General features: G+C 38.7%; 2 protein-coding genes and 1 pseudogene across 4 annotated transcripts; 2 read left to right on the plus strand and 1 right to left on the minus strand.

Moving 5' to 3' along the window:
• Nucleotides 1–19473: 19473 nt before the first annotated feature.
• Nucleotides 19474–36825, minus strand: NTAQ1 (N-terminal glutamine amidase 1). 2 transcript variants are annotated; one of them, XM_030304442.1, is made up of 7 exons: nucleotides 36675–36825; nucleotides 31428–31527; nucleotides 30291–30341; nucleotides 24157–24305; nucleotides 23386–23510; nucleotides 22801–22892; nucleotides 19668–19756 (listed from the first exon to the last, which is right to left on the minus strand). In XM_030304442.1, the coding sequence occupies exons 1-6, from the start codon at nucleotides 36761–36763 to the stop codon at nucleotides 22807–22809; spliced, it is 600 nt and encodes a 199-aa protein (XP_030160302.1). In that variant the 5' UTR covers nucleotides 36764–36825; the 3' UTR covers nucleotides 19668–19756; nucleotides 22801–22806. The 2 variants fall into 2 exon arrangements, with proteins under 2 accessions (XP_030160300.1, XP_030160302.1); XM_030304440.1 differs by lacking the exon at nucleotides 22801–22892 and having other exon boundaries at nucleotides 19474–19756.
• A 10647-nt stretch (nucleotides 36826–47472) lies between these two features.
• ATAD2 (ATPase family AAA domain containing 2) lies at nucleotides 47473–115965 on the plus strand. 2 transcript variants are annotated; one of them, XM_030304008.1, is made up of 29 exons: nucleotides 47473–47736; nucleotides 58026–58174; nucleotides 62629–62678; nucleotides 64262–64427; nucleotides 64760–64862; nucleotides 65195–65282; nucleotides 66704–66874; nucleotides 67492–67609; nucleotides 73912–74019; nucleotides 77162–77270; nucleotides 77494–77609; nucleotides 86349–86523; nucleotides 87358–87446; nucleotides 93392–93551; nucleotides 94294–94384; nucleotides 95043–95357; nucleotides 95745–95877; nucleotides 96220–96406; nucleotides 97134–97319; nucleotides 103877–104012; nucleotides 105028–105224; nucleotides 105772–105931; nucleotides 108609–108731; nucleotides 108857–109000; nucleotides 111270–111665; nucleotides 113241–113374; nucleotides 114215–114343; nucleotides 115083–115134; nucleotides 115577–115749. In XM_030304008.1, exons 1-28 carry the CDS (start codon nucleotides 47569–47571, stop codon nucleotides 115125–115127), a joined length of 4146 nt encoding a protein of 1381 aa, XP_030159868.1. In that variant the 5' UTR covers nucleotides 47473–47568; the 3' UTR covers nucleotides 115128–115134; nucleotides 115577–115749. The 2 variants fall into 2 exon arrangements, with proteins under 2 accessions (XP_030159868.1, XP_030159867.1); XM_030304007.2 differs by having other exon boundaries at nucleotides 115083–115965.
• On the plus strand, nucleotides 80781–81183 carry LOC115506138 (annotated as a pseudogene).
• Nucleotides 115966–125719: the final 9754 nt, after the last annotated feature.

Genomic DNA, 125719 nt, shown 5'->3' on the forward strand with positions numbered 1-125719 from the left:
AAACGAGAAAACTGAGATTTTTTTCTCTTTGCGTGAGCTCATGGGCCCCCTGAGCCTTTCTGTACCGAAAGTGCAGCTCAAAGCCACATACGGCCCAGAAACACATGCCTTACCAGCATGCAAACGGCTCCTTAACTGCTTAGCGACCTCACCTGCACTTGAGGCGGCAAAATCAAAGGTTAGAGCTGTAGACCAGGAGGCTAAGAGCTGTATAACGGAAGAACCACTCGGGGCTTGTTTCCTCATTCCTCAGGCTCTCCTCGTGCAAACACTACCTTCGAGCCCTGTAAGTATGCACCACACATCCTGATTTTTCCAGCTATTGGTTAAAGCAACTTTCACTACAGAGAGTACCTGAAGCTGCTACCTGTTAAAAGTTGTTTGTTCAACAAGACAAAACAAAAGTTACGTGGGTAAACGTGTGAGGGGAAAGTTGTGTGGGATTTTTAATGTTTATTTTTGAGAGACAGAGAGAAACAGAGCATGAGCGGGAGGAGGGGCAGAGAGAGAGGGAGACACAGAATCCGAAGCAGGCTGCAGGCTCTGAGCTGTCAGCACAGAGCCCGACGCGGGGCTTGAACTCACGAACCACGAGATCATGACCAGAGCCAAAGTCGACGCTTAACCAACTGAGCCACCCAGGCACCACCTTTTTTTTTTTTTTTTTAATTTTAAATCTATTTCTAACAAGCAATATATTCAGAGAGATAACAACTCTTAAAAACAGAAAAGGGTACACGATGAAGTTTCCCTCACTGCCTGACCCAGCCACCTGGTTGTCCTCTCCACAGGCAACCAATATTATCAGTTTCTTTTGGACACTGGATATTCTTGTAGATAATCTGTACAAATACTAGCAAATACATATGTATTTTTCTCTCTTAATACACATCGTTTCCTTTGCTTTTTAAACTTGACTTTACTAAATAAGTACTGCAAAGAATATAAGTTCATATAAAATAATATGGGGCACCCGAGTGGCTTAGTTGGTTGAGCGTGCAACTTCGGCACAGGGGCATGATCTCACAGTTCGTGGGTTCAAGCCCCATATCGGGTTCAAGCCCCAGAGCCTACCTGGGATTCTCGCTCTCTCCCTCTCTCTCTGTTCCTCCCCCACTTGTGCTCTCTCTCTCAAAATAAATAAACAAAAAATAAATAAAAACATCACCACTCAGCTTAAAGAACAAGTTCCTCATTGATTCTCCCAGCTTCATAATATTTTCCCCTGCAGCGGCATTATAATTCATTCCATCAGTCCCCAGCAAATGAACAAGCCTACAGGTGGTTTCCAATCTTGCATTGTTATCCACATGCCACAATGAATAACTTTGTTTATCCGTCTCTTACATAAGTGCAGTATACCTGGAAGATAAATTCCCACCTGAGAATTTCCTAAGTCAAAGAGTACATTCATGGGTCATTTTTAAAGATAAATATCCGGGGGCACCTGGGTGGCTCAGTTGGTTGAGCATCCTGCGCTTGATATCGGCTCAGGTCATGGTCTCACATTTTGTGAGATCGAGTCCCGCATCAGGCTCTGCGCTGACAGTATGGAGCCTGCTTGGGATTCTCGGTCTCCCTCTCTCTGTGCCCCTCCCTCCCCCACACACTCTTTCTCCCTCGAACTAAATAAACATTAAAATATATATATATCCAAAGATGGCAGAACAGCATGGAAGGTTTTTTTGCAACTCGCATCCATGAAATACAGCCAGATCAACACTAAACCATCCTGCACACCTAGAAAACTGATTTTAGGATTAACACAACTATCTGCACCACCTGAACCACAGAACTCAGCAGGTACTCAGCGCAGAGAGGTGAACTGGGGAGAGAGAAGCCGCGGAGGGCAGGGAGCTGTTTTTGCCTGCGGAGAGAGGATGAAGATGGCAGGGGGAGGATATGGGAAAAGCACCCCCCCCAAAAGCAGCTGGAGAGAAAGTGGAAAAGTGGAAACAACCACAGGGACTGAACTAAAAAGGGAGAAAAGAGAAAGGAGAAAGGAGAGGGTGTAAATTCCATTAAGACTCTATAAACAGGGAGAAGGCAGAATTTGAAACTCTGCAGCTCGATACCTGGTGGTGGTCTGGTGGGAAGGGTGAATCCCCAGGAGCAGAGTGGGGTCTGGGAAGTCCTTGGGCCACATGGGGACAAGCAGTTCCACTGCTGGAAAGACATTTAGTAGAGGCTGTGCAGCCACCCGGTACCAGCAGACCCGAGAACCACATTCGCTGGTGCTGGAACAAAGTCATTAAGGGTGAAGCCCGGTGCCGGATGCGTGTTGTGATTTTCCATAATCCCTGAAACGCTGCCGCTACACGATCACATGAACTTTTTCTGGGGCGGGCTGGCACCCGGCCGAGGTCTCTGGGCATCGGCAGCAGCACAGTCCCTCGAACCTTCCTGGGTGTGGCCAGCATCCGGCCAGTGCTGGTGAGACCCTCCCCCAGAGGATCTGAGCGGGTCAAAGCCGCGGTCCCTCAGAAGTGAGGGGTCGGGAAACACAGCCGCGTCTGAAATAAAACTCAGGAGGGAGGTGCTGCCTGGCAACCTGACGGCTTGGTCACAGACGGTGTAAAAGCGGGGAATGGATGGAAGCCAGAGAAGAAGGATGGGTGTGCGATTGCTGGTCAGGGAGAGTTCCAATACTAGAGACTGACGCCATTTTCACCCCTCCCACGCATGTGCATACACACCTACAAGCGCCAGAACAATCTACCCCAGTAAGCTAAGCAGAGCCATCTAGTGGAGAACAGAGCCGTTACGCTAAGCCCTGCCCAACTGGGCCAATCTCGCTTTTCAGGAACACCACAAATCTCCCCTGCTTAGTTTATGGACTATAACGCGCTTCATAGACTTCCAGGGGAAAATGATGTAATTTCTATCATATTTCAGTCTGTTCGCTGGTCCATCTATTCAATATTCCTTCATTTTTCCTTTTTCATTTCTTTTTCTTGAATACAGAAATAGAAAAAATTTATTTTTATTTTCAATTTTTATTAAAAATATTTTTATTTTTTTCTACTATATTTTTAATTTTTTTGGAAATTTTTCAAATTTTATTTCACTTCCATCATTTCATTCTATTTCATTGTATTCATTTTCAAAGTATTCATTCAAATTTTCAAACATTTTCCTTTTTTTCTTTTTCTAGTTTTTCTTTATTTTTCCTCCCCCCCCTTTTTTCTCTCATCTATCAAGCTCCTTTCAATAACCAGACCAAAACACACATATGATCTAGGATCGTGTAACTGATTTCTGTGTGTGTGTGTTGTTTTTAATTTTCTAATTTTAATTTTTTATCTGTATTTTTATCTTATTAATTCCTTTTCTTCCTTCTAATTGATTAAATGAAGGAATTCACCCCAAAAGAAAGAGCAGGAAGAAACAACAGCCAGGGACTTAATCAACACAGATACAAGCAAGGTGTCTGAACTAGAATTTAGAACCACGATAATAAGAACACTAGCTTGGGTCAAAAATAGATTAGAATCCTTTATGTGGAGATAAAAGAAGTAAAACCTAGTGGGGATGAAATAAAAAATGCTATAACTGAGCTGCAATCTTGAATGGATGCCATGGTGGCAAGGATGGATAAGGCAGAACAGTAAATCAGCAATATAGAGGAGAAATTTAAGGAGACTAATGAAGCACAAAAAAATGAGGCAGACTAAGGCAAAAGAGCACAATCTAAGAATTAGAGAAATGAGTGACTCGTTAAAAAGGAACATCAGGGGCGCCTGGGTGGCGCAGTCGGTTAAGCGTCCGACTTCGGCCAGGTCACGATCTCGCGGTCCGTGAGTTCGAGCCCCGCGTCAGGCTCTGGGCTGATGGCTCGGACCCTGGAGCCTGTTTCCGATTCTGTGTCTCCCTCTCTCTCTGCCCCTCCCCCGTTCATGCTCTGTCTCTCTCTGTCCCAAAAATAAATAAAAACGTTGAAAAAAAAATTAAAAAAAAAAAAAAAAGGAATATCAGAATCATAGCGGTCCTAGAAGATGAAGAGAGAGAAAAAGGGGTAGAAGGGTTATATGAGCAAATCATAGCTGAAAACTTTCCTAACCTGGGGAAAGACACAGATATCAAAATCCAGGAAGCACAGAGGACTCCAGTAAGATTCAACAAAAACCGACCATCAACAAGGCATTATCATAGTCAAATTCACAAAATACTCAAGCAAGGAAAGAATCATGAAAGCAGCAAGGGAAAAAAAGTCCTTAACCTACAAGGGAAGACAGATCAGGTTTGCAGCAGACCTATCCCCAGACACTTGGCAAGCCAGAAAGGAGTGGCAGGACATATTCAATGTGCCGAATGAGGAAAATATGCAGCCAAGAATTCTTTATCCAGCAAGGTTATCATTCAAAATAGAAGGAGAGACCAAAAGTTTCCCAGACAAACAAATTAAAGGAGTTCGTGACCACAAAACCAGTGCTGCAAGAAATTTTAAGGGGGACTCTCTGATGAGAGAAAAGACAAAAAAACAAAAACAAACAAAAACCCAAAAGCAACAAAGACTAGAAAGGACCAGAGAACACCACCAGAAACTCCAACTCTACAAGAAACATAATGGCAATAAACTCATATCTTTCAGTACTCATGCTACACATCAATGGACTAAATGCTCCAATCAAAAGACATAGGGTAACAGAATGGATTAAAAAAAAACAAGATCCATCTAAATGTTGTTTACAAGAGACCCGCGTTAGACCTAAAGACACCTTCAGATTGAAAGTAAGGGGATGGAGAACCATCTATCATGCTAATGGTCAACAAAGAAAGCCAGAGTAGCCATACTTATACCAGACAATCTAGACTTTAAAATAAAGACTGTAACAAGAGATGAAGAAGGGAATTATATCATAATTAAGGGGTCTATCCACCAAGACCTAACAATTGTAAACATTTATGCTCCAAATGTGTGAGCACCCAAATATATAAATCAATTAAGCACAAACATAAAGAAATTCATTAATAATAATACCATAATAGTAGGGGACTTCAACACCCCACTTACAACAATGGACAGATCATCGAAACAGAAAACCAACAAGGAAACAATGGCTTTGAATGACACACTGGACCAGGTGGACTTAACAGATATACTCAGAACATTTCATCCTAAAGGAGCGGAATACACATTCTTCTCCAGTACACATGGAACATTCTCCAGAATAGATCACATACTGGGACACAAATCAGCCCTCAACAAGTACAAAAAGATTGAGATCATACCATTCATGTTTTCAGACCACAACGCTATGAAACTTGAAATCAACCACAAGAAAAAATTTGGAAAGATAACAAATACTTGGAGACTAAAGAACATCCTACTAAAGAATGAATGGGCCAACCAAGAAGTTAAAGAGGAAATTAAAAAGTACATGGAAGCCAATGAAAATGATAACAGCACAGCCCAAAACCTCTGGGACGCAGCAAAGGTGGTCATAAGAGGGAAGTATATAGCAATCCAGGCCTTCCTAAAGAAGGAATAAAGGTCTCAGGTACAAAACCTAACCTTACACCTTAAAAGGCTGGAAAAAGAACAACAAATAAAACCCAAAACCATCAGAAGACAGGAAATAATAAAGAATAGAGCAGAAATCAATGCTATCAAAACCAGAAAAACAAAAACAAAAACAAAAAACAATAGAGCAGATCAATAAAACCAGAATCTGGTTCTTTGAAAGAATTAACAAATTCATAAACCACTAGTCAGTTTGATCAAAAAGAAAAAGGAAAGGACCCAAATAAATAAAATCAAGAATGAAAGAGGAGAGATCACAACCAACAGAGCAGAAATAAAAACAATAATAGAATATTATGAGCAATTATACACCAATAAAATGGGCAATCTGGAAGAAATGAACAAATTCCTAGAAACATATAAACTACCAAAACTGAAACAGGAAGAAATAGAAAATTTGAACAGACCCATAACTGGTCAAGAAATCAAATTAGTAATCAAAAATCTCCCAAAACACAAGAGTCCAGGGACAGAATTCCAGGGGAATTCTACCAAACATTTAAGGAAGAGTTAATACGTATTCTCTTGAAGCTGTCCCAAAAATAGAAATGGAAGGAAAACTTCCAAACTCTTTCTATGAAGACAGCATTACCTTGATTCCAAAACCAGACAAAGACCCCACTAAAAAGGAGAACTATAGACCAATTTCCCTGATGAACATGGAGGCAAAAATCCTCAACAAAATATTAGCCAACCAGATCCAACAATATGTTAAAAAAAATTATTCACCACAACCAAGTGGGATTTATACCTGGGATGCAAGGCTGGTTCAATATCCACAAAATAATCATTCTGATACATCAAATCAGTAAAAGAAACAATAAGAACCACAAGATCTTCTCAATAGATGCAGAGAAAGCATTTGACAAAATACAGCATCCTTTCTTGATAAAAACCCTTAAGAAAGTAGGGATAGAAGGATCATACCTCAAGATCATAAAATCCATATATGAAAGATCCAACGCTAATATCATCCTCAATGGGGAAAAACTCACAGCTTTCCTCCTTAGGTCAGGAACAAGACAGGGATGTCCACTCTCGCCACTGTTATTCAACACAGTATTGGAAGTCTTAGCCTCTGCACTCAGACAACCCAGAGAAATAAAAGGCATCCAAATCGGCCAGGAGGAGGTCATACTTTCACCCTTCGCAGATGACATGATACTCTATATGGAAAACCCAAAAGATTCCACAAAAAAACTGCTAGAATTGATTCATGAATTCAGCAAAGGTGCAGGATATAAAATCAATGCACAGAAATCGATTGCATTCCTATACACCAATAATGAAGCGACAGAAAGGGAAATCAAGGAATCGATCCCATTTACAATTGCACCAAAACCCATAAAATACCTAGAAATAAATCTAACCAAAGAGGTGAAAAATCTATACACTGAAAAATATAGAAAGCTTATGAAGGAACTGAAGAAGACAAAAAAAAGGAAAAATATTCCATGCTCCTGGATAGGAAGAACAAATATCATTAAAATGTCCATACTACCCAAAACAATCCACATATTCAATGCAATCCCTATCAAAATAACACCAGCATTCTCCACAGAGCAGGAACAAACAATCCCAAAATTTGTATGGACTCAGAAAAGACCCCGAATAGCCAAAGCAATCTTGAAAACGAAAACCAAACAGGAGGCATCACAATCCCAGACTTCAAGCTGTATTACAAAGCTGTAATCATCAAGACAGTATGGTACTGGCACAAGAACAGACACTCAGATAAAAGGAACAAAACAGAGAACCCAGTAAGGGACCCACAAACATATGGACAACTAACCTTTAACAAAGCAGGAAAGAATATTCAATGGAATAAAGACAGTCTCTTCAGCAAGTGGTGCTGAGAAACTGGACAGCAACATGCAGAAAAATGAACCTGAACCATTTTCTTACACCATACACAAAAATACATTCAAAACAGATGAAAGACCTAAATGTACAGGAAGCCATCAAAATCCTCGCGGAGAAAGCAGGCAAAAACCTCTCTGACCTTGGCCACAGCAACTTCTTACTCAACACATCTCTGGAGGCAAGGGAAACAATAGCAAAAATGAACTATTGGGACCTCATCAAAATAAAAAGCTTCTGCACAGCGAAGGAAACAATCAGCAAAACGAAAAGGCAACCAACGGAATGGGAGAAGATATTTGCAACGACATATCAGATAAAGGGTTAGTATCCAAAATCTATAGAGAACTTTTCAAACTCAACACCCAAAAAACAAAGATTCCAGTGAAGAAATGGGCAAAAGACATGAACAGACACTTCTCCAAAGACATCCAGATGACCAACGGACACATGAAAAAATTCTCAACATCTCTCATCATCAGGGAAATACAAATCAAAACCACAATGAGATACCACCTCACACCTGTCAGGATGGCCAAAATGAACAACTCGGGCAACAACAGATGATGGAGAGGATGCACTTTTGCACGGCTGGTGGGTGTGCAAACGTGTGCAGCCACTCTGGGAAACAGTGTGGAGGTTCCTCAAAAAATTAAAAATAGAACTACCCTACGACCCAGCAATTGCACTACTAGGTATTTATCCAAGGGATACAGGTATGCTGTTTCAAAGGGACACATGCACCCCAATGTTTATAGCAGCACTATCAACAATAGCCAAAGTATGGAAAGAGCCCAAACGCCCATCGATGGATAAATGGATAAAGAAGATGTGGTACATATATATACAATGGAGTATTGCTTGGCAATCAAAAAGAATGAAATCTTGCCATTTGCAACTACATGGATGGAACTAGAGGGTGTTATGCTAAGTGAAATTAGTCAGAAAAAGACAAATATGACTTCACTCATATGAGGACTTTAAGATACAAAACAGATGAACATAAGGGAAGGGAAACAAACATAATATAAAAACAGGGAGGGGGACAAAACATGAGACTCTTAAATATGGAGAACAAACAAAGGGTTACTGGAGGGGTTGTGGGAGGGGGGATGGGCTAAATGGGTAAGGGGCATTAAAAAATCTACTCCTGAAATCATTGTTGTACTACATGCTAACTTGGATGTAAATTTAAAAAATAAATTAAATAAATAAATATATATCCATCCAGATTACCCTCCATAGAGGTTGAACCAAATTGATTTAAGCTTCCATGACGCACAGAAGTCCAACAGATGGCAAAGTCATTTAAGTGACAGAGCTAAGAGAATGGGAAAGTAAAAGAATCACTTTAAAATGACATTAAGAAAAAATATGTACTGCACATACTAGCCATGCAACGTGGTAGTTAACAATTTAAAACACTTTACCTTTCAGAGTATGAAACATACTTTGTATCTGTCTCTGTCACACACACACATAATCTCAGAAAGTAACCTTCTGAAGCGTAGCATCCAAGTCCCAGAGATGTTAAGTGGCTTCCCCAAGGCAACACAGCAAGTGAGGAACAAAAAGCACAGCTGTACTGGGGACTACGAACTGAAACCTGATTTTTCTTATACTCTGAGTGCAAGAACTACACATCCTCTACACCTGGCCTTAAAGAGACCACACACAGCTGTGCTCCCTGTGGGCCTTGAGTGAGAAGTGACTTCTCTATCGCCCATGGTTCTAGAAACAGTGTGTGCCAGAACAGTGTGAGTGTGCTAACATTTTGTCCCTCAATTTTTTTCCAATGTTCTTCCCAGAAATTGCTCTAAAACACCAGGTCCCCATGGAAACCTCAGGAAAGACTGCCTGTTGACTCTAAGTGAAATGCAGCTACAACTGCTCCCTTGATAACAAATGGATGTTATTAAAAGCCTGGTCCCAACAGACGCCTGCCATAGCTCACAGCCAAAGTCCCATTCTTCTTGGCTGAGAGGGTGAATGAGATGGTCCATTCTGGTGTCAGGCTGTGCGTTCAGCTCGGAAGAAAGGGGAACAACATCACCTGAACCCCACTGTCACGGTCAGACACAAGACAAGGTGTTTTCCACGTACATTTGTAATAGGAGGCTGGAGTGACAAGCCCACCGAGAATGTGGCTGACGCTAATAAATCACCTCACGACGGTCCTGGCCACCTGCAGAACTCATTGGTGATGCGCCGTCCAGACCAAGAAGTGAAAGAGGAAGGCCAGGGCTGAGAGTCTGGGAAATAAAGCCACGTGGAAAAGGACAGCATCATCTAAAAAGGGAACAGAACGTAGTCAGAGCGAGGAATCCAAACAGCCAGAATTTAGCAGCATTTTTCTGGCATTATCTAGAGACCCGGTGGTTGGGGGGCTTGACGTTCCTGACTCCATTGATAACAGGAATTGCTCCTTCTTGAAACAGTTGAAGAATACTTGCTGAGTACCTACAGGGTCAGACGTGGGAGCGTGAATAAGGCAGAACTAGAGCTCACAGTCTGGTGGAAGGAGATAGGAAACTGGCTTTTAAATAAATATATACACATGGTCATTTGCATTAGTGACAACCGCTATGAAGGAAAGAAGTAATGAAGCAACGTGACCTTGATGAGTCGAGCAACTTGAATTAGCAGACTTGGAGCTAGGACCTAGATGACAGGGAGCAGTCAGCCCAGAGAAGGTACTGGAAAGAAGGGGCAAGTCTGGGCAAACAGAACGTAAGGACCTTCTGGAAGGAATGAGCTCAGCACGCTCTGCAACAGAAACCTCTTGGGGCAGCAGGATGGGGAATGGACCAGGGGGTCATGGAGCTGAAATCACAGAGGCAGCCACAGTCCAGACCACACATGGCCTTGAGGGCCTCAGAAAGGGCAGTGGATTTTATCTTAAGTTCATGTTGAAGCCATTGGAGAGTAGTGGTGGTGGTTGCTTGTTGTTTTAAAGCCTGGGAGTGAGATGCTGTGGTTTATATTCTTCTTTTTTTTTTTTTAATATTTATTTATTTCTTCAGAGACAGAGCGTGAGTCGAAGAGGGGCAGAGAGAGAGCGAGTCACAGATTCCAAAGAAGGTTCCAGGCTCAGAGCCCGATGTGGGGCTTGAATGCACAAACTGTGAGATCATGACCTGAGCCGAAGTTGGATGCTTAACTGACTGAGCCACCCAGGCGCCCCCTCTGGTTTACATTCTTAAAACACCACTCTGGCTGCTTTGTGGAGAATGTATTACAAGGTGGGAGGGAGACAAGATAAAAAAGCAGGGGGTCTTATTAGGGCTAGTGCCCAAGGCTTCTCCCTGACCTGGATGAAATACCCCCACAGGCCCTCCAGCATTCTTTCCTCCATGTCAATGCTCAAGAAAGATTGTATGAGCCAAGGGACAGATCTAGTCAAAGGGAATAACCCCCAGATCGAAAGCTGAGTTGTGTTAGCCCTGCGGGAGAGGAAGCAGACCTGAAGCACAGGTCTCTGACGTCAGCAGAGCTCTCTTTGGAGGGGTAGAAATGTTTCCTCTGTTCATAAAAGAAAAATTGCACAAGGGCCAGGGACACAGCAGTCTCTCCCTTGACCCCCATCCCAGCTCAGCACTGCCCCATTTCTCTGCTCCCTTTCCCACAGTACTCTGCCTCCTTCCTCCTGTTCTCTCCTGATTCCATTCAATTCCTTCCATCCCCATCATACCACTGAAATTGCTCTGAAGACCTCCATGTTGCCAAAGTCAACGGTCCCCTCAGTCCTCAGCTTACTCGACTGATTGGTAACATCCAACGTCACTGATTCTTCTCTTCCTTTGGAATCACATCTCCTCTGGATTTTCCTTGCTTTCTCTTCCTCCCCCAAGCCATCCTTTCTGTCCCCTTTCTGGTGCCTCCTTGTCTCCTGATATCTAAATGTAAAAGCCTCCAGGGCTAAGTCCCCAGACCTCTTCCCCATCTATACTCAGTGACTCCATGATCTCATAGAGCCCTGTGCCTTTAAATGCCATCTGATGTCTCCCAATTGTATATTCTCAGCCTGAACCTCTCCCCTGAACCCCAGACTCCTTTATCCAACTCCTATTTGACCTCTCCTTAGACATCCAACTGGCATCTCAAATTTAACATGTCCACAATGAAACCCCTGATCTCCCTCCCCCAAACTGCTCCCAAACTCAATAAATAGCATCCATCCTTCCACACATAGTATATGTTCTCTGTCTGTCTTCTCCACCAGAATGTCAGCTCTATGAGCACAGGAGCTTTGTGTTCTTCACTGCTGAATCACAGGGGCAGGAACAGTGCCTGGCACAGAGTAGGAGCTATCTGTTGAACGGATGAAGCATTTCCTCCAGGAAGGCTCCCCACCCCCTTTTAACAGGCTATTTCTCCCATTATATGTCCACACGGAACTAATACCTCTCCTTGACATCACGTTGCACGTTGTAACTGGTCATTTACATAATTCTTTGATTGCCGTCAGTCTCCACCATCAGCCAGTAGCCTACAGGAAGGTAGGTGCCATTCTGGTTTTGGTTACCAGCATCTAACCTGGAGCCTGGCAGAGAGTGACCTCTCAGTAAGTAAAAATACTAATGAATATTTTTAAATGAATAAACAGGCAATAGAAGCTATTGGTCCTCTCTCCAGAAAAATGTGCTCATATAACCACACACAACGTGTGCTGGGACTCCAGGTTAGGAATTCTTGGTCTTAATCATTTCAGGCTTAATCATTTCAGGAACAAAATACTACAGACTGAGCAGCTTAAAAATAACAAGGACTTACTGCTCACAGTTCTAGATACTAGAAGTCCAATCAGGGTGCCTAGATGGCCAGGTAGAGGTCATAGGCTGCACACTTACTGTGTCCTCATATGAGAAGGGGCCAGGGACACTTATGGGATCTCTTTCATAGAAGTGCTAATAACCGAGATCATGAGAGCTCCACCCTCATGAACCAATCATCTCCCAAAGGCCCCCACCTCCTAATACCATCACCTTTGTGGGTTAGGATTTTAACATATAGGCAGAAGACATGAACAGACACTTTTCCACAGAAGACATCCAGATGGCTAACAGACACATGAAAAGATACTCAATATCACTCACCATCAGTGGTGACCAAATCAAATCCACAATACAAATCAAATCAAAACCACAATGAGATACCACCTTTACACATGTCAGAATAGCTAAAATTAACAACTCAGGAAACAGCAGATGTTGGTGAGGATTCGGAGAAAGGAGAACCCTTTGCCCTGATGCTGGGAATCCAAACTGGTGCAGCCAGTTTCAATACTCTGGAAAATAGTATGGAGGTTCCTCAAAAATTAAAAATAGAACTACCCTAGGACCCAGCAATTGCACAAGTAGGTATTTACCAAAGGATAGAAAAATGCTGATTCAAAGGGGCACATGCACCCCAAATGTTTATAGCAGCACTATCAACAATAAGTAGCCAAAGTATGGAAAGAGCCCAAATGTCCATCGACTGATGAATGGATGAAGATGTGGTGTGTGTGTGTGTGTGTGTGTATATATATATATATGTATTTTTACATATATTTTTATGTATATTTATACACACACACACACAATGGAGTATTGGAGAGCAAAAAGAATGAAATCTTGCCATTTGTAACAACATGGATGGAACTACAGTGTGTTATGCTAAGTGAAATAAGTCAGTCAGAGAAAGACAAATGTATGATTTCACTCCTATGTGGAATTTAAGAAACAAAACAGATGAACATAGGGGAATAGAAGGAAAAATAAAATGAAAACAGAGAGGGAGACAAACCGTACAAGACCCTTAAATACAGAAAACTGAGGGTTGCTGGGTGCAGGGGTGGGATGGGCTAAATGGACGATGGGCATTAAGGAGGACACTTGTTGGGATGAGCACTAGGTGTTACATGTTAAGTGATAAATCACTAAATTCTATTACTGAAGTAAAAAAATAAATATAAATAAATGAAATTCATGAACATGGGGGGGGGGGGGATATGGATTTGGGGGGAGGGAGACAGACATTCTCCAGGACACAGACATTCAGACTACAGCACCCTTGCTATATTACAACAGGCTAAATTTACCCTGTGGTTTCAACCAGTATGAAATACAGGAATATCATCCCTTCTCTCCAAGTTCTTCGGCAGTGGCACACAGGGAAAGAGATCTCTTGACAGAATATTCTAATTAGTTGGGAATACTTCTGAATGCTCTCAGATATGGCATAGACAATGTGTAAACAAGACTGGTGGGGGAGCACAGAGGGACAAAGGGCAAAAGAATACCCACGGAGCATTCTTGTCATTTTTTCATCAAGAGAAAATGACTCAGGTGATAAAGTTGTGTGTCCCACACCAAATTCAATCTAATCAACTGGCTACAATGTTTTGGGTACACAACTACATACCATTTCATTGACTTTATAATGAACACTGCTAACAGAAACACATGTAGAGAGCCTCAGAAACATACATTTGTTCCTTCAGGAAATGTTTATTCAGCATCCACCACGTGCCTCACATGGCAAGAGAATTTCATACAGGGGACTACTTAGCCCGCCTTGTCCCCTGTGAGCATGGGACACTGGACTGTAATAGCTCCAGTACTCAACCAGGATACTCACTGCAGTTACAACTGGAGAGCTTCTTAAAAAAATTTTTTTTTCAACGTTTATTTATTTTTGGGACAGAGAGAGACAGAACATGAACGGGGGAGGGGCAGAGAGAGAGGGAGACACAGAATCGGAAACAGGCTCCAGGCTCTGAGCCATCAGCCCAGAGCCCGACGCGGGGCTCGAACTCGCGGACCGCGAGATCGTGACCTGGCTGAAGTCGGACGCTTAACCGACTGCGCCACCCAGGTGCCCCCTGAGAGCTTCTTTATCTCAAGTGTTCTATGGTCTTGCTTGAAAAGACCGTCGTTAACTTCCAGAATGAGTACTATGTACTCAACATGTACACCTACATCCAACCACACGGAAGAAGCAGCAGGTGCTAATATGAGTCTTCAGCAAGTCCTTGCTAGAGAACTGATGAGAACCCCTAACCAGGGGTTACTAAGTGAATAATTGTGGTCCAGGCTCAACGTTTCTTTCTGATCCTAGGGTCTTTATATATTTCCAAATTTTCTGGTTCTATACCATCTGTACTACAATAGACACTTCCTTCCTTAAGGCCCTTTTAAGTAATTACAGGACAGTTCTTCAGTTTGGCTTACATATTTGTTCAAGTGCAATCTTCTAAGTGCCAAGTCTTTACCAAAAGATTTCTGTGGAACAGGCTCCACAAAGGCTGGCTCTCCGCTTACTTGCTAATGAGAGGGGTGTGGCAGCCCTCTGTCCCTTAACATGAGCACTCTGCATCTGTCTTCTTTTAGACAGTTCTGTCTCGTTTGTCACAGCCCAAGTTTGCAAGTGGTAGGCATGCAATAGACCTGGAGTAAATGGATGGACGGATGGACGGATGGATGGATGGATGGATAGATGGATGGAGGGAAAATGGAGAGAAGGAGGCAGGGACAGAGGAAGGGAAACTACCTCCTTGTAACTTCTAACTCTGTTCTCCAAAACTTATTGAAGGCAAATGAGTATGACTTCTTCCCTTAATGGGATATGTCTGATACGTCCCAGGCTTCCAACCACAAGTACAAACCCATTACATTTATAGTAATCCCAAACCTTGACGAATTCAACACATCTTCACTATGTCCAGCTTTTTAGAAAACATTCTCCACTAGGAATTTCTGCGACCCATCAGGGGTGCTCACCATTACAAGTGGCGTGTACTCAAGCCCCCGCTAGCTTGCGAGTCCCATGTAAGGTCATTTTCTACTTCAAAGTCATGGTGAAACAGGGGTTCAGAGAAGCAGAGCCACAGCCTCAGGCTACATCACACTGCTGCTCCGATGCTCTGAGCCAACCATTCAACCACCAAAACTCCAACCTTTGTCAGACTGCTGATCTCCTTCTGCCCAAGGCCAGCTCCCTCCATGGTTCCCATGGAGCCATGCTGGGCCCCGATGGACAGTTCCCTCTTTTCATTCCCCAAAGACAGGGCTTTCAAGAGGATGGCGGAGGGAGGGCCAGAGTGCACGGTGAAGGGGGAGCAATGGGGAGGCATGCCTCACATGTTCAACTGCCACCTGAGATCCCTCCAACCTCCAGTCCTCATCATCCAGTCGGAGCCACTTGGCCACGTCTCCCCCCACTCAGGTATTATTCTCAGGAACCTGTTTGTCTCTCATCTAGCAAGGATTGTTTTCAGAGCTCCTAGGCTATCAGACGGTCCCGAACATGTCTGAACCATATATGAGAACAGGGCTCATTTGGCTTCTTTCCCACAAGGCTCCGAACCACACGCAAAACAAGAGGTACTAATAGACATCTGTTTTCAGTGTTCCTGAACATTCTGTGAAGGGCAATAATTCCACACACATTATAGGACACTTAGAGGGTGGCTTGCACAAGCACACAGAAGATCTGACTCCACACAGAATATCACAATTTCTGACCCAGTCAAAAAATACCCTGTCACAAATGCCTAAATGGGCACTGTATTATTTAGGGAGAGCTAAACTGCTAAGTCAAGACTCGCCAATAATTCTGTGACTTAAAGAAACACCCAAGTTTGTCTCTGTGGATCAGTTCCACAATATACTTTTCAAGTAGGCATGAGGCTCAGCTTCATAGGGCATTCAGGAATCCAGTCTGATGGTGCTCTGCTATCCTCAATGGACAGCTTCTGAGATCATTCTAGTCCTCAACCATTCATCAGTAGGGGGGAAAGGTGTGACGGACTGGGTAGGCAGTGTTTCACAAGTCAGCCCCTTACGATCCAATGGTGAGAATCTGATCACGTGGCCACAGCTAGCTGCAAAGGAGACTGGGAAGTGCAGTCCCTGGCAAAGCAGCCACACACCAGCTACAACGCTTACTCTAGAACAAGGGACAGCAAATTATAGCCCAACGGTCAAATCCTTGAGTCCCCTGGCTTTATAAACAGAGTTTTACTGAAGCACAGCCAAACATATCCACTCATTTACATACTGTCTATGGCTGCTTTCCAGTTACAAAGGCAGAGTTGAGCAGTTATGGCAAAGACCTTATGGCATGCAAAGTCTAAAGTATTTACTATTTGGCCCTTTATAGATAGTGTTTGCTATTCCCTTCTTTAGGAAAAAAAAAAGGAGCATGCATACTATGGGACAACTAGCAGTCTACACTTTCAAAATTTATCTCGACAACTGTTAGAAAGACACATAGACAAAAAAATATTCTGTCAAGCAGTTTTGTCATACCAAAAGACTAAAAACAACTTTAAAAGGACTGGGAAATTATGGGCCGTGCATACCACGCAATACAATGCAACCTTTAAAAAGAATGAGGAAGTTCAACATGTACTGATTAGAAAATATCCAAGTGTATTAACTTTAAAAAGTAAAATGCAGAAAAATGTTTAGACTGGTGCCACTTGTGGGGAGGAAAAAAACCAGAACTTAATATATAATACCTACATGCATACATGGGCATAAAAATTCCTGAAAGAATACAAAAGAAACTGAAAATGAGCTGTTTCTGGATAGAGAAATCAGACGATTGAAGCACAGAGGACTTTTTACTATACACTTTTATATATTTTGAATTTGTACAATGTGCATGTACCACCTATTTTTTTAAATAAAAATTAAACTGAGAAAACCACATACACAAAACAGGTTTTTACTTCCATTGCAAACCAACCCCTCTTCTGAAAGATATAGTCTTGCTTAAAAGTCTATCTCCAATCAGACAGTCAGTTCTACTGACCTAGGAGCCATTTTCTATGGTGCTTCCCTGCTCCATCCCATGTCAGATTCTCAGAGATGCCTTATTTCTCTTATTTTCATAGTCAACTTACAAATTCTACAAATTCTTACAAATTCCCCTGTTCTTGAAAGTTCCTCTTTCCAAACAGACAGGATTTATCAGTATTTTATTTAGTTCTCTCTCACATGTTGAGTGTAAAGAAAAGCTAATCTGACCTCAGAGAAACATTAAGCGTAGAAAGACAAAAATACAGTTCCTGACAGTTTTCAAGAAAAGTCTTGAAAGGGAACTCACCTTTCAATTAAAACTAATGGCCATCCAACTCACACAAGCTGAAGAGAAAAAGAAATCCACTAGTTTATGTAACTGGGAAGTTCAAAAGTTGTGGCCGACTTGAAACACGGAAAATCCAGGCGCTCCGAAATGCCCTCAGGGCTCCTGCTCTGCTCTCAGCTCTGCTGGGCCTCATTCTGCAGTTGGGCCCTTCGGCTGCAGTCAGGATGCCCTAAGCTCCCAGGCCCCTAGTTTAGCACTCCTCAGGGAGAGATTTTTTTCTCTCTGGACATCAATACAGCAAATCCAGAGAACACTGTGACAGGTCATTAGACTTGTCCAGAGCGGGCTCCAAGCCTGGCCCAGCTTAAGCTATATATCTGCATTTACAGGCCACAAGGACTACATGAAATGTACAAAGATGAATTTCCCAAAGGGAGCTGTAGAAGTGAGGAGTGGTAAGTAGAAAAGACAACAAATGTTCTCTATTCCTTCTAACAACTCAAAATTATGACCACTGGACATTTTAACAGGCTTAAAACTATAAGCCTTGCTCCCCACACTGGCTAGAAAGGGTTTTCAATTTCAAGACAAAGGTGGCTGGGAAGTTTAAACTTACACACACACATTGTCTGATTGGTCTGTACTAGACACAACTATGAATACCAGATTGGAAACCTGCTCATAAATTGGCAAACAAAACAAAACAAAACAAAACCCTCCAAAAATGCAATTTGTAAATCTGATCACAATCTTTGGTCCCTCTGAAATTCTCTGCTCAAGACAAAGTAGTTCCATCATTTTAGCCACATGCTTTTTAAGTGACTATCGAAAAGTCAAACAAAGATATGTAAGTGCGAGGTCTATAATTGATTCTAAATTATAAAATAACTTAAGAGGTTGTGTTTGCATTCCTCTTACCAAAGGTTCATTCACTTTCTCCCAGAATCCTCCTGGTCAGCTGTACCAAACGGATACATGACATTTCCTCTGACTGATTCGTGACAACTGAGCTGTCCCTCCACAGCACAAGGCAGAAGATCTACATTAAATGAAAGTTTCTCAATAAGCAGCAAACTCGTCTAAGACCAAAAACCTAGACATCCTTGCTTTAAGAAATCGCTCATTGTTATAGTAGAACCATAAAGACACGCATGCAAGTTGGTGCTTATATGCCATGCCAGTTTAATGCCAAACATCTTTTATGTGGAATTATACGATGAAAGCCAAATTTCCAAAACATCTTCAAGAAGGGAGATTGATGCATGTATTTTAAAGCAATGGTCCCCATCTACAAGTGAGACACTCTTGGTTATCTCAGATCATCAACACAAAATCTTCAAAACAAAATTACTTTTAAATCAATTTTATTTAAAAACATGTATAAATAGGCCAAGTAACACTCAAGCCTGAGAGGGCTGCAGTCTTTTCTGAAGACCATCGTAGTCCAAAAAGACTAATACTTATTGCTGATTCAGCTCATAGTATCAGCCCTCTTCAAGCAGCAGCACAATCACCAGCAAACATTTTATGGGCACCTGCTAGGGGCATTAGAGGTTCATAGAGCAATGAGCCACCGCCCTGCCCTCAAGGAGCTGACAGGGCAATGGGAGAGAAACGAAACATCCAAAACAGACACGAAATACACGCATCTATATCATAACAGAAGGAATGACTGGCATGAGTCGTCACATGTTTTAACAAATGAGCATTGGAATTTCTTAGCAAATAGACACTGCATCAAGTTTCAATCTGACATATCAAAAAAAAATTATTATTTCTAAAAGTTTTTTTAATGTTTATTTATTTTTGAGAGAGAGAAAGAAAAGAGAGAGAAAAAGCATGAGTGGGGGAGGGAAGGCAGAGAGAGAGAGAGGGAGACACAGAATCCAAAGCAGGCTCCAGGGTCTGAGCTGTCAGCACAGAGCCCGACGCGGGGCTCAAACTCATGAACCATGAGATCACGACCTAAGCCAAAGTCGGAAGCTTAACCAACTGAGCCACCCAGGCGCCCCTCAAAAAAATTATTTTTATTAATTTTTTTGTTCATTCATGTTTCAACTCAACTGAATTAAAAGAAGAAAATATAATTCCAAGCCAAATGTACCATAGTGTTTGCTGTCCCAAATGAAGAGATGGACTGTTCATGTCCTAGAATTTCTCCATAGTTTACATCCAGATGTCCCTTTCAGTAGTTCTGACTGCCAAACCGATGTACAAATTCAGACAGGGAGTAGACAGCTCCCCATCCTACCTCAGGATCCATGCTGATAAAATCATTCAGGTTCATTTTGGAATCTAAAAAATACATGAAAGAAATGTTCACTGAAAACACAGTTGGTTTATTGGCTTAACAGCAATACAACAACCCAGAAGACCAAAAGAAGGGAAAATTATCCAGATGGAGAAAGGTTCAACATCACTTCTGTGGTGTTCTTGTCTCAAATGCATAACCTCAATCTAATTATGACAAAACATCACAGAAACCCAAAGTGAGGGACACTCTACAAATAACTGACTCTTCAAAAGTGTAAAAGTTGTAAAAGGAAAGAAAACAAAACAAAGAAATTGCCAGGGATTGAAGGGGACTGAGGAGACGGGACAACTAAATGTAATATCCTGGGTTATGTTCGAAAGGCTGGAGAAAAACAGGAGCATAATGAAGAGAGAGAGAAATGAAAGGTATTAAATCAGTCCAAAATGGAATGTCTAGACATAAAAAAAATAAAATATGTAAAATGAAAAGAATGTGCTGGATGAAGTTAACAACAAAGTAGTTAATGCAGAAGATAAGAGCAGGATGCCTGGATGGCTCAGTCGGTTAAACATCTGACTCTCGGTTTTGGCTTGGGTCACGATCTCATGGTTTCGTGAGTTCAAGCCCTGTATCAGGCTCTGTGTTGATGGTGCAGAGCCTGTTTGGGATTCTCTCTCCCTCTCCCTCTGCCCCTCTCCCACCCATGCTGTCTCTCTCTAAATAAAGAAACTTAAAAATTTTAAAAAAAAAGAACAATGAATTTGCAACAAAAGAATTATTCAAAATGAAGCACATACATAAAATGTATGAAAAAAACAACCGGACCAACTGACCTCTGAGAATAATATCAAGCCATCTAACCAATGTGTAGCTGAAGGACATGAACTTAAAAGGGGGTCAGAAAAAATGTGAGGAAATAATGGCCAAATGTTCTCAAATTTGATGAAAACTATAAATCCATCAATCTAAAGATCTTAAAAAAAAAACAAAAAAAACTCAAGTGGAATAAGCCTAAAGGAGACTACACTAGTCCATCATAATCAAATTGCTAAAAACCAGTGATAAAGAGAAAAACCTTAGAAAATATTCAGAGAAAAAAAGACACACTACATTCAGAGTAATGAATAAGAGATCAGAGCCTGTGCATGCAGAAAACAAGAGAGACGTCTTTAAAGAACTGAAAGAAGAAAAACATGTAAATCTAGTATACGTTACCCAACACTATATCTTTAAAAATGAAAGCAAGCGCTTAGGATATAGAAAACTAGAAACAGATTCGCTAACACCCTTATAATAAAAAAGCTAAATAAACAACTTTTGTTGAAGTCCTCAGACAGCTAGGAATGCAACTGGAAATAAAGGTAAGACAGGCATCTGTCAGGTGAGATGGGGCAGAAGTTCTTGCTGACCTGGGTAGGTGTCAAACTCCATTAGAGCCCAGTAAGTCTGCGAACTTTTTTAACAAACTACTTTTAAAAAAATCTGTATTTGTTTTCTAAGAGTTTTTCTCCTCCCTCCCTTTTTTTGTTTTGTTTTCTAAGACTTTTTAATGTCATCAGAGAAAAAATGACTACTATCTGCAACCATTCATTATGTACAAGATCAATGTATAAAAACAAAATTAAAAAAAAATTTTTTTTAATTTCTCTGCCCCCTCCCCTGCTCACGCTTTCTCTCTCTCTCTCTCAAAAATAAACAAACATTAAAAAAAAATTTTTTTTAAAGAAAATAGCGATCTTGCAGACACATAGCCACCGAAATTATTAAACATATTATCCCAATATTCTACATATCAAATGTACTAAACTAAGTCATAAGAGTTAATTCCACAACTAAACTCAGGGTTCTGAGTGAAGCTGATATATATTAAAGTACCTAAAACATGCATTAAAATTTGGCACTTTCTTTAAAAAAAAAATTTTTTTTTAACGTTAATTTTTTTCTGAGAGAGAGAGAGAAAGAGAAAGTGTATGCACACACATGAGAGAGGGAGACACAGAATCTGAAGTGGGCTCCAGGCTCCGAGCTGTCACCAGAGCCCGATGTGGGGCTCGAACCCACAAACCGAGAGATCATGACCTGAGCCGCAGTCAGATGCTTAACTGAGCCACATAAACACTCCAAAGTTGGATATTTTCTTGAACCATTTTTTATCCTGATTTTTTATAAAACACTACCAATTAGCTACACGTAAATCTCACTTATCCTAACTTCAAATACATTCCTTTGATAAACACAGGATTTGAAGTAATTAATTTACCACCTGACAGAACATCACGGTGTGGTTAAATTATGACATGAAGAACCCGTGAGTTTACCCCACACTTCAGAGCAGATTCTTTTGTTTCCACCCCAAGTTCAGGAGGTCCCTGATGAACTAACTATACACAAGGCAGAAAGAGACACCACCATCCCCCTCCTCATCCTCCCCAGCTGTGCATCAGAGGCAAAGGGCTCACTTAACCTTAATGCACTTAAATGCATGCATCTATCAAGTGAGGAAATTAAAGTTGGCCTGCGTTGTGGTAAAAACTAAGCTAATACGTAAAGCGGCCAGCACAAAATAGCATCTACTGGGCAGCAGTCATCGAAACCGAAAGGAATGACCGGAAGAGGCTCGGGCTGGCGGGCTGGTGTTTACTGAGTGCCTGCCTTGGGCTGGCTCTGCATCGGTGCTCACGTCTAGAAGAGAAACGGGGGTGGCTGAAGGCACACTGTCCCAGACCACAGCCTATATGACAGGCTGTCCGAGACTAGAAGGAAGACCTGTGATGCCCTCTCCCAACCCAGGAGCGATCCCATTTCTGACGCCCAGACTAGGAAGCAGGCTGGCGGACCGAAAAGCAGCTCTGAGATAAATTTTTAAAATCCTAACAGCCTTTCACAGAGGGCCTCAAACATCAGTCGAATCCTCTTTTGGTGTTCAGATACACCAACTATATTTACTTTCTTCCTTGCTGAGCTCCGAATGCTACTGCCCTATTTTTCTGGCACGCTGCACAGCTGACAGAGCATTTCACACAGAAGGCTCATCCACGGGATGGGATGGCCTCCGCAAGAAATGGCGACAGTGCGAATTACTTACAATGTTTCAAGCTCGTGCCAACGCCAAACAGGAACAGGGTGAAGAACTCTTTATCTCCTTAAATCTCAGAAAATTATTAACTGGACTGATGCCTAAAAGCACATAAAGGAGATGAGTGGTACAAGAAAATCTGCTGGCTCTCCCTTCCTTCTACTGCAGGTCTTATCAGAGAGCCAGGGAAATGACATCTCACATACCGCAAGGATGCCCTAGGGGCTGCTGTCACCTTAACAGAAAACCCCACCAAGGCAAGGTGCTACTAGCTCCAGTGTTGAAGGACAAGCCCACAGACCTCCTGAAGCCCAGCGTCCTGGCAGCAGACCAACCAGCACCCTGGCGGTGTGCAAGTATCATGGTTCTGCTCTGCACACCTCCCCTCTGCCGTGAGGTCTTGTGCCTTCCAGTCCCGTTCTCTGGGCTTCGATTCCTGAATCTAACAGATACGCACATCTATGCTCCCTCTTATCTTCTTACGACTCAGGGGTTTCATACAAATACCAACACACAATTTTTGTCCTTGGTTAAGGGGTGATGCTGATGTGCATGGTGACCGGAAACCTCTCTGAGGAGGCACCTTTGGCTCACCTCCAGTTTCGATGCAGGGATAAGATGGAGGAGGTTCTCTCCAGTTCCCACTGGAATCTTTCATGTGAGATCGGTCAGAAGCAAAGTTCTTCAAATACGAATCTGCACGGATCACTCGAAATTTCCTGCAAATAAAGCAACATTCATTTACATTAGCAAGGTTTCCCAGTGAAATTCTAACTCAATTTTTATACAGACTCATTTTCAATGACATACACGAAAGTACCCAGGCATTTTTGTACTACCAGTAATACACAAATATAGATGCAGCTTTACAACCTGTTAAAGAAGTCACAAGAAAGGATCAGCTGAAATAAAAAAAAACTACATAGGCACAGAAATACATCCAGTTGTCTTTATTTACTCGATTGTATGCCAGGGACAAAGGGCATAACCTTTAGGCACCACCATCACAGACCTCTCAATTGTGTCATCATTAAGGCCACACCCCACACACCCACACATACCCACAAACACACACACACGAGAGAAATCCCCAAACTGGCTTTCAGAAGACACCTGGGATCTCATCACACACATTTTCAAAAGATGTCAACCTTTATATGTTGGACAACCTTTAAAACTTCAAAACACTTTGAATCTTCTGTGTAGCACATCATTTTCAAGTATCAACTCAATAGTGATGCCAAAACAAGTGATCTTTGCAAAACAAATGCCAAAAAAAACCCCACAAAATCTCACACACACACTCCATACAACTGTCAAGGTTTAACTTCAGAAAGTAGGTAAGTCCATCCTAAATCTCCTCACCTTCTAAACTGTGGATGGATGTCCTCATCAGACTTAAATGCATCTTCCACATAAGTGTCAAAAGGACAGGGAAATGGCAGGACAGTGTCAAGATCATAAATGAAGCTCTGTCCACCACTTGAGACATGAAGCAGGACAACATGGTAATCCTAGAAATAAAAGTTGCTGAAGTTAACCAAGTTACTTCACCATCGTGAATACAGTGTTATAGGTTACAGTAATGATGGATTTTATGTTTTATATGTAATATATTTACATATATTTTATATATACCATTTAATGGTTTCATATATATACATATATTTTTATATATATACATATATATAAAACCATTAAAATGGTACATATAAAATATATATATATTATATACAAATACATATAAAACATAAAATGCATTATATATATATGTATATATATATATATATATATAAAACCATTAAAAATGAATACAAAACTAACACAGTTCTTCTTATAATAGCAAAATAAAGCAAATGCTAATCCCTAAAAAAAAGACTAAACATCTGGTGATAGGGAACACTTAAATAAGTACTGAAAATGTTCATATATATTAAATGTATACCCTTTGACCTGGCAAGTTTACCTCTAGGAATCCATCCAACAGATAAAATGGCCATATGCATGTAAAGGTATATATGCAAAGAAAATCTCTGCAGCACTGTTTATAACAGTGAAAATTCAGAAACAGTCAAAAGTCCACTAGAGAGAAATAAACCGCAACGCAGCTACTAAAAAGATTTAGGTAAATTTATGTAGAAAATAGAAAAAAAGTGGGGGCGCCTGGGTGGCTCAGTCAGTTGAGTGTCCGACTTCAGCTTGGGTCATGATCTCACAGTTTGTGAGTTCAAGCCCCATGTCAGGCTCTGTGCTGACAGCTCAGAGCCTGGAGCCTGCTTTGGATTCTGTGTCTCCTTCTCTCTTTGCCCCTCCCCGACTCATGCTCTCTTGTCTCTCAAAAATAAAATAAAAATAATTTTGAAAAAGGCGGGGGGCGCCTGGGTGGCTCAGTCGGTTAAGCGTCCGACTTCAGCCAGGTCACGATCTCGCGGTCCATGAGTTCGAGCCCCACGTCAGGCTCTGTGCTGACAGCTCAGAGCCTGGAGCCTGTTTCAGATTCTGTGTATCCCTCTCTCTCTGACCCTCCCCCATTCATGCTCTGTCTCTCTCTATCTCAAAAATAAATAAACGTTAAAAAAAATTAAAAAAAAAAAAGAAAATGGAAAAAAGGGTATGTTACATAGTTGGATAGGAAAAATAAACTGCAAATATGTACTACATGTTATTTTTTAAAAGCTATGTGTATACAAAAAAAAAATTCAAAATGGATGAAAGACCTAAATACAAGACAGGAAACCATCAAAATCCTAGAGGAGAAAAAAACAGGCAACAACTTCTTTGACCTCAGATGAGCAAGGTTCTTCTTCTTACTAGACATGTCTCTGGGGGCAAGGCAGACAAAAGCAAAAATGAACTATTGGGACCTCATCAAAATAAAAAGCTTCTGCACAGTGAAGGAAACAATCAATAAAACTAAAAGGCAACCAGTGGAATGGGAGAAGATATTTGTAAATGACATATCGGATGAAGCGTTAGTATCCAAAATCTATAAAGAGCTTATCCAGCTCAACACCCAAAAAACAAATAATCCACTGAAGAAATGGGCAAAAGACATGAATAGACACTTTTCCAAAGAACACATCCAGATGGCTAACAGATACATGAAAGAATGCAGATGCTCAACATCACTCACCATCAGGGAAACAGAAATCAAAACCATAATGAGATACCGTAACTTCACACCTGTCAGAATGGCTAAAACTAACAACTCAGGAAACAGCAGATGTTGGCAAGGATGCAGAGAAAGGGGAACCCTTTTGCACTGCTGGTGGCAATCCAAACTGGTGCAGCCACTCTGGAAAACAGTATGGATGTTCCTCAAAATATTAAAAATAGGGTTACTCTATGACCCAGCAATTGTACTACTAGGAATTTACCCAAAGGATATAGAAAACGCTGATTTGAAGAGGCACGTGTACTCCCATGTTTACAGCAGCACTATCAACAACAGCCAAAGTATGGAAAGAACCCAAATGTCCATCGACTGAGGAATGCATAAAGAAGATATGGTATACATATACAATGGAGTATTACTTGGTGATCAAAAAGAACGAAATCTTGCCATCTGCAACAACGTAGACAGAAATAGAGGGTATTATGCTAAGGGAAATAAGTTAGAGAAAGATAAATACATGATCTCATTCTTATGTAGAACTTAAGAAACAAAACAGATGAACATAGGGGAAGGGAAAGAAAAATAAGATAAAAACAGAGAGGGAGGCAAACCATAAGAGACTCTTAAGTACAGAGAACAGGGTTTCTGGAAGGGAGGTTGGTGGGGGGATGGGCATTAAGGAGGACACTTGGGATGAGCAGCGGGTGTTACACGTAAGAGATGAATCACTAAATTCTACTCCTGAAATCATTATTATACTATATGTTAACTTGGATTTTAATAAAATAAAAAGTTCTGTGTATATATACACATGTACATTCTGAAGTACACATGCAGGTATACGCATTGAGGAAAAAGTATGCCAGGATATCCTCCAAACTTAACAAAGGGGATGGCTTGGGCTAGCCTAGAATGGGAAAGAAGGACTATACGATGTTGTTAAATCAGCCAAGCCCTAATCTGTAGCCATTTAGGGGAAAGATGAAGACAGCTTCTCCTTTGTGGCTCAGCCATGGTGTATCCCTCACTCCCAGATGGTGGGCACTGTCCAACACCAGTTAATGGCTAGAAGGGATGTCAGGGAAGTTATCGAGGGGCAGGAGGACAGTCTGATGCTCTGAGTCCCTTGAAAGAAAAGCGCTCTCACAGAGAACAGCACTGGGAGATAAAAAGCTCAATCACATTAGTACCACATAAGTAACACCACCTTATATTTCTAGTACTTCGGAGCTTAAAGAGCACTTTCTCAAACGTTGTTTTATCGACCCTATGGAGGGGAGGGGGGGATTAATTAAGACTGGAGATGCTGTGCCATCAAAGCCTAAGAGCTTCCTTTGGCTCCAATGCTATCTTCATAAAGCAGAAATAGCATCAGAAATGGACGCTTCTGCCCTGCACTCCCCTTAATGCATCCTGCCCTCCAGAGAAATAAAGTAGGAGCAACCCACCTTCCAGCCCACACCTGGCTGTGTATGTGTTATTCCCATCCTTCTGCAGCAACCTTTTCACCTCTCTCCCCATACCCATCCCTCGAGTGCCCGCTCACATGCTCACTTCCCATGAGTCTCCTACTTCCTGCCAGAAGCAGTCTCTGGCCTTGTCCCAAATCTGTTTCTCTCTTGACATCTTCTACCTCGTATTACAGGGGTTTTGAAGTGCATACTCCCTTTTACTTGTAGTTAACAGTGCTACTAAAATATCAAAGATGCAAAGATGAGAAAGGTAAGTCCTGACCCTGAGGAGTCCCCGCAGCAGAGTGTGAAACAGCCAAGTGCTACCGGAGGGACAGTGTGATGATGGCAGACAGCAGGGAGCCTTGCAGGCGAAGACATTCTGGTCAAACTTTGGCCCCTCTCCTTCCTCTTTTATAAAATGGAGCTAAGTGCAATGTCCACCTCAGTGTTGCTGAGACAATTAAGGAGATTATGTAAGTAAAAACTTTTTAAAAGCTAACCAAGAGGGGGGCATCTGGGTGGCTCAGTCGGTTGAGCGTCTGACTCTTGGTTTTGGCTCAGGTCATGATCCCACGGTCATGGGACTGAGCCCCATGTCAGGCTCTATGCTGAGCATGGAGCCTGCTTAAGATATTCTCTCTCTCTCTCTCTCTCTCTCTCTCTCGCCCTCTGCCCCCCTCCTCAGCTCTCTCTCTCAAAAAAAAAAAAAAAAAAAAAAAAACTTATAAAAGCCAACCAAGAAACAGAGGGGAGGGGGGCCCAACAGCCAAGGAAGAGTTTCACTGAGGAAAGGCTGCCACTGTTGAGTCCTGCCTGAGGGGACAGTGTTCCAGCAACAAAGTACAGCTTGTGGAAACGTATAAGCAATGAATACCCACAATCTCTCACTTAGTTTGGGTCCATATTCCTACATCCCAGATGGCTGATGAACTTGAGAAGGAAAGTAGGCCTCAACTCCAAGTCGCCTTTATAAGCACAGACGTGGAGTCAAGGAATACAGATCAAGCGGGAGCAGCCTCACTCTCTGAGTTGGGTTCAGCGCTTGTCCAGATGCCCGGAAAAGACCAAGCTGGGCTCAGGGAGGGAAACCCACATAGAAGGTGATCCGCTTCTTGGGACTGGGTGTCTCCACCCACTCAGGGCCGCCTACCCACTTCCTACAACAAGACAGCCTTGCAGCAAAGATGCATCTGCCAGAGGATGTTGGGGGGGGGGGGGGACTTCTTGCAAGAGGAGTCCCCACCCTGGGCTGCCGTGAGATGCTGGGTTAGGGGGACATGACCACAGGCCCTTTCTCTTCAAGTTTGTCTAAAAGGAGAAGACCGTGACTCAAAATCAGCTGAGGGGTTCAGCAATGGAGACGACCTCTAGGGCCGATGGACAGTGCACAACAGGGGTCCTGTAGCCATCGTTGCTAACGAGGGAAGCTAACACTTCTCGAGCACCAGAACCAGACACCATACCCCGTGCCAGCATAATGCTTCACATGCATTCTCACTTAAAAGACTCACTACCCCACTAACCAGAGGAGGACGCTGCACAAGGAAGGCAAGTAACATGTCCAGCTCACACAGCCACCAGTGGCAGTACTGGGGTTCAACCCCAGTTGGGCCTTAACTGGATTAACTGGGCCAAAACTGGATTTTGGCTTTAATGTTAGAGCAGCAAATCACCTGCTGGTGAAGGAGGCAAGAATGTGAGCTCTGTGAGGCCAGGGATTTTGGCCTATCTTGTGCCTGGCATATAACAGGCACTCAGTAAATACAAGTTAAATAAAGGAAAATGATGCCAATTCAAACGATATCTTATTTTAAATAAGTATCAGAAACAAGCTTTTCTTTTATCTTCATGTTACTAGCCCCCTCAATTCTTCAGGGGATGGGTTAATGTAACACATAGATGTGTACTATAAAGGGCCTGGGCCTAAGACCTAGTCCTGCCACTGATCAGCTAGATAACCTTGAGCTTCTCACTTTGGCCTCTGGGCTCATTTCTTCACCTGAAAAATGAAACGGTTGGAGTAGATCTGGGTTTTTCAAATGTTAGTCATGCATGGTCACTCAGGAGTCTGCTAAGAACACTAACTCCTGAACCCTTCTCTATCTAGATCAACTAAATCAGAAACGTACATTTTTTTAAATTTTGTTTATTTATATTTGAGAGAGACAGAGAGACAGAGCACGAGCAGGGGAGGGGCAGAGAGAGACAGAGACAGAATCTGAAGCAGGCTCCAGGATGAGCTGTCAGCACAGAGCCCGATGTGGGGCTCGAACCCATGAGCCAAGAGATAATGACCTGAGCTGAAGTCGGACACTTAACCGACTGAGCCACCCAGGCGCCCCCAGAAACCTATGGTTTTAACACAATATGCAGATAATTCTAAAGTGCAGCTGAACCAGATACTGCTAAAGTTCCTTCCAGTATAATGAATAAAAGTCTAGGAGACCACAAATATATCTGCCTATAGGGGCACCTGGGTGGCTCAGTTGATTAAGCATCTGGCTCTGGATTTCAGCTGAGGTCATGATCACATGGTTCATAAGTTCAAGCGATACACAGAGCTCCTGCTGAAAGTATGGAGCCTGCCCGAGATTCTCTCTTTCCCCCTCTCTTTGCCCCTTCCTACCTCCCTTCCTCTCCCTCTCTCTGCCCCTTCCTACCTCCCTTCCTCTCCCTCTCTCTCTCTCTCTCTCTCAAAATAAATAAATAAACTTAAAAAAATACATAAATAAAATCTTTCCTATAATAATAAAATTAAATGAAAACATGTCTATAAGTACTACCTTAGACAAAATAACATCTATTCCCAAAAGGTCAATTATTAATAATTATCAGAGCCAGTCTCTACCGCCCTGTCACTTCTGCTTTACCAAACCACTCAGGGATTACAAGTACTAATGCACCAGAGGCTTCTGTAGTGACCATCTTACCCAGATCACAGGTCCATCTCCAGGTCTTGCTTGTTGTTTCCAGATAGGTATCTATAAAATACAATCAATTTCATAAGCCACAGCTGCAGTTAAACCACTACTGAATTCTTTAAAGCAATACATAAATTAAAAATATTTCCAAGCAACAAACAATCAAGGTAAAAGAATGAATGAAGAAGAAATCTAAATCCTTCCAAGTGTCTTTAACAATGAAAACGCAAAAAATTAATTATCTGATGTTCTTTGGAAAGCAGAAAGAGGCCTCAACTGGGAATCAGAAGGCCAGCAGATTCAAGTCTTGCTTTCCCCTCATTATTCATGGGACCTCCATGAGTCTCTATTTCCTCATCTATAAAATGGAGCCAACTATCTGAACCCTGCCTACTTCACCATGTTTCCATTAGCATCAAATGAAATGATGCTTACAGAAGTGCTTTATGGAGCTCCTGGCTGGCTCAAATGGTAGTACGTGTGACTCTTGATCTCGGGGTTGTGAGTTCGAGCCCCACACTGGGTACAGGGATTACTTAAAAAATCAGATCTTAAAAAAAAAAAAAAAAGTACTTCACAAAATATTAAGGGCTTCCTTTATTTTTTTAAAGGCTTGCTTTTTTTAATACCTCATGTAAGTTTACCATTAGTTTATTTAAACTCCAGAGACAAACCTGACAGTATGTGGCTCTAGTCTCAGCAATTTTAAAAGCTCTAACCTAATACCTAAAGGGATTTAATCTATGTAAATATACCATCATCTATTTCTTGACTTACAAATAAGTGATTAAACTTTTCTAATTCAACTGTGCTCTGAAAGGAAAAAATATCTCATTCAAAAATAAATGTTAGGGGCAGATGGGTGGCTGAGCTGGTTAAGGTTCCAACTCTTTATTTCAGCTCAGTCATGATCTCATGCTCATGAGATCAAAGCCTATGCTCAGCACAGAACCTGCTTAAGATTCTGTCTCCCTCTCCTGCTCCTCTCCCCAGCTAGCACTGTCTCTTTCTCTCTAAAAACAAACTTTAAAATGTTGCTGTATTTTATAGAGCAGATTTTAGGATGGTGCTAACCCCATACTATATTGACTTTCTACTGTCATTCTAAATCTCTTGTTCTCTTTCTGCAATCACTCACCAACTTACCATCTTCCTCTCATTAGATATGAAAACAGCGTAGCACTCTTCTAAAGGATACTGGTCATGGTTTTTGATGTATTCACAAAGCTTCCAAATATTTTCTTCACTGAAACAAAATAATAGTTTGATCAATATAATTAAACAATAACACTCCGTGTCATTCAAATTTGAACAGAAGACTAACGAGGACATAAAAGAGTTGGAAGAGATCTTAAACACGATTTCATCCAGCAAAGGGCTGATGTTTGAGCCTCCTCTGAAACACCCTCAACAAGGTGTTACCTAACTGTGTGCTGACCTCTCTGCTAACACAGTGCTCATTACCTGCCCCAGCACTGCTCTGGACATGGAGGCATTTTACAACTGATAAAATGCTGCATCGATACTCCACAAGTTTTGGGTCCAGGGACTTGAGATACAAGTGGATTCCACTTATGGAATTTTCTGCCACTTACGAGGTAAGAAACTTTAGACATCTTCACCTGAGTATCTGCTTTTCTCATCTGTAAAATGGGGATAATCACATCACATTATAAACACTTGACAAATCTTAGTTAACACTGGTTCACTGCTCCCCTTAGGAATGGGGCAGAATGAGTGTTCTGGGTAGGTGGGCTTCCGGCTAGAAAAGACCAGGGGCAGCTATGTGATATGCTTAGGAATTCTTTTGGAGGGAGACTCTGTGAGTGGTATTCCCTGCGGCCCTCTGGTACAAGTCAGGCCCTGACTTTTACAAAGTTCTTTCTCATACTGTGCTGAACCCCATCTTCTTATACTTCTGCCCCAGGTGAATCTCTTTTCTACGTGACAGGTCTTCAGATATTTAAAGCAGTAGTCAGAACCACCTAAGTAAATCAATGCCCAGTGCATGAAACCAAGCCATCCTGATGGCCACAGGCACACGCCCACACAGACAAAAACAGTCATTGTTGTCGGTATTCATAGCTCAGCCTCAGGATTGCTATATTTTCCTAATGAGCCACACAGCACCTTTGTTCAAAATGAGCTACATCAGTACTCAGCTCATACTTGTGACTCAATCTGTCAAAGCCTAATTTCCAAACACCTACACCATGCTACCTGAAAATGAAGGCAGGCATGAATGGCACTGATGAATGCCACCATTTTATGGCAATACAAACTTTCAATTCACAGTTTTGACTTTGTCTACCTGTCTCAACGCTCCATACAACTACATGTAAACCACTAAAGCTGAGTGTGTTTTTTTTCCTATGATTTTGTTTTTCTCTAAAATACCTAAGAAATCTCACAGAAAAAGTAGTGATAGAGGTAAAAACAGGAGATTGCCACTCACTACTTCCATAGGATATGTAGTATGGAATAACAAAAATGTACTGTTTCGATATGACATAAACCGTGTATTAACTAAATCTTCTTAAACCTGGATGTTCTAAGACCAAGTTTTCAGAAGACATTTGTTTGTCCAGCCTGCAGAAATTCTGGAGTTGCTCACAAACATCTTCAAGAGTCTGTGATGTAAAAAGCACTGTGCTAAGTGCTTGGAGGATATAATGATAAATTAGAGCTCACAGACAGTGAGAGGAGACATACAGATCCATAAATAAGCAAGCATCATAGATGGCCATAAAAGATGCATAGAAGAGGGAGTCATTAATTTTGAGGCACACAGGAAGATTGGGGAGGTATAGGTCAGTGGTTTCTCCTTGTTTGTTCCCCCACTCCCAGTCCCAAGGATGGGCAAAGAATTAACACAAAGACTTCGAGAATCCATATACACCCCAAGAACTGTTGGCAGGCTGAATACGTATACGGCTGGACATACTTTGTCTTTTATTTTTCAAATATGTGTAAATGTTACACGGATGAAAAAAAATTAAATGTTAAGAGTTATTGAACCTATAGTCCTTTTTTATCAATTTTTTTTTCAAAAGTACAATTAATATCATGTAGGAGGATCTCAAGAAACATCTGACGTTTAAAAAAGGAGGGCCTTGGGGTGCCTGGGTGGGTCGGTCGGTTGAGTATCTGACTTCAGCTCAGGTCATGATTTCTCAGTTCATGGGTTCAAGCTCCGCATCAGGCTCTGTGCTGACAGCTCAGAGCCTGGAGCCTGCTTCGGATTCTGTGTCTCCCTCTCTCTCTCTCTCTCTCTCTCTCTCTCTCTCTCTGCTCCTCCCCTGCTTGCACTCTCTCTTTCAAAAATAAACAAACGGTAAAAAAAATTTTTTTTAATTAAATAAATGAAAATAAAAAAGGAGGGCCTTATACTTGGAAATGCTGGGAGTTGCTGTTGGAACAGGAAGAGCGCAGACTGGGTGTGAGCCCTAGCATCCATTTAACTGGTTTTAAAAACGGGCAGAGGGGGGATGGTGATAATAATGTTCCAACCTACTGGATGATTATTTTGGTAGCAGAAAGTCTAACAGAGCAGCATTAAAATAAGATTCTGCTAGGGTTACCGGTGATGGGCTGAGATCAGAGAAGCAGGCAGAAGGAAAGGACCCCTGGGGCACAGCAGGCACTCAGCCAACATCTGAAGAATACAAAACAATCACAACAGAATCAGATGTGCTCTGTAAAGAACCTAGTGCCATACAAATATTGGTCACCACTATCAGCATTAAGCTGAGTCTTAACAGATAAGTAACAATTGACAGAAGCTAACTGAAGCAGAGAAGAGGCATATATTTCAAGGTTTCACGGCAGATCCTACCTGAAAGGTTCTGACAGGGTAGAACACCGCTTCTCAACCAGCAGCAGTTTTGCTCCCCAGGGAACATCTGGCACTATCTGGAGACATTTTTGGTTGTCACAAATTGTGGGAGGGTGCTACAGGCATCTAGTGGGCGGAGGCCAGGGATGCTGCTATACACTCTCCAATACACAGGACAGCCCCCTCACAACATTAGCATGCTCAAAATGTCGACAGAGCCTTGGCTGAGAAACCCTGGGGTAGAGCCCAGTAGGCAGGTTCAAAATGGGTTTGGAGAAACACATGGTGACCAGATCTTAAAGGACTTGCAATGCTCAGGAGACAAAATCGTCTATGCCTGTATTCCTCGAAATGGGATCAATGAACCAGCGTTAAGACTCCTCCACTGTAGAGTTCACACATCCAGACTCTCTAGAGTGGAGCCCTATGATGTGCATGCTTTACAAGCTCCTAGGCAATCTAGGGCTCATCTGAATTTAGAAAGGCTTTCAGCAGTGTGAAGCCTGCTAAGGTTCAGGACCTGAGGGGATACGAGAGATCTGGGCAGAGGCCTGTAAGGAAGGACCTGAACAGGCCCGATAGCCAAGGAGGGCCCGGGGCCAATGGCTAAAGGAACTTAAAGGAGAAATCTACTGAAGAGAAGCCCACCCCCTACCATTCTTCCACCAGATGGCTCCACTCCAATTGTGCCAGACATCTTGTTCCTAGAATACTCCTGCACACTTTCTTCCAAGAGCCTTTGCACCAACTGCTCCCCCGCCTGCCATGATTTTCTTCCAAATGCACAAAGCCCCCACCCTTTTTTCCTTCAGATCTCTGCTCAAATACCTCCTTATCAACAATGCTTTCCTTAAATATCCATTATGAAACAGTGAATCACTGTCTCTTACCTAGCTTTATTTTTCTAGTAACACTTAACACCACCCAAATATGGTTTACTTGGCTTTGCTTGCTTTCCCTGAACCAAAACAGAAGAACCATGAGATCTTACCAGGGAATTTGTCTACTCTGTTCATTGCTGTATTCCAAGGGCCTAAAATGGTGCATCACATGATCCAATTGCCTAAAAAAACATTTACTGACTGAATACATAAAACAATGAGTGGGCATTAGGGACAAGAACAGGATTTAGGTGAGAGGTAAGACAGAAACAAAGTGCAGTAACTAAGAAGCATGGACTCCTGGGGGTTCCTGAGTGGCTCAGTTGGATAAGTGTCTGACTTTAGCTCAGGTCATGAGATCACTGTTCGTGGGTTCAGGCCCTGCATTGGGTTCTGTGCTGACAACTTCAAGCCTGCTTCAGATTCTCTGTCTCCCTCTCTCTCTGCCCCTACCCCGCTTGCATGTGCATTTTCTCAAAAATAAACATATATATATATATATATATATATATATGGAAGAAGCATGGACTCCTCTATTACAGAAGTTCCAGTTTCAGCACTGTCTCTTGCTAGATGTATGATCTTGGACACAGCCTCTCTGTGGCTCAGTCTTTTCATTAGTAAAATGAGGTAAATGATAAAACCTATCTCCTAGCCATGGAGGGAAACATTTAGCATTGGCCCTGACATGCAGTCAGAGCTGAACGAACGCTAAACTCTTGGTGATGGCAGTTTGATGACCAGCTAAAGGAGGGAAAGGTAATTTTAGATGGCCCTAAGGTTTCTTTTGCAGAGACTGGAAGTTGGGGAAGAAGTCATTACTCAGGGAAGGTAAGGATAGGTGTGGGAGTGGAAAAGACAAAGGTAGGAGTGGTGATTCAGCCACACAGGTGGCCTAGAATAGGGGTATAGTGTGTGGACTCCAGAGCCAAACCCTGCAGGTAAACCCCCATTCCTTCACTCACAAGATATGTGGCCTTAGGCAAATTAGTTGCGCCCCTCTGTGCCTGGGTGTTCTCATCTTTAAAATGGGGTAACAACAGTAGCTACCTCCTAGGATAATTGTGGGACTCAAATGAATTAGTTTACATAAACAAAACAATGTTTTGGCATGTAGCAAATGCTATGTAAATGTAACGGGTGTGATAACGACAACGTGGTGGTTAAGCTCATGGTTTCTGGTTACAAGAAGGCCTGAACTGGATTCCTGGATGCTATTAGCTAATGACCTTGGGAAAGTTATTGCAAAATCTCCGTTCTTCCACTCTCTTCCAAAATTAAAATGACTTTCCCATCAGTGTGAAACCACAAAGGCTTGAGCGCAGTAATTTGCAAAGATTCTCTACGCTCCACCCTCCGCCTCCACCTCCCCTTCCAGGCCCCCAAACCCTGAGATCTGCTGAGAAACGGCCAAGCGAAAAGCGCCGGCATTAGTAATGCACCACCGACCCTACCATTCCTGGGAATTCCGCCCACCCCACCCCCACCATCCAAAGTCTACACTCCATTCAAGAGACGAGGGCTGCCATTCCCTCTCCCTTCATCCCCCAAGCCAGAAAACCCGCCAGTCGAGGCCCAGAGCCCCCGGGGAGGAGCCGGGAGGAGGCGGGGCCTGGCTGCGACGCCAAGACCCAGAGAGCCAGGGAGACGCCGGGGGCTGCACCCGCGCCCCCTCACCAGTAGCAGCTGTTGTAGACACAGGCGTCCCGTGGGGGGCTGGCCGGCTGGTAGCAGGCGGCTGCAGCGGCGGGGACATCCCCCTCCATGGCAGGCTGGCTTCGGCCAGGGGACAGGCCAGAGGCGGACCCACTGGACCAGCCCCGCGTGCAGGATTCGGGGGAGGAGCCGGCGCACGCCAGGCCGCGAGGGTTTTCGGGGCGGAGCCCGGGGCAGCTGGTGCAGTTCCCGGGTGGTGGGGCCAAGGTTGGGTAGGCGGAGTCTGGGCGGAGCGAGCGACGCAGGTTCCGGGCGCGCAGTGCTGAGGAGGGAGGTGCAAGTTCCGGGTGGATGGAGCCCGCGGCTACGCGGGTTTTGCAGATACCGGTAGGCGGAGCCCGGGCGGGAAACGCCGAGCTCTTCCGGGGGGGTGGAGCTAGAGCGAAGTGGGAGGATCCCGGGGGCGGGGGGCTGGTGAAAGGCGTGGATATCCAGTGGGCGGATCCCGGGACCCGGAGGATTGTGTAATTCCGGGTAGGCGGGGCCAGAGCAGGTGGGTGGAGCAAGGGCGAGCGGCCTTCGGGGAGCTCGGGTCCATAGGGGCGGAGCCGGGCGAGCTCTGGGGGCCGGTAACCCTGAGGATCCGGTCAGCTGGGGAGGACAGAGGTCGCCTGCGGGTGTCTTGCTAGAGTCTGGGGAGGGCGTGGAGTTTGCAAATCGCCCTATCCTGAACTCGGCTTCAACAGTGCCCCGGAGGCGTGTGAAACTCTCTTCCAACCCAGGGTTGAGGTTGCTGGCTGTGGAGGAACCAGAGGAGATGCGGAAAAGCAAGTGAAATAAGAGAACCGTGTATGTGAAAAACGAACCTTTAGCAGTTTTATCCTAGAAGCCGCGAAAGCCCGGGGAAGGAGGGGGAGTTAATTCCAAATATGTCCGCATCGGGCGGTTTTAGAGAGGAATAGCACCCCCAAATCTCACCGTGTTGTAACATTTGATTTTAATAGAACTATGTGTATTGACTCAGAAGATATGTTGATCCCTTGATAGAGTTAAGTTTTAAAAAATTTAAAAAGAGTTCCTATGGCATTCATTTTGTGTTAATCATGTTTGCTGGCAATCTGGAAGGAAAGGCACCACATTATTAAAACAGCGTTTATGATGAGTTTATCACTTTATACTTAATAGCCTTCTGCATGGTCTTACATTTGTAATGAACATATGTAACTGATCAGGGTACTTCCCATTATGAAAACTGAAATTCTTAGTTGGTTTATAGGCCATGTGCAGTCAGGTTTTTCCAGTCTCATGAGTTCAAAAGCCCATACATAAATCCTAAAGACTTTGAGCATAAGTCCTTGGTAAGTCATCAATTTATTGCCTCTCTGCTCTGAATACACCCTTCAATATAGGCTCTATGATAAATAACAGAATTCCTTTAAGCATTTCTCCTTTAAAGTGGGCACCAAGGTAAGCCTTCTCAGTAAAGTGTGCTGGAGGAAGAAGCTTTCTGCAGTTTCTGGGAGGGTAGAAGAGTTTGTGGAGTGTGGTCCTGAGAACATCCAGTGGAGTCTGCCCCAGCCTTGGGCTCAGGCCTCTGTGACCTTACAGCTTTAGTTTGGCAATAACCTTCCTGCAGCCCTCTTGACACAGAAACCAGACCCCTCCCCTGTGAGGCCTGCAGGCAGCCACTTGCCCATACTTCTTAGAGAAGCCCTTCATGGCCTATGCACAGTTACCTGTGGCTAGTACGGTGGGTCACATGCTGAGCAGTCCTTCACCAAGCCTCCCTTTTTATGAAACTCAAGACAACAACCCTTCCATTCACCCTACACACTCTGAGAGCCTTCTACCCCAGCTGGCTCCCAGAGTCCTAAGGTATCCCTACACCACTGGTTGGTGATTGCTCCCTCTACCCTCTTCTCTACTTAAGGGAAGTTGAATTTCAAGAATTAACTATGATAAAAGTGAAACCAAAAGACATAAGGAAACTAGGGTACCTAGGGCTGAGGACAAGTACTCAAGAAAGATAAACTTGAAAGGGGTATGCACCCGGTTGGAGAAGGCTTGGGTTGCCTACCAGATAGCAGAGAAGTCTGAGTTGCTGGGCAAACAATAGAGAAGGGGGTAAAGAAGAGCCAGGAGTCTCTGCTACAATGTGCTTTCTTTATGCTTCTATATGCTTCAAACTTTCTCTTATAAGTAAGAACTTTTTGATTAAAAATATAGATCATTTTTAAAATTCATGTGATTTCATAGTAGAGACTATAAAAAAGCAATATGGTTTCAGAGGAATAAGGTTCTAATGCTTAGAACTAGATTCTGACCTGTAAACTCCAATGATCTAGATGAGGAAGAAATAAGAGTGCACTCAAAGAACCCAAAACCCAATGAAATAAGGATACCAAAGGGCTGCGTTTTACAGAAAAGGACACAGAACAAAGGAAAGTATAAGAGGGCCACAGATGTGAAAGGGGAGATCAAGAAGCAGGCAGCACATGATACATTGAGGTTTAACCACAAAAGGAGTTTTTTAAATTGGGGGAGGAGGTATTTTTAATCCTCAATATTAAGAGCTAGAAGAAAAGAAAAAGAAAGATAATACTATCACCTGGGACCTTGTGATAAGGGACCATGTAAGTGAAAGAAAACCAACAGTCTATTTTGATTGTGTTTTCTCTCTTCTTTATCAAAGAAAATGACCCTCAGGCTGTAAAAAATAAGGGAAACAGTGGTGAGAGGAAATTAAAGATAGGTGCAGTGGCAGAAAGCACCAATTTGCCTTGCAAGGGTTACAACTCTTCAGGGTTACAAATCTTTGGACCCAGATGAGATACATCCCAGCATACTGAAAGCACTCTAGATTATGACCCCAAAGCCTTTATTATGGATCTTGGAGAAAATATGTTGGAGGAGATGACATAAGACTAAATATGAATACTTGCTGTCTTGAGTTTCATAAAAAGGAAAAATATGTATTCCAGATGCTACACTCTGTGAACTTGATGCCTATTCCCAGGATGAATTGTGACCATGAAGAAGAGGTGATAATTTAGGGCCCTTTAGTGGTTTACCAAGCCCATTTCATGCCAAATGGACCTCATCTCATGCTGTTGAAAGAATTAATTGATCATTAGACTAGAATTATAGCATAAACCATATAATTTGATTCTAACAAAGCAGCTGGCCCAGTATCAGTCATGACTCATTCAGATAGGAGTCAAGGCAGAAAGGCTGTTTATTAGCTTGTTTAATGGGAAGGACACTGAAGTGGCTCTCAGAGTCAAAAGATGAGCTGCAGAAACCAGGGTCTCAAGGGACCGGAAGCAGAATCCACTTCCCCAGGTCTTCTTTCCTCACAGTGTGCTTCTCAGTGCTCGGCTCCATCCTGAGGTGACTTCACTTCCTGCTGTGGGGAGGACGGCCACTGGCAGCCCCATATTCATATTTTCCAGGCTTGGCAACCCCAGGGAAAGAGAAAACTCCGTTTTCCTCATAGCAATCACACAGAGCAACTTGTACCTTTATTTTTTACATTTCTGTGCTGCTTCGACGTTTTTACATGTGCAGTTGACCCTTGAACAACATAAGTTTGAACTGCATGGGTCCACTTATACGCAGTTTTTACAGTACCGCAAATGTATTTTCTCTTATGGTTTTCTTAATTAACATTTTCTTTTCTCTTACTTTATCATAAGAATACAGTATATAGTACTATAATAAACAAAATAAGTGTTAACTGACTTTATATTATCAGTAAGTCTTCTGGTCAACAGAAGACAATTAGTAGTTATGTTTTGTAGGAGTCAAAAGTTATATGCAGATTTTTTACTGCACTGGGGTTGGTGCCCCTAAGCCCCATGTTGTCCAACTGTATTACTTTGTAATAACAAATTTTTTTAAATAAAGTCTTGGGGTGCCTGGGTGGCTCAGTCAGTTGAGCAACCGACTCTTGATTTCAGCTCAGTTCATGATCCCAGCATCACAGGATCGAGGCCCATGTTGGGCTCCACACTTAGCATGGAGCCTGCTTAAGAGTCTCTTCCTCGCCCCCCCTTCCATTTTTTTCTCTCTAAAAAATTTAAGTCAATAAATAAAGTCTTAAAAGTCAAATTTTTCAACACAAAGAGCTGCATGGACAGACTATGGTTCATTTAACTTTTCCCCTACTTTTGTATATTTAGTTTTCAGATCCTATTGTAAATAAAGCTGCACTTATCATTTTTGTACATAAATCTTGGTATATGCCTCGGATAACATTAGGATGGAGTCTTAGAAGTGGTATTCTTGGGCCAATGGCTTTAAATATTTTCCAGGTCTCTTGATGCATGTCACTATATTGCTTTTATTTTTTTCAATGTTTGTTTATTTAGAGAGAGAGAGAGAGAAAGAATGCACACCCAACCCACAAAGTGGGGAGGGGCAGAATGAGAGGGAGAGAGAAAATCCTAAGAAGGCTCCCTGCTGTCAGCGCAGAGCCTGATGGAAGACTCAATCTCACGAACTGTAAGATCATCACCTGAGCCCAAATCAAGAGATGGAGCACCTGGGTGGCTCAGTTGGCTAAGCCAAGTCATGATCTCAGGGTTCATGGGTTCAAGCCCCATGTCAGGCTCTGTGCTGGCAGTCTGCTTGGGATTCTCTCCCTCTGCCCTTACCCCACTTGTGCTCTCTCTCAAAATAAGTAAATAAACTTAAAAAAAAAAAAAGACACTTAACTGACTGAGCCACCCAGCTGCCCCTATGTTGCTGTTTTGCTTTTAAGAAATAGGCCTAGGGGCGCCTGGGTGGCTTAGGCAGTTAAGCATCTGACTTTGGCTCAGGTCATAACTTGCAGTTCCTGAGCTGGAGTCCTGTGTAGGGCTCTGTGCTGACAGCTTGGAGCCTGGAGCCTGCTTCAGTTTCTGGGTCGCCCTCTCTCTCTGCCCCTCCCTGCTCATGCTCTCTCTTTCTCTCAAAAATAAACATTAAAAATTTTTTTTAGTAAGAGAAAGAAATACACTTAAATATCACATTTTTTTACATTGAGTATTATTTTTTAAAAAAGACCCCTGAAAAAAATAAAATAAAATAAAATAAAATAAAATAAAATAAAATAAAATAAAATAAAAAGCCCTGGGTGGCACAATCGATTAAGCATCTGACTCCTGATCTTGGCCCAGGTCATGATCTCACAGTTCATGAGTTTGAGCCCGCATCAGGCTATGCGCTGATGGCGCGGAGCCTGCTTAGGATTCTGTCTCTCCTTCTCTCTGCTCCTCCCCTGCTTGCGCTGTCTCTCAAAGTAAATAAATAAACTTAAAAAAGAAATAGGCAGAAAAACCCACCCCTGGAGTTCCCATTGTTATTTTTTCTGATTACTACTTTCCTGTGTTAAAGGGACCATTTCAATATAAAGTGCTAACTAAGGTGGCAATATACAGGGGGAGCTGGAAAGGGGGGGCACCTTGCCATTAGGGGTGAGGAGCTGGGCTGGGTTGGAATGCAATACTACTATTTACTCACTCATCTTACTTAGAATGGGGTGGGAAGGAGGCAGTAATCCCAGGGCCCTCTGCAAGGCCCAGCCCGTGCCTGTGATGTTAGACTCAGGGCTGTGTACCACACCTTAGGTGGGAAAACTGAGAAGTTGAAGTATATTCAGGGGATACTGATAAAGAGAAAAAGTCTGAAAACCACATCACAAAATTATGAGATCTCTTCCCAGCTCACTTCCTGTGCCTGCATACCCGCTCTCCCAACCCTCTATCCCCCAGATCTGAAAGGGGTGTCTCACATGGCCTCCCAATATTCTTTTCGTCAGTGTCCATTGTAGGAAACCACAGGTAAAATTTTACCTTCTGACTCGAAGCCTCTATACCAGACGGAGTTCTTGTTTGCAAATGACAGAAATCATCTCTAGCTAACTGAAACAAGAAATCAAATTTACTGGAAGGATAGGAAAGAGGGAGGTTGGGCAGGGCTTGGAGGAGAGGAAGCACAGCCAGGTCACGCTGATCTAATTCTCCAAAATTCCAAGAATCGGCTGGTTAGGATGCCACCATTAATGCCACTGTCTCTGTACCATCTGCTGCTGCATGAATAATCTCTGCCCTTGCGTCTTTGGGTCACTCCTTCAAGAGGCAATGAAGGTTTGAGGTGGGAGCCGTCCATTGACTGAGCTGAGGTCACATGCCTGAGTCCTAGTTGCCAGGTTAACAGGGAAATGAAGTATCTGTCCCCGTAGGATTTCCATAAAAGGAGGTGGGACCCTAACTAACCCAGACCCACTCAAAATCTCTGAAATAGATGTGGATGTGTCTGTTTAAATTTAGAGTAGTTAAAAAATGGCAAATGGCAACTATGACCCCCCCACACGCTTCTAGGCGATTAATGTTTTTTTCTTTTAATAGAAATCAATGAGATTAGCTATTGAATTAGGTAAGGTCACATTTACAACATTCCTGAAAGAAATCCCTGTCCAAGTTGGTGTTTACTTTGTAACTTTGTTACCAAAGAACAGAAAGGGACCCACCTATAACCTCATTTGAAAATGAGGTAATGGAATTATGCTTAGCTCTTACCTCAGCCCTCTTTTCTTTCACATGTGAGGTAAAAACACTTGATCCTCTGTAAGCAGTCTGGGGCTGTGGGAAAGAACATGTTTCCACTGCCCCTTTTTTCCTAAATCAAGTAATTCCTTTCTACAATAGCTAAAATTAAAAGGAAAGAAATATCACCTGTCAAAGACCAATTCCAGACCAACCCATAAGTTTTCTAAAGCTGCTGTAACAAATTACTACAAACTAAGTGGCTTTAAAAAGAAAAAGGAAAGAGGGGCACCTGGGTGGCTCAGTCAAGTGTCTGACTTCAGCTCAGGGCATGACCTTGCAGTTCATGAGTTCGAGGCCCGCATTGGGCTCTGTTTTGACAGCTCAGAGCCTAGAGCTCTGCTTCGGATTCTGTATCTCCCTCTCTCTGCCCCTCCCCAACTCATACTCTGTCTCTCTCTCTCTCTCTCAAAAATAAGTAAAACATTTAAAAAAAGAAAAAAAAAGAAAACCCAGAAATTAATTCTCAGGCCAGAAGCCTGATATCAAGGTGTCAGAAAGGTTGGTTCCTTCTGGAGGCTCTGGGGGAGAATCTGTTCTGTATCACTCTCCTAGCTTCTGGTGGTTGCTGGAAATCTTTAGCATTCATTGGCTTAGAGATGCATCATTCCAATTTCTATCTCTATCTTCACATTCTCTTCTTCTATGTGTGTGTTTATGTGTCAAACACCCCTCTCCTTTCTCTCACAATGGATACCAGTCACTGTGTTTAGGGTCTACCATAAACCAGGATGATCTCATTTCAAAGTCCTTAATTACATCTGCAAAGACCTTCCATATAAGGTCACATTTACAGGTGTTGGAGTTTAGGGCTTGGACATATCCTTTTGGGGTACACAGTTCAACTGACTACACCAGCCAAAGGCTGAAGCAAGTGTGGTTATTCTTAATATTGTTGGAGAGAGAATAAAGGAACAGAGAAAACCCTTTAGCTGTCTCTATCTCTTGGTGTTCTAAATTTCTATGCCTTATTTTATTATAAATCTTTTAAATGTTTATTTATTTTTGAGAGAGAGCAGGGAGGGGCAGAGAAAGAGGGAAACAGAATCTCAAGCAGGCTTTGCACTGTCAGCACAGAGAGCCCAATGAGAGGCCCAAACTCACAAACTGTGTGATCATGTCCTGAGTTGAAATCAAGAGTCAGACACTTAATGGACTGACCCACCCAAGTGCCCCTTTACTTATTTTAAAAGAACTAAAATGACTGCTATAATTTCTGTGGAGGTCAATCTGATGATATCTAACACAATCGCAAATGCATATATGCCTCTTGGGTGGAAGTTCTTTTTATAAATTTTTATTGAGGTATAACATGCATAAAGAAAAGTGCACATAAGGATAGACTATGCTACTCTAAATATTTTCTCTTCCATTTATATTGGGTAAACAATCACTTTAAAACGTTTTTTCTATTATAAAAGTGACACATATTTACTGCAAAATCAGAAAAATTGAGAAAAGTGCAAACTATACAACAACCATAGTATTACCATCCAGAAATTAACCATTAACATTTTGTTATAGTTTATTCTGGTTTTTATTCCAATGTGCGTGCGCGCGCACACACACACACACACACACACACACACACACACACACACATTTTAAGATTTTATTTTTAAGTAATCTCCATACCCAACATGGGGCCCGAAGGTCAAGAGTTGCATGTTCCAGGTGGCTCAGTCGGTTGAGCATCTGGCTTCGGCTCAGGTCATGATCTCGCGGTTTGTGAGTTCGAGCCTTGAGTCAGGCTCTGTGCTGACAGCGCAGAGTCTGGAGCGTGTTTCGGATTCTGTCTCCCTCTCTCTCTGCTCCTCCCCCGCTCATGCTCTGTCTCTTTCTCTCTCTCTCAAAAATAAATAAACATTAAAAAAATTAAAAAAAAAATAAAGAGGTGCATGTTCCAACTGAACCAGCCAGGAACCCCCACCCCCCACGCATATACTTTCTTAAAACAAAGATGGAACCGTATGATGCTTCTTTGTAGTTTCTTAGCAAGCTATAATGCACTGTGCCCAACTTTTTATAGAATTAAATTAACAGTTACATAATTTTAATGACTGCATAGCATCCTTTTTTTTTTTTTAGTGTTTACTTATTTTTCAGACAGAGACAGCACAAGCAGGAGACGGGCAGAGAGAGGGAGAGAGAGAATCCCAAGCAGGCTCCTTGCTGTCAGCACAGCACCCTATGTGGGGTTCCATCTCATGAACTGTGAGATGATGACCTGAGCCAAAACCATGAGCCAGCCGGAGGCTTAACCAACTGAGCCACCCACATGCCCCTGTATAGCATCCTTCTTAAGTGAGGCTTCACTGAAGGACCTTTCCGTTTTCAGTTTTTCGACATTACAAATAATGCTGTGGTAAACATAATGCATATGTGTGAAAACTTTTTCAAAGGCCAAATTTTAAGTACAGAACATAGATAATATATAATAACTTGTCTATCTTAAGCGTGCATCAAAAGGAATTCCTGACATTCCCTCCAAATTTGCTTCCCCATCCCAGTTAAGTGCAGCGTCCTCTTTCCATTAGGTCAAGCAAAAAATAAAAACAGTCATCCTTGATGCCTCGCTTTCTCTCACACCTAAATCCAATTAATCAGCAAGTTCACTTGTCTCTTGACTTCAAATACACCCAGAATTCAACTAATTACCTCCACTGCTCTAACACTGGTCTGTGTCACCATCATCTCTTGCCTGAACACCTGCAGTGGCCTCCTAAGGAGGGCTGCCCAATATAGCAAATAAAAATACAGGACACCCGTTGAAATCGGAAGTTCAGATAAACATTTTTTTTTTTTAGTTTAAATAAACCCAAAGATTGCATTTTCCATGTAGCAGCCAGAGGGATTCTTTGAAGAAGTCAGAAAAGGTCACCCCTCTATTCAAAATGCTGTAATGTCTTTACATGTCACTTGTAATAAAAAGGAGAAAATCTTAAAGCTGAGGCCCACAGCCCTTCAGGATCTACTCATAAAGGCTCTTTCTTCTTTGGTGTCTAACTCCCTCTCCTTTCCCTTCTCCTTTTCTTTAGGTCTTTGCTTACATTTATCCATGACACCCTCCTTAATCATCCTGTTTAAAATTGTACGCTTCCCTCTCCCCTTGCCCTTCCCTACTTTATGTTTCTTTTCAACACTTATAATAACAAACATTTACTTAGTTTCTTGTCTTTTTCCTTCCACCAGAATTTAAGCTCCACGAGGGCATTTTTGTTCTTTTTATACACTGCTGCATCCCCGGTGTTTAGAATACTGCCTGGCACAAAATAGATTGTCAATAAATATTTAATAAGTGTCGAATTAAGGAAACGTAGTTATCCAAATCAATAAAGCTTTTTTCAGTTTCACCAGAACTCCTCTCTCACATTCTGATCATTCAGCATGTTATCTATTTCAAAGTAGTCAAGTAACTGCTGTATCTTAGAGAAGCCATTTTCTGTAATTGTTTAATAGTAGCAAACATTTATTGAGCTCTTCCTATGTGCAAACACGGTTCTAAAGTAGAATATCTTAAATCCACAGGTATTATTATTCTTATTACTATTATTACTATTACAGTTAATTTACAGATGAGAAAATTAAGACCCACAAGGGAATAATTTACTCAAGAGCGTATAGCTGGAATGCGGCAGCACTGGGTAGAGAATCTGCGGCCTCAACTATAGCACTCTGCAGGCTAGCTTTTAGGTCCCTTTCTGTTTTCTTTTCCTAGGTAAATAGTTTTGGTTAAGCTATCTGTAAAAAGCTCTTAAAGATCAAAGTCAAAACCTGTTTAAGCCAAGGGCTTTATCCCGCTCCAGTCAAGGACTCAGCATTTTGCATTTGAATCCTGCGTGGCGGGAAGCTGAAGGCAGGTGACCGGCGGGGCTGGGAGGAGCCGCCAGACCCCTGCCAGCCAATCAGAACCGGAGGAGCCTCCCTACCCCCCTCCCTCGACATCCACGCGCCAAAATTCCAAACGGGAGCTCGTGCCGCTACCGACCGTCTCCCTCCGCTGAGTTCAGGGAGCCGGAACTATATAAAAAAAGAAGTCAGCATTCTCCCGCCACCGTCCGCTCATGTCCAGGTCACTGTCAGTGCAGGTCCTCCTCAACTTCGGCCCGAAGTCTTTCGCCCAGCGGATCGGCGGAAAGTTTCGAGTCCGCCGTTTTAGTGAAGGGGCGTGGGCGGGACAGGAGGCGGAGGGATTCCGGGTGCGCGCGCTGCGGCCGCTGGCGCGGAGCTTGTGGCGCCAGAATTCGTAGCGCGGAAGAGCCTGTGCGGCTGCCGAACCGACTGGACCCCGTCTCCCGCCGCGAACGCCCTCCGAGGAGAGAGGGAAGATGGTGGTCCTCCGCAGCAGCCTAGAGCTGCACAGCCACTCCGCCTCCTCGGCCACCGACCCCTTGGACCTGTCCAACGAGTTCCTCAGCCTGGAGCAGATCGGCCGGAGGCGGCTCCGCTCGGCCCGTGCCGCTGAGCAGTCCGCCGTCACCGCTACCGCGGCGGGCGTGAGTAGCGGCCGGGGCGGGCCCCTGGGGCCGGGCCTGCGGGACTGCCCGCGGCCGGTTGCCCGGGTGGGGCTTGGGGGTGGGCGGCGCGGTCCGGGTGACAGTTGGTTGGGGGTGGGGGGGTGGGAGGAATGTTGCGGAGGACAAGTAAAATGGAAGGCTTCCTAAGATCGGAGCCCCGGTGGGTGTGGGTCGGGGCAAGAGATTGGGCTGTGTGGAAGAGGGCTGAGCAGTTCGACCCTAGCTCATTTCGCGAACGAGGAAACCGAAGCCCTCTGGAAGCTTGATTTGTCGGGCTGCCCCCACCCCCATCTCACCCATCTCCCTAACCTATCGCCCAGGCGCCTGCCCTAGGTTCGCATCTGTGGAGGGCAGCACGCGTTTACGGACGCCCTACTGGATGCACAATAGATGTTTTAGGGGCCACAGGAGTAGAAGGATGGTCATTCAGGTTCCCTGACCTTCATTTGCGATCCAGAGAGGTTCGGTAATAGCACAGCGAATAACACCAGGTTGCATAATGTGGAGGGACGGAGACCAACATTTCACGTACACCTTATTCACTTAAGCCTCGTAACAGCTCCATGAAAATGGGTAGTTATGCTTATCTATCCTACAGACGAAAAAATGGACTTTAGAAGGTAGCCGGTAAGTGGTAGATCTAAATTGGAACTTGGACCCTCTGCCTCCAAAACCTTTCTTTCCCTTTCTGTTATATCATGCTGCAGTTATAAACCATGTCTATAGGGGAAGTTTCCAAGGGGGCGGAGCAATAAAGTCTTCTTGAAAGAATTGCTTCTCCTTCGAGATCTGAAGTACGATAGGATTTTCCATGTGTAGATTTAAGGCCAGGAGAGAGGGTCCCTCCACCCCCCTACAGCAGCCTCTGGAGGAGGCGCAGGTGGAGGAGACAGCGTTAACAAAAGGGTGGAGAAGTTGAGGAAGCAACACTAGAAAACTTAAGGCAGCAGGAGTAGTCTAGTTCTGTTTGAGGGAGGGTAGACATAGGGCCGAGAAAAATAGCACCAGAGAGAGGGTTAGGAACTGGAAAGTCAGAGGCCAAGGGGGAGAGAGTGACAAAACATAGTTAAGGGAGTGATCACGGTATGAAATTGGTTATCCGTATCTTTTGTAGGCACCCTGTACTGGTTGTTCCTCTACTGAGGGGAGTGAAAAAGTCTGTTTAATCTCTGAAGTTGTGATTCTGAATTGAAAAAAAAAATTTTTTTTCCCTGACTTTCAGGATCTGTTTCTCAATCACAGACAGAGCTTGAGATTTGAGGAGGCCAGACACTTCTGCGCTGAACTTGGGTCACTTGACTTATTAACCTGTGTTCAGAAAATCTAATTATTTCAATAAATACTTACTGAATATTTATTGTCTTCTGAAAGTGCTAGATCCTGTGATTGTAATGACGTATTGAACATAAGTAATACAGGTGCTTAAGACAACTGTTAGTTTTGAATCTCAGCTTAGTAATAATCAGGTTTATAAACTTGTTAAGAGGTGATACTCACCACATGGGTAGTGAGGACTAAATGTGATCATGCATGTAAGGAGATTACTTGAACACTTGGCAGATAGTTAGGACTCAGTCACTGTCAGCAATTAAGACCACAGTCCATTTTAATGCTCACTCCATCTTTCCAGTTCTTCAGGCCAAAAACCTGAGACTCCTGACTCCTCATTTCAAATTGGTAAATTCTGTTGGCTCTACTTTCAAAATACAATCAGAATCCGACCACTTCTCAGCTCTTCCATTGTCACCATAATAGCCCCAAGCCATTATCTCTTCCCTGGGTTGTTAAAATAGATTCTTGACTGGCCTCCTGGTTTTCCACCCTAGTTAGTATATAATGATCCTCTTCCACAACCATCAGTTCTCAATATAGCTTTCAGAGTGATCTTTGTAAAAGTCAGAAGCAGTTGATCACTTCTGTGCTCAAAAATCTCTAAAAGTTTTACAAGTTTGGGTGCCCCTTTCTCTTTATGATGACGTCTTCCATTTTCCTTTTTGCAAAACCTAATGTATTCCCGTTACACTGCTCTACCTGCTCCTTGAATACCAGGGCCTTTATACTTCTCTACCGTCTGTTGGGCGTACTCTTCCCCTGAATATCTGCATGACCCATTGCTTTACCTTTTACATTTTTTTTAATGAAAAGAATCTCAGAAATTATAGTACTTAATGTGTTCCAAGAATTTCACAACTGTTAACTCAATCCTCTTATGAGGTTGATATGATAATCTTTGTTTTTCAGATGAGAGAACTGAGGCAGAGAGACTAAAATAACTTGCTCAAATTCACCTTTATGATAAGCGATGGCACTCCAGGTTCTACACAGGAGAACCTGTCTCTTTCAAGTCTTTGCTAAAATTTCACCTTTTCAATGATGCTTACTCTAACCACCTTATTAAAATTACAAGCCACTCTTGGGGTACTTGGCTGGCTCTGTCAGTGGAACATATAACTCTTGATCTCAGGGTCTTGCTTTCAAGCTCCACATTGGGCATGGAGCCTACTTAAAAACACACACACAAAATAATAAAATTACAGATCACTCTCATCTCTCTCTTTACTCTGCTTTATGTTTCCTTATCACTTTCTGACACATTCTATTAATTTTCTACTTTTAAAACATTTTGTGTCTTGCAAAATCAGAATGTAACTCTGTACAGTTCAGGGTTTTGACCTTTTGTTCAGCATTGTTTTCCCAGGACCTAGAATAGAACCTAGAGTGTATTAGATACATAATAAATGTTTATTGTTGACTGTCCTTGCTTTGAAGGAACTTAGTCTAGCAGAGGACACCTAACACATCAATGTACAGAGACTATATGCCATAATTACCATATCAGTGGTATGTGGTGGTTGAACAGTTAGCACTCAGATGGATTTGGTAGAATGAAAAGGACTTTTTTCCCCAGGCCAGGATTTCTAGTAGGGATTATGCCTTTTTGAGACATAGTATTCCTGTCTTCTATAAATTCTCCATAGACCAAATTATATTCTGAGGGTTACTTAGCATGGGATTGGCTCAAAAAAAAAAAAAGGGTAGTCCTAAGGGTTAATGTATTCATCCTCACAAAGCCCACCAATACCAAAAATGAAACATACCTTTGTGATTGGAATATTTTCTAATTTGGGGGCTTACATTCAATATATTTGGTTCTATTACAGGTTGCTTTTGACATCAATTGTGCATTTCAGAAACTTAACCTCTTGATCACTCTGAGTATTTAGGTATTCTTGTCTTTTCAGCCACATATTTATTGACAGATCATTTCTTAGGGTAAGTTACTTTTAAAGATGATTAAATTTATTCATATTAATTTGTTAACTTGTATTTTCATCTCATCTCAGAAGCTGACTTTATTTTCAGTTTCTGAAGATACTTAATAGTCACCTATTTAAAACCACATTCTATATTCACATTTTGAATATTATCTCACTCAGCTGGGGTTTTTTTCTCCTGACTGGTATGTGTTCTCTGAAGTTTTGTTTAAATTTTTTTTTCTTTTTTTAAGCTTTTATTTTCATTGTATTTGGATCACAAGATCTAGCATTTTCACCCATTCAGATGCCCTTTTTGTGGTTTCGTTTTCCCCCAGAGTCAGACTAGCCATTGCCTATTTCTGTGCTTTCACAGTTCCGAGGCTCTTTGATTCACTAAATTTAGGGTTGTTTCTTGCTAATAGTAGGGGATAGTATGTCATAGATAGTAGCAGGTAGATGATTATACATTACTTTTAGCTTGTGTTTACATTTTTGTTCTATATGTTAGGTAAAATAAAACGTGCTGTGGTATGTAGAAGGTACTTTTAAAGTCTGTTTATTTAAAAGTTTGAAAAGTACTGCAAATGACACTGATGTACAACATATGGAAGAGTTTTTAAAACTTGAAGTATAACACAACACAGAAAAATGGAAAGTGTATAGTTTAGTGAAGTATCACAAAGCATGAATAGGGATATTTTGACATGTTGCAATGAATGTTGCACCCTGAAGTTGAATGACATGGCTGCTCTGAATTCAAGAGAGTATACTTGTTTTGAAGCAACAGTAGGTAGTCCATTTTTGTTAGTTCTATTAAAGACTGGCCCTTGATTTTATGCTTAGAAGTTGCAACTTTTGGAACAGGAATCTGATAAAATAGTGTTTAAGATGGATTATAATTGGGGTGCCTAGGTAGCTCAGTGGTTAAGCATCTGACCCTTGATTTCAGCTCAAGTCATGATCGCACAGTTTGTGAGTTCAAGTCTTGCACGGTCAGTGTGGAGCCTACCTGGGATTCTCTTTCTCCTCTCTCTGTCCCTCCCCTGCTCATGGTCTGTCTGTCTCAAAATATGTAAATAAACTTTAAAAAAAAAAAAGATGGATTATAGTCAACAAATCTGGAGTTTGGAAGACCAGTTAAAATATTATAATATTAATAGCTACCAGTTAACATATATAGCACTTGCTACGTGCCAGACATGGTACGTAATATACACGCATACATTTGCCTTATCAAGTAACTATTATTATCCTCGTTGCAGATATGGAAACCAAGGCACAAAGACCTTATATAACTTGGACAAGATTGTACAGCTCTAAGTGACATGCCAAGAATCAATCCTAGACAGTCTGTCTTTAAGAGTTTGGGCTCTTGGGGCACCTGGGTGCCTCAGTTGGTTAAGCATCTGACTCTTGATCTCAGCTCAGGTCTTGAACTCAGAGTCACGTGTTCAAGGCATGCACTGGGCTCTCTGCTGGGCGTGAAGCCTACTTAAAAAAAGAGTTTGGGCTCCTAATTGGTACACTGTTAACACAATAAACCAAAGCAGAGAAAACTAGAGGCTAAGTTAAAGTGATACTAGAAGGAACAGAGAGAAAAATGCCAAATTATACTGCAAGAAATCTGAGAGTTATTCGGATAGAGAGGGAAGGCAGTGTTTCCAGCGAAAGAGGTGTGCAGTAGACCCTTGGGAGTATGCTAGAGTTTGGGGAGAAGTTAGAACTGTATATCTTTGGTAGTCAACCTGTATAGAAGTGATAGTTAAATTCTTGAATTTAAATTCTTGAAGCTGAATAGAAGACATAGCAAAACACAAATATATTTAAGAAGATCCGCAGTAATGGCTATATTTTAAGGATGAGAAGGGAATGAATTACGGTGTTTTTTTTTTTTTTTTAAGTATCATGTGAACCAAAGGATCAAAGCACTTAAAGAAGGGAGTGATCAACTCCATAGAAGTCAGTGGAGTAGAGCGGAGTCCATTGGATTTAGCTATTGGGAGATAGTTTTAGGTCTATTTTAAGAGCTGAAGAGGTAGAAATCAAATTGCTGGAGCTTGTGGAATAGATTCATGTTGAAGACTGGACCCCACACACCTTTATTTAAAGATGAAGCTAAGGAGAGGGGTGCCTGGGTGGCTCAGTTCGTTGAGCGTCCAACTTTTCCCTGGGTCATGATCTCACGGTTCTTGGGTTTAAGTCCCACATTGGGTTCTGTGCTGATGGTGCACAGAGCCTGCTTTGGGTTCTCTGTCTCCCACTCTCGGTGCCCATTTCCTGCTAGTGTGCACACATACATTCCCTCTCCCTCTCCCTCTCCCCCTCCCCCTCTCCCCCTCTCTCCCTCCTTCCCTCTTTCTCTCAAAAATAAACATTAAAAAAAAGATGAAGCTTAGGAGGGATATCACTGCTATACTAGGTATAACATGTATACCATTGTGTATTAGAATATGCTGATCAAGCTTTCAAGGGGTCCTATGTCTAGATGAATACATTTTACGTCAGTATTTTAACTGTGATTTTAAAAATCCTGTTTACACTTCAGTGGTTGGATTGAGACTTCAATTGACTCAACCAACTGACCCACATACATATTTTTTGTTAGGAATTTAAAGGTTGGATGAGCTTGGTCTTTTGTGGGAAAACATATTAGAATATTTCTATTACGCAGTTGTATCTACTTTAGGGAAAAGCTTTTGTTCTGTTGTTGCTTCTTCCCTGAACTAACTTACTGATTCTGCAAGATTATAAGAGACTGAAAAATCTTAACAAAATATTTTTTTCCTCTTTTAAAACTCCACTTTAAAGAACTATCAGTGCTCTCATTATTTAAGTAGATTTAAAAAAAAAAAATAAATGAGGACACTACATCTCCAGGTTTAGTTTTCAGATTCAGCACATTTTCTCTTGGCTTTTTACTCTTAGAAAATTTTTTTCTAGTAATACATGTTGTAAAAATGTAAAAAATAGAAAGTGAAAGTACTCATTTCTATCATCAAATGTTAATGCACAGTTGGCATTTAACTTACCCCTTGAAAATTATTTTGATAAGCTATATTAAACTGTGACTTTGGTTTAATAACTGTGCTAGTTTCCTTAGGAAATCAGATGTTTATAAGATAATCCATCTGGAAGTATTTATAACATGAAAAATTGCAGATAATTTAAATATAATTCATTAAGCAGTTTATTAAATTGATTCATGTAATGGCTGGAATACTAGTCATTCATTTTAGAAGATTTTTAGAATAGTATTTCAGGGCATGGGAAATGTTTTGTGTTACTAGAAAAAAGTTACAAAACATAAATAATAGTCCAATTTAAATATCGTGTGAATATGTTTGCATAGGAAAAGAATAGTTAATACACCAGAAGGTTGACATTTATCCTGGGTAGCTGGAATTAAGGGTGATGTTTTCATCTTTGTGCATTTCTTCATTTTCCAATTATAATGAGCATGTATTGCTTTTATTTTTATATTGCTTTTGTAAGAAACATTTTTGAAAACTGATATTTTAAAACTCCCCATTATGTACCTCTATGTAGGTGATTCCCCAAGAATCTGTTTTGTTTGGTTTTTTCTCCAAACAGTTAAGGAAAGCTTTTCTTGATGCCTAGCACTTATTTAGGGAGTATGAACGAAGCTACTCACTATGCAAATCAAAGATTGACTTATACCACTTACAAAATTAAGTCTTCCAAGTTTTTCAGGGAATCTTTTTTCCCAGTAGTTAGCACCTCCCTCTCTTTTTCCTATGGAAACAGACCTTTTTTATTATCTTCAGGAGTATGATGATACTACTTTCTTTTTTTATTGTAATAAAACTTTGATAACATAATATTTACTATTTTGACCATTTTTAAGTGTACAGTTTTGTAGCCTTAAAGTACATTTTGTTCTGCAACCATCATCACCTTCCATTTCTAGAATCTTTTATCTTCTAAAACTGAGACTCTGTACCCATTAAACAGTAACTCCCCATTCTTCCGTCCTCCCAGCACCTACAAACTACCATTCTTTTCTGTCCCTAGGAATTTGACTACCCTAGGAGCCTCACATAAGAGGAAACATACAATATTTGTCCTTTTGTGACTTATCTTACTTAGCCTAATGTCTTCAGGTTCATCCACATTATAGCAGTGTATTGAAATTTACTTCCTTTTTAAAGGCTGGATAATATTCTACTGTAAGTACCACAGTTTTTTAATCCATTCATCATTGAACAGTTGGATTGCATCTACTTTTGGCTATTGTAAATAATGCTGCTGTGAATATGAGAATACAAATGGCTGCTTTCACTTCTTTTGAGTAAATACCCAGAAGCAGGATTGCTAGATCATATGGTAATTCTGTGTTTAATTTTTTGAGGAATTGCCATATCATTTTCCACAGTGGCTGTACCATTTTGCATCCCTACCACCAATGTACAGGGGTTCCAATTTCTCCACATACTTACCAATACTTATTTTCTCTTTTTTATAATAGCCATCCTAGCAAGTGTGAAGTGACATCTCATTTGTAGGTTGGCTTTGTGTTTCTCTGTGACTAGTTTGGTATCTTTTTGTGTTTATTGGCCGTTTGTATATATTCTTTAGAGAAATATCTATTCAAGTCTTCTTCCCATTTCTTTTATTGTTTTTTGTCGTTAAAATATAGGAGTTCTTTATATATTATGGATATCAATCCTTTGTCAGTTAATTGGATTTGTAAATATGTTCCCCTGTTCCATGGGTTTCCATTCACTCTGTGGATAGTATCCTTGGCACAAAAGTTTGTAATTTTGATTAATTCCAGATCTTTTTCTTTAGTTATCTGTACTTTCAGTGTCATATCTAAGAAATCATTGTCAAATCCAATGTTATGAAAGTTTTTGCCCATGTTTTATTCTAAGAGTTTCTCTGTATTCTCTTGTACTTTTAAAGGTTTCCCTTAAAATGGTTTTGCTATCTAAGGTTTCTCCCATCCTGATTGGTTTAAGTAGTTAGGAAGGGGATCATTTCTGTCATCCTATAGTGCTGACATTAAAAAAATAAAACTACTACATCGGTCTTTTTATCCACTGGAATCTAAAAATCGTAGTTATTTAATATTTGTCTTGGACGTTAAAAAAATACATAAACACATTCTTTAACAGCCAGAAATTTTATCTTAATTCTTTTTTTCCTCTCTTTTAATTCATATTCTCAATTCACTTAACCCACAGCATTTTATCTTGATATACTTTTGTACTTAAAAGTAATTAAAGTGTCCTTTTGTACTTGTAAAAATTTGAAGTGTTTTACACTTTTTTGTGATCACAAGGCTATAAGAAATATAATCTATTAATATTCAATTGATTCAAACAGCAAAAACATACCTATTTTGATTAAAAATGATTAAACATAGAAAGTAAGATTTCGCTAGGATTTCATGTGGTTGAAGTCCCCCCACCCATATATCTGTGGAAGAATTTACTGCTGAAGATCATGTTTGTCATTAGTTTCATTGTTTTTATAAGTGCAAGCACTGAGAAATGAGAAACATTGTTCATATAAGTAAGTAGACAGTAATGAAAGGAGTTTAGCAGTGCCACTTTCTGGCTTGTATGCCGAAAAACACTAGCCCAGAAATTTTTTTCATGGTGTCTTAGCTTGATTAGGTCTCCTTTCAGTTTTGTTGAAAGCAGAAAATTAGAAACTACCTTACCTAACAAAGGATTTGTTGCCTTGCTTTGTCATTCACTTTCTTAACACCTGCACTAGTGTTTTTCTTTGGCTTTAGGAAGGTTTTTAAGGCCTTGAGGCAGTCCACAATGGTAAGATGGAGAATGAGTGAGAGACATGACTTTCTTTTGTAAAATGAGAGAAAGGTAAATGGAAGAGGATGCCTTCACGCAAATCAGTTTTGTTTTTTTTTTTTTAAGTACATATGGAAGTTGAGAATCTGGAAATAGATTCCCATAAAATTTTTCTTAGAAAGTCTTGTTATACTATACCCATCTAAGATGTAGCTGTTCATTTTAAAAATAATACACCTACTTAAAAGTGTAAGGTATTCCTTTTTCAACCATCCTTACATGTAGGTACACTGATAAAAGTGGTATCAAACCATTCATATCACTTAATGTTTTATGAAGTACCCGTCTAATTCTTAACACAAATCCTTGTGGTTTACATATCTTTATTTTACTTGTGAACCAGTGCTCAAAGCAAAATTAAACGATAAAATGTCTTGATAAAACAAAATGAAATGACTGGGTAAAGCCAGCCTAAGGGGTTGGGGGTACACTAATGTTGCAGGTTTTTAAAAATACTGCCTGTTTTTCTAGAATTACCAATCTTCAGAGTAGTATGGCATGTAATTAGAGACTTGTTAGGTACTTTGGCCTTTTATTTTTATGTGAAAGTAGCCTTTATATGATTTCAGAGAGATATGTATGAACTTTTGAATACTTCATGACAAGCTCTGTAGCTCATAAAGCAGCCCACTAAGAGAAACTCTAGTCTATTGAGCAATAATAAAGTTACGTAGAGCACTATGGTTTTTATAACAGATTAACATACATAAACAATTTTTTAATTCAAGTGTTGCATCATCTGGGTGAAACTGTGAAAGAGATGGTAATAACTCCTTTTGTCATCCAAGCCCAAATTATAGTTCTGATGGTCCAGTTATCTTAAAGTTGCTGCCAGTGGTTGCATGACAGGCAATGGTTTGTGTGTGGGTCTTTCTTATTTCTATAGCCTAAAAGGAGCATTTGTTATAAACTATATACTTTATTCCCTGGAGTACTTGCTATGAAATAGAGCCACAAACCATCAATAAAATTTATATTAGCTATTTCATAGATATTGCTGGTATTTGTTTATCATGAAATGATTGTTTAGATACTATTGTAGTTTCTTGGGGAGATGCAGAATGATTCTGCACAAAAAGCAGTTGTTAAAAACTTGTAATCAAAGAAAACTCTTAGGAGTTTAACTAGAGAGTTTGAAGAAAAACTTAGATGGCTTTCTTAATTTTTCTTAAAGGATGGGTCTTCAGTTAAGGAAGTTGAAACCTACCACCGGACGCGTGCCTTAAGGTCGTTGAGAAAAAATGCACAGAATTCTTCAGATTCTAGTTTTGATAAGAATATGGAAATTACAGAGAAACGTGCTAATGGAAGGCATTTTACAAGGTAATACAAGATGGTTGAATTCCAATTCAAAATAGTTTTAAAGTAACTTAGGATTTGCATTTAATTTTTAAGTGTATTCTTGACCAATCATCAAGATGAAATGAAATTACCACAAATGAATATCATTGAATTAAAATTTAATATGTACCAGGTTTGTTTTTATTTTCTTGTTCACAGAGAGTATTTGTGATATGTGTGAGTGCAGCTGACAAAGTTGCTTGAGACTATTTGAGTATATTTGTGACTTTTTCATTTTAACTTGTTTATGATAATGTGGTTTTGTTCATAATTATACAAAGCCTTTATTCAAAATAGGAATTATATTTCTGTTTGCTTGCTATCAAGCAAATCAATTCTGAGTTATTTATGAATTTGTGTTAGTATGCTTCTAGAGCAGTCACATAGGAGACAACATGATTTTTTTTTCTTTACTTGTCTAAGGGTACTAGATGCTTTATACATACTTAAATTTCATTTCTCAAGAACCCTGAGGTAGGTTTCATGAATTCCATTTTAATACTCAAGGAATTAGTTTTAGTGAATTTACATAGGTGATTCAGGGAACTTGGATTTGTTTGGTTAGGGGCAGATTTAAATTTAATTAGCTAAAAACCTTTACTTTTCCTCCCACTTTGGTGGGCCTAACATAAATGAGCAGGAAAGTGCTAATTAGAATAAATTTCTTTTGATGAAATAATTGTTTTATATATTAATTCCTCTCATAAATTTCTCATAATGACTTATAGGACTAGAACCCTCCTCTTAAGTGTATTTTGATTATTTTATGTAGCAGATTTTCCAGATAAATGACATCATGCCCTTTTAAATTTGTTTTTGTTACTATTTTTTTGCTACTGTTGTTTAAATAGTCTTTCATTACACATTTTAAAATTTGCATCCATTTTTTCATCCATTATTTATGGCATGTTTACTACTGTATTTCATGGGATCCAAGATAGCAGCAATTTAAACACTCATTATTTCATGAGACAGTAAAAGAGAAAAAAAACACCGAAAGTTAAACTATGACATTCCATCAATTTTAAGACACATCCCTAATTTCAGAGATGCTAAAGTGGGGGGAGAAATGTACAACTTACAGGATTGAAATACAATTTAAACTACCCCAGTATTTCTGAAACTTCAAGTCTTCTTGGGGTGTGGGGAGTGGCCCATGAATTCTGTGTGAGAATTTTAAAATTTATTTCATGATCTGAAGTAACAGTTGACATTCTGGATCATCTAAATTGCTACCTTGCAGAGAATAGTCATAAAATTTCAGGCCCTACATTTGTGTTTACAACTAGTTGGCAGTAACTAGTACTGCTTGAATTATCTCAGGCTCATGAGATAAAAACTGAGTCTGACCTTAATACATAAATAATGCTTTGAAGAGAAAGCCATGGATGTGATGTCATGACATGCTGTTGAAATGAAGGTTTGGAATACTTCAAAAAGAGAAGTGGATGAATTGAGTCATGACATACAACAAACCAAATTTAAGAGAAACTGATAGCAGTCTGTACCATATTCACACAGCAAATGGCTATTTTATTTCAGCAAAACCTCATATTAATATTTTTGTTAGTGGTCAGTTTCATAGTTTTATTTGTATAAAATGTAAATAAATCTATGTCTCGTTTGGCTTGTACATAGTCAAAAAAATTTAATGTTGGAAGTCCTTAAAGTCTTTATCTTTTAAGAAAATCTGTACCTTATTCAAGTTGTGAAACATGAATAAAAAATCTGTACCTTATTCAAGTTGTGCTGGACCTTATGTTCAAAATGTATAAAGGAATGTTTTAAAATAGAATTAAAGATGAGTGACTTGGTATTTTTAAATTTGATTCCTTCTAAAATATATTGAATTCCTGTCTTTTCAGATTGTTTTTAAATAATAACTTTATGGAGATATAATTCACATACCATAAAATTCACAATTTTAAAATATATAGTTCAGTGGTTTTAGAATATGCACAATATTGTGTCACCATTGCTTACTGTCCAATTTCAGAACTTTTTCACCACCCCAGAAAGAAATCCTGTTATATTATCTCCCACCTCCTTCTCCCTCCCCACTGGCCCCTTAGGAACCATTAATCTACTTTCCATCTCCATGGATTTGCCTATTCTGGACATTTTATGTAAATGGAATCATATTTATGGCCTTATGTGTCTGGCTTCTTTCACTTGGTATGTTTTGAAGGTTCATTTTATTGTAGTACCCATCAGCACTCCATTCTTTTTATTCCTGAATAAGATTCCGTTGCACGATGGACATTTGGATTGTTTCTACTTTGTGGCTGTTATGAATGATACTGTGAACATTCGTGTTCAGTTTGTGTGGACATAGGGTTTTGATTATTTGGGGTATATACCTAGGAGTGAATTGCTGGGACATTGGGGAACTGCTGAACAGTTGGCTAAAGCAGCTGTACCGTTTTACATTCCCACCAACAGTGTATCAGGGTTCCAGTTTTTCCACATCCTTGTCAACACTTGTCATAGTCCATCTTTTTTTGGTTTTAGCCGTTTTAGTGGGTGTGAAAGTATCTCATTGTGGTTCTGATTTACATTTCCTTGATGGTTAATAACATTGAATATTTCTTCATGTGCTTATTGGCCATTTATATGCCTTCTGAGGGGAAGAATTTCTATCTTAAATAATCTCTGAATTAAGATCATTATTACAAAGACTTATTTTACATAGTGATAACATCAGGATCTGTTTGTATAAGACTTAGATAAAGTGGCCTACAGTATTGTTGAATTTTGTTTCATGTAGTTTCCTGTTTCTTACCAGGGTGACCCTTTTTGTGTTGCTAGTTTGCCCGAGTATAGTAATCTCTTTACTTCTTTCTATGTCCCTCCGTCTCTTTTGTTTTCTCTCTAAGGCTCAAAGACCAGGGGACTAAGACTGTTAGACTAATATAGAAAGATTTGAGTAACTGTACCTTGAGGGCAGGATCTATATTTCTTTGGTCCTGTAGTTCTTAATTATGGTCCAATAATCATAGTTTTCAGGGGGCGTATGAAACCTCTGAAAGAAGATATAAACTTGTATGTGTATATGCAGTTTTCTAGGTAGAAAAGATCTGTAGCTTTTATCAGATTCGCAGGAGTTGAGAAAAGTCCAGACACCTGTTTTTGTAAATAGTTTCATTGGAACACAGCCATGCCCATTCATTCTATGGCTGCTTTCCTGCTTCGTTGTTAGAATTGTTTTTGTGAGTAGTTGTGACAGAGACTATGACTCACAAGCCTAAAATATTTACTATCTAACTGTTTAAGAAAAAGTTTATCAACCCCTGCAAGGGGAGAGGTGCTCCCATTCCCCAACAGGCAGAGAAAAAAGAGAGGGAGGGAGGAAGGGAGGTGAGAAAGGGAGAAAGAGGAGGGAGAGGAGAGGAGGGGGACAGAACATTGTTTTATCATTGTGTTCTAGCATTTAATAGGGACTAATAGGAAGTGTAGACCTGCATGGTATGGAGGGAGGGGTTCTTTTATGAGAAATGTCTATGAGCCTGTGAACAAGCTAGCCCTGACCTGTTGATGGATTGCTCAAATGTTTTTATTTTGTTCTTGGTTCTTACCAAAAGAGATAATGAGTTAATGATGACTTACATTGTGAGGACACATGATTTAACTTTTGGATAAGATGGTTCCACTTTATTTTAAAATGTCACATTTGAAATCCCATGTGTATAACCAGCCCACTTGCAAATAGCTTGACATATTGGTTGATTGATAGATGTAGCTATCTAGGTATGGAAAATTGTGTCCCTAAAAATAAGTTAATGAGATAAACTGTTTTGTTTGTTCAGTGGATTTTGGAAAAAATATTAGGGGAGGGTACTTGTTTTTTTTAAGCCTTTGAAAGTGTTTAATTTCCAACTCAGTAGATTCTGTCTGCCAGTTTGTAAGTGGGATATCTGATTCATAAATGGGACTGTTTCTGCAGGTGAATGATAATGCAGGTCATAAAGTGAGTAGCCAGCAAATGTTTTTAGAAGGAAATTAACATATCACTAAGGGACATTAGTTCTGTTTATAGTTACAAATATTTCAAGGATGTGCAATAACTATATTCCTATGATATAAAACACATTGTCTTGTTTTTGCTCAATACTTACAGTTCAGTTATACCCAAATACTTAGGTTAATGATATAATTTCTTGTTTTAACGAAGATACTTTGATTAATTCTGTTTAAGAGTTCATGCATGTATCATTGCATTTCACAACAGGCTTCTCAGAGTTTGTTTAGCCGTAACTAAACATACATGAGCATAGATATTCTAAAGATTTTTATTTTTCAGTGTTTTTTAGCCTTTTACGTATCTTAGTATTCTCTAAGCTGATTTAACTTTTTACCCTATTTTTTAGTTATCATGAAATATGGGATTTAAGATTATGTCCATTATTTTAAAATTTTTAATATGTTTTTTTATATAGGCAATTGGCCAGACAGCAGGCTGATAAGAAAAAAGAAGAGTGCAAAGAAGGTAAATAATGTTAAAGTCATTTCACATTTAAAACCTGTAGTTCAGGGGTGCCTGGGTGGCTCAGTCGGTTAAGCGTCCGACTTCAGCTCAGGTCACGATCTCGCGGTCCGTGAGTTCAAGCCCCAAGTCGGCCTCTGGCCTGATGGCTCAGAGCCTGAAGCCTGCTTCTGATTCTGTGTCTCCCTCTCTCTCTGCCCCTGCCCCGTTCATGCTCTGTCTCTCTCTGTCTCAAAAATAAATAAGACGTTAAAAAAAAAATTAAAAAAAAAAAACCTGTAGTTCATATTTTGTGTACAAATGTATTGAGATACATACAGTAAACTGTACATATTTAAAGTATACAGTTTGTTTGGTTTGACACAAATGTATGCTGTGAAGCCACACCACAATTAGATGGTAAAGATAACTATCACTGCCAAAAACTTCCTCAGGCCTCTTTATAATCATACCCCCAGCTCCTCTCCAGGCTTTCCACACCCCAAGATTCCTGATCAATCACCAGTCTGCTTCCTATCACTATAGTTTAGTTTGCATCTTCTAGAGTTTTATGTAAATGAAATTATGCAGTATGCACTTTTTTGTCTGGCTTTCTTTTAGTATAATTACTTTTGAATATCATCCATGTTGTTGCATTTTCTTGCTGAGTATTCTATGAATATACCACAATTTGTGTATTTCCCCCAGCCTTATTGTGATATAATTGACATATAACATTGTGTACGTTTAAAGTGTACAACAAATGTTAATTTGGTACATTTATATATTGCACAATGATTACTGTCATAGTTTTACCTAACACCAACATCATGTCATATAATTACTATTTCTTTTTTGTGGTGAGAACATTTAAGATCTACTCTCTTAGCAATTTTGAAGTATATAATACAATATATATTAATTATAATCTCTATACCGTACATTAAATCCTCAGAGCTTATTTATTTTATAGCTGGAAATTTGTATTCTGACCAACATTGCCTCTTTTCTCTCACCTCCCAGGCCTTGGTAACCAACATCCTAATCTGTTTCTACGATTTTGGCTTTTTTTAGATTCCACATTTAAGTGATATTACACAGTGTTTGTCTTTCACTGATTTCTTTCACTTAGCATAATGCCCTCAAGGTCCATCCATGGACCTTAGGTATTTGGAAGAATATCCAAACAACAGGATATTCTTCTTTCTCATGGCTGAATAGTATTCTTTTATGTGTGTATATTTTTACAATCTTCTTTATCCATTTATCCATTGATGGACACTTAGGTTATTTCCCACAATTTGTTTATTCATCTTTTGGTGGACATTAGGGTTGTTTCCAGTTTGGGGCTATCAGAAACCTGCCTTGAACACAAATCTTTGTACTATATATCTTTCCTTTTCTCTGGGGAGTGGAATGGCTGGATCGTATGGTAGGTGTATGCTGTAACTTTTTTTTTGTTTCCTAATATTTTTAAGATAGGTAAGTTCAAGATATTATGATCTTGTTACACGAAAGTGTAGCTATTCAATTGTTCATTTTAGAACTGTTTTATAAATGCCATTATTTAAAATCTTTCCATTTATTTTCATTTACACATCTTGAAGACAAAGTGGTTCCGGTTACTCGGTCATTGAGGACTAGAAACATTGTTCAAACTAAAGAACGCTTGCATGAAGAGAATGGTGATGTTGAAGTTCGCCGAAGTTGTAGGATTCGAAGTCGTTACAGTAGTGTGAACCAATCTGTGCTGTTTGACAAACTTATAACAAAGTAAGTAAAAATTATTTAGATCAAGATGATTTAGGTGGCATAATTTGTTGTTGGGGAAGGATCATAAATTTCAACTAGCCTGAGTGTTTAATGCATTCAGCTGTGTAAAGCCAAAGGGAGAAAGATTATTAGAGGACTTTGAATAATTCTATATAGATCTTTAAATTCTTGGAAAAAAGTTATAGAATATTTTTACACAGGTAAATCAGTGCCTTGTATAGAGATATTTAAAATCCCAGCAATTAAAAAATATAATGGGAGAAAAATCAAGCTTTTAAAACTGTACCACTCTTTTACAGTTTTAGCTTATATTTATGTCAATTTTCTTAAAGCACTGCTGAAGCTGTACTTCAAAAAATGGATGACATGAAGAAGATGCGTAGACAGCGAATGAGGGAACTTGAAGACTTGGGAGTGTTTAATGAAACAGAAGAAGTAAATATATCCTTCCTCACTCTGGAAACTAATGCAACATTGTGTGTCAGCTACACTTCAGTAAAAAAGAATATCTCCTGTTTCACGGCTGATTTAGTGATCTCCAATTTAACCTTTTTTCTATAGTACCTATCCATTTTTGGTAAATTATTCATTGTTTTCAACATCTTTAAACTGTTCAGCATTTGTTTGATCAGTTACTAGATATTGCTGGAGTTTTAACAGTTTATAGCTATAAATATCTTCATTTTATTAAGCAAGATAGGAAGGTCCTACTGAATTTTTTAAATAAATATGCTAAATGTTAATGGCTTCTGTTTAAACATTTTTAGGAGAATCTTAATATGTACACAAGAGGAAAACAAAAAGGTATTCAAAGAACTGATGAGGAAACAACTGACAATCAAGAAGGCAGTGTGGGTTAGTCTTTTGTTTTACTTCTGGGTTTGAATTTCAGCACTTTTTATTTAGTAGAATATAGCTCAGCTCTTCTATTCAGAAGCTGTGACATTATTGGTATTTTGTGAGAGATCGAAGGATTGGTCATAATTTAAAAGTGAGAACAGGGGAGGGGCGCTTGGGTGTCTCAGTTGGTTGAGCGTCTTTTTTCTTTTTTAATTTTTTTTTTTAACGTTTATTTATTTTTGAGACAGAGACAGAGCATGAATGGGGGAGGGTCAGAGAGAGAGGGAGACACAGAATCTGAAACAGGCTCCAGGCTCTGAGCTGTCAACAGAGCCCAACGCAGGGCTCAAACTCCCAGACCGCAATATCATGACCTGAGCTGAAGTCAGACAGTTAACTGACTGAGCCACCCAGGCGCCCCGAGCGTCTAACTCTTAATTTCGGTTCAGGTCACGTGCTGAGCATGGCGCCTGCTTAAGATTCTTTCTCTCTCTCTCTCTCTCTCTCTCTCTCTCTCTCAAATTTAAAAAAAAATGAAAAAATAAAATGAAATAAAAGTGAGGGCAGGGGAAAGCTTAAAAGGATAGTGTGTTTTGTTTGGGAAAGTACTTGAAATCTACAAATCTAAAGCAGATAAACCTGGTTTGCTTATATAATGCATTATAGACAACACATCTCTACCAATTTTAGTTGAAAGGTGATTAAAATTAAGTTTTGCTCTTCTGTTAGGAATTACAACTGTTATTTATTAGAACTTTTCTTGAGTGAAAACCAGTTTTCTGAAATGCATTTTAAATATTTGGTGAGGGTGTTTTACATTTTTGTAAGTAGATATTTGAGTTATGCTCTGTGTAGCTCAGTGACAGCCAGAAGGGCTGGATGGAATTTAAAACTTAAGTTTAAAAGGCAAAAGTTGGGGTGCCTGGGTAGCTCAGTTAGTTGGGCATCCAACTCTTGATCTCAGCGTAGGTCTTGGCCTCAGGGTCATGAGTTCGGGCCCTTGTGTTGGGCTCTGCACTGGGTGTGAAGCCTACTTAAAAAATTAAAATTAAAAATAAGTAAAAATGAAAAAATGAAAGGAAAAAGCTAAGTGAGGAGATACTTTAATTTGTCAACATGTTAAATTAACTTGGAAACTTAAGCATAGTCACTTATATTAATGAAATCAGCAGCAATACCATAAACTTTAGTTTGGTACTACTGACAGTAGCCTTTAAACATCTTTCCCTATTTCCTTTTTTCCTTTCTCTAGTTATTTTTAATTCTATAGTTTACTTCATTTTTTAAAATCTTCATTTAATGCTGCGAAAGAATCATTTCTATGAGCAATCTAGAAGTAAATTTTTAAAGGAGGGTCTCTCTCTTTCAATTCCCCTTTATTAAAAATTGTTAACATTTTGGTGAGTATTCTGAAAGTAAATGTTTCTTAACTGTAGAATCATCTGAAGAGGGTGAAGACCAAGAAGATGAAGATGATGGTGAAGATGATGACGAAGATGATGACGATGATGACGATGAAGATGAAGAAGATGGGGAAGAAGATAATCAGAAACGATATTATCTTAGACAGAGAAAAGCTACTGTTTATTACCAGGCTCCATTGGAAAGTAAGTGTTACATATATTTGTCCTAGGAGAAGATGTAGTTATATTACTTTTATCTTTACTGCTTTTCCTCTGTTATTCTTATTTTTCATGTTTTCATTTTGTAGAATATCCATGGCTGTTGTCTTTCTTAAATTATCCTAAATGTGCAAGAAGTCATTACTTCAAGAAAGTTAGATGTTAGCCTTGACCAAAGCAAATAATTGGGCCATTTTGAAATTTCATGTCTGTCTTTACTTACTTTAGATTTTATAGCTTTCAACTTAGTTTATTTTTTCACTTTGTGTAAATAAGACTGCTTTTGATTTATGTTACAGTTGTGTTTCAGTCCTAATGAGCATATATATGCAGGGCTGATAACCAGCTGTTATGCATCAGTATAATCATAATGGTTGTTTATGGCCAGTGTATGTTTTGGTTGGGTGGGTGTCTGTGCTTTATATAATTTTCAATAGCAACCCTGCAGACATAAATGACTTTAAACATGAACAGTAAAATAGTCTGGTAGATATGTACTAGTATTTTCATGGAAGGCAGCACCTTTGTAAGTATTTAGGTGAAGAACAAAATTATCTTCATAACTACTTAATATGTCACATACCTATAATTCTTCTTTTTAGAACCTCGTCACCAGAGAAAGCCCAACATATTTTACACTGGCCCAGCTTCTCCTGCAAGACCAAGATATAGATTATCTTCTGCGGGACCAAGAAGTCCTTATTGTAAACGAATGAACAGGTTTGGTTCTGAAGTACTGATTGATTTATAACAACGTAATTGTGGCTGTGATAGGTAGGATTCTAGAGTTTTAGGACTGGATGTATCCAGATAGAATTCTAGAATCCTGTATCTTGGAGAGTTCTCTCTATGCCTATAGTGCTCTTATCCCTGCTACCACTGACTAGATTTTTGCTGTTGCTTCCATTACTAGGTAGTTAGTAACTACCATGGTAAGGTAGTTTATTCCGTTGTTCCACACTTTACTAATAGAGAGCTACCTTTGCTTCAGTGTTTACTGTATTCCTGGCTTGGTGTTAATAAGCATCTCACATAGACTGTTTCATTTAATCTTCACATTAAGTTAGAGTGTAGGTTAAGTCTACTATTTCACATAGTATCACAGACATATTTTCTTACTGTGACAAACATTCCAGGTTACATAGCTTTCTAGACTTTTCACGATGCTAACCATCCTCTTCTGGATCTGGTTTTTTCCCTGAGGTTTTATTTCCACTTTAAAAAATTTTTTTTCTCATATAGTAAGAAACACTAATTTTCTTTGACTATTAAAATTATTTGTGGGTTTCTTTTCCTTCTACATCATAACACTTGTTGGTTGTCTGTCATATTTAAGTCCAAAGAGGTAGTTCTTGTTATTTCCTCATTTTCCCAAGTTAAAAAAGGCTTTGTGATTCATTAAAACTTTCTGGGTAATAATAACATTATAGTAGTTCATGAATGAGAGAACTCGTGGTGAAGATTAAAGAGACAGGGGGAAAAATGGCATTTGTGTGGAAATGGTACTTTTTTCTAATATTAATTTCCTCAGAGGTGAGACTGAAATCCTATGAGACTTCAACTATTTGAACAGCTCTTGGAAGTCTCCTCATAGAAGCAGACTAATAACTGAAAGCAACACTTTTGTAAATACTGACATTCTTCTAGGAAAAATATGAAATACTGCTTGTGTCCCTAGGTCTTTTAATTTCATTTTCAGAGTGTCAAAATCACAAGCGTACATCCTAGATTTCCTGTTTCATCATCCCTTTCCATAAAACCAGAGCCCAGAAGGATGGAGGGTCAGGAGGGCAACCTGTCAGAGCTGCCCAAGATAAATTGCACCTGAAAGGAGGCCACACTAACATTACTTTTGATAGGCCCCTTTGGAATATTGTTAAAGACCAGTATTTTGATAGTGAAATCTAATGATCTACAGAAAAGGGGGGTAAAGTGTAATGTTCCCTGGAATCCCCTCCAAGCATAAGGCCCAGGGCAGCTGTCTTGGTTGCCTGACTTAAAGGATAAACCTCTACTAGATCCAACAGAAGTGAAAAAGGCTGGCAGTTACTTTGAGATTAAATTTCTTCTTCCATTTTTAATGGGTATATGTTTCTGGAAGTAATGTATTTAATGACTGCCTCTGTAGTCACCACCTATAATGGATCTTGCAGCAGGTACGAATTTTTTTTTTTTTTTGCTCCTTTGGTGCTCAGGTTCCCATATTTGGTTCACAGAGTCTACCATTTATTTATGTAAAGTGTCTCATACTTCTTTGGGTGCAGGACTTTTTTTTTCTCCAATTAACAAATGTTTGAGTACTACCATGTACTAAGCACTATGGATATAAAAATGACTTAAGTCAGGATTCCTGCCCTCAGATCTCATAGACTAGTGGAAGATTTGACACATTTATTTGTTATTTTATTATGTATTTATGTATTTATTTATTTTTTATTTGCATGTAGTTGACACATGATGTTAACATTAGTTTCAATTTTACAACATAGTTATTCAACAACTGTATCTGTTATGCTTTGGTCACCACAAGTGTAGCTACCATCTGTCACCGTAACAGCGGTATTAAAATAGTACTGACGATATATTCCCTATGCTGTACCTTTGCTCTTGTGACTTACTCATTCCATTACTGGAAGCCTTGTATGTTCCACTCCTGGTCACCCATTTTGCCCATCCCCCCTTACCACCCCCACCCCCCCACCACCCGTCTGACAACCATCAAGCTTATTCTCTGTACTTATTGGTCTGATTCTGCTTTTTGTTTGTTTATTCATTCTGACACATTTAAATTAAAGTATGAACTAAGATATTTAAATTGTACCCTGAGTCACATTATTTGACTTAATGACTGATTTTGGTTTTGATAGCTTTGTAAAAAATTTTTTTCTTTTTGATAACAGATTTATTGAGGTGCAATTCACATGCCATATAGTTTACCTGTTTAAAATGTACAGTTCAAGGGGTTTTCACAGTTGTGCAGCTATAACCACAAACGATTTTAGAACATTTTTCTTACCTCAGAAAGAAACCCGGTACTCTTTAGTTATCTCCAGTCCCTCCATCCCCCACAGCCCTGAGCAGCCACTAATCTTTTATCTGTCTCTGTAGATTTGCCTATTCTGAGTATTTCATATACGTGGACTCTTTTGTGAGTGACTTCTTTCACTTGGTACATTTTTAAGGTTCATCCACGTTTAGCATGTATCGGTACTTCATTCTTTTTTATTGCCAAATAAGATTCCATTGTATAAATATACCATATTTTGGTTATCCATTTATCAGCTGATGGATATTTGGGTTGTTTCTACTTTTTGTGAATAATGCTACCATGACCATTTGTGAACAACTTTTTGTATGGACTTATGTGTTCACTTCTCTCAGGTATGTACCTAAAAATGGAATTGCTAGATCAAATGCTAACTATATTTACTGTTTCGGGGAATTGCTAAATTATTTTCCAGAATGGCTGCTTTATTTTACTTTCCCACAAGCAATGTATGCATGTTCCAATTTCTCCACATCTCAACTGTTAATATTATCTGACCTTTTGAATGTAGCCCTTTAAACCTTTTTTTTTTCCCCCAACACTCTTACCGAGGTGATATGAACATCTCTTCCCCTTTAACACCGTAATGGTCATTTTGCTCAGCCTTTTTACTTTTTCTTAAAGAGACCAGCTTATGTTTATATTCATGTCCTACTTCACCTACTTAGGCATGGGACCAGAGCACACATCCAAAGAATCATTTGGGCATTGCTCTCGGTACCCATGGCAAATGGTTGAAAAACCTTGCAGCCGCAGTGCAGGATCTTCCAAGGGTTTTTTGGCGTGCTTACCATAACAGAGGTTCAGGAACGCTGCCTTTAAGCAGGATTTTCTTTCTTATGATTACTCACCTCTACTCATCTAAGGTTTATTCTTTAGTTTCAGTCTGCAGTTTCTGGAACAAGCCCAATCCCTTTGAACCTGAAGGTAACCTAGTACCGTTGCTTCACCAGTATTCCAGAGTGCCCCTTACCTGGTGTCAAGGTGCTAGAACTGGCAACTCTAAACACTGATTAAGTTCACAGTGCTGGTCCAGCACTTGTCTATGCCAGAATTTCAAACATTTTTAGTAAAATGAAAAATAAAGAGTGAGTGTGGGTGTGGGTGTTTAGAATCTCTTTAAAACTGAAAAAATGGCCTTTCTACAGTATAGAGTAATTGTGAAAACCCTGGACCCATGACTAGGTTTCAGGCCCAGCCCTACCACTTATTAATGACCTTTAGCAAGTTACTTAACCTCATTTCAGTTTTTTGACCCATAGAATGAGAATGATATTAGCTGTCTCACAGTAATGTGAGAATTAGATGAGTTAATACACGAAAAGCATTTAAACTACTATTTGGCATGTATTGAGTGCTCTATGTCTTTGTTATAACTACAATGCTTAAAAACCCTACTTTTCAGGGGCGCCTGGGTGGCTCAGTCGGTTGGGCGTCCGACTTCAGCTCAGGTCATGATCTCGCAGCTCATGAGTTCAGGCCCCGTGTCGGGCTCTGTGCTGACAGCTCAGGGCCTAGAGCCTGCTTCGGATTCTGTGTTTCCATCTCTCTCTGCGCCACCCCCCCCCATCCCCCACTCCTGCTCACACTCTGTCTGTCTCAAAAATAAACATTAAAAAAATTTTCTTTTAATTCCTTTTCAGATCAAACATTGGAAAATTTATTTCAGTCCACAGGTTTTGTTGTTTGCTTATAATTCTTTTGGTTTGTGAAATAAACAACTGGAAATTACCAGTGTATATAGAAAGTGGGTTGTTTTTTGTTTTTTTTTTTTTTAATTTTTTTTTTTTTCAACGTTTATTTTTATTTTTGGACAGAGAGAGACAGAGCATGAACGGGGGAGGGGCAGAGAGAGAGGGAGACACAGAATCGGAAACAGGCTCCAGGCTCTGAGCCATCAGCCCAGAGCCTGATGCGGGGCTCGAACTCACGCACCGCAAGATCGTGACCTGGCTGAAGTCGGACGCTTAACCGACTGCGCCACCCAGGCGCCCCGAAAGTGGGTTTTTTGAATAGACAAAGGTTTGAGTTCTGACACCATCGTTGCCTAATTCTAATATTTTAAGCAAGTTATTTAAAATTTTTTTTTTTCAACGTTTATTTATTTTTGGGACAGAGAGAGACAGAGCATGAACGGGGGAGGGGCAGAGAGAGAGGGAGACACAGAATCGGAAACAGTCTCCAGGCTCCGAGCCATCAGCCCAGAGCCTGACGCGGGGCTCGAACTCACAGACCGTGAGATGGTGACCTGGCTGAAGTCGGACGCTTAACCGACTGCGCCACCCAGGCGCCCCTAAGCAAGTTATTTAAACTACGAGCCAGTCACATTGGCTGCAACTCTAAAGTGAGCCTGCTGATATGTACTTGTCCAGAGCTGTAATTAAGATTCAGTGGGATAATATATCTACTATCTGGTACAAGAAGCATTTAATAAATGTTAGTCCTTTTTATTGTGAAGTTAGTCTTCATTATGTGAATACATACGGAATTCACTTACTGTTATGTGAATTATGTGCCTCCAGGTTAGAGTTGTTTTGTAATATTAATGGTAATATTAAGTAAATTAGTCTTTCATATAAAATTGCACACTTGTACTAGATAGTTTTAGTTTCAGGCCAATCATAAGAATACTCTTGGGTATGTTTGGGGAGGTGGACATTGGAGGATTATTTTCTCATTTAAATATCTGTGAGAAACCCCTTATCCAAAACCTGTGGGGCCATTTGTGTTTCATAATTCAGACTGGGGTGAAGGGGGAATTACAAAGGTAATGTATAACATTAACATCTCTAGGAGTGTCTGGGCCAGCACTGCCTAGTCAAATGTGTAATAGCAGAACATATGAATAATCATAGTAAGTGGGACAAATAGAGACTGAATTTCCTTTACAACATTTCATTTTTTTTAATGAATATAATTTATTGTCAAATTGGCTTACATACAACACCCAGTGCTCATCCCAACAAGTGCCCTCCTCAATGCCCATCACCCATTTTCCCCTCCCCCCCATCTTTATGACATTTCAGATCCTGGTAAGTGAATAGTGGAAAAACTTATTCTCGGAGTATAAGATTCTGCACCTATGTTATGGAAATAATAGACTGTGAACCTTTAATATTTTTGGAAATATCTACTTACTGTGATTGCACTCTGACTCAGGAAAAGCTCTAGACCCTGAGCCAATGATTAAAGGTTTTCCCAGCTAGATTCTTTGTTTTTCCTATGGGTGTTTTGCAACAAATGCAAAGGTAGAAGTGATTGAAATTTTTTTTCAGTATTTGTAGCACTTGGTGTCTTATTTAGTACTACCAACCAGCCTAATAATTTGATTATATCCTTACCTCCTTTTTGTGAGAAAATTAAGGCTTATATGGGTTAAGTAATACATCCATATTGACACAGCAGTAAATGATAGTTGTAAATTTACAGGTGATGATACTGTAGATAAAAGGTCATCTTATTTCTCACTGTATTCCTAGTATTTTTTAAACTCTTCTTGATCCTTTTTGGTTTGCATAAAAATTCTCCTGTTCTCCTTTTAAGATTGACATTTCAAAAGGTGAAATTATGTATAGTATAATATTACAAATGTGAAACTATATGTGGTATAATATTAAAAATGCTTTCTGAAGTTATAGTCCCAAAGAGTTTAATATCCTCTTTTTCCCACCTTTCTCTTTGAGGATAACTGATTTACATCAAGACTAAGAAGTCATTCTGCTTGGACCATATTCTATCATAACGAACATTTGATTGTCAGCTCTATCACAGCCACCTATCTCTTTCCCTTCCACTCAGTTATCCATGTATTCCCTCCAAAAGATTGAACCATCAAAGCCTACTTCATTGCTTCAGCAAATGTATTAATTTTTTGATAAATCTTTTTGGATCCTTAGGTAATTCTGATGTTTGCATCTTATGCCTCTGTTTTTCCTGCCCTCCTTCGTCATGATTTCAGTTTTCCTCTTTACTTTAGGCGAAGGCATGCAATCCACAGTAGTGACTCTACTTCATCTTCCTCTTCTGAAGATGAACAGCACTTTGAGAGACGGAGAAAAAGGAGCCGCAATAGAGCTATCAACAGGTAAGTCTTTTACTGATGCTTTTTAATACTATAAGCTATTTTTTTTTAAGTGGTGAGAAGGCTGAATAATTTGGGAGCAGATACAGCTTGACCAAATTTAAAATTTTGGGATACCTGGGTGGCTCAGTAAGTTAAGCATCCGGCTCTTGATTTCGGCTCAGGTCATGATCTCACAGTTCATGGGATCGAGCCCCACGTCAGGTCGACACTGACAGCACAGAGCCTGCTTGGGATGCTCTCTCTCCCTCTCTCTCTACCCCCCCACAATAAATAAACATGTAAAAATTTATACAAAAAGTTAATGTATAAATTAGAATGCCATCTTGTTTGAAACATCTGTATTTGAAACTTAAAATACATTAGAACATTTTCTTTTACAGCCATTGTATAGCTCAAATGGTGCTTGACAAACATGGACTTGAGGAAACTTGAAATTTTTTCACTTCAAATACATTTTTTTCTGTTTATAATAATTATAATAATACATCCTTATAGAACTCTTTAGGAAAATGGGTTTACTTATTTCATAACTTTTTGTAATATAAGTTCGTGTAAGTTCATATATAAGTTTATAGCAAGGATCATACCCATTTTACAGATGTGGTCAGGGGAGTGAAAAAATGCAGGGCTTGTATCCTAATAAAGTAATATTCTCATAGAGTAAAAACTGCATGGTGAAGCAATTAGAAACATAATAATTGAAGGGACGTGCAAACCAACCATTCTTTGTATCCTAAGCTCTATTCTTTTACCACATTAGCTCTGCCCTAGTATGGTAGCCACTAGTTACATGTGGCTATTAAGCACTTGAAATGTACCTAATCTGAATTGAGAAATATTGTAAAATTTTGTGAAAAAAAAAAAAAAACACATTATTGGTTTTCAAAGACTTAGTATAAGAAAGAATGTAAAATATCTCAGTTTTTTAAATATTTATTTTGCATATTGAGATGGTATGTTTTAGATATGTTGGGGTAAGCGAAATATATTATTACTTTTTCTTTGTTTAGTGTATCTAATAGAAAATTTTAAATTACATCTTTGACTTACATTTCATTACTGTTGGCAGCAGTGAGTTAGATCATCGAAAACCTGTATTACTTAGACTGATGTTTCTTTGCCTTCATTCATAGAAATGTACATCTAATCCTGTAGTTTCTATATCATGCAGTTATATTTCTATTAAGAATTATAACTTAGTGAGTTAGCGTCCAACTTCAGCTCATGTCATGATCTCACGGTTTGTGGGTTCAAGCCCTGTACCAGGCTCTGCACTGACAGCTCAGAGCCTGGAGCCTCCTTCACATTCTTTGTCTCCCTCTCTCTGCCCCTCCCCCACTCATGCTCTGTCGAAAATAAATAAATGTAAATAAATAAATAAATAAATAAATAAATAAATAAAGTTATTTGAGAAATACCTTTTAAAAAGCCACAATTGAAAACGTGTTCATCTTAGATTTCACAGTATAAATTCCTTGTGGAGTCTGGAGATACCAAGATTTGTCACTTGGGGTGAGTTTGGTGTGCTTTTACTTGTGTTTAGTTGTATTTCTTTTCTTAGGCATTCCAACGTGTCTTAACCTCTAACATAAGCAGTTTCCACTCTCCATCTATAAAACAAGCAGGTACTTCTAGGTGTATTTTTTATAATCTACTAGAACTGTTTTTGAAAGTAGTTAGGAAAGTAGTGATTCATTCTTGCTTGAGATGGTTGATGTGGATCCAAGGTGCTTGGTGGACTATGAATATTTTGCTGAGAGGTACTGTAGCAGAGTTATTGCAGGTCTGGAGACACTGCTTTGGTTTGAGTCCAGGAACTGACACTTAACCAGTTGTGACTTTGTGCATTTCAGTTAATCTTTTTGTGCCTCAGGTTTTTTTTTAAGGTTTATTTATTCATTTTGAGAGAGAGAGCATAAGCAGAGGAGGGGCAAAGAGAGAATCCCAAGCAGGCTCCATGCTGTCAGCATGTGGGGCTCAAACTCATGAACTGCGAGATGATGCCCTGAGCCAAAACCAAGAGTCAGAGCCACCCAGGCACCCCATCAGTTTTCTTTTAAAATACAAGAAATAATAGCTACTCAATAAATGACTGTTTTGAGGATTTCATGGACTATTACATATAAAGCACCTAAAACAGCCTGACAAGTGGTAAATACTTTGTATATGTTAAGCACAATCATTATAAAGTATATTGATACAGTCTGAATTGCTAACCATGAATTACTTTATGATGCTGTGGCATCTTGAACACTGGCACTTCATTTGACTGTATATCTCTGATAATAAAACTTCAGGTATAAATATTTCTAACATTAAAGTTCCCAACCTATAAAGAAAATGAAGTTGAAATACGTAATTTCACAGTTGCTGATTGAAATTTAACTTTTTAAATTTTTTAAATTATTTTTTATAATGTTCATTGATTAATTTTGAGAGAGAGAGAAAACAAACAGGGAAGAGGCAGAGACAGGGAGAGAGAATCCCAAGCAGGCCCCACGTTGCCAACATGGAGCCTGATGTGGGGGCTGAAACTCACAAACCACAAGTTCATGACCTGAGCTGAAACCAAGAGTCAGATGCTTAGCTGACTGTGCCACCCAAGTACCCCAACTTGTTTTTAAATTTTTAGGAAAAATGTCCATATTCTGACATAGAATTTGGGGGAGAAAGTGAACTGATAGGTGTTTTATTTTTATTTTATTTTTATTTATTTGTCTTTTTTTTTTTTTTTTTTTTTAAGAGAGAAAGAGAGCATGAGTGGTAGAGGGAGATAGAATCTTAAGTGGGCTCCATACCCAGAATGGAGCCCAAAGTGGGCTTGATCCCACAACCTTGAGGTCATGACCTGAGCCAAAATCAAGAGTTGGATGCTTGGGGTGCCTGGGTGGCTCAGTCGGTTAAGCGCCAGACTTCAGCTTAGGTCATGATCTTACAGTTCATGGGTTCAAGCCCCACATCAGCCTGGAGCCTGTTTTGGTTTCTGTGTCTCCCTCCCTCTCTCTCTCTCTGTCCCTCCCCTGTTCACCCTCTGTCTCTCTCTCTTTCTCTCAAAAATAAACAAACAAAAAAAAAAAGTTGAATGCTCAACTGAGCTACCCAACACCCTAATGGGTGTTTCTTTTTAATTTTTTAAAAATAGGTGCCTCCCACTAAATTTTCGGAAAGATGAATTAAAAGGAATTTATAAAGATAGAATGAAGATTGGAGCAAGTCTTGCAGATGTTGATCCAATGCAACTAGATTCTTCAGTGAGTACGATCTTGTATGCTTGAACTTAAATACTGTTTTAATTTAGTTTTAAAGTTTAACCAATTTTTCTTTAAATCCGAAACTTTACAGACTTTTTCAGGCTACAACTAAAATGCTGTTACTCAGTTGGCTGTGTATAGGTTGAGCCTAGTATAGAAATGGAGTGATATTTTAATTTTGATTCCAAATCTGAGAATGTCCATGTTTCCCTTCCATTATCAGGTACGATTTGATAGCATTGGTGGCCTGTCTAATCATATTGCAGCTCTAAAAGAGATGGTGGTGTTTCCATTACTTTATCCAGAAGTCTTTGAAAAATTCAAAATTCAACCTCCAAGGTAATTTAATAATTTTATTTTAGCCAAAATGTGGGCTGTGCTACTGTTGTCCAGAAAGATAACATTTCTCCATTGAAATTTTTTAGGTCTACAGTAATGTATTGTGCTTTTCTGGGTACTTCGAATATTTTTACTTTTCTAATATTTAACTTGAAAAATGGTTTCAAAATTGATCCTCACGAAAAGAAAAATAATTTCCAATGCTTTTCATATATTTACTGAAATTTCTCCTATACTTTTTAGTTTTTTCTTTCACTTTTACAATTTTGTTTCAGGTCTGTATCAAAGTAATATATGTACATACTTTTAATACTTTTTAAAGTTTTGTTTAAGAGAGAGCGCGCAATCGGGGGAGGGATGGAGAGAGAGAGAATCCCAAGCAGGATCCGTGCTGGCGGCATAGAGCCCAATCTCATGAACCATGAGATCATGACCAGAACCCAGATCAAGAGTCGGATACTTAACCGACTGAGCCACCTAGGCGCCCCATACATAATTTTAAGTCACATAAGTACTGTAAGTCTTACAAAGGAAAAAATGGTAGTGGGAGTAGTCCTCCCTCTACTCTTCCTCCTCCAGTTCAATTCCCACTTTCCAGAGCCAACTGTTTTCAACTCCGTTAGCTATTAGGTATTTACCTATATAGATTTAAATAATATGCTTATACTGTAATTTTTGTTTTTTTCTGTTTTAGAATTCTGTGGGCTTCTAACATGAATAGTGACTATTTGGTTCTTTTGCCTTCCCCACTCTCCATATATACACATTTTTTTCCTGTCCTCATATACTCCCAGTAGCTTCTTTATGCACAAATATAAGTGTTGAATCAATTTTCAGTGTGTGCTTTATGATTATGTAAATGTAAATGTTTTTTTTACAGCTGAGCCATATATAGTATATCATGACTATTCTCTTTTTTACAACCCTGCTCTTTCCCCTCAGCGTTAATACTCTTTGCCTGTGGGTGAGGGTTTTTTTTTTTTGCTCTTTATAGAGTTTTTAAAATAATTTTATATGTGCTTATCAGTTCATCCACAGAGTTTGCTAGAGAGAAAACTCTTCAGTATAGTTAAACATACCAAATAATTTATTGACTCCTCATTTTTCTAGACACATCTTGTTGGAGCTTTTGTTCTCTTGCTTCCATCCATACGGGTTATTCTTAGTCTTGTAGCACAACTAAACTTTGGGATTTCTCATCACCATCAATGAGATTTCCTTTATGTATCTTTTAGTGCTGGATTCCTTGCTTCCTGGATTCAACTAAGACCCCTTTTTTAGTATTAGTATTATTTTTAAGATTTTTAAAAAATTATTTTTAATTTACATACCCAACATGGGGCTCAAAACCACAAACTCAAGATCAAGAGTTTCATGCTCCACCAACTGAGCCAACCAGGTGCCCTACGACCTTTTTTTACAGCTGTGTTTTGATGGAGTGCAATCTGGGAATATCTTAAGAAAAAAGAGTGCACAAGAGGTTATTTTTATTTTCTTTTTGAGGATGGTCATGTAACCACACTCTGCTGATGCATCTTTTTCCCCTCCTGCTTTCATTGTGCTATTGTATGCCTTTACGGTCTGGAAAAATGTCTGGTTTGTGGGAAGGTTTTTTTGTATCACTTCTTCAATAATTTCTGCTCCATTTTTCCTTTTCCCTCAATTCATGTCAGTTGATTGTTGGACTTTCTAGATTAATGTACTTTTCTTTTTCTTTCTTGTTTTCAGCCCTCTTGATCTTAGGGGCTTTCTGTGTCTAGTGATCCTTGGCTTTCTGTTAATATTTAATTTATTTTTAAAAGCTTACTAGTAGGGCTTGTTAATTTGTAGGCCTCACCTTAGGGTGATTGGTGGATGGTGATTTTTTTTTTTTAACTTTTTATTTATTTTTGAGAGAGACCGAGTGTGAGTGGGGGAGAGGGAGACAAAAGCAGGCTCCAGGCTTTGTGCTGTCAGCACAGCTGGGACCCATGAGCCATGATATCATGACCTAAGTTGAAGTTGGAGGCTTAACCCACTGAGCCATCCAGGCACCCCCATGGATGCTGATTGATGCTGATTCTTTTACCAGAAGTCCTCAAAGTCAGTATCTAGTCGGGCCTTTTTTCCCCCCAGAGACAAATCCTCCAGCTTTCTCTTGGAAGCTTATGAGCTTGGCTGCCAGAATTTTAGCAGTAGGCCTGAGCAAAGGTTAGTAGTCTCCTCTTCAGTATGGAGTTTTTAACTTAATTTCTGCAGCATCTCATCTTGTGCAATACCAGAAAGTAAACTATCCAAGCAAGTTGCCTGTGTGGAGTAGTAAAAGGGATCAGGGTGGTCTCAATGATTTTTTGTTTGTTTGTTTTTAGTTTATTTGTTTTGAGAGAGCGCGTGAGGGAGGGGCAGAGAGAGAGAGGGAGACCGTGAATCCCAAACAGGCACCACGCTGTTAGTGTGGAGCCCAACTTGGGGCTTGATCTCATGAACCATGATATCATGACCTGAGCCAAAATCAAGAGTCAGATGCTTAACGGACTGAGGCACCCAGGGCCCCAATTTTGGTCCTTTTCTTTCTAGTGTTTATATCTCACTTATTAACCCATTTTTTAAAATTTAAAGTTAGTGAACATACAGTGTAGTCTTGGCTTCAGGAGTAGAAGCCAGTGATTCGTCTCTTACATAAGACACCCAGTGTTCATCTCAAAAAATGCCCTTCTTAATGCCCATCACCTGTTTACCCACATTCCCCCACCCTTTTATAAACCCTAGTCCTTGATTCCTTTTTCCTTGTGCAACTTTTCCTGAATCACCTGTATAGAAATGTTAATTTAAGTACACCTTTTTAGATTGGTAAGCTTTGTTACTTTTCCATTATAAAAGTTATGTAGCATACATCGATCACAGTTACACATTGGTGAATTAAAAACAATTTTTTTAACTAGAAAGATACTGATATTAAATAATAGCATTTGCTTTCTAGAAGAAGCATTGGAAGCACCTAGAGTAATTTAGTAAGTGGGAAGAGGGGTGCCATTGTGACTTAGCTTGTTCCTCAGTTTTCCCTCTTTAACCCCTTCTGCAGCTTCCTTGTTGGTGCTTGGACAGGGGACTCACCATTGAGGTGGCCAAGCTGTCAGGAGGGGCCTGAGTGGTCATTTCAGGGACCCAAGATTGTCTGAAGTCACCGTGAAAATGGTGGAAAATTCATCATTGCCATTGCCACAGAGAGTGATTTATGGCTTTTTTCTTTTCTTAAGCTCCCAATTTGGCTTCATACTATATTTTGTGTGGGCTTTTATTCCTGAATATCGAGTAAACTCCTTAGGTTTAACCTGTTGGCCTCAAAAATACAGGGCAGTCGCGTTGCCTGTCTGCCTCCTCATTACTATAGTTATATACTCTTATTTAGAGTACCTCATGATATCATGAGTACCTCTCTCCACTCCATTCATACAATTATAAATAACTGTGCTAAAAATCAACAGCAGAACAAATACCAAGAAGAAGCTATCCCAGCATTAAATGCGGATATTCCTATTAGAGAAGTAAACCAAATGTTCTCCTTGCAGCCAAAGAACTTTATGCCAAAAACTGAATTGTATTTAGACTAACATCAAGCATTTATTGTAAGTTTTTGACATAGTAATTTTGACCATATTTTTCCTTTTACTGATACCTGATATTGAAATGTAAAAAAAAGTAAGTCAAGGGGCGCCTGGGTTGCTCAGTTTGTTGAGCATCTGACTCTTGATTTCAGCTTAGGTCATAATCTCACAGTTTCATGTGTTTGAGCCCCACATCAGGCTTTGTGCTGGCAGCATGGAGCCTGCCTGGGATTCTCTCTCTCCCTCTCTTTCTGCTCCTCCCCTGCTCTCCCTCCCTCTCAAAATAAATAAATAAACCTTAAAAAGTAAGTCCATAGGTCATGATCCCTCACTTCGGGGGTTCGGATCCCACATCATGTGCTGACATCACAGAGTCTGCTTGGGATTTTCTCTCTCTCTCCCTGTCTCTCTGCCCCTTCCATTCTCTTTCTCTGTCTCTCAAAATAAATAAACTTTAAAAAAAAAAGTAAGTCGAACTTCTCTTAGATTAAGTTCCATTAATATTATAAATGCTCTCAAATATTAGTTATTAATGGAATAAAATACTGCATTACTGTAAAAAAAAGTAATTTAGTAAATTTGAAAAAAACAACTCTCCCGATGTTTTCTCATTTCTCCTTCCTTACAACAAACATTTCCCCTTATAATAAATTTATAATTGTATTAACCTGCTGTTTTCATGTGGTTCTCTTTCTGTTTTAATAGCTGAATAATATACCATAATGTGGATGTATCATTTTTTAAATCAATTCTGCTATTGCTGACTATGTAGATTTTTTTTATTATTGTCACAAATGTTAATATGAATATCTCATTGCTTCCTCTTTGTATGAATCCTCAATTACCTCTTAAGATACAGCCTCACAAATAACATTGTTAGCTCAGTACACACATTCTTAAATTCTTTTCCTGCCTTTGTTTTTGTATGTTGAAATTTTCATTTATTTATTCCATTTGTTTGGTGTTTAAACAGTTGCTTTGTTTTTTTTCTCTCTGCATTTGATCATGTCAATTTCTTACTATTTTTTATATTTTATTCTTTTTTACTGTTTATTTTTGAGACAGAGTGTATGTGTGCACATGCTCACAAGGGGTAGAGAGGGAGAGAGAATCTCAAGCAGGCTCCACGCTCAGCTCGAAGCCCAGTGGGAGATTTGATCTCACAACCACAAGTTCACAACCTGAGCCAATGTCAATAGATGCTGAACCAACTGAGCCACCCAGGCACCCCTCTTTTATATTTTATTCTTAACTTCTAATAGATTTAATCCATCACGTGAAATTTTTCCCACCATTTCTGCTTTTTTGGAATCTTTTTTTTTTTTAAATTTTTTTTTTTTTAACGTTTATTTATTTTTTTTGAGACAGAGACAGAGCATGAACAGGGGAGGTTCAGAGAGAGAGGGAGACACAGAATCTGAAACAGGCTCCAGGCTCTGAGCAGTCAGCACAGAGCCTGACGCAGGGCTCGAACTCACATACCACGAGATCGTGACCTGAGCTGTAGTCGGACGCTTAACCGACTGAGCCACCCAGGCGCCCCCTGCTTTTCTGGAATCTTAATGTTTCTTTTCTTTCTTTTTTTAATTTATGTATTTATTTTTTTTTAACTTGTTTTGTTTTTTATTCTTTTTAATTTACATCCAAATTAGCATATAGTGCAACGATGATTTCAGGAGTAGATTCCTTAGTGCCCTTTACCCATTTAGCCCGTCCCCCCTCCCACAACTCCTCCCATAACCCTCAGTTTGTTCTTCATATTTATGAGTCTCTTCTGTTTTGTCCCCCTCCCTGTTTTTATATTATTTTTCCCTTCCCTTATGTTCATCTGTTTTGTTTCTTAAGGTCCTCATGTGAGTGAAGTCCTGTGATTTTTGTCTTTCTCTGACTAATTTCTCTTAGCATAATACCCTCCAATTCCATCCACATAGTTGCAAATGGCAAGATTTCATTCTTTTTGATTGCCGAGTAATACTCCATTATATATATATACTACATCTTCTTTATCCATTCATCCATCGATGGGCATTTGGGCTCTTTCCATACTTTGGCTATTGTTGATAGTGCTGCTATAATCATGGGGGTGCATGTGTCCTTCAAAACAGCACGCCTATATCCCTTGGATAAATACCTACTAGTGCAATTGCTGGGTTGTAGGGTAGTTCTATTTTTAATTTTTTTTTATTTTTAAAAAAAAATTTTTTTTTCAACGTTTTTTATTTATTTTTGGGACAGAGAGAGACAGAGCATGAACGGGGGAGGGGCAGAGAGAGAGGGAGACACAGAATCGGAAACAGGCTCCAGGCTCTGAGCCATCAGCCCAGAGCCCGACGCGGGGTTCGAACTCACGGACCGCGAGATCGTGACCTGGCTGAAGTCGGACGCTTAACCGACTGCGCCACCCAGGCACCCCTCTATTTTTAATTTTTTGAGGAACCTCCATCTTGTTTTCCAGAGTGGCTGCACCAGCTTGCATTGCCACCAACAATGCAAAAGAGATTCTCTTTCTCTGCATCCTCGCCAACATATGTTGTCTGAGTTGTTAATGTTAGCCATTCTGACAGGTGTAAGGTGGTATCTCATTGTGGTTTTGATTTGTATTTCCCTGATGATGAGTGATGGTGAGCATTTTTTCATGTGTCGGTTGGCCATCTGGATGTCTTCTTTGGAGAAGTGTCTATTCATGTCTTTTGCCCATTTCTTCACTGGAATCTTTGTTTTTTGGGTGTTGAGTTGATCAGTTCTCTATAGATTTTGGATACTAACCCTTTATTTGATATGTCATTTGCAAATATCTTCTCTCATTTTGTCGGTTGCCTTTTAGTTTTGCTGATTGTTTCCTTTGCTGTGCAGAAGCTTTTTATTTTGATGAGGTCCCAGTAGTTCATTTTTGCTTTTGTTTCCCTTGCCTCTGGAGACGTTCGATAAGAAGTTGCTGCGGTCAAGATCGAAGAGATTTTTGCCTGCTTTCTCTGCAAGGATTTTGATGGCTTCTTGTCTTACATTGAGGTCTTTCATCCATTTTGAGTTTATTTTTGTGTGTGGTATAAGAAAGTGGTCCAGGTTCATTCTTCTGCATGTCGCTGTCCAGTTTTCCCAGCACCATTTGCTAAAGAGACTGTCTTTATTCCATTGGATATTCTTTTCCTGCTTTATCAAAGATTAGTTGGCCTTATGTTTGTGGGTCCGTTTCTGGGTTCTCTTTCTGTTCCATTGATCTGAGTGTCTGTTCTTGTGCCAGTACCATACTGTCTTGATGATTACAGCTTTGTAGTATAGCTTGAAGTCTGGAATTGTGATGCCTCCTGCTTTGGTTTTCTTTTTTAAGATTCCTTTGGCTATTCGGGGTCTTTTCTGATTCCATACAAATTTTAGGATTATTTGTTCTAGCTCTGTGAAGAATGCTGGTGTTATTTTGATAGGGATTGCATTGAATATGTAGATTGCTTTGGGTAGTATCGACATTTTAACAATATTTGTTCTTCCTATCCAGGAGTATGGAAATCTTTTTTCATTTTTTTGTGTCTTCAATTTCTTTCATAAGCTTTCTGTAGTTTTCAGTGTATAGATTTTTCACCTCATTAGTTAGATTTATTTCTAGATATTTTATGGGTTTTGGTGTAACTGCAAATGGGATCAATTCCTTGATTTCTCTTTCTGTCGCTTCATTGTTGGTGTATTAGGAATGCAACTGATTTCTGTGCGTTGATTTTATATCCTGCACCTTTGCTGAATTCATGAATCAATTCTAGCAGTTTTTTTGTGAAATCTTTTGGGTTTTCCATATAGAGTATCATGTCATCTGCAAAGAGTGAAAGTTTGACCTCCTCCTGGCTGATTTGGATGCCTTTTATTTCTCTGGGTTGTCTGAGTGCAGAGGCTAAGACTTCCAATACTATGTTGAATAACAGTGGCGAAAGCGGACATCCCTGTCTTGTTCCTGACCTTAGGGGTAAAGCTGTCAGTTTTTCCCCATTGAGGATGATATTAGCGTTGGGTCGTTCATATATGGCTTTTATCCTTAGTGTTTCTTTTCAAGAGCAGTTATATGGTGATCTGAAATTGATTATTTCATGTTACTTTGGTAGCACTTAATCCATGACATGTTCTATTTCTATATACTTTTTACATTTCTAACAAGAATTATGAGTATAGAGGTGCCTGGGTGGGTCATTTAAGTGTCCAACTTCAGCTCAGATCATGATCTCGCAGTTCACAAGTTTGGGCCCCATATCAGGCTCTGTGCTGACAGCTCAGAGCCTGGAGCCTGCTTCAGATTCTTTGTCTCCCTCTCTTTCTGCCCCTCCCCCATTACACTCTGTCTCTTTCTCTCAAAAATAAATACTAAAAATAAATGTTGAAAAAAGAGTTATGGATATAGCCCATTTTTTTAAGAATTCTATTCTAAGAGCAATGAATAACTTTAGAAATAAATGAAAAATTATAGATTACCCCATGACAGTGATGTCACCAAGAATGATGTCAAATTATTTACATTGTCCTAATCTCTACCAGCTAAACACCACAATTATTTCTTAAAGCTCTCTCTTTTTTACTTTACTTTCTCTTCTGTTCATTCCCAACGTGTTTTCTTGCACAACTTTTGGTGTTGTGTTACTGACGCTGAGACCAAAGGTTGTAGATGAAATGTATTCTTTCCCTTGATATGTCACAAAAGTAAACTATCAAGTCTTTTTAAGCTTGACTTCTATGCAAGATAAAGTAATATGATGGGCATGATGAATGACTAAAAGAAAATTTATTTTGGGGCATCTGGGTGGCTCAGTTAAGTACTGACTCTTGATATTAGCTTGGGTCATAATTGAGCCCCATGTGGGGCTCTGTGCTGAGCATGGAGCTGGTTTGGGATTCTGTCCCTTTGCTCCTACCCTGCTCACACACGTGCATGTGCTCTCTTAAAATAAATAAATAAATTTTTTAAAAAGAAAATGTTTCAAATAAAGGGTTTTATTTAGTTTCAGTATTAATTTTGTAGTATCAGTATTAATTTTCAGGTTTTAAGTTGTGCTTTGTGGATTGAAACAATAGTTGTCTTACTTTATTCACTAATTTGTATTCATGAAATTGGTTTCTAATTTAGTTTAAAGAGTCTACTTTTTAATGTAGTACTAAAATAACACTTATTCTTCTATAGAGGTTGTTTGTTTTATGGCCCACCTGGAACTGGAAAAACTATGGTTGCTAGAGCACTTGCCAATGAGTGCAGTCAAGGGGATAAAAGAGTAGCATTCTTCATGAGGAAAGGTGCTGATTGTCTGAGTAAATGGGTCGGAGAGTCTGAAAGACAGCTACGATTGCTATTTGATCAGGTATGATATTAAAATTTCGCTATATAGATCTGTAATCAATGCGGGTGTAAGTATGTAAGGATTAGATAGGTGTGGCATTTAATCACTTTTCAGAAAAATTAGACCAAATATTCTTTATTAAGATAATACTGACTTATGATAGTTTTATAGGAAGAAGAGAAAGGAATAATAAGATCTAAGTTCTTTGGAGTCTTATGTCTCATATCCAGAGAGAGGCTGGTAGTCTCATACTTAACAGTAGTGAGTTATGTCTCAGTATGTGAGTTGAAGATTAGTTCTGCCCTAGAGTAGCTTTCAATTTCATATCCCAGATTGTATTGACAGCACATTGTAAGATAATACATTCTGATCTACTAAGGCATATTGCTGCAGATGCTTTTAAATCTCTTTATAGAACACACTGAGTTTCTTTAACTTAACTGAAATAGACTTTAAAAAAAAATATATGGCATCTTGCTAAGTGTTTTCCCATCCTGACATGGAGGAAGGCTATGTCATTGTCTTCTGTTCTTTGTCTTGTTTTAGCAGTTGATTTTAAATATATATTTTGTGTGTCCCAATAACTATAGCTATATGAAACCCAAGGTGTATGACCAGTGGAGTATGTATTTTGAATAATTCCAATGGAGAATGCAAAAAAATTAAATTGTTTGCATTATATTTTTGGATATGTAAGTTCTTAAGATATAGTTCTTAGATTTATGTTTAGATTTACAAATTAGAAATTAATTCTCCTAAGCAAGTTAGAATGAAAACAGATTAAAATGGTTCATATTAAGTCTATATATTTGAAGTTTTTCATATTAACATGCAACCACTGGACCTGCTTTCTAGGCTTATCAGATGCGCCCATCCATTATTTTTTTTGATGAAATTGATGGTCTGGCTCCTGTACGATCCAGCAGGCAAGATCAGATTCACAGGTAAAATTTGTTTAATAGCACTTCTGTCTTTCTTCCTGTATTTTGAGCTGTACTGATACTGCATAAGGGATAGAATATTAAAATAGTGAAAGATACTTCACAAACCAGCAGTTTCCTCTTCTTGGTAGAACCCCAATATATAGTACAAAAAGAAAAATGAACCTGTTCTGTATGGCAAGGTATTCACAAGCACAGTATTAAAATCTTGGTTACAGGTTTAATTCATGATACAAACTTAAATGTCCACTGGCTAGTGAGGTGTAAGGCAAATGAAATGAGTGAGGCAAGCCAGTAGTAAGAGTGGGACTATGGTTTGGAGTGTGGCTGAGCATCTAATCTAGAGCATAGCCAGTTGTTTTTAGCCCAAACCTATTATTGAAGTGCAGAAGTTGACTCAGACTTGAAAAATAAATTTGCACTTTCTTAAATGTTATATTCAAATTTTTGTGTTAAATATCTTTTAAATGTTGCCAACTAATTCAGATCTTTTTAAGATACTGCTTTGGCCAAACAAAATATGTCTTAGTGCATGACTACTAGTTTGAGATTCGGTTATTAGCCCAACTTTTTAATTTTCAGAACGAGAGAATTGCATCCCCTCTATGATAAACTGACTGCCAAGGTGGGGGCACTTGTCCTTAGTGACACTGCCTCAATTTGAATCTAAATTTTAATCCTAGTTCATCTTCAGTTTTTCAGAACCCTCTTTTCAAATTGTCTCAAGTATTATCTGTAATTGCTTAATTAATTTTGGATACTCTAAAGCAAATGTTTACATGTCTTCATATATGCCAGTATTGTTTTTTATTATAAATAATATGAAGAGGAATAAGACCTAATAATGTGAGAAGTAGGTTTTTATTTTCTTAACAGCTAACAATATTTACTGTAGTCTGGTGGTCTTTGACTTGATACTATATACAATTTCATTTGTTGCTCTTAGTAAATCAAAATGTTAAGTGCTATGGTAAAAATAGTTGTGTCTGCAATAACTTACAGTAATCATACAGACTTTTTATATGTGACAAATTTCATCAGCAGCCATATTGTATTCATTGTATTGGTAGGATCAAACATATTTAACAATACTACCATTACTTTGCAACCAAATAATTGAGTACTATGTTTTGGAATAGTTCTAAAAGGAATTAGAAATTTTAGCAACAAAAATTATAATTTGGGAAGCACATGCCTTCTCAAGTACATACATGTATTTAACTGAAGGATAGTTGACCTACAGTGTTACTAGTTTAAGGTGTAAAACATAATGATTCAGCAATTCTATATATTAAGCTATGCTCATACAAGGTAAGTGTAGTTGTCATCTGTCACCATACAGCATTATTACAATATTCACTATATTCCCAGTGCTACACTTTTCATTCTCATGACTTACTTTATAACTGTAAGTTTGTACCTCTTAATCTTCACCCATTCTGCCCACACCCCCAATCTCCCTTCCTCTGGCAATTACCAGTTTGTTCTATATTTATGGTTCTGTTTCTGTGGTGTTTATTTGTTTTGTTTTTAGATTCCACATATAACTGAAATAATTTGTTATTTGTCTTTGAATGACTTATTTCATTTAGTGTAACATCCTCTAGGTTGCCTCAGATGACAAGATCTCATTCTTTTTTATGGCTGATATTCCATTGTATACATATATAGCACATCGTCTTTACCCATCTATCAATTATTGATGGACAGTTAGGTTGCTTTCATATCTTGGCTATTGTAAATAATGCTGCAATAAACATAGAAGTACATGTATCTTTTCCAGGTAGCGTTTTTGTTTTGGGGGGGGTAATAAACAGTAGTGGATTATATGGTATTTTTATTTTTAACTTATTGAAGAACCACCATCCTATTTTCTATAGTGCCTGTAACAATTTACATTCCCAGCAACAGTGCATGAGGGTCTTCTTTTCCCCACATCTTTACCAACACTTGTTATTTCTTGTCTTTTGATGTTACCATTCTGACAGATATAAGATGATACCTTATTGTGGTTTTGATTTTCATTTCCCTGATGGCTAGTTGAATATCTTTTCACATGTCTTTCGGCTATCTGTATGTCTTCTTTAGAAAAGTGTTTGCTCTTTCAAAGAATGTGCTCTGCCCATTTTTTAGATTATTTGGTTTTTTGTTTTTTTTTTTTTGGTTTTGAGTTGTGTAAGTTCTTTATATATTTTGGATATTAATGCCTTACTGGATACATCATTTGTAGAGGTCTTCTCCCATTCAGTAGGTTGCCTTTTTGTTTTGTTGATACCTTCCTTTGCTTTGCAAAAGGTTTTTATTTTGATACATTCCCAATAGTTTAACTTTGCTTTTGTTTCCTTTGTCTAAGAAGACACATCTAGAAAACTGTTGCTAATAAGGCCAGTGTCCAAGAGATTATTCCCTATGTTTTCTTTAAGAAGTTTTATGGTTTCTGGTCTCACATGTAGGTCTTTAATCCATTTTGAGTTTGTTTTTGTGAATTGTGTAAGAAAATGGTCCAGTTTGAAAGATTGCCAAAGCAATCCTGAGGAAGAGCAAAGGTGGAGGTATCACAATCCCGGATTTCAGGATATGCTACAAAACTATGGTAATCAGAACAGTATAGCACTGGCACAAAAATAGGTCAATAGAATAGGATAGAGAGCCCATAAATAAACCCACACTTATATATGATCAATTAATCTCTGATAAAAGCAGGCATATGCAGTGGGGATATTGTACACAATAATATAGACAGTCTCTTCAGTAAATGGTGTTGGGAAACTGGGTGGCTTATATATTGATATGAGAAACTTAATGTGCAATTTTTTAACCAAAGACTTAAAATATCTGAGCATAAACATTTTTGTTAAATTAAGCATTTTTAAAAGTTAGCACATTGAACATTATTAAACTGTAATTTTTATCTGTTAGTAATAATATTGAAAGAGAATACAAGGAAGTATGTGAATGCCGTAGAAAATATGATTTTTAGCTTAAGAAAGGATATAAACATAAAATAAATTAAAACCCTAAAATATTTACTTTGAATTGGGAGTATCAATATGAATTCATGATGATTGATTTTTTTTTTTTTTTACTTTTAACTTTATTTATTTTGAGAGTGAGTAAGAGTGGGAGGGGGCAGAGAGAGGGGGAAAGAGAGAATCCCAAGCAGGCTCTGCACTGTCAGCTTGAACTCATGAACCACGAGATCATGTTCTGAGCCAAAGTCAGACGCTTAACTGACTGAGCCGCCCAGGTGCCTCTCAGGATGAATTTTTTTAAGAAAAAATAGTTTCTAGCTCTGGACACTTAAAAATGCCTAGGAGTTACTACAACCCAGTAGCAGTTCACACCCCTGGCACCCAAAATGTGGTACTAGCACTTAGAGGAGAGATGGTGGATAATAGAAATGAGTTTGGAAATAAGCAAGACTAGCCTGGAATATCTTGTAATGCCTGGAAGCAAAGAAGCAATTGAAAACTACTAGGGTCATAACAGAATGACATAGTCAGTTTTGAAAGTTTCAATTGGCCAAGATGGGATAATTCGAGCATCAAAAATAATAATGACTATAGGGGCGCCTGGGTGGCTCAGTCGGTTAAGTGTCTGACTTCGGCTCAGGTCATGATCTCACAGTCTGTGAGTTCGAGCCCCACGTCAGGCTTTGTACTGACCGCTCAGAGCCTGGAGACTGCTTTGGATTCTGTGTCTCCCTCTCTCTCTGCCCCTCCCCTGCTCATGCTCTGTCTTAAAAATAAATAAAAACATCGAAAGAAATTTTTTTAAAAAATAATAATGCTTATAATAGAGTGAAAAGCATCAAATACATAAAAACTGTCAGTTTTTAATGATCTTTTTTTTAAAAAATAAAAATTGGTCACTCCAAAGGGTGCTAAAACAGTGACTCATTACTCTGAAAATTGATAAACAAAATGAATCAGGCATTTCTTTTTCCTGTCCTGTAACTATGATTCATGCCATGATTGAGAGTAATTGATGAAGTAACATTGTTCTTTATAGGGAAATCATAGGTAATAAATACAGAGGAAATTATTGAAATAGAAAATCACCATTTTGCAACCCCTTATGACATAGTAGATCTAGCCATGTGGTTTTCAACTGAGAGTAGATTTTGCCCCCCATGGGACAAATGTCTGGAGACATTTTTGATTGTGACAAATTGGAGGAGGTGAGTGATGTATCACTGGCATCTAGTGGGTGAAAACTACAGATGTTGTTAAACATTCTACAGTGCCAAGGACAGCTCTGTACAACAGATAATTACCTGACCCAAATGCCATTTGTGCCAAGATCGAGAAACCTTGATCTAAGCAGTAATTGTAAGTGGCTACAAAAACAGTAAAGTAACAAGGTTGATGGCGAAGTTTAGGATGAATGTAGTAAGCTGATAACCCCTCATGTAAACCCAATCCCCTGATGTTAAATGAGAAACTGGTATTATGTACCTGCTGAGTATACAATAGGAAGTACGTGGAATACTCCTATCATATATGCTATCCTAAGTAGTTTAACCTGCATCTGTTAAGCTTCTAGATCTAACTGCCAGTTTGTAGGAAATATGAACGATATAGGACAAGTTAATGACCCTATCAGGAAACAAGTTAGCCTAATCCAGAATGTGGGAAGGAAATTTTACAAGGCAAAGACCCAGTTTCTTCCAACAAATAAAAGGCATGAAGGCAAAAAAAAAAGAAGGTTCAATGGGGACTGTTAAGGAATTGAGGGACATTTGACCCCAAGGTGTGTGGATCTTGGCTTAAAAACATCAAATGTAGAAAAGATATTTTGAAACAATTAGGAAAATTAAATATTAGGTGATATTAAGGAATTATTGTCATTTCCATTGGTGTCCTGGTACTGTGGGATTTTTTAAAAGTCCTTATCTTAGAAATAAATACATGAAGTATTTAATATGAAATATTTATGGATTAAATGATCTGTGGAAAGTTTTTGGGGTTTTCTTTAGAATCTGTTGGATGGAGGGGCGCCTGGGTGGCGCAGTCGGTTAAGCGTCCGACTTCAGCCAGGTCACGATCTCGCGGTCCGTGAGTTCGAGCCCCGCGTCAGGCTGATGGCTCAGAGCCTGGAACCTGTTTCCGATTCTGTGTCTCCTTCTCTCTCTGCCCCTCCCCCGTTCATGCTCTGTCTCTCTCTGTCCCAAAAATAAATAAACGTTGAAAAAAAAAATTTAAAATCTGTTGGATGGAGAAAAACACAATTGGGTGAAGTCATAAAAAAGCGACACTGATAACTTTTTTTTAATTCTTATTTATTTTTGAGAGAGAAAAAGTGTGAGCAGGGGAGGGGCAGAGAGAGAGGGAGACGCAGAATCCGAAGCAGGCCCCAGGCTCTGAGCTGTCAGTACAGAGCCTGATGCCGGGCTCAAACCCACAAGCCGTAAGATCATGACCTGAGCCAAACTTGGACGCTTAACCAACTGAGCCACCCAGGCACCCTGAAAGGACATTAATAATTATTAAAAAGGGGTGATGAAGATGTGGAGATTGTTTTACTATTCTCTCTCCATAATTAAAATGTAATTAAAGTTCTTTTTCTTTCAATGCTTTATGTATATTCTATTTTATTTGGGCATTCTTTGTTGATAATGTATATACAATGGACCACTTTTTAGATACAGTTTAGTATTTTTTTTTTGAAGTATCCTTTTTGAGGAACTCTTAAGTTCCTATGTGAAGTTACGCTTTATGAAATGTCTTCCATTAGTGGCATTCTAAAAACCATTTATGTTTTTCATTGATTTTAACCTCTACATGCCATTTAGTATGTTATTTTACAAGGTTTTTAAATCTGTGGGAAGTAATGGCATGCTCTGAGAATATGTGTTCACATGTTTAATGTATTAAGTCTTAGCACAAGAAGGAATAATATATTCAGCATCATATGTTTAATCTCTTGTCGTTTATTTTTACATTTAGTTCCATTGTTTCCACCTTGCTAGCTCTTATGGATGGATTGGACAGCAGAGGAGAAATTGTGGTCATTGGTGCTACCAACAGACTGGATTCTATCGATCCTGCTTTGCGAAGGCCTGGTCGCTTTGACAGAGAATTCCTTTTCAGTCTACCTGACAAAGATGTAGGAATTTAACATTATTCAGAATTTGACAGACTATGTTGCTCTTATCATAGGAAATCTTGGCACAGTGAAAATTTGAAGTTTGAGTTTTGTATGTTCTGAAGCAAAGTCAAATGTGATTAACATCCAAAGAGGTAATGTATGTATTCTTAGGGAGGTTTTATTTTATTTAAAGAAAAGAATATGGATTTTTTTAATTTTTTTTTCTAATTAAAATAATGCCCCCCTAAATGTACTTTTACATTTTTCTCAATTTGAGCATAGCCTTTGAATGTTACCATATGACTTTATTTTGCTTCAGAGCATGTAGCCTAATAATGAACAGTTAATCCTTAGTCAATTTATTAGCCTTGACTTTTGCATGGACACTACCATACAATCCTACCTAGTTGTTTTAAAGCCACTTAATCTCTTGAGAACCAAGGAGGAAAACATGAGTAGTGCTGTCAGTACTCTTAAACAATTCTTAATATAGACCAGAATGAACAATAGTTCCATCATTATTAATTTTTCTCATTCACATTTATGATGCCTAGAACTTAAGCACTAGAAGTACGAATCTTCTTTAACATAAATTCTTTAAATGCTTACAAATGCATCTTTTTCTTTTTACTTTTACTGTTTTTTGTTATAGTAGGTATTGATTTCTTTATGATTTTTAGATAAAACTGTTTTAAATTGAAATTATTCAAATCTGAATAGCGCCTTATTATAAAAAAATTAAAATTGTTCTTATTTACAGGCTCGAAAAGAAATTCTTAAGATTCATACAAGAGATTGGAATCCTAAACCACTGGACATATTTCTAGAAGAACTAGCAGAAAACTGTGTTGGTAAACATTGCTTTAGGCATTAAAAGATAAAATGCATGCATTTCAGAAATTAGGTTGTAGTCTTGGGCAAGGTTATGTTTAAAGCAATACAGATTTTGTTTGTTTCTGGTCTCTTATTTGTGGCATGTTTTCTTTAAAAATCCTGGATATTAAATAGAGATATTTGATGAATTGGCTATTGGGGAATTTGAGAGCAATGTTAGACAATAATAATAATAGCTATCTTTTGCTGTTTACATTTTCTAGTCATTCTGTTAAGCATTTTATATATGTTATTTCGAGAAATTCTCACATCAGTCCTGCAGGTAGCATTATCCCCAATTTACAGATGTAGAAATGGCTGAAAGAGCATAAATGATTCTCCAAAGATCATATGTGCAGTAAATGAAAAACTGGAGTTTGAACTTAGTCTGTCATTTTAAAACTCTTGTTCTTGACCGCTGTGCTCCATTTAGTGTTTGTACATTTCACTTGCAAAAGTTGATTGATTTGTTGATGGTTATTAACCGTTACAAGTTTACTGAGTGGATGAGAGATTTTATCCTTACTCTGAATATTTTACTATATTTCTATGTTGAGTTTTAATTTTCTTTTAACCACAGTCATGCTCATAGGGTGATGATTTACTTTAAAACATTTTTTTGGTTGCCTTGGATAGGATACTGTGGTGCAGATATTAAGTCAATATGCTCTGAGGCTGCTTTATGTGCTCTGCGTCGACGCTACCCACAAATTTATACCACTAGTGAGAAACTACAGTTGGATCTCTCTTCAATTAACATCTCAGCTAAGGATTTTGAGGTAGCCATGCAAAAGATGATACCAGCTGCCCAAAGAGCTGTGACATCACCTGGGCAGGCATTATCCACTGTTGTGAAACCACTCCTACAAAGTACTGTTCACCAGATCTTAGAAGCCCTGCAGAGAGTATTTCCACATGCAGAAATCAGAACAAATAAAGCTTTAGACTCAGGTATGATATTTGATCGGCCATTTAATAATCAGGAAAACTAAATGTTTTATACATCCCAGAAATGTTTTGTGGTTGGTTTTTTTGTGTGGCTTTTTTTTTTGTTTTTTTTGTTTTTTTTGTTTTTTTTTTTTGGAAAACAGCCTCTTGAAAGGAATTTAGTCCTGCCTTGCCTGGATGTTTGAAGGAAACTTACTTCAAAGATTGCCCTTAATTCTGTTTGAATTTGAAGTGCATTTATATTTGTTATTCATATCTACACAAATGTTTTTGATTCTTAAATTTTGTTGTACATTTCATGGACATTGATTTGCTAACTAATGCATTACATAAACGTTTGCTTTTTGCAATCCAGAAAAGTTACTAATGTACAATTTTTTTGTTTTGTAGATATTTCTTGTCCTCTGCTAGAAAGTGACTTGGCATACAGTGATGATGATGTTCCATCCGTATATGAAAATGGGCTTTCTCAAAAATCCTTTAATAAGGCAAAAGAAAATTTTAATTTTCTTCATTTGAATAGGTATATTTCCCTTGCAAATGAATATATATAATTTCTTGTGTGTAAATTCCTAAAAACTAGAAGATGGTGGTTGAAAATATAAGAATGCTAACTGATCTTTTTTTAAGTTAAAATATCAAAAATTTTTTGGTATTACAGTTGTCACCATAATAGAAATTACACTGTATAAAGTAGTACTAAAATCTGTGGAGGTTGATATTTTCCAAAGACCACTTGAACTATACTGTTATAGATTGGCCAGCCATATAGTCAAAAATTTTGCCTTAAGAAAGTTAAAAATTGGTAATTTAGGAGGAAAATTTTAACTTTTGCTTTTTCTAAAATACAGCTAATTTCTTTCAGAAATGCATGTTATCAACCTATGTCTTTTCGACCAAGAATATTGATAGTGGGAGAGCCAGGATTTGGGCAAGGTTCTCATTTGGCACCAGCTGTCATCCACGCTTTGGAAAAATTTGCAGTATATACCTTAGACATTCCTGTTCTTTTTGGAGTCAGCGCTACATCTCCTGAAGAAACGTGTGCCCAGGTAATTCATTATTGCCCAGACAAGTAAGCTGTAAGAGAAGCAGTCTTCCAGAGACACAGTCTAGAATTGCTTATCCGTTTTGAACTTTTTTTTTCTCTTTCTGATTTCTACCTTCAGGTTTATGAAATAGAACTATATGTAATTGCTTAGTCATTAAAGAGTATGGGTTTAAATCACATTTCTACCATTTAATATCTGTGTGACCTAGGAAAGTTATTAGATCTCTGCCTTGTTTCCCCCATTTGCAAAATGGAGATAATAATAGTATTTACCTTGTATGGCTGCTGTGAGGATTAAGTGGGTAGAGTATTTAAAACAGTGACTGCTGCATGGTAGGCACTCAGATATTCTGCTGCTTCTGTTTTTGCTATCTTTATATTAAAATTTTTCAAATTTAAGTTTTCTATTTTTGCATTTAACAGAAGTCTTCTAGATGTATTAAGCTGTTTTCTTCCTAATTGCTTAAAGCAATTATGTTTTCCTAAAAATAAGACTTTTAATACTCTATTTCTCTTCATATCGCATAAATCTTTTGCCTCTTACTAGAACTTTACAAGACTTTTACAAAACATTTAAAAATAAGACCGAAACGGGAAAGCATTTTAAAATCTTGAGGGTTTTATATAATAATTCTGGGAAGTTAAACATTGTTCCAGACCAATAAAAAGCGAGTATTACTAACATACTAACTCTTTAACTGAATATAATTTTTTTCCCTCTCTACTAGATGATTCGTGAAGCTAAGAGAACAGCACCAAGTATAGTATATGTTCCTCATATCCACTTGTGGTGGGAAATAGTTGGACCAACACTGAAAGCCACATTTATTACATTGTTACAGAATATTCCTTCATTTGCTCCAGTTTTACTACTTGCAACTTCTGACAAACCCCATTCTGCTCTGCCAGAAGAGGTAATTTGTAGAGGAGAAAGTCACTGTACATATGATATATGGGCTTGTTGGGAAGGATGGTGGGTGTATTTATATGTGTGTATAGTAAGGCTGCATTATAAATCTTTTTTTCTTCCAAAAATGGGGTTATATGATGCATGCTATTCTGCAACTTGCCATATATACGTGTATGTGTGTGTGTATACACACACACTTTTTTTTTTTTTTTAATACACAGTCTCATTCCTTTTAAAAGCAGCATGGCTTTTTCCGTTGTCTTGATGTACCCAAATTTATCCAGATTCTTGTTCATAGGTATTTTGGTTGTTTTTTAGTTTTTGTTTCTATTGGACTGTTAGAGTGAGCGTCCTTGGGCTTTTTTTTTTTTTTTTTTTAATGTTTATTTTGAGAGAGAGAGTATAAGCAGGGGAGGGTTGGAGAAAGAGAATCCCAAGCAGGGACAAGTCTTGATCTCATGAACCATGAGATCATGACCTGAGCCAAAGTCAAGAGTCAGACACTTAAATGACTAAGCCACCCAGGTGCCCCTGAGCTTATTTTGTATGAGCATTACTATGTGGATTTTTCTAGCATCCATTCCTAAAAGTGGAATAACTGTAGCTTAGTTGAAGAGTATGCACATTTAGAATTTTTGTTTGTACCAAATTACTGTATTTTCAAGTTAGTGCCTGTTTAGACAACTACCATGGACAAAAGTTCATGCTTTTTCTGCCTGAAATACTCTTCTAGATATTTGCCTGGCGTGATCCTTTATTTTTCTCAGGTCTCTGCCCAGGTGTCACCTCAGAGTGGCCTTCCTTGATCAGTTTCTCAATTATAGTGATCAGCTCCTCTGCCCATCACTCTCTTTTCCCTTACTGTATTTTGTTTTTATCACTGCTTGCCATTAAATATTTATGTTTGCCTCTCTGTCTCCTAGTGAAATGTAAAATACATGAAGAGACTTTTTTTTCCACCTTTCAATTCTCAGAGTACATAATAAGTATATTGTAGGTTTCTCTGTGGTTTGTTTTGTTTTTAATGACTGAATTTAATGAGTTTTCCATATCTTTGACAAAATTGGTTTGCATATTTTAGAACGTGAGTAGGAAGATAAATTCAAATATTTTATTAAAGAGATATTTATTGAGTGCTTATTCTGTGTCAGGCATAGTTCTGGGTAATGGAGTATAGCATTGAAAAATACAAAAATTTCTTTATCTTCCTAGGGCTCACACACACCTTAGTTGAGAAAGTAAAAATAAATAGATAAAATGTATAATATTAACCTATTGCTATGGAGAAAAATTTAGCTAAGCAATGCCAAGAGAGTGTGGTAGGGTCACAGTGTTAAATAAATAGTCTTAAGTAAGGCCTAAGAAGATGACTTTTGAGCAAAGACCTGAAAAAGGTAAAATAGTAACCCATTTGGGGTATCTGAGGGACAAAGGTTCTTGGCAGAAGAAAAGCAAGTGCAAAGACCCTGAGGCAAAAGTGTGTTTGATGTGTTAGAAAAATAGCTTAAGAAGACCAGGGTGGCTAGAGCCAAGTGAGTGGAGAGCAGAGTAGAAGGAAATGAGATTGAGTTATCTGAGGACAAGAATGATGTCCCTGATGGCCCTGTTTTAATAGTTAATTGTGAGGTATTCAGCTGGAATTTGAGCAAGCTGGGAAACATATTAAGTGTATGTTATAGACTCTTAATGGCTTCTAGTTTAGTTAATTTAGTTCTGGACTCTTCCTTTATACTTGATCTTTTATGTGGATATTCCACTTTTGGTGAAACACTTTCTTTACTATTCAGTTTGTTAGCTCTGATTCCTAAAAAATCAACTTATTTTGAGAGGCTTCCATTTCTTTATCTGTTTTCTGAGTGCTATCTAGAACCTGTCAAGTCTGTTTTCATCATGACAACTCTTTGTGTATTCGAATGCTCTATTATGTTTATTTGCATCTCCCCACTCTGACTCAAACTTCTTCACACTAAACATTTCTTCTGTGATAACAGTATATTCCTTAGGGTTGTTAATACAGTAGAAGTTTATTTCTCACTCGCTTAACTATACTATGCAGGTGACTACATTCAGGTCTTAGCCTCCTCCCATGTAGTCATTCCAGACATTCAGGCTGAGAGAACTTTCTCAGTTTCATCACGTGACTTTGCAGCCTGCTTTTACTCCACCCCACTGAAAGGAGTGGCCCATTTATGTGCCTGATTCGAGAGATATGTATCATTTTCTCTCCCATTCCATTGGCTGAACCTCACATGGCTGTACCTAACAGCAAGGGAGACTAGGAAGTATGACAGAGCAGTGTGCCTAAGAAGAAGAGGACATGGGCCTGATAATAGGCTCTGCCACACATCACATATTTTTAGTTTCTTCAGAATTCTGACACTCTCCTGAATGTCTTTATATTCCTTTGAAAAGCTGTACCCAGAATGAAGTACTCTAGCAGTGTTCTGCTTAACAAAGTAAAGAAGAATTACTATTTAGTAGCCACATTATACCATTGGCTTATTGTACTCACTGTCAGTTAAAACATTGTTAATCATTTTGAAATTTGAAAGATAATTTTATACTCTTGATAACAAGACAAAATAGCTGAGCATTCTTAATATGGATGTAGGGAGGTTGAAAATCTGCAGTCCGTTTAATCTGAGATAACTTTGTCAAGAATGTGGGAATTCTGCACTTAAAGATCTTTCTTTGAAGAATAGCTTCTCTGTTTTTTGGGGGTAATATTTCTTAAGCATATAATTGTAAACTGAGTAAAGCATCCCAGTATCACACTGCATGGTAGGGTGGAGTGGGCACAGGACCATGGATTGCTTATTTTAAAAAATGAATAATGTAATTTATATGGCTATAAATAAGCAAGTCCACTTTGAGCCTTATATAGTTTTTAGTGGTTCATTGATACTGTCTGTATAGCATTGGGCTATATAATAAATGAGAACACTGTGTACCATTTTTAGCTACATTGGAGCTTGTCCATCTCAGAATTGTAGTCAGAGTACCTATATCCATGAGCACTAGTGAACCCTTAACAATTTAGCAGCATGGGAAAAATGAGAAAGAATGTTCTGAATAGATTAGCAACTTTCACGAACCCATGAAAGAACAGTGGGGATTAGATTGATGAGGGTTACCACAGTTCAAAGCATGTGCATGAGAGGACTGCTTTCCAAGATGGGAATGGTTTCTAGCGCTGAGGCAATGCTGGAAAGGAATTGAAAGAGCCCTTGGACAACTTTGAGTTAATTGGTTTTCTTCACTTCTGGCCATAGCAGACAGAAGTCAGCAAAGCTGTTCATCCTCAGCTAGAGCAGTGAGGTTGGGCCCAAAGACTACTGTGTCAGAACAGTGACTATCTGTGGCTGATCAGGAGGAATGGGAAAACCCTGTGCTCAGAAAGCAAATTACAGGTAAATTTTATTTCTAGTATAGGCTAGCTTCTTCATATAATCACTGGGAGTAGAAGCTAGAATAGCTTGACAGCTATGGACAGTCAAGAATTCAAAGGCAGGCAAAGAGGAGCTTATAAATAAGCATTTGAGAAGGACAGCTCAATGAATAATCATATCCATGTAACCAACAGACTGTTGTAGAAAAGAACCAAATGGAGATGTTATAAATGAAGTAACTCCCCGCACCCCCAAGTAAAAACTCTGTGAGGCTTTTGAAAAAGAGCAGACACAGATAAAGAGTGAATTAGCAAGATGGGAGATTGTGACACCGGGAATTCTTACCCTATCTGATACAAAAGGACAGAGATTTGAAAAATCAGGAAAAAAAGTTAGAATACAGGAGATCAATTCAGGTCTAACACCTGTTTAATGGGCTTTATGATAGGGAAGGGAAAGTAAATGTAGAAGAGAAAATGTAAGTACAGAGGAAAATTTTTAAATCTTCTGAGAGAAAAAATACTACTAGAAAGGACTAAAAATCAAATTGCTTCTACCTTCTCATTGGTAACACTAGCTACTAAGGAGACAACTGAGCTATAGTTTCAAAGTTTTGAAAGAAAATAATTTTAAACCTTAATTTCCTTCCCAACAAAGTTAGCATTTGAATGAGAGAGCAAAACAAAGATATTTTTGAATATGCAGTGCCTAAGAAACTATGACCAATGACTCAAACCCTTGATTGAAAGAATTATTAAAGGATTATTTCTCTTGGATTTTTATTTTGTGGAAGTGGCATATAAGAAGCGGTGAACAAAGAAAACAGTAAAACTTATTGTCACAAAATTGTGATAGAAAAAATTTTTTAAGGAATGTGAAACTAAATCTAAGTTGGTCTTAGTCTGAACTTGATAATGGCAAGAAGGATATAGCAATGGAGAATAAGGAAATAAAAGCACATTCAGATTTTTGTCTGATATCTAGATATTGATTAACCTTACAGTTTTCTAGAAAAAAGAAACTTAGGTATTTCTGTTAACAGTTATAACAAAAAATAGAAATACAGCATATAACTTACAAGCCATGAGAGAGGGGGAAAGGGTACAAATTCCAACAAAATAGGTGGATTCTAAAATTCAATAGAGAAGGAATAAGTGCTTGAATTTCCAAGAAAATGTTGAAAAACCAATGAGGAGCTTCTAAGACCATCAAATATTAAAGCATACCACAAAATTAAAAATTAAAACTGTGGAATTCGGGCCAGCATGGGCAAATTAATGTAATATAGTCCACTGGTAGACTCTTGTTTGCATAATAATTTAGTAAATGAATTAACAAAAATAGAGACCTTTCATAAATGACGTTGGGACAACAGGAGGAAAGTTTCATATAACATACTAGGAACATTTTCATAAATATGGGAGCGTGGAAGACCCTGCGAATCAGGTCATGCAAAAGCTATGAATGTAAACTTCTAGATGTCAAAGATACACAAAACAAAGTGCATAAGCATCGCACAAGGAATAAATATTATTCTCTAATAATACTGGAAAGGGTTGAGAGATTGGCTAGAAACATCCTTTGGGGATCTCTTTTGCCCTTTTTTTTGGCAGTAAAATATGCAGTGTACTTTGTCACTGAACTGTACACTAGTGCCTTTTAAGTGTGCAGTTCAGTGACAAAGTACATTGCATTAAGTACATTCCATTTCCAGAATGTTTTCATCATCCCAAACAGAAACTCTATACCCAGTAACCAGTTACTCCCCATATCCTCCTTTCCCAAACCCCCCCAGTAACTTCTGTTATAATAACTTTCTGTCTCTATGAATTTACCTATTCTACATATCTGTGTAAGTGGAATAATATGGTATTTGTCCTTTTGTGACTGGCTTATTTCACTTAGCATGTTTTCAGATTTTATCCATGTTGTAGTGTGCATTAAAATTTCACTCCCTTTTGGGGCACCTGTGTGGCTCAGCCAGTTAAGTGTCCGACTTTGGCCCGAGTCATGATCTCTTGGTTTGTGGGTTCAAGCCTTGCGTCGGGCTCTCTCCTGACAGCTTAGAGCCTGGAGCCTGCTTCAGATTCTGTGTCTTTCTCTCTCTCTGCCCCTCTCCTGCTCATACTCTGTCTCTCAAAAATAAATAAACGTTAAAAGAGATTTTTTAAATTCCACTCCTTTTTAAGGCTGAGTAATATGCCATTGTATTTATGTATCACATTTTTATCCATTCATCTGATGATGAACATTTGGATTTGTCTCTACTTTTTGCCTACTATGAATAATCCCGCTATGATTATTGGTATACAAGGATCAGGTTGCGTGGTGGTTTTTTTACCCCCAATTCTTCTGTACTGGATTATGTGGTAACTCCGTGTTTTCCACAATGGCTGCACCATTTTAACATTCATACCAGCACAGAGGTTCTAATTTCTCCACATCCTCACTAGCACTTGTTAATTTCTAGCCTTTATTATTTTTTTTTATTATTATTTGTAAGTACTCTCTACACCCAACATGGGGCTCGAACTCACAACCCCAAGATCAAGAGTTGCATACTCCACTGACTGAGCCAGCCAGGTCCCACTAGCCTTTTTTTTTTCAATTTTTTTAAAAATTCATTTCTTTTGAGAGCGAGAAAGAGCGCACATGCGCAGAGGAAGAGGGGGAGAGAGAATCCCAAACAGGTTCCGTGCTGTTAGCACAGAACCCGACATGGGACTCAAATTCACAAACTGAGATCATGACCTGAGCCAAAATCAAGAGTCCACATGACACTGAACTGACTGAGCCACCCAGATACCCTATGCAAAGTTATAGCCTTTATTTTTACTGAACAACCACTCCTTCTCCTATCTCACTTTGGGTTGTGAAAGTGAATTAATTGATCTCAACAAAACGCTGGAAATAAAACATTGCCATGTCAGTTACCATGTGAACTTCAGAGTCTTGAGTTTTAAAGAAGATCCCATATTTTTTAGTTGCTAATCTGTGCATACACGATTTATATGTAACTCCAGCATATGTAAAAGATCTGTTTTAAAAACATCTCTTTATTGCATAGTTCAGGTTATTAAAAATATGTGTATAATAACCTACTGTTGCATTGATTAATACATACACAGTATTGTGTATTCACATATATAATGCATGTATTTTCTCTTTTAAGGTGCAAGAATTATTTATCCGTGATTATGGAGAAATTTTTAATGTCCAGTTACCTGGTAAAGAAGAACGGACAAAATTTTTTGAAGATTTAATTCTAAAGCAAGCTGCTAAGCCTCCTGTATCAAAAAAGAAAGCAGGTTAGTTTCTCTGTCAAAGTTTAATATATAATAATTCCGAGACAGTGGGAATAAAATATTAATAGCATCGTCATCTTCTAACACAAACTCAAAACCCCAGTCATTAGGTTGATACCTCTACTGCTTATAAATCTCTGTGCTTCCCATTAAAGTAGACTGAAGATCTTAAAGCATACAAGGCCTTTCTTTCCTAGTATACTCCCAGTCCATGTAGAATTGCAGCTGGAATTCATAGTAAAGCCCCAGCCCATTTTCGGCACTTTCGTTCTCCCCTCCTTCCCCCACCTCCTTCTTTGCAAAGCACTCTAACTTTATACCACATGCAACATATTCCTGCCTTTTCTAATTCCATTCATTCTTTTGCTCCCTTTCAGTAATGCTTCTATCCCCATTTGCCTATCTCTGCCTAAGGACCAATTTGTCCTACTACTGTAACTCATTTTTCACTCCTTAACATATCTAGGCAAAATTAATTTTCTATCATTATGACCCACTGTACTTTTTTCATACTAATATCACATTACAAAGATGTGATAATTATCTGTTACTTACTCCTTTAGTAGATTGCCAGTTTATTAGGGCAGCACTCTCATACTCCTTTTTTAATCCTGAGTACTTGTACATATCTGTTTAAACAAAGTTAAACTTGTTACATTTGAAACATAACACAATTTTTTATTACTTTAAAAATTAACTAGTAAAAAGCTTTTTTTTAGTAGAATATTCTTGTTCTGAAAATAATGCATTTTCAAAGTTTTAATAGCCTCATAAGTGATCTTAAAATGGAAAAGAGGTAATGACTTAGGAATTCGCATTCCAGATTACAAGTTACCAATTATTGTAGGAAGAGATGTAGGGATAGAGATTATGGTAACACTTTAGTGTTTCAAATCCTCTATTCCTGGGGTCTATAAGGAGGATAACCCCTGAAAGCCTGGCTATTGTGTGCACCAAATTATTTGTCGCCCTTGATATGATGAGAGAGTAGTAACTAAAATCTTCCATTCATGTGAAGTTTTGCAGGCCTTGGAGGTTCTCCCTGTGGCACCACCACCTGAGCCAAGACCTCTAACAGCAGAAGAAGTGAAACGACTAGAAGAACAAGAAGAAGATACATTTAGAGAACTGAGGATTTTCTTGAGAAATGTTACACATAGGCTTGCTATTGACAAGCGATTCAGAGTATTTACTAAACCTGTTGACCCTGATGAGGTATTGATTTAATCTTTGGATCAAATGTGTTCTAAATTATAATATTATTAGAGAATATTTGAATAGTTTATGTGGTTCCCTGTCTACACTCTGAACTTCTTTCCTTTGTGTGGAATATATGGAGTAGTGTCCTAAGCACATGGAGACTTAAGAACTATGTAACACATTTTTCTTTCCTCCAGAGAGTAGCCAGTGAACTTTGTGATTTAAGAATGACTTAATGCTACATGATATTATTGTAACCTACACGGTTTAGAATGAGCTGAAATAATAATAAGCTGAATAAGTGAAATCTTAAGTTGACATTGAAGGATGGGTGGCGTTTGGACAAGGAAAGAGGTATAAGATATTACTGGAGATATGGGTGCCCAAGAACAAGAGTAAATACAAAATAAAACCAGCTTTAAATAGAGTCAAAGGTTTAATATTAATATATTATCATTACTTCTTATAGATTTATTCTCTCACCCCTGTATTGCCTGGCAGAGCAGCTAGACTCCAGTGTTTTTATGTTCAGAGTTCATTTAGTGATTTGCTTGAATTTTAGGTTCCTGATTATGTCACTGTGATAAAGCAACCAATGGACCTTTCATCTGTGATCAGTAAAATTGATCTCCACAAGTATCTGACTGTGAAAGACTATTTGAGTGATATTGATCTGATCTGTAGTAATGCTTTAGAATACAATCCGGATAGGGATCCTGGAGGTAAGCATTAGTGGGTTTTTTCCCCAGGGAGGGGGCAGGAACAGGGACTGCTAACATTTAGTGAGGGTTGACTGTATGCCAGGTAATATACTATAAACATTTTACATTCACAATGCCATTGAATACAGCATTATTCTCATTTTACAGTTGAGGAAAATGAAGTTAGGTTAGAAAACTTATTCAGGATCATACTGCCAGGAAGTGACAGAGGCAAAATTTGAATGCATGTTTCTTTGATGCCAAAATGCCTGTATTTATTAACTGTTGTGTGACGTATCCTCTAATGAAACACAGAATCACTAACAACCTCACTTCTTTCATTTGTTTATCAGTGTTCTGTCTCGAAGTAGAAAATAAACACCCTGTAATAAAAAAAGGTTCAAAAGAATTTTCTTAGTTTAGACCATTGCAGTTTTTATTACAAAAGTAATATATAATACTTGCTAATAATTTTTTTAAATTTTTTTACATTTATTTATTTTTACGTTTATTTATTTTTGAGACAGAGAGAGACAGAACATGAACAGGGGAAGGGCAGAGAGAGAGGGAGACACAGGATCTGAAACAGGCTCCAGGCTCTGAGTGGTCAGCACAGAGCCTGACGCGGGGCTTGAACTCACGGATCGTGAGATCATGACCTGAGCCGAAGTCGGACGCTTAACCGACCGAGCCACCCAGGCGCCCCTAACGTTTATTTATTTTTAAGACAGAGACAGCATGAATGGGGGAGGGTCAGAGAGAGAGAGACACAGAATCTGAAACAGGCTCCAGGCTCTGAGCTGTCAGCACAGAGCCCAATGTGGGGCTTAAACTCACGAACCACGAGATCATGACCTGAGCCGAAGTCAGACGCTTAACCAACTGAGCCACCCAGGCGCCCCTATATTTTTAAAACCAAGCCTCCTAGATTTATTATGGTGATCACTTCATAATGTATATAAATATTGAATTACTGTGTTGTACACTTGAAACTAATATAATATTATAAGTTAACTACACTTCAATAAAAAATAAGTCGCCCATTTTCTCTCTCCAAAGGTGGACACTATTAAGTTTGGGGATAACTTTTTTAGATCTTTTCTATACATATACCCATTCTGTCCTCACCTACACAGGCAATTAAAAAATAAAATTTGTAAGGGCACCTGGCTGGCTTAGTCAGTAGAGCATGTGACTCTTGATCTGGGGATTGTGGGTTTGAGTCTCACATTGGGTGCAGAGATTACTTAAAAACAAAGTCTTTAAAAAATAAATAAAATTTATAAAATAAGGGAATTTTTAATGACACTTGTTCATATATGTAATATATCTATCTATATATCTGATATAAACTTACTCATATCCAAAAATATTCTTTCTTAGGTGCTTCTTTTTCTTAGCTTCCTATTTTTCTTTTGTGGCTAGTGTCCTTTACTCTCAGTGGATAGTTTTGGTTTTTTGTTTTTTTTTAATAGTCCTGTTAACTCTCTCTCCAGTACATTGGCTTTCTGTTTTCTAATTGGAAGGGTTTATAAATTGACCTGATTAGCACAGGGACCTACTGAGAGTTTGTTCAACAATTGAAAAGCTCTCTGTTCTTCCCCTCCCAGTCCTTACCCTCATCTTCCCTAGGCATTTCCCTGTAATTCAGAATTCTATAGGTAAACCCTGGGAAACAGGTTACCAACCTGAGAACACCTCTTAATTGTCGAAAGAAGGAAGCATTTACAGTGAAGGCTGAGGACTTTTTCTGTTTCATTGCAGTCATACTGCTGCTGCTGCTTCTGTCCATCATGACAATCTAAAATTACTTGAGACCAGTGGTGTTGAAACTTTAGCAGGCAATCAGTGTCTCCTAGAGGACTTGTTAAGATGCAGCTTGTAGGGCCCCATCTCCATGGTTTCTGATTCTGTAGATGTAGGATAGGGCCTGAGAATTTACATTTCTGACAAGGTTCCAAGTGATGCTCATGCTACCATAGTTGGGGAATCAGTGCTTAGACTTTTGCCTGTGCCCGAATTTGAAATCCCCTGAGGAATCTTTCTGATACTATAGCTATTGCTGTCAACTCTTAACCTGGGTGTGAATATTGCCTATTGCCTTATGAGGGAATTGATCCAGGTGTTCAAGCAATTTTACATTCAGTTATTACCTGCCGTCTGCCTCAAAGCATATTCCAGTTTTTAGTGCTTGGACTCTGAGTTTAGGGGGCTTTTCCAGTGTTTCCTGTATAGGGTTGCTATTTAATTGTCTTTCTGTTTAGTTTCTCTGTCAATGCAGTAACATTGTCTCTATATCTTCTAAAATTCTTTTACATCCCTGGCTCACTAATGATACAGCCTTCCTTGCTGTTTTTGTTGTTGTCCTGTTGTTATATAGTCTTGCTGTTGATTGATTCTTCTATTTTTTTCTGATATTTCACAGGGAGCTAGATAGGACAGAGCAATAAAATTGTTTGGGGTTAGTCTGCTGAATTAAATCTGACATCCAGAACATTAGATTAACAGCAAAAACAGAACAATACAATTCCAGTAACTTTTAGTCTTCCTGGTAAAAGTAAAAAAGGAATTTTGATTTTCTTTTCTTTTTCCCCCCCCCCCCCCCGCCCCCCCACAATTTTAGCCCAACATGTTGAGTTTATTTTTGGGAAATTATTAAAAAGAAATTTTAAAATTATATCCTTTGTTCATTTCTCAGATCGTCTAATTAGGCATAGAGCCTGTGCTTTAAGAGATACTGCCTATGCAATAATTAAAGAAGAACTTGATGAAGACTTTGAGCAGCTTTGTGAAGAAATTCAGGAATCTAGAAAGAAGAGAGGTAGGAAAATGATTTGGCATCAGAAAAAGACGCTTCTCATTTAGTGTATTGAGTTCTTTTAATTAATCCTTCGTGTAATTTTGAGATCTGGACATTTGACTTGATATTCCATGTCTACTTATAAGGTTGTAGCTCCTCCAAATATGCCCCATCTTACTATCATGTGATGCCAAAGCAAAATTCCACCTCTGTTGGTGATAAAAGATCAGAATCAGAGCAGAATGATAAACTAAAGACACCCAGTACTCCTGTGGCTTGCAGTACTCCTGGTAAGTGCACTTGGGTAATTTTTACTTATGAAACTAGCCTTTATTCTCTACTGATGCCATTTACTTTCTCTTTAGTTTTCTCTATTTATATTAATGTGATGAATTACCTTGATTTTGTTAGTATTAAGGCAACTTTGCATTGTTGAAATACATCCAGGTTTATAGTGATATACCGCTTGTAGTCCCAGTTCACCTTCATCTAATTGCAGGATTGACTGATTTGAAATTGAATTTCATTTCTGTAAATTCCAGTTTGTGTCCCTTTCCTCCTTATTCTTAGGGTATAACTCCACCAGGCACTAATCCAAAGCCTATGGGTTTTCCCAGGGCCTCCCTTCCTTGGAAGGCTCTTATTAATTCTAGTTTTTGTTCTTTGAGCCCCATAAATGTCTGACTCTCCTCAGATCTTAGATTCTTAGTTATTCGTTTGTTCTCCCAGATTCTGGTGCCATAATTCCTCAGTGCCTTGTTAGATCTCAGATGCTTTTAAACAAAATTTTTAAAACTCTGTGTGTGTGTGTGTGTGTGTGTGTGTGTTTTGCAGGGGTTGGGATGTTCCCTTATTGTATTGCCGGTTAGTCTATCCTGGGGTAAGTGATTTGAGATAGAGTAACCCCTTCTTTTGTAAAAATGTGAGGAGGCAGCTGGGAAAAAGAGGATGAGAAAGGCACACCAGCAAGAGAGCTGACCTACCAGAATGCTCTTGATCAAATTGAGTGTTTGTGTGTGTGTGTGTGTGTGTGTGTGTGTGTGTGTGTGTGTGGAAATTGAGGACGTGGAAAACGTCTTCTTTAAAACAACCCATTCCTAGCTATATACCCATCAGGAATGCATACATTATGTTCACCAAAATACATGTATAAGAATGTTCATGGAACTAGTATTCATAATAGTCCAACACTGGGAGCAATCCAGATGTCCATCAACAATAGAATGGGGGTGTGCCTGGGTGGCTCAGTCCTTTGAGTGGCCTGGCTGACTCTTGATTTCAGCTCAGGTCATGATCTCTTGGTTTGCGGGTTGGAGCCCCACATTGGGCTCTGTGCTGACAGTGTGGAGCCTGCTTGGGCTCTCTCTCTCTCTCCTCTCTCTCTGCCTCTTCCCCGCTTGCACTGTCTTTCAAAATAAATAAACATTTAAAATATATATATATAATAAATACTAAAAAAGCCACAATAGAATGGGAAATATCAATTATTGTACAACAGTGAGAATGACTAAACTTGAAGTGTGTGCCACAGTATGGATGCATCTCCCAAGCATAATAATATTTCAGTGTAGGTATCCTGCCTCTAGCCCAGACAGAATGTTTAATCTCTGTATATCTTTAGTTTCTTCAGCTGTAAAATGATGTTGATAATGGTCGCAAACCTGATCAGGTTAAAGTGGAATTTCAGTGAGTCAGTACACACATAAAGAGCTTGGAAGGTATTACTCAGCAATCAAAAAGAATGAAATCTTGCCATTTGCAACAACATGGATGGAACTGGAGGGTATTATGCTAAGCGAAATAAGTTCGAGAAAGACAATCTTATGATTTCACTCATATGTGGAATTTAAGAAACAAAACAGATGAACACAGGGGAAGAGAAGGAAAAATAAGATAAAAACAGCGAGGGAGGCAAACCATAAAAGACTCTTAAATACAGAGAACAAACTGAGGGCTGCTGGAGGGGTGTTGGTAGGGGGATGGGTTAAATGCGCAATGGGCATTAAGGAGGGCCCTTGTTGGGATGAGCACTGGGTGTTCTAGATAAGTGATGAATCATTAAATTCTGCTCCTGAAACCATTACTATACTATGTGTTAACTAACTTGGATTTAAATTTAAAATTTAAAACAAAACAAAACAAAACAAAAAAAAAAACAGCTTGGAAGAGTTCCCACTATATGGTAGGCACTATAAGTATAGGCTATTTTTAGTCTTGCCCTCCCTTCCTCCAGTTCATTCTTCATACTCCTCCCACAATGATTTTTGTAATTCAGTCATTGGACAATTCATGTAATTGACCTTCTTAAAATTATTCAAGATTTTAAAAAAATTATTCAGGGTAAAATCCAAGCTCCTTAGGGTGACAGGTGATTGCCCTCTTTTGGCCTTCTTCTTACAGTGCTCTCTACCTTTGTTTCTGTGTTCCAATCATACAAGACTGTAGTGGCTTCTCAAGCTCTCTACCCTCTTATATATCAGGAGGTATTTTTTCCCCACTTACTTGGACTTTAGAAAATTGCTGAATGTTCTTCTATTCTTTTCTTTAAATTCTTTGAAGCTCAGTTGAAGAGGAAAATCCGCAAAAAGTCAAAGTGGTACTTAGGCACCATAACAAAACGAAGGAGGATTTCACAGGTGAAAGATGAGAGCCAAAATGTCACAGATGACAAAATTGAGAGTGATACAGAGGAAAATCAAGACACAAGTGTAGACCACAATGAGACTGGAAACACAGGAGAGTCCTCAGTGGAAGAAAATGAGAAACAGCAAAATGCCTCTGAAAGCAAAATAGAATTGGGGAATAATAACTCAAGTATTTGTGATATTGAGCATGAACTTGAAGAATCTGGGAAAACTACAGCATGCACAGAATTGAGGAAAGATAAAATTGTTTGCAACGGAGATGCTTCTGGCTCTCAGATAATAGATATTTCTGATGAAAATGAAGCTAAAGGTAAGGCTTTCTCAAGCAACTTACTAATTATAATTTTAAAAGATGTTTCACTCAAAGTTCTTAAATGACTGATTACCATTTCAGTTTATTCCTTTTCCTTTTCTTTCAGAATGCAGGTGTTAATTAGAAACAAATTAGCATTAACTTTACTTGCTATTTAGCTTGTAAATCACTGCTAAAACTATAGTGTGGCATCATATGGACCTGGAATTGAACCCCTAGTCCACTACTTAGTAGCTTGTGACCTTGGGCAAGGTCTTGTCCTATCAGTCTCAGTTTTCTCATCGGCAAAATTGGGGTGGATGGTAGTCAGGTAATGAAATACTTTGAGACTTGAATAAAAGAATTCATCTAAAGCATGTAGCAAAGTACTTGGCTACACAGTTTTTAAAAACTGGCAGGATACCCTCTTCTTTTTAAGCAAGAGAAGCAGTTTTCTGTGATCCTAGCTGAGTGGTGTAGAACATCACTCACCCCCATCATTCCTCTGCGTCTCTTAAAGGTTAAGTCCAAGATTATTTCTACTTATTGTAATGATCCTGCTCCCAAAGTTACTCATTTAGAATTGTCTTCTGTCTGAATCTTCTTGGATCTTTAGCAGTAGATTTGTTTGGGTTTTGGAAAAGCCAAACGTTATTTAGTCTTAAAAAGCAAAAAGAGGGGTAACAGAGTCAAAATTTATTTTGGTCAAAAACAAGTATTGATAATGTTAATGAGACTTTTTTTTCCCAGTGGCTTATAGGCTGTAGGGAAACCTTTTATCAAGCAATTCCTTGAAATGAGTTCTAGTGTGTTTGAGTAACCATAGCATAATGGACTAGGATATAGCCTTTCCAGCGTGGATATTTTAGGTGTTAGTCCTCTGGCTATATGAGGCAGTATGTTTTATGTGGATTCAGAGTTTTCTTTTTCTTTTATCATCTTTTTAAAAAGAATACTATTTAATGGGGTACAGATACTTGTTTACATATCAGCAGATTTGGGTTCTTGTCCTAGCTCTTAACAACAATTAGGTATGTTGACCTTAGAAAAGTCTCTTCACCTCTCTTGACCTCATTTTTCCTATCTATCAGTGAGTAGGTTATTCTAGGTTGGAGATAGGCAAACTTTTTCTATAAAGAGACAGATAGTAAATAGCCATACAGCCTGTCACAACTAGTCCACTCTGTTAGAAAAGTAACATTGACATACATATGTAAAATGGGCATGGTTGTGTTCTAATAAGATTTTATTTATAGCCGTAGGGCAAATTAGGCCTATGGGTGGTAGTTTGCAATTCTTAGATTACTGAGGTCCCTTCCAGCTCTTAAAGTCTATGAATCTTATATCTAAGTATAGAATAGTTCAACCTGTTGAGGATGCTTTGAAAAACTCAATTTGAGAAGTACTTCTCTCTCCCTTTTTTTTTTTTTTTTTTGAGTGTGTAAGTGGCAGTATCTTAATTTTACAGTAAAGCGAATCAACCAGAATCAGTGTCTGTATTTAGTAAATATGTCCTGCTAGGTAATCTGCCTAATATTTATGTTAAGCATTATAATGTCTGTGAACCAAATAATAGTTCATTTTTCATCCTAGAAATGTGCATTCTGCGAATGACTCGAGCTAGACGTTCCCAAGTAGAGCAACAGCAACTCATCAGTGTTGAAAAGGCTTTGGCAATTCTTTCCCAGCCTACACCCTCACTTGTTGTGGACCAGGAGCGATTAAAAGTATGTAAATTGAAATCGTAATGCTTTCATTGTGCAGATTAGTAATATAACCCACCAAAAATGACTTGTAATAGTATATTTTATCAATTTCGCAATAAATAATGACCTTTTATGAAAGGATGAACTTGGTATGAATAACTTTCATAAAAGCAGTAGTTAGAGATGGCTAGTGTATTGATATTGTACTTCTTAACATATTTGTCTGCATTATTGATCCTATACATTGTTTTTATGGCCATCACCAGTGAGCATTTTAGTTGATTTTTACTTAACTCTACTGGCATTTTTTTGGTTAACTGAGGGGTCATGGCATATTCTTGTAGGGCCAGACTTGAAGCATCACAGATATCCAGTGAGTCCATTCCAGTCATAAGAAAAAACATTGAGCAAATACGAAAAAGCCTTTTTATAAGAAAAAAAACTGATGTAGTGAGGTAGTTCACCGTTTATGTGCTCTTTTTGTTGCACTTTATAAGGTACCTACAGTGCCATAAAATACCCTGCAAAAATGTTGCTTTTTTGCTTATTAATCTTTGAGATTTCTTTGACAGACTTTAGTTTGTCCGTAGAGATTTCTAGCTAAAGTTGCAATTGGACACCTCCTCAGCTACGGTTTTTAGGATGGGAGTTCCCCAGGGCAGAGACCAGGATTACAGAACGATGATGCTGAGTTAACTGTTGCTAACTGTCAGAGCCACTAGCAGTGTCATCACATCTCACCAAATAGGTCTGCCCTCACTCTGGCTTATATGCTAAAAATTCCCCACATCTTCAAAAATATAGTATCTTGTCTCATGGAATTTATCTCTCATATATATAAACACTCGTGTTTTCTTTTAGAATCTTTTGAAGACTGTTGTTAAAAAAAGTCGAGAATACAATATTTTTCAGTTGGAGAATTTATATGCAGTAATCAGCCAATGTATTTATCAGCATCGCATGGACTATGACAAAACAGCACTTATTCAGGTAAACCAATCTATATAAGGAATTATAAGATGATAAGAATTTTTAAAGACCATTTTTTAATATGTGGATTATGGACTATTTCTAGACACAGCCAAGTTCTGTGCTTTTTGAAATCTAGCACTTCACTAGTTTGTGTTTCTTCAAAAAACATTGCAACTATTGTATTAGAAGACTATGAAAAATCTCTATTTTGTGTGTGTATTGATGAAGATATAAAGCTCTTTTAAAGATAAGACTTAAGATGGATCAATCTGTATGTCTTTACCTACTCTTTATAGTGAGCATTGGTACTAATTTTTAAAAATAGATATTGGATGATAATATAGTATACTATACACACTACTGGTACCTACTAATATAGCTACTAGTATATAATATACTTAGTAATTAGTATATCTACTAAGTATAACATGGTACCTAAATAGCATAATATGTATGTAACATTAGTACCTACAAAATATGAAATATTAATACCTAGAAATACACTAGTGCCTTGATTATAACTATTTGAACTTAACATAAGATGAATGCATCTCAGACTCATTTCAAAGGGATTTAAATGAAGTCCCATTGGTGATATCAGTTTGTGTGATAGTCCTAAATACTGAACTAAATTTCTATTTTCACTATCATATATGGGTTAATAATATTCTTGAGGTTGTTGACAAAATAGATGTAATGTTTCTTTAGCTTTTTTCATATTGAAAGTTACTATTTTTCCTTCTTACTCTTTATCTAGAAAATGGAGCAAGAGGTAGAAAACTTCAGTTGTTCCAGATCATGATGTCTTGGTATCAAATATTCTTTATATTCAGTTCCTATTTAATTCACCTTTGTTGTGTCCGTATAACTGGTGCGAGATGAAATCCTGCATCTTTAAGGAAAAGATTAAAATAGTAAATAAAAATATTTAAGCTTTCTTGGTATTTATGTACATGTGTAAGATAAATTACAGAGATAACTGATAAATATTGAAAGTTTGATTGAAAAAGGCACTGTAGTAATAGTAATTCTGTAGCATATGAAGTGTGGCCAACTCTTAATAAAAGTAATTTTGATAACTAATGTTTTATGGCACTTAAGAGTAATTAGTGACATTGATATTTTTTGTTTTGAGCACTTTTAAGTTTTTTCCTTCCTAAAAATAGTTTCTTGTATCAGACTAGAAACTTAATCATTGTGTCTTTGCCATTCTTTTTTTTTTTTTAATTCCCATCTCTTGTTTTCCTTTAGCTTTCTTTGCCCAGTTACTTAAAAGCCAGGATTCAAGTCATGATTTGTGGGAAGGTCCTTGAACAACTTCTGTACATGAATGTCAAAATTGATGCTTTTTAGATAAACATTTTTATAATTCTGATTTGGGTTAATAAAGATTTTAAATATTTTTGGTTTATTTTTATGATTATACACACAAATGTATTAATAATTACTTTGTTGAATATCTTTTTAATAGAACAAAAGTTTTATATTTGAAAACTCTTTATATCCTTCTAAGTTTGTGTTTAGGTTGTATTCTATAGATAGCTTTTATATACAATTATATAAAGATAAATATTATAAATTTTGTATTGATACCAAAAATACATTTCTTTCTTAAAGCAATAAAACTATTCACTACCATGCATATTCTTTTGTTTTGTTCTTTTAAAGAGACATTCTAGTTTGTAAAAACAGTTGGAAACTTCTTTAGAGGGGAATAGGAGATAATGATCTCATATGAGAGATTCTGAATTCTAAAACAGTTTCAGGGGCACCTGGATGGTTCAGTTGGTTCAGCGTTTGACTCTTGATTTTGGCTCAGGTTATGATCTCATGGTTTGTGAGATCAAGCCTTGCATCAGGTTCTTCCCTGTCAGTGCAGACCGTGCTTGGGATATTGCAGACCCTCCTCCCTCCCTCCCACCCTCCCTCCCTCTTTCTCTCTCTCTCTCTTTCTCTCTCCCTTCCCCAGCTTGCGCGCGGGCCCACACACGCACACGCACGCACACACATATTCTTGCTCTCTTTCTCTCAAAATGAACATTTTTTAAAAGGGGGGTCGGTGGTGCCTGGGTGGCTCAGTCAGTTAAGTGTCCGACTTTGGCTCAGGTCATGATCTCACAGTTTGGGAGTTCAAGCCCTGCAGCTATCTGTCCTGATAGCTCAGAGCCTGGAACCTGCTTCAGATTCTGTGTCTCCCTCTCTTTCTGCCCCCGCCCCCCCACCCCCCGCTTATGCTCTGTCTTTCTCTCCCAAGAATAAATGACCATTTAAAAAAAATTTTTTTTTAACGTTTATTTATTTTTGAGACAGAGACAGAGCATGAACGGGGAAGGGTCAGAGAGAGAGGGAGACACAGAATCCGAAACAGGCTCCAGGCTCTGAGCTGTCAGCACAGAGCCCAACGCGGGGCTCGAACTCACGGACCGCGAGATCGTGACCTGAGCTGAAGTCGGACGCTTAACTGACTGAGCCACCCAGGTGCCCCTAAAAAAAATTTTTTTTAAATAAAAGTTTCAGAGGTGAGTTGCCTTTTGTTGATTTATCAGCATACTGTATTTAAATTAAGCCTTTTAAAACCCAGTAATTTAGATACCTTAATTAATAGATACTGTCTATATAATGCATAACACAATGCCAGTCACTGAAAAAATGTAAAGTAGCATATATTTCTGGACATAAGTATACACACATACACATACACTCATTTTTATTAAAGCTTATTATAACTTACTCCAGATGCATCTTCTGTAACTCCAGATGCATCATTTTTTATGTATAGCTTCTGTAGTAAATTTTAAAGGTGAAAATTGCTTCTCAGACTTGCTTCTATTTCTTATTTCAAAATATCCTAAAGATAATCCAGTGTAAACAAGTACAAAATCTATTACTGTGCATAGTTTAAAATGCTGTTCACACTGGAATGTTGATATGATCTTTGTACTTTAGCTACAAAGATGAACATACTTCCTGTCCTTTTCATGACACACTGTCTATGGACAGGGAAATAATTTGTCTATGTTTCCTATTCAGACTTTCAAAACCATGCTGAAATTGCAAGCCTAGGATGTTTTATCTTTTTTGTTTTTTGTTTTCTGTGGGGTTTTTTTGCTTAAAAGTGCAATCAGTCTGTAGTAATTAGGGCAAGAAAAAGAAATAAAAGGCATCCAAATGGGAGAGGAAGAAGTAAAGCTATTCATAAATGGCATGATTTTGTATGTACAAAATTCTAAAGAATTCACAAAATATCTGTTAGAACTAATAAATTCCGCAAAGTGGCAGAATAGGTCAACATAAAAATCAGTTGTATTTTAATATACTAGCAATGAACAATCCGAAAAGAAAATGAAGAAAGCAATTCCATTTACAATAGCGTCTGAGATAATAAAACACCTTGGAATAAATTTAACCAAGGAAATCCAAGACTTGTACACTTACAGTACAAAATTTTGATGAAAGAAATTGAATAAGACCTACATAAATGGAAAGACATCTTGTATTCAAGTATTGGAAGACTTAATGTCAAAATGGCAGTATTCACCAAAAGAATCTACAGATTCAGTTTAATACCTATCAAAATCCCAATGGTTTTTTGCAGAAACAGGAAAGTCAGTCCTATATTCATAATATAATTGCAAGGGACCCTGAATAGCCAAAACAATCTTGAAAAAAGAAGAGAAAGTTGGGAAAGTCACACTTCCCAATTCCAAAACTTAACACAAAGTTATATACAAAACAGGTGATGCTAGCATACAGGATAGCTATAAGATCAATGGGATAGAATTGAGAGTCCAGAAATAAATCCATTAATCTATGGTCAATTGATTTTTGAAAATGATGTCTAAGACCATTCAATAGGGAAAGAATAGTCCCTTCAACAAATGGTGTGCCGGGAAAGCTGGATATCCACATGCAAAAGAATGAGTTTGGACGTCTACATCACACCATGTACAAAAATGAACACAAATGGATCAGAGACCTGAATTTAATAGCTAAAACATAAAACTCATAGAAGAAAACGAGGACAAATCTTTATGACCTTGAATTTGGTAATGATTTCTTAAATGTGGCAAAAAACACTAGCAACAAAAAGAAAATTAGATAAATCAGACTTCATCAAAATGAAAACCTTCATGTCTCTTGTACAAATACTATCATCTCAAAGGATTATTAAAGCTCACCAACCAAAAGACAATTCAGTAATAGATGGGGAAGTTTTTGATGACTTAACAATTTTGAGGAGTGTCCTGGTCAAATATCTGGAAGATGCCCCTCTGCTGGAATTAGCCTGTTTTTCTCATGATTAGACTGGGATTACAGATTTGGGGGAGGAAGATCACAAAAGTAAAGTGATTATATCAGGTTACATACTATCAATGTGATTTATGGCTGTTGATTGGCCTTGACCACCTGGCAGAAATCGTGTTTCTCAGGTTTCTCCATTGTAAAGTAACTTCTTTCCCTTTCAGTACTGTACTCTGGAAGATCACTGTGCACAGCCCACTCATAAGGATTGGGGGCCTGTCTCCCCTTTTGCCTTTCTTAAAACTGATTTTTTCAGGGATCCCGATTGGTATGCACTGTAGGATTAGTTGATGTTATTTCAGATTTACTTGTCTTCTCCCTGCTACCCTCCCACCCACACATATACATTACTTCTTTGCAATTGAGAGATTGCCCCTAACTTTGTTAGGACCTGAGGAACGACCTCTTGCTGAGGGATACTGTGGGGATAAAAAATAACTCTATATTAGGACATAGAGGAAATGATAGCCATTTTGCCTCCTAATATCCATTCTCTCTGCTTATCACAATACCCAGAGCAATCTGTCCTGGGAGATTATGTTTGCTAACGCTGAAGCAAAATGTGGCCATGTGACCACATGAGATACAAGGGGAAGTGTGCACAATTTCTAGGAGAGCTGCTAGGAAGGGAGGGGGTACCCCGAGAACACTTCCTGACCTGTGCTTCATTTTACCTGCTGCCTAGAATATATATATACATAAAATGGCTAGAACTCCAAAAGCTATCTTGGACCATGAGGTGACCTTAAAGATGGAACCCATGCCCTGCTTCATAAAAGTATAAGATGAAAGAACCTTGCTCATAATAACTTTAGGGGATTGCTATTCAAGTCCTTAACTACGTCTGGGCTTTTTTTTTTTTTTTTTTCCAATCTGGACTTCTTGAGAGAGAAATTCTTGTTTATCTTTTTTCTTTTCTTTTCTTTTCTTTTTTTTTAGAGAGAAAAAATGTGAGTGGCAGAGAGAAAGAGAAACGGGACTCACCTGAAGTGGGGGCTCATGTTTTTACTCAAAGTGGGGCTCACGTTTTTACCTGATGCGGAGCTTGAGCTACCCAATGTGGGACTTGAACTCACGAACCGTGAGATCATGACCTGAGCCAAAGTCAGACACTTAACCAACTGAGCTACCCAGGTGCCCCAACCTTCTCATTTTCTGAGGAAAACTCATCCTGACTTTTTAAGTCAGGAACTATTTTGTTTTATGATTATAGATCCAGAACTTACATAATGTCCATATTTGCCACTAAATAAGAATCAACTGACCTAATGACTGGTTAATGGATAAGGAAAGCAGGACATTAAGGAGCAGGATAGGAAGATAACAAAGCTGACAGAAAATAGAGGTCCTTGGGGGTTATAGAGAAGGAAAGCCCATACCTCAGACAAAGAGTAGGATGTAGCTAATAGCATCTAATTTTCAAAAAGATACAGAATCATCTTCATTATATTTTTAGAAGTTGCATCTGTTAGATTTATCCAGCTCCAAGGCTGTAAAAGAACAGATTTTTCACTTCAGTTTGCTAACAGTTAATTGTTCACATATTGGGCATTCTCATGAGATTGAAACCCATCTAACTAATGATTCTATCTTAGCTTTGCAACTGATGATAACAGTTCATCGGTACAATGACTGGAAAGACTGAAAGGAAGATTGTAGGGATTTTCATTTTGTTTTTCACTAGCTCTAGAATATTTACATATTTAAAGTAATATTCACATATTTAATATGTTATGTTTATGCATACACTAGAATTCACATGTAATTAAATTGTTGTATATGTATTTTAAAATTATGTTTATATATAAATATTGATGAGAGAGAGCAGTTACCAGTTAAAGTGTTGAATTAACAGATGGGTTTTCGGAAAACTGGACGGTGACATGCAGAAGAATGAAACTAGACCACTTTCTTACACCATACACAAAAGTAAATTCAAAATGGATGAAAGACCTGAATGTGAGACAGAAAACCATCAAAATCCTAGAGGAGAACACAGGCAGCAACATCTTTGACCTCAGCTGGAACAGCTTATTGCTAGACACATCACGGAGGGAAGGGAAACAAAAGCAAACATGAACTATTGGGACTTCATCAGATAAAAAGCTTCTGCACAACAAAGGAAACAACCAACAAAACTAAAAGGCAGCCTACGGAATGGGAGAAGATATTTGCAAATGGCATGTCTAGTAAACGGTTAGTATCCAAAATCTATAAAGAACTTAATCAAACTCAACACCCAAAAATAATAAGCCCAGTTAAGAAATGGACAGAAGAGGAGCGCCTGGGTGACCCATTTGGTTCAGTATCTGACTCTTGATTTTTGGTTTAAGTCATGATCCCAGGGTAGTGGGATCAATCCCCATGTCAAGCTCCGTGCTGAGCATGGAGCCTGCTTAAGATTCTCTCCCTCTGCCCCTCTCCCCTGCTTGCACTCTTTCAAAATAAAATGAAGTAAAATAAAATAAAATAAAAATCATTAAAAACAAAAAGAAATGGGCAAAAGACATGAATAGGCACTTTTCTAACAGACACATGAAAAGATGTTCAACATCACTCATCATCAGGAAAATACAAATCAAAATCAGGAGATACCATCTCACACCTGTCAGAATGGCTAAAATTAATGACATGAAAAAACAATACATGTTGGTGAGGATGCAAAGAAAAGGGAACCCTCTTGCACTTGGTTGAATGCAAAGTGGTGCAGCCACTCTGGAGAACAATATGGAGGTTCCTCAAAAAACTAAAAATAGAACTACCCTATGACCCAGCAAATGCCCTATTAGGTATTTACCCAAAGGATACAAAAATACAGATTTGAAAGGCTACATTGACCCCAATGTTTATAGCAGCACTGTCAAAAATAGCCAAATTATGGAAAGAGCCCAAATGTCCATTGACTGATAAATGGATACATTAGATGTGGTAGATATATATATATATATATATATACACACACACACACACACACACACACATACACACACACACACACACATACATACATACATATACACACATACACACAATGGATATTACTCGGCCATCAAAAAGAATGAAATCTTGGGGCGCCTGGGTGGCGCAGTCGGTTAAGCGTCTGACTTCAGCTAGGTCACGATCTCGCGGTCCGTGGGTTCAAGCCCCGCGTCAGGCTCTGGGCTGATGGCTTGGAGCCTGGAGCCTGTTTCCGATTCTGTGTCTCCCTCTCTCTCTGCCCCTCCCCCGTTCATGCTCTGTCTCTCTCTATCCCAAAAATAAATTAAAAAAAAAAGTTGAAAAAAAAATTTAAAAAAAATGAAATCTTGCCACTTGCAATGACGGATGGAGCTAGAATATATTATGCTAAGTGAAATAAGTCAATCAAAGACAAATACCATATGATTTCACTTATGTGGAATTTAAGAAAACAGATGAACGTATGGAAGGGAGGGGGAAGAAAAGAGGGAAACAACACTCTTAATGATAGAGAACACACTGAGGGCTGATGGAGGGAGGTGGGTGGGAGATGGAGTAAATGGGTGATGGGTATTAAGGAGGGCACTTGTGATGAGCATTGAGTGTTGTAAGTGTTGAATCACTGAATTCTCCTGAAACCAATATTGCACTATATGTTAACTAAAATTTAAATTTAAAAAACAGATGGTTTTTACTGGTTAAGATTCTTTTGATTGCAAGCAACAGAAATTCTCTTTGGCTAACTTTAGCAAAAAGGCATATATTTTTGCAGTGCCTGGGTGGCTCAGTTAGTTAAGCATCTGACTCTTGATTTCAGCTTAGGTCATGATCTCAGTTTGTGAGTTCAAGCCCTGCATCAGGCTCTGCACTGACAGTGTGGAGAAGGTTTAGGATTGTCCCTCTCCCCTCTTTCTCTGCCCCTACCCTGCTTGCTCTCTCCCTCAAAATAAATAACTAAACTTTAAAAAAAAAAAAAAGGCATATATTTTTGAAAAGATGTAAGTTACCTCATGGATGGTCTTAACCAAGTCAGTGGAGAGAACCAGGGCTGTTCCAAGCTCTTGCAGGAGTTTTTAAAATAGTTGCTATTAATATAATTCAACAAAGACACCCACGCTTATTGATTCCACTTTAATGTGTTTTTTAAATTTATTTTTGAGAGAGCGCAAGTGGGGGAGGGGTGGAGACAGGGAGACAGAGGATCTGATGCGGGCTCTGCGCTGATGGCAGTGAACCTGATATGGGGCTCAAACTCACAATCCATGAGATCATGACCTGAGCCAGACAGACGCTCAATCGACTGAGCCACCCAGGTGCCCCTCATTGATTCCATTTTGGATTTCACAGTTCCCCCCACCAAAGAATTGGATTGGTCTTAATGTTCCCCCTAACTATGGCCAGAAGCCAGGGTCACATAATTTGGACATTGTTAAAGAAAATCGCCATTACAAGGAAGTGCCAACCCAGAAGCCACCCCAAGAGGCTGTCGTAAAGCTTAACAAAGTCACGATTTACTGACATAATTTCTAATGTGCATTTGGGCCAGTTAATACATATGGTTAACTCTCACCTTGTATGTAATGTACATGCAGTATTTTATTTAATCCTTAGAATGACCTTAGGAGGTATATTCTATGTTATTTTCATTTTACAAGTTTAATGGGTAGATAGGTAATTTATTCAATTTCACACATTAGTGGCAAAAGCAGGATTCTATTAGGTGTGTATGGTTGAAACCTATGTTCTTAACTACCTCCCCTAAACAGACACTGTGGTGCCCTACGCCTATGCTCTTGGCATTCAACATTCTGGCATGTGCCATTGGCAACCTCCTGCAAACATCTGTAACCCCACCCGAGGGTGTTTTCGTGATCCATGCTGGATGTAGGCTGAAAGTGACAGAAAGTATAACATCCCTGGGATTAGCTGCCAACAAGACATAGGTAGAAATTGATAAATAATAATACCCCGGCTCCCTTGCTCCTGAGGTGTCTTCTACACTGTCTCTAGTCTCCACTGGGGTTGAGCCCTAGATCCTGAAACTGAGGGCTATTCAAGCCCCAGACTGCTTAAAACTGCACTCTATCCTTGTAGCTTCCTTCCCTGTCTCATTTCTCTCCCCTGCCCGTACTTCTTGGCATCGCCTTCCACATAACCATTTACTCTCACATTCTTTATTCAGGGTCTCCTTTAAGGAGAACTGAATCTATGACACTCCCTTTATATATAAAGTGAAAGAAAAATATGAAAATTCCCTAAACAACGACTATAAGTTTTTTATGTTTCTCAGCTGTTATTGAACCTTACAAATCAGCATTCATTTCCTCAGTATTGTGACAGCTTAACAATTTTCAAATTTATTCCCATTTCAAAGATTGTCATAATTGTTTTGTAGTAATGTTAAATTATGTCTCTATTCTGTTTTCAAGAGGAAAAATCTGGAAGCTTCATGTTTGGGCTATGTAATTTTAGTATGCAAAGGTTGGAAATGAAATCATTACATTTGAGCAATCAACCCTGCCAACATCCAAGCTCTGGCTGGGAGTCAGAGAACAGCACTTAACATGCAGTGAGAGGGCTCTTGGAATACCACTACCTTCAGACCACATGCCAAATCAAAATGATTTAAACATCCAAAATATATGGGACTCAAACATTTACTGGATCGAAGAGTGCCAAACATGGGCACCCTGGACATGAGGACGCTGTGAGCTACAAATATTGGTTTAAAAGACCATTGTGAAACTTCAGCTTGCTTAAAGATTGACTTGGGGGGGAAGGAGGGGGGCCTGTTGCAATAGATAATGTATTCATGAAATAATTTGGAAACTGATTACGTGTGATGAATCTTAATTATAGCTATTTACTGTGGTGAATGTTTAGGAAAATCAGGGTCTTAAAAAAAGACACAAGCTTTTGCTTTAATTATTTAGGAAGAAAAATAAGTTACCCCAATCTTATGTTCTGTAATTACTTTTTTCATTCAATTTACATGTTTTATATTTAGGACCATAGCATATGTCTCTTTTCTGTTTCTTACTTAAATTTTTCCTAAGTCTCCTTCCCCACCCCACTAGGGAGAAAATGTAATTTACCATCATCACTCAAATGAATTCCCTGGTTTCTTCCGAACCTTCACCTCACAGCTGTTGCATGAAATATAATCACTAAAATACTAGCTAAATGAAAATGTCTATCCAAAATGACAGTTTTCTAATATTATTACATGAAATAACCTTGCAGAAGAAGAAACAAAGATAACATTTTCTCTCATCTAAAAATAGCTAATCTGGAAATATACCAAAATGCTAATAGTAGTTAGGGAGAACTGTAGATGGGTTCTTACCTCTGTTTTTTCTTTTTTGAAGTGTTTGCAAAGTTATTATATTCCTTTGGTAGTACAAATATAAAAATTTAAAAGTTGTTTTCATAATTCTTGATTATGAAACGTGAAGGCAAAATCTAAAGGGAGGCAAAAATCAGAAAAAATCTTGTGTGTCTAAACTGAAAAAATGCGTATTTCTTATATTTTTATATTGTTCCTCAACGGTCTTTGGGCAAGTATTTCTCAAAAAGTTGCTAAAAGTCAGCATATCTCTGCATGATCAGAAAAGAGGTGTTGAACCTCTGGGTATGTGCATAACATAAGCATGGCAGTGTATCACCTTGCTGGCTATAAAAGGCATTCCTCTCATCCAGCTATGAAACAGGAAGGAAAGAAGTGTAAGGAGGAGGTAGATTATAAAATATCTGACCTACAAACCAGCCGAGAAATTAATGAGAAGCCCAAGCTGATTGGTGGATGTGTTCAATTTATGACATTCATAAATAAAATGAGATAATGGTATAGTTAAAGTACATTACAAATGACCAGACACAAAACCAGTATATTATTATTAGGGTATCTTAATTGTAGTCATGAGGGCAGAGACTAGGTCTGTCTTGTCCAATAAATATTTGCTGAATTTATGTTTATGTGCACATACATACTATTATTAAGGACTTACTGCGTACAATGCATTAGAGGAGAGAAAAATGATGTGTGGTCTCTGCCTCATAAGAAAGGTATAATACGACAAAATCACATGTCAACACGCCTAAAGTGCCCCCTACCTCAGTAAAGAATTTAGGTTT

This window comes from Lynx canadensis, chromosome F2 (assembly GCF_007474595.2).
Source record: "Lynx canadensis isolate LIC74 chromosome F2, mLynCan4.pri.v2, whole genome shotgun sequence".
Lineage (NCBI taxonomy): Eukaryota > Metazoa > Chordata > Mammalia > Carnivora > Felidae > Lynx > Lynx canadensis.

Coding starts and splice junctions, on each gene's coding strand:
- NTAQ1 (XM_030304440.1), bottom strand. CDS start 36,763: ATGGAGGGGGATGTCCCCGCCGCTGCAGCCGCCTGCTACCAGCCGGCC. Junction 31,528..36,674: donor GTCTACAACAGCTGCTACTG/GTGAGGGGGCGC, acceptor ATTTTGTTTCAG/TGAAGAAAATATTTGGAAGC. Junction 30,342..31,427: donor TATCTAATGAGAGGAAGATG/GTAAGTTGGTGA, acceptor TGTATTTTATAG/ATACCTATCTGGAAACAACA.
- ATAD2 (XM_030304007.2), top strand. CDS start 47,569: ATGGTGGTCCTCCGCAGCAGCCTAGAGCTGCACAGCCACTCCGCCTCC. Junction 66,875..67,491: donor TTACCAGGCTCCATTGGAAA/GTAAGTGTTACA, acceptor TCTTCTTTTTAG/AACCTCGTCACCAGAGAAAG. Junction 108,732..108,856: donor GGAATCTAGAAAGAAGAGAG/GTAGGAAAATGA, acceptor TCTACTTATAAG/GTTGTAGCTCCTCCAAATAT.